Source organism: Cyrtonyx montezumae, unplaced genomic scaffold (genome assembly GCF_038088225.1).
Source record: "Cyrtonyx montezumae isolate F1298 unplaced genomic scaffold, pur_monq_1.0 scaffold_2, whole genome shotgun sequence".
NCBI lineage: Eukaryota > Metazoa > Chordata > Aves > Galliformes > Odontophoridae > Cyrtonyx > Cyrtonyx montezumae.
The window spans coordinates 33,461,636-33,562,874 of record NW_027071936.1 but is presented as its reverse complement, the minus strand read 5'-3'; the positions used below and the strand labels follow the sequence as shown (position 1 = coordinate 33,562,874).

The 101,239-nt window shown below is 36.6% G+C and overlaps 1 protein-coding gene across 2 annotated transcripts; it reads left to right on the top strand.

Moving 5' to 3' along the window:
- Positions 1 to 14,464: 14,464 nt before the first annotated feature.
- On the top strand, positions 14,465 to 101,011 carry SYNPO2 (synaptopodin 2). Of its 2 annotated transcripts, none has more exons than XM_065736820.1 (5): positions 14,465 to 14,692; positions 73,535 to 73,686; positions 77,869 to 78,662; positions 81,819 to 83,998; positions 99,057 to 101,011. In XM_065736820.1, the coding sequence occupies exons 1-5, from the start codon at positions 14,564 to 14,566 to the stop codon at positions 99,618 to 99,620; spliced, it is 3,819 nt and encodes a 1,272-aa protein (XP_065592892.1). In that variant the 5' UTR covers positions 14,465 to 14,563; the 3' UTR covers positions 99,621 to 101,011. The 2 variants fall into 2 exon arrangements, with proteins under 2 accessions (XP_065592892.1, XP_065592893.1); XM_065736821.1 differs by lacking the exon at positions 99,057 to 101,011 and adding an exon at positions 89,294 to 90,014.
- Positions 101,012 to 101,239: the final 228 nt, after the last annotated feature.

Here is a 101,239-nt window from a genome sequence, read left to right as displayed (position 1 = left end):
CATCTGAGGTGACCCACTGCTTCTGTTGCCACTCTGAGCTGAAACACACCACCCACCACCTCACAGTGCTCACATCCACTGCCTGGTCTCCATAAACGTTTAGCAAGTGCCAGTGAATATCAGTGGATACCACTGTTTGTGCATGGAGGAATTCAATGACGCGCCTTGGCTTCGTATGCACTTCCATGTCAGACGCCATTTTGTCAGACTGCTGCCACCTGTCCCACACACAGCAACAAACCGTAATGTGGTATTGGCAGGAAGGCTCAGCCTCTGCTACTGACAGTGTGGGCCAACAACACAAAATAGGAGGCACTACTTTCGGAGCAGCCCTCAAACATTTTCTCACATGTTTTTTAAAACAGATACCTATGACATTACACACATATACACAAAACTATACCACCTGAATATCTAGAGTAAAATGCAATATAGACACATCACCTGTTTGCCTGCCCTGGTTTCAGTTACTGCATTGGTTGGAGGATAAAAATGTTTTCCTAATTAACACATTAGGAGCACCAGAGTAAATGAGAAAGATGTATTACTCCAGTCAAAAAACAATCTTTGTGGTGTTAAAAGAAGGCAGACACACACACAAGGAAATGAAAGAGGAAAGAGGAAAGGAAAAAGGGAAGGGGGAGAGAGGAAAGGGGAAAGAAAAGAAAAAACACCTCATTCAGCTAAAGGCAGCTTCACAATTCAGATGCACCTGGAATTCAGGTTCCACTGGCTTTTTCATGCTTTGATTGCTTGTTCTACAGCCTCAGCAAAGCTTCTGGAAGTAAATTTTGGGGCTGAATAGTTTTACATGGAGCTAAATCTCAGTAACATATATCTCAAGACAAGACTGTCAAAAAAATTCATTACTATACAAAATAATTTTGAAAAAACTTCCCAGTGCCTTTGAAAGAGATGCCAAAAGAAGTCTACAGGAGCACTGTTGCCGTGAATGAGTTGCTTGAAGGCAGCACAAAGTAACAAGAATAAGCCTTCATACACCACTGAATAACATAAGCTGTTTTTCTAGGCATTACTGGAACCAATACTATCGTGTATGTCAGAGAAAATCTGCTAAAACTTTTCAGACTTTTCACTCTGTCTAATCAGAATGGAAATGTAGTCCAGGAGGTGGCAAGCATCAGCTGAGCTGCATATGGTTTTGGCTGCAGAGTATCAGTGACTATTCCATAAGCAGGATGCAAAACAGTGTCTTTCAGCACCTCTGTGCTGCCATTTCATCAGTTGTCCCACAATCTTTTGTTTTTTGCATGGACAGATACATTACCTTATGCAAAGTTATTTTGAAATATCAAGCTACGAGGGAAAAATAATGATGTTAAGTTTGGACATTCCCTATTTTGCTGTGGAGACAGGCTCGCTTGTCCCGCCAGCCCTGTTGTGTCTAGCCTGCATCTATTAACAGTAAGCAGCTGTGGATAATTCAGCACAGAGGAGCACTGCACTTACTTGACCACTGAATACTTACTATCAGATTTCTACTCTGTGAAATCAGCTCTAGTGAAGTTGAAGGAGCAGATCAGCAAAAGATAGCAAGGAGAAGAGATGCCAGTTCTTCCCCTGTTTCGGGATGCCTCTTTTTTGGAGGCCACAGCTTCCCCTCCATCTGCATAGAATGCTGAGACAAAAGATATCCAATGTGCCATGATCCTGACATTCTGAAGCTACAAATAATACTCACCTACAGTTTCCACCTATAAGCATTAAAAGTAATGTAAGGTCTTCAATTTCAGAAATGTGGAAACATCATTAAAGATTTAAGTGCATTACTGATCTGGAAAGTAATTTCATAAAAGAAAATGACATTGCTGGATTGCTAAACTGTTGTCACTTCATTTTAGTTAAATCATTTTAATTAAACTCTGCCATAAAATCTGAAAGTCAGATTTTTCTTTTCTATAGGTGATGAAGTTCTTGTAGATTAAATTACCTTTATTTAAAAGCAGTTCATCCTGAAGTTGTACCTATTCAATGTTACTGAAAACTAATATGATTTCAGATACTCAAGATCTAATTTAGAGTTATTACAATGAAAGTAAATAGGAGAATTTGTCTAAATCTAGATTTTTTCCATCCTCATTATAAAAAGTTCTCATTATATAAAGTTCTCATTATATTTTTTTTCTAATAGATCTGAAACAAAGAAAACAAAGTCTACCATCACTTTAGGAGATATTAGTGATAGGATCAACAAGAGCTCTCTAGAAGACTAACTAAAATCTTTCAGAGAGCAATATTCTTCTTTTCTTTTTTCTTTTCTTTTTTCTTTTCTTTTCATTCTTTTTCCTAATGCCTTTAATCATTTGGGACTGATCTGTTCCATGACAGCCTAAGAAAGCTTCTCATGGGCAAACAGATTTCATATCTCTATGTCATAACACACTGCATTAATACAACGTGTGATTCAGCGAAACCTAATTCCTAACCTAATCTTTCCATTTAGAGGATGTCTTTAAAAATGCCCTTAGCAGAAGCTGACAAGAAGAACGAGAACAACAGTATGATGTACTTCAGATACAGACATGTAATTTCCCCACTGATAGCTAGAGTATGACTTTTCTAAGTTAATATTATAGTATACTGTGAAGCAATTTAGAAGTAAAATAGGAATGAAAATTCATAATTTGTTTAAAACAAAAGCAAAGGCAACTTTTTTTTTTTTGTAAAAAAAGCAATGAAGTATTGAAGGGAATATGTTTTTTCTTCTAGAGGAAAAAAAAAAAAGTGTGACTTTGAGGTCAGACTAAAACATGAGTAAAACAGGAAAGATTAGTATTTCAGGAAACAGCACCCTACCGAAAGAAGAAGCACATCAGTACTTTGACTTGTTGCATTTCTCATATAAAAAGTAGACACCCTGCAATCATGAGCAGGGTTACAATAGAAGTGAATACTGATCTCTCTGTTAAACAATTCCAGTAGCATTTAGGAAATATTATTAAGTACATCCTTTAATGACTGCACTATATAAAACAAAAACACAGGCAGAAAAGAGGTTTTACAATATTAGGCTGATGTAGCTGTTGTTATTTGGGGAAAATAACACAGTAATGTTAAAATCATGGGCACGCAGTCATTGGTACATAATTTTCTCCTAAATAATTGGTCTTAATTAAATACTTCCTATAGTGACTATCCACTATCTATTAGTCCTATTTCACATTAAAGGTCAAATTAACTTTGTTATTTTTATTTATTTATTTTTCTTTTCCCCATGACCAGGCACTAATGAAGCAGCTGATTAGTCAGAGTACACAGAACCAAAATCAAGCCAGGCCAACCAGAGGGGCTACTGGGACACAGTTAAGAACTGCTGAGCACATGCATAATGAAAGAGATTTGTCCTTTCTCACTTTCTTACTGAGGACCTCTCACTCCAGAGTGATGGAAAACACAGTTCTACCTCAGGCTGCTTGTAGCATATGTACGCGATTAGGTCCTGACCCCTTGCACTCATTAAAGTTTCCCAAATATTTTAGAGACGTAGAGTTGTAAATCCCTGCACCCTGCTGAAACTCCAATTTGCAAAAATTAAGCCTGTCTGCCTGAATTCCTCTGCAAATGCATTTAACTGAATATTAATATCTGTTCCCTGTTGTGAACTGATGTTTGTTGTACTTGTACATTTGCTGGTTGCCTTTGAACAGCTGCATTGTTCCGCCCCAGAAATGGCTGCATTTTGTTACAGTCTGTATTGGCAGAGGATAGGAAAGGCAGAAAAGCTGGGAATGTGTCATTCCTTCCCAGCTTCAACCATCTTTAAACAACAGTGGCAAATGGTAAATACCCAGTGATAAACCCTTTTGCCTTCACAGTCCATAACAGAGGACAGGCTAATCCTTGCCTAACTCAAAGAGAATTTGTAAAGTTTACTGGCACATTTACAAACATAAAGTTATGGTTATAGACAAAGCATGACATGCAAGTGAAATTGTATGTGATGCCATTATTTCCCTAAGAAATTCTCTCTGGGTCTTGTGAACAGGGCACCTGCTTTAAAGCTAAGTTCCTGATTTCTTGTTATCTAGGCCTCTGGTAGCTAAAACCACTTTCTTCTCCTGGAACTCAGCAAACAAGAAATATTTATAAATGTTTTAAGGATCACAAGAACTATACAAGTCAAACATTATAAAAGTGAATGTGTTTTTGAAAACTCACTGTGGCTGCTTTTTTAGAAAGGATTTTCTGGCTAGTTCAGTGTCTGCAGACTGCAAGGCTCATCTCCTTACTTGCACTGGCTGTTGCTATTTTGGTTTTCTAATGAAATCAACATTCTTGCAACTTGATCTGGAGCATTTACAGGAGATAGATTCCGTGTTCTGAGAAAACTGCTGTGATGTTTCAGTTGGGGAATTTCAATTATCATTTTCAATTAGTTTAGTACTGTCTAAGATGCATGAGAGTGGAAGACTACATTGCTAGTTCTTAAATAAAAAAAACCAAGACTTGACTATCCTACCATAACTGCTACATAACAAACTGTAACATAAAAATACAGTTGAGAACTTCTCATTATAACCTGATGAATAATGTATGATAGATAAAGCACTGTGAATAAACATTAAGCCATCACCAACAGTCTGAGAAGGGATGGCAGAAAGTTATGCGATCCTTTCAATGTTTGCTTGATTAAAGTTTGGAATTTCTGAAACTTAGATATGTTTCACATAAGTTCATAAGTTCATAAGTTCATAAGGTTGGAAAGGACCTATAAGATCATCTAGTCCAACCATCCTCCTATCACTATCTCTACCCAACTACTAAATTAAGTCCTTTAGCACCTCATCTAAACGCTTCTTGAACAGCGCTAGGGATGGTGCCTCAACCACCTCCCTAGGCAGGCCATTCCAGTGCCTGACCACTCTTTCAGAAAAGAAATGCTTTTGCATTCAGAAGCATCTGAAGTAGCCTTACTTTCACTGGCTTTCATGGTATAATATACAGAATATATATATATATTTGTGCATGTGCATTATATATATATATTTATAATATCCTGCTGGTGTATAAGATTTCTGTCAGTGAAGTCTTGCTAGAGAAGAATAATCAAATAAGTGTACTACCATAATATATATATATATATATACACATTAAAAAATGAAACTATATCTGAGCAAGAAGCTACCAAATACTTCATAGAAAACTATTTGATTATTGTACTCTCATTGGAAAACATGAGATGAGCTTACAAAGTCTGTCTTTCTTTCCCTTTTTCCCACTTAATAACTCATTTGCTTTTCAGCCAGTTCTAGCAACCATTCAGCACAACCCCTGCTGCTATCAGTAAAGTCATATTTGTTCCGTATAACTGATTGCCTATGGCAGCTCATATAACTTTATTCCCCATCTCTGCTTGGTTGATAACATGAGCAGGATTGTTTTCTTATTGTTAATACTTAGAAATATTCCTAACTGCTGAATGAATCTACTGTATAACAAAAAACAACTTTTCAAAATTACTATGAAAGCAACTGATACGCTGATGCTTTCATGTTTATTCATGCTCATCTTCACTGTGCTTCTGCCTTACACCTTTGTTAATGTGGGAGAAAGAAATCTTCTACCAGAGCATCGAAAATTATATAAGTACTAGACTGCAGTAAAGGAAATTACTCTGTTATTTGTAAACAATATCGGCATTTCTTACAAATGTATTTACTTCTCAGAATGCTGTTTTGAGGCTATTTAGATACCTCTTATATCAACTGTTTGATTCCTTCCCTATCACCAATGAAGAAACCCACATCAGAATTAAATAAGAAAGAAATCATAATTAAATTCAAAAATCCATTGCATTATCTGTATATGATAGATCCAACAGAGGGATAGGAAATGCAGCTGGCATGAAAATAAGAAAGGGCAGGACCAAAATTCTACATCATGCTTGGTCTCAGAGAACACATGCTAGATTTGCTGTGTGAGTACATAAAAAAACTCTTGTCCAAGATTTGCAGACACTGGCAGTTGTCTGGAAATTCAGCAGGTCTATGCCAGTACCAGCTAAGCAGTAGATTATCACCAAAAGCAGAAGCCTGCATCAAAAACAGAAGGAACTGTGAAGTCTGGAAATGGTCTTGGAAAGAAGACACAGCACAGCAAGAAAGGATGTAGGATCAGCAGGGGTTAAACATCAAGGTGTTTTTTGAGGGCTAACTTTTCCAATACGCTCCATTTGACAAGGAGATAGTTATCAAAGCAGAGAGTTTGAATTCTTGTTCCTATAGTCATGAATGAAGATATCTGAATTGCTTTTTAATCTACTGCAGTTATTTGTGTGTCGGGTAAGATTTCATGCTGGGAGGTCCCTGCTGTATCCTTTCTGTTGTTACTATTTCTCTGGTAAAAATCTACACAGAATCATCCAGATACAGAGAAAAAGAAATGCTGGTAGCCTTGCACAGCTGTAACTTGATGCTGCAGCAGCTCTTTATGCACTGCCCTCTTGCTAGTTGCTGTAGTTAGAGCCACCAACATCAGGCTCACTGAGAAAGACACTGAACAAGATGCTTTACAGTATTTGGGTACAGTCTGTTAGAAACTCCTTTACAAACCTTACAACAGGAAAGAATAGGGTACTACAGAAGGATAAAAACTCTCAAACTACTCACTGATATTTTCTGAAGTTCAAGCAGATTTCTCAAAGTTATACTGCAGATTGGCTATTTCCCCTATTTTAAAGGCCCAGACCAAAAGTTAGATGTTAATGTACAGCTGTAAAAACTGAACCCAAGTTTCTCGAGACCCACTGTGTTACAACACAATTGTTCCTCTGATTCTTCTGTTCTTATATTCAGTACTGATAAATTCATTCTTATGAGATTTCAAGTAGAAAACAATGTGTGCTTTAAGCTGCAATACAAAAATAGTTGATTTTTATGCTGGATGTGAGCCATGCATGCAATCACTTGTGCTTTTTAAAAGCAACTAGTCAAAGGGAATGAATCACTTCTGTGCTAGCTAACATGAAACAAAGTTCAAAGCGGATGAAATTTGAGCATTCATCAGATTAATTTTAAATCTTCAAGACCTCTTCAATTTTCAGTGCCATGCTAAACCATCCTTTCAAATTTTAATACACCATTAAGACCTAATTTTTAGCTCAGGTGATTAAAATCTATTTTTTCAACTGGATATGATATGGTTGCTCTTAATTTATGCCACTGTAGCACAGCAGATGACTGTTCAATATAGCATATTTGTTTAGTCCAGTAAACAGGCATTAAATGTTGTTTGCATATGTAAGGAAGAAAGGAGATCAAAAAGCTAACTGCCTAATGTGAATTAATAGACAAAAGACGCTGTATTAAATAACACCCATCTTTAAATGACATCTTTGAAGAGCAGGGTGAAGTACCATGGCAGAGTTGATGGATTAAGATAAACATAAAACACCTACTCACATTTAAATTACATTTAAGACCCAAAAACTTTTGCACTGAAGGTACAGTTTTGATTCCCATATACTGTTAAAAAGAACATATGCCAAAATCAGAAAGAAAATACCACAGAGTTTTATTTTTAAAAACAACATTTCCAACTACTAGAGCCAAAATGCAGTCTCCCCATATCCTGGGAGTTGAAATGGAGATAGACACCTAAGAGTCTCCCCAGATCCTTAGAGAAAAGATTTTTTTGCTTGTTAATGTCAAATGGTAAGAAAAAATTGCTGTAGAATGATATATGGAAACAGGAATTCCAGACCAGTCTTTTCCCATAGCAAATCTGTGACATGTTGCCACTCACCTAGGCATAACCTTAGAGAGTAGGTCCTCACTAATCTACATACTGGCCTGGTGAATTGTAAAGTTACAAGGAAACATTTTGTATGAATTGCTGCTATTCATTGTGTTATCAATCAGTAGTCCTCAAGGATATTAACTTAGTTTCTAGTTTGGAGGACCAAGTTGCTTCTTCAGCTTATTTTTTCACTCCTAAAAAGGTAATGATAATAACATTACAAGCATCAAGGGTGACTTTCACAAATGTAATTGCTTAGAACTACCCCCCCTTCCCAAGTAGAAGACAACTTTCAATTTACAGTTGAATTCAGTGGATTCACATTGTCTTAGCAAACGATATACAAGCGGTGAGAGTGTTATACACCTCTCAACAATGTCTGATATTAACTGCAAATGCAATCAGCTTGGGAATCGCAGTGTGATACTTAATAACAAAAAGGCATGACTGTGACTATGGCTAATTTACCATCAAGAGGAACAGGGTCCTTCCCTGCATGGGCTACCTGCATTAATAAACTTTATCTTATGGCTAGAATTACTATTGTGTTACTATTACTCATTCCACAAAGAACAGGACAGGGGACAAGGAGGTAGGGGCCAGATAAACAGGCAAAGGTTTAACCTTTCCTCAATATCTAAAACTTTGTTAACTTTAACTGAGCTGGAATGGAGGTCTCCAGCAGAGAACAAAAACAAATTTTCCACCTTTGAGCGAAGTGCAGCTGAGTACTATTATGTATTACCCCCAACACTTGGCAGATTGCAAACTTGCAGCTTTTCACAAAACTACAGCACAACCCTGTGTACTTCAGTTTCGAAAGAGATTTATCTCAGGTTCTAAAGAGATTTATCTCAGGTTCTAAAGCATCACTGGATTTATTTTATGTTTCTGAGAAAGTGTTCTTTTGAATCAGAGCCAGATTCAGAACATTTCTCTGCTTCTTCTACTGTAATTCATTTGCTGTTTCTGAAGAATAAAATAACAAAACCTGGGTATAGTTCTGAATTTCTAACCACTACACAATATCTAGCCTAAAAATCCACATTAGGGATTAAAATTTGAAGCCTTTGCCTTTACCAGTGAGAAAATGCTCATGCTGCTTATGAGTGCAGGCCATATTTCCTGTCTGGCCTTAGGGGCATCTAATAAATATCTAACAATGTTCTATCTTTAATTTCATTTCTCCTCACTAAGAGCTTCATATTACTGCTTTACAGTATCTTTACCACCACATGTCTGTGCTTTCAGTCAGCAAACTCTATTTAGTTTGCAGTGCACAGCTAGGTTCCTCACGCAATCAAACATCTGGAGTCTATTAATTTCTCTTGTAGGACAAGAGAAACTTGATGGGGGAAAAATGAAGAGCAATCAGCTTTAATGAATGTTAGCTGGAGCTGTGCAGCTTGAACCTTCCATCAACATATTTCATTCACTTTGTCCATCATTTTAAGTCTTTTCCAAAAATTAAATCCTTTCCATGTGGCTCTGTTTCTTGTTACTTCTAAAGCCAGGACAACAAAATTAAAGCTAGAAATTAAGCAGAAATGTAGTTTCCTACTTCTATAGGGTTTGGGGAAAATGTTATTTAGATTTGCATTCAAAGTTTGCTTTTACCTTTTTGCAACTACTGAATTATATTACTGTTAAACAAAGAATATTATTAGGCAGTGATTCAGGACAACAACAAAGACTACATTGCCTTATAATTCTTTTAGCTCCCAGGAGCCACTTTGTTTTAAAAACTCATTTGAAGAGATGAGGCCATTTTCAATTCATTTGGAAGAGACTGTATTTCATGTTTTCTTAAGTGGCATGGTTTGATTTTTTTTTTCCCCAATTTAACTACTTACAAGTGTGGGCTTTTCCTGTGTAATTAATGTACAAACAAAAAAGCATTACAGATCTGTTTTCTTTATTTCCTTCTCTCTTTTTTTTCTATTTTATTTTATTTTTATTTTTCCTGTTGATTCTCCCATTTGGTTGAAATTACATACTAAACCAAATTGTATACGTTATTAAATTGATTACAGATGATCCAGTTAGAATCTCAAAGAAAGAATTTTTAGGGAACTAGCTGATATTACGTGAAAGAAAAATCTGATGGAAAAGAATGAAATACATAAAAAGGAGAAAACCATACCATCAAGGTATTTAAGCACTAAAATCCTGCCCATAAATTAGAGATCATGATATCCCCTTTCCCTCTCTCTATTTCTCATTACTAAGGAATGGGTGGAAAGGTTTGCATTTTTAAACAATCCACAGACATAGGGTACTTTTGAAAGAAACTGCAGGTGAAATGACAGCTTTTCTTTTATTGCAGAATGAAATACTAGCATATGTCTTTTTTTCCTTGCAAGTTTGTTGAATGCCTTCTGAATCTAGCTACATAATTTCTTGATTTACATCAGATTTTACAAAAAAAATCAATGTCAATAAAAAACAAAACAAAAAAAACCCTAAAAGGTGGAAACCATAATGAGGAATGACCATCTGAGAAATATGAATTAGCTGAGAAGAGTTAAAATGGTTTTCATAAAAGGAAGACTCACAACTGTGAAGTTGTCCTTTGACGGGATCAAGAAACACAAGGATAAGAGTGATCTAATTGATCTTGGATTTACACAAGGCTTTCAACAAGTTCCTTCATGAAAGGCTTTTAAGAAAACTAAATGGCCATACTGTAACATGGCTTAAAAGCATAAAGGTGATGCACACTGGAGATATTTTTTTTTAATTAAAAAAAGTAGTATTAGACAGCTTCTTGAATAAAGAAGGACTAATTATTCTATTTATCTTCCCTTGAAAATAGATGACTGACATGGATATGACAGTTGTCTATAAAGTAAGAAGCCTAGGGTGGCTGGGCACTTCTTGTTGAGTTACAAGAAGCAGGGGAGGATGTCAAATTAACCTGTAGGAACCAGACTCAAACAGGAAGAGGTGATTCTTCATGTCACATATAGTTGAGGATGATTTTCTACAATCAGCTATCAATATTAGAATTTATGTGGGCTCGAAAGGAGACAGAGAAAATTCATGGAAAATAAATTCATAACTGTTATAAAATAGAGAAGAACTCTATTCAGCTGAGGAATTTCTTGAGTGGTACTCACTGAATGCCACCTGGGTTAAGCAGCATACATTTTCCATGTCCTTAGTACTTCCTGTATACTTTCATTTTTTACCCCTTACCAGGATATACGCCCTTAATTAGGCCTGAGTACTACTACTTAGCTACTTTTATTTTACCATCACTCAACAATGCTAGATTTTTTGAGTGGCTGCTCTTGAAAGCAGATGAGCAGTTGGGATTTTGATCTGGATTCTTTTTCATAAAGACCTTATCACAAAAGATCAAATTTCAAGCTAAACTTTTGCCTGTATTTGGGCACAGATGAATGTTGGTTGAGCTCTGGGATTTGTAATGTGATGACTTTCTAAAGTTAATTTTTGTTACATAACATTTTTATCAGTTGTTGCCTTGACTTGAACGTTGGGGTTTTAGAGAAATTTATGGAGATGAGGGCAATGCTTAAATGCCTGTGTTTGCTGTTAAATTTAAAGTTTTCAGTGATCTGCAAAAATTGTCTCTGAAATGCTGCAATTTATTTGTGCCATAGAGACCAAATATCAACCAAAATGTCATAAACCCCACAAATGAATACAGTTTCATAATGAAGTCCAGTTTCTGACCAGCTTTTAGAAATCCCAAAAGGATGCAGAGAATGCACAAGATAAGAATCCTATTAAAAAGCAAGATATGCTGAGGCATAAACATTTAAGGAAGTCATATATGGCAAATGGGAGTAGTTAATGACTATGGAGCATTATATGCTAGAGATTAGGACATAAGAAACTTTGCATCTCCCTATTATGGGTATAGCTTAGTTACAGAGTTCAAATGTTTTTCTTACTGAGGAGTAAGCAACAAATTTTCTTACAAGAAAAAAAAAATTAAACAGCAATTTCCTTGGACTGTTTTTACAAAAAAAAAATCCTCAACAGACTACTACGAAAGAAAGATTTTTTTTTTCTATGTCTCTTCTCCTCTGAGAACCCTAATCCTAATCAGTTCAAGAAATGGACTCCACAGTTTAAATGTTCCAAGTCTTTGTACCAAGTTTTGTCATCACATCTGATAACTTTTTTTATTATTATTATTATTTTCACAGCTTGTTCTGCAGTTGTCAGTACTACACAATATATATAAAAACTGAGGGTTTAAAAAAGAATTTCTATGCTGAGGTTCCCAGCACCACTGATGTTATCTATTGTTGCTACTTCCACTAAGTTGCAGAACACCATGTATATTTCACAAAGTAGAAGTAAGTAGAATTTTAAACAAATGCTGGAATATTCAGCTTTAAGGATCTAAAGGCACTATTTTAAGCATAATTTTATATATAACTATTATTTTTGCTGTTGAAGAGAAATTTCTCCAATGTTCCTCGTGGTTTTGGTCAAAAACATTGACATCATTTTACATATCAATTTAATGTTGCCTTTTGCTATGCCAATCAATTTTGAAGTACTTTTCTCTTTTGCCTCAAAGATGACAAATAGATTAAGGGTGGGATTAACATCAGGGAAAAACAGCTACTGATATTTCACCAACTGTATGGAGATGCTTCACTTGTCACATAAAAAAAAGTCAAATTGTTCTGACTTGTTTTTTTTCCAACTGAGTGATGATGAAAGAAGCTTGTTCCACATCATCATTTTACACAGTTCTCTTGTATGGTCAAAAGAGATAAAGGCATCGATGTCTAGTAAAAGTTCCTATAAACAGCGTGACTATCCAAATGCAGAAGTGTTTAATTATGGTACATTTTACCTTGTTTTCTACAAGACATTCATAAACAGACATCAGATTTGATTATTCATTTTTACCAAAATGATAAAAAATAGTCTCAAACAAACTCAAAAGCACCCTAGCGGTAACAAAACTATAAATCTACTCATAAATAAAATATATGAAGGGTTGATATTCTCTAAGATTCTTTTTTTCTGAAAAAAAAAAAAAAAAAAAAGTATTTACCAGGGTGCTGGAAGACATTTTTGCAGCCATATACTTAAGAATTTTACTGTCACAGAAGTATCTATAACAACCTTTATCAGTAAGGAAAAGAGCGAATTTTATCTACAGCAAGATTTTGGTCAGGAAAAGATTTTTAAAAAGTGCTACAGCAACATGTCAACATTACGCAAGTTAGTAAGAATCAGCTAGCCCTCTTGAACTGAGTTGTTTTAAGGTTTTTTTTCCACACAAATGTTGTCTAGCAATGCTCCTTTAAAGACTATTCCCTTTCTGAGTATGGTTTGTCTGGCAGAGTTATTTTGAAGTATTTAATTTTATGTCAGACCAAGTCTCTTCTGCTTCTCCAAAGCCTCTGACTTGTAGTCAGTGAAAGAAAACACTCAACCTTCAAGTAAATCCTGACACTGAAAAAGTGATATTTTCCTCAGTTTGTTTAGGGAACTTGTCTCTACCTAGTCTTTGGGTTACCCTAGTGCCTTTACATGTCTGATGAAGGGCTCAAGTACCTGAAAGCTTGCCTACTTTCTCCATCATATTTCAGTCCAATAGAAGACCCTGCCTCTACCTCAGTATTTTGTCTAACGGTCTTTAAAGAACATTGCTATTTAAAGAACATTGCTATAAGAATTGGAAGCATCACTCCACAGACATCAAATTGACAAATAGGCTTAGTTTTAAACCCTCAGCAGCTATCAGCTACGTAGATGCAAAGTCAAGTAACTTAAAGACCAAGTGTTTCCCACTGTCGCCACACCTCTGAATATGTAGAACTAGCCATTCAAAACCATTTTGTACTGATACCTTTTAAAACACTCCAGTTAAACCTACAGGAGCTCAGCTGTCTACAGTTAAACTACTTCAAGTCAGCAACTGGGAACAGAACTGCAGGCAGGCTTTGTAATGCAGTGGCTAATTTCACACAAAACTGGTTCTTTTTATGCTTACAAAAAGGTTACCTTTTGACGATACAACACAATTCAACTGTTGATATCATCAACAGAGAGAATTGGTATAATTGGTATCTCATTCCACCAGTTCCTTTCCTTTCAGCAGTGGAAAATGCAGCAGTTGGATATTATTAGGGTCTAACAATGCTTCAGATAATTAAAAAACAGCAATGGATGCTAAACTATACTGAGGCTACAGAGAAACAGTGAAAGAAGCAACTTCAGGACTTGAAAATTGCAAAATTTTTCCTTTTTGGGGGAGGGAGGACATACCAATAGTGATAAAGACAGTGCATGCAGGATGGAAATAAAAATCCTAAAAAAGCTTTCAGTCTAATTGTATCATTAATTCAGAGAAAGTACACAATGCTTCATTTGAAATTCTGCTTTCTTCTTTGTTTGGAGTATGAAAGCAAGAAATGAGTAAATTTTAAAACAATTGGCACCATTTACTGAAGTAAACTTATGTCCTAAATCGTCATTTGGAAATACACATTTCTTTCTGCATTTGTTTTGATTTAGCTGTCACGAGAAACTCATGTTTAAATGCAGGCTTTTCTGCCTCATGGCCGAGTCTCTTTGTGTGCATTTCCTAAGTGTTACTTACTTTACTTTGAAGGTGGGCTGAGCATAGGAATCTGACGAAAGAGTGGGCTGTGCCCTTCATCTGCAGCTCTTACATTCTTCTGAATGAATACATTTGCTAGTGCAGTACGCAGCAGCAGCAACAGTGTGGTGCTCTGGGTCTCCAGCTCTGCCTCAGGCTCACTGAACATCTGCAAGACAATTTTTTTTTTTTATGTTCTGTAAATGAATGCTGCCTAATTGCACGAGGAAAATGGGCACAGGGGATTATATCTGCATTGCTATGAGTGGAGGGGCGCCTTGGGGCTTTAGATTGCAAGGTGGCAAGGAGCAAAAGCAGCCTTTGCAAATCGCCAAGGTAGGATCATGAGATGTTGTCAGTGTTTTGTGAACATGAGTGAAGACAATAGTTTGCTAACTATATAATGTCTCCAGTGAAATTGTTGGTATGGATTGTATTGTGTATTGCTTGTTTGACTGTGCTAATGTTTTTCATGGAGATTATACAGGTGCTGATTGCGTTTGTTGCAATAAAAAGTAATGATTACTTTTTGACAGCTAACAAGTATTGCAAACGTTTTCTTGAACGTAAAAGATTGCAAACTGAAATGATGTATGCCTTTCAGCTCCTATATGATTTGCTGTAAGTTTTTGAGTGCTTTCAGCATATAGCAAAAGTGAACCTCATATTAGGAAATGCTGTTTCAGTCATCTATTCATGATACTTCTCTAGGAAAAGAACAAGAACAGCTTTATCATGAGAAAATGTTCTTACTATTTTGGGAATCCCAGAAAGAATTGCACCAAGTTATCTCTGTTTTTGGAAAGTTATCCAGACTTAGGAACAGTCTTAATAGAAGCCAAACATTTCCTTTTATATTTCACAAACAGCATTGAAAATTACTGAACGCCTCATAAATTATCTTCATTTATAAAATGAAAGCAAAATAGATAGTAAAGAATTTCAGAAAAATTAACAATAAGAATTGGTAACCCCAACCCACAAAAGTGACACTTTGAGAAGTGCTGTTAAAAATCAGTGCTCATTCCATTGCAACAGTGATGATTTGACACAGTTATTAGAGCTTATATAACTGTATGGCGCTGTGGACTCTTTTCGTAGGCAAGGCGGACAAATTTTGTTTGGAGCACTGGGATCAGCAAAATACAATTGGCTGAAACAATACAGGGACTGTTCGCCATATAATGAACTCTGCCTTGTTAAATTGAGAGAGATTAAAATATATAAAAATAGGCTGAGAAACAAGATGCCTAGGGATTTACAGATCACCTTTTAGTTCTTGGTAGTCCCAGTACACCAAGTGTTAAGTTTATTGAACTTTTATATATTATTTTAGGTCAACAGTTCAGCTATTTAAACTCTAACTTTCTTAACCTGTCAATATACTTATTAGTTAGTCACGTTTAAATTACTGGATCAGTTAAATTTTTCACAAATAGCAGAACAATAGGTGCAAGTCTACTTCGTCTTATAAAAGAAGGACTTTTTAGTTCCTCTGTCAAGGAAACATCATCTTTCCCAATTATTTTCAATGATTTTAATTCCATAATGCTTTCCATATTCAGCAACAGAACTACTTTTATTATGTTTATGTATCAATTTCTTATTAGTGTTTCTTTGTGTGTGTGTGTGTGTGTGTGTGTTCTAATAGTTTGCAAAACTTGAGCATGTATAAAAAGCTTTCCTACTGATAGGCAGATGTTGCTTTACAAGTAAAACCCCTGATAATAGATAATGGTGGAGTCCTGCCATCTAGCGAAAATTTATAGCTAGAACTTCAAAAACTGAGTAATGGTGAAAAACAGGCTATACCAAATACTTTTTTTTTTCATATTCACATCCTAGATAGCAGCACATGAGTCTGGCATCTCTTTCCATTAGAACTTGGGGTTTAAAAAAGAGATCCGTGGTAACAGTTATGACTTTTCACTTTTTCCAGTGGGGATAGCTAAACTTAGGAAACCATTTAGGAATTAAGAAGCAAGAATTTGTTATCTTGAAAATAAAACCAATCAAAAGGCCAATATCATACGTAAGAATATATTTTTTAACAAAGTTCATGCATGACAGCACATACATATTAGAAGCATGGTGGACTGGATGCTTTCTGAATTCCAGATCATTCATTTCTCTACACTTAAGAGTTGATGGGATCAGTGAAACTTAAAAATTGACACTAGTATCTGGCCAAAAACCTGAAACTTAGAGCAGATAGGCCACAGCTTTTTTTGTTACTTGCCTTTGTCGGTAGGCTTCGCCATCCTTCCTGGGGAGCTTGGGCTCTCTTGGAGGTACACACACATGGGTCTGCAAGTCAGGAGCCACCGACAGGCTGAAGTACTGTGAGGTGGGTGGTCTGCAAAGAGGTAATGTTTTTAGCTTCACTTTTGTTATCCATGAAAACTGACACTACTAGCATCTGGAAGATTAAATGATTCCCCAACTACTGCATAGTAATTTTTGGTACTGGCTGCAAGATCCAAGGCTAGTGTTTCCCAAATACAGTTTATATATATATATGTATATATAAAGTTCTGTACTGGGGCATACGGATGTAGATCCAATTGCTAATGTATACCAATGGAGGTTTTGCCATAAGTGCGTGCATCTGCTTTCAGAATCTCAGCACATAGGTACTGGGAGAGCTGCAGAGGGGCTGCTCTTGTGGTTGCTGAACACAGCTTGAATGCTGTAACCCCGAATCACTGTAGTGGAAGTGCATTCAGGCCCTGGTCACAAGCAGAGCACTGGCTGTGATACAGATCTAAAGACGAGAGGGATATAACTCAAAGGGAAGTGAGGCAATCCATGAAAACATGGCAGGATACAAAAATCCCAAAATCATACTTATCTACAATTTGGTAAAGGAAAAACACTGCATTTAAAACTAATGAAGCTAGTCAACGTAGTTCACTACCAAAAACAACTTTTACCAGCTTTACTCATACACACTTTTAAAATCTCTTTTTTCATCAAAAATGCTTTTTTGTTGTTGTTGCTGCCTAATTCTTAAAATATACAAGCAAGTAGCATTCCCACTAAAAATCAGTGAGAGTTTCGTCTGTAGTACAAAATACCATATAATATGATCATGCTATGTTTTAATAGGGAGATAAAGACAAAACTTTTGCCTTCACAAGAAATATCTTGATTTGTTTTTTTTTTTTTCTCATCTGCACATAAAATAGGAAATTTTCATTGGCAAATAATTTTTCAATCATTAAATTAGCTTCAATATAATTCAGTAATTCACTAAATGTGAGATTGACACAAACGGAGATTTTGTGATAATGTATCATGAAATACCATACTACTTCATCCATTTATAACTCTCACTCAAAATAAATATGTTTTAAAATCATTTTATACCTTTTTCATAGAGGCATACAAAATGTTTACCCATTCTTCAACTCAAACTTGAGCTCCTGAAATGAACTTACGCTATGTCTACTAATTACACAACTAATAAAAAAATATTTCTTATTAAAAATAATGTGCATAATCTAATACTGACCAAAATGATTTAAAAATATTTTTTTAAAGCACGATGTCATGGAAGTTTTCCTTAGCAGGATATCTATCTCATAAATGATTGTTCTGGAAATAAAAAAGATAACTGGGAGTATTACACTACTGGAAACAGTGGTAGTGCTGGGTATGCTGTGAATGCATCATGACAATACAGCATGTCACTACAGTAGAGTAGCTTTCCCAGAGGTTAGGAAATCTCAGTACAACAGTGACCCTACATGGTTAAGAATTCAAAATATATAAGAGCAGAGTGCCCTTTGTTTCCACCATGCCATACATGAAAAACCTTTTTTTCTGAATATCACTTTTTTTTTTCCCCTTGCAAATATTTTTGCAGTTTTTAATCTATAAAATACACAAAACCTGTAAAAAAATGATAGATGATTTTCAGGGCTAGCACTTAAAAGAAAGTCCCATGAGTTTTACCACTAATACTTAACAATATCAGCCATATTATATATATTGAAGCTATATCCTTTCAGAATCATCTCTTTTGCAACAGGAAATTTAATGAAGATGCCTATAGATGATTTTAGTTTATGAATCAATCATGATGTATCTACATTAAAATTACATGTTACAGATATGCTATGTTCAGCATATTACATTCATTACGGTTGGACTAGATGATCTTGTAGGTTCTTTCCAACCTAACGTATCTATGAATTACCTCCACCAAAGCAGCAATTTGATAAACCTACTGCTTTTATCTGTCAAAGTTTTGGTAGTTTAAGATTGGGAACTTAACTGAATATTTCTAGTATTCAAGGTGATAAATCCCATTACTCAGACCCCTAAGCACTTCAAAGGAAATTCAGTCCTCTGTCTCATATTGTTATCCTAAAAGTAAAAACAAGCAGGTGCTTAAAAATCCTTATAATCAATGGTGTCACAGATTGTCATGCTTGAGACACTGGAAGAACTAATGTTACTGAGCAAGATGCCTCAATTGTTAGTGATTTCAGATCATGTCAGTTCCAGAACTATCCCAGTCAATATGTAGTAAACATATACATATATTTCCACATATGTCAGCAAGAAACACATCTTCAATGGGAATCATGTCCTGTTTTATATCTTTATATCACAAAGATATGAAGAAACATGCAATGAATTCTTAAATCGCTGAAAAACCTTATATAATTTTTCAGAAACTTTTTAAAATGAAATTTTCAGAAAAATAAAATGGTAACAATTTTCCTCTTTTACTTTCAACCATACCAGTTTGCTGGTATATATTATATACTATGCCTATCCTCTAAAATTTCACATTACATGAAAAATCTTAATAGATACTTTAAAGTTTAGTTTTTTAAAAACTACTCTGAAACCCAATCTTTGCCATGCTCTGATCAAAATTTTCTTACATCAGGAGATGGACAATATACAAGACAATGGAATTTGCACAGTATGTTAACTATACTCCAAATTAATCCTGTGATCATTCAGGCTTCAAATCCAACAATCTCAGCTAGGCCTCATGCAAAACCTATACAGTTTGTGACTATTTTGCCAGTTTCTGAAATAGACTACTTCTGGTGCTGCTATTCAGACGGTGGCTTTACTTTTGCCTTAGTAATGACGTGATAACTGGCTGCCTGGTTGTTTTGGACATGTGCACCTGATTTCAACCCTCTGATTTCAATCCAAGTGTCAGTTTCACCCTTTTGGATTCACTAGAACCTGAAACTGAAAGTGAAACTTGAAGAATTGGCTACAACTTGAATGAACAGCAGGAAAAGTGGTATCTGGATTTGATTAATGCTGGATGTTTATAGAGGTAGGCTCTATTGTGGCCATTCGGCTTTCTCTCCATATCTGAAATACCTGACACATGCAGTACGTGCTCAAGAGATTTTTCCTCAAATTGACCTTTACACTTAGTTTAATAGAGAAGAAGTACAGTGTAAGATATGTCAGCACAGTTATGCTTTCAATCCTGAGGTAAGGCAACTCATGCCACTGTCACATACATGAGAATTGTGTTAGCATTGCAGCTGGCTCATTCAAAAAATATACCAATGTTGCTAGGTGTAAGGAAACTTTTTCAAGCCACTGTTGTTCTACATCTTCACCACTGACACATGCTCACAATTCCAAGCAGAACAAACGTGTTAGTAAAAGCTGAGATTCTGCTTGCTGCATGCTAGTTGAGATGTGGTAAATACACTTGGTGCTATGCCTGTGCTCCCAGCTCATTTCAGTGCCAAGTCATATTGAAAGGAATAAACCAGCAGCAGTTAAAGAAGTGGCTTTAGCTCAGTGGTGTACATCTGCACTGACAGCATAGGAGCACCATCCTCTCAGTGAGAAACAGGAAAGGAGGAATTTGTTTAGTGCCATTTCTAGATGACATTTAAAAGTATCTTTGAGTAGGAGTTGTTGCTTTGGTGACAGTAGCTTCTGAAAATATACTAGTTAAGGCATACTCAATTAAGTTCTTACTGTATGCTAGCATGTTTGAAAAAGAAGATGCATACAAGCAGTGCAAAGGCTCGGTTCTGAACCATGACTGCTGATTGTTCTTTATTTGTATTAACTGACATCTTAAACAGAATTTGAACACAACTTCAGGCTAATATAGACAGAGCAAATTGTGTTTAAAAAAAGCTAGCTGAACATTGGCAGCAAAAGAGGAGAGTTTGGAGTTAACATACAAGATTTTAAACACAACTTGCCTTATTTGGACTGTATTTAGAACTGTTTGTTTAAATTTGCTAGCTAATACATTTCCAAACATAGTTTGTTTTCAAGGTCTGGACAAGCTCTTATTCTCAAATTCACCCATCTGACACAGCTTGTATCTGATGGTATTCAGAAAACCCTGTGAGGTGTATTTACATATGCTTTCACATAAGGAGTTATGAAGAAAGTTATGGGTTTTTTTTCTATCTTTACAGAAGATAATTCTGAGTCTTTTACAGGCCTTGACTCTTTTTAACAACTGATACATTTTTAATGCATGTTTAGATGACACAGTTCAGCTTCTATTTAAGTAAATGACAAAACTTCCATTGACAAGCTGAAAAGAAGTTGGGTCTTATTTAGGTTAACTTATTTTGCAAAATGAAATAGCAGTTTAAATTCCCCGAAATCTAACTAATATACACTACTGCTAAATAACTGGAAATGGAAAGCTCTCATTGCTAATTACAGACAGAAAAATAATTAGGAAAGAAAATTCCATGTACCAGCAAAGATTTATAAGTACTTCCCAAGGTTAGGGCTCCTTTCTAGTTCCAAACTTCTGCATTCCAGCTGTTGTGCCAACTGGAAATGTTTAGTACTGTAGTCCCATTTAAGTTGTTTAAAAGCAGCTGGCTGAATTAGCACATGACTATATACCCTGGTTTGGACATACAGACCTACATACCAAGCTGGTACTGGCATGCCTTCCACAGTATTTAGACAAATACAACCATGCTTTGGATACATAGAAGTATTCTTCTGTGTTTGTTTCTAGCACATACTTTTACAGCTCTCATGCAAGAAGAGTTTTCAGTGGAATAGAATGAACAACATAATTCACACTGATTTAAACCAAACATGTCAAAAAATAAACAGCGTATTCCTACTAAATTACACTAGTTGCTTTGTATAGGGATTTGTTTCATTGTTTAGGTTTTGTGTTTTTTGTTTGTGTTTTAAACATTTAAAGTACTTCGTATATCATTATTATATTTCGTTGTTCTGTATTTTCTGCCATTGCATTTTGATTGTGAATGTGAATGCAATAGTAAGACTTTTGGCTAAGTTCACCATAAAATATCACAACAGGAAATGCTGTTTACACAACTCTTTAGGCTTGTGTCAGACCATTTGAGAGGATACAGCTATGCAAATCATGGAAGGGCTTCCTTACAAATGCAGAACTTGGCGTGCTTCATATTTGCTTTCCAGAGCAGAAAATAGTGTAAGGGACCATATTTCAGTAGTTAGATGCTTATATATAGCTTTACTCTATAAAGCCACACTGATGCACAGAGACAGATTACACTTCAAAAGGAATGATTCTGCGCATGGAATTAACTGTGGACAAAAATGATAACATTTAGATTGCAACCAGTACTGTTTGTTAGATGGAATGAAACTGGCAGTAAGGAAAAGCCCTGGATACCAGCTTGAAGGTTTTAAATTTCAGACTTAATGTACACAAGTTACTCAGTGGATTCCTTTATCCTTTTCTGTAATTTTTCCCATCTGTCCCGTTTCATTAGAATCTGCTATCCATAGGCAGTGTGGATGGTAGGATAAGACTAACGCACATTTAGAGCAAAACACTTCAGCATGCACAAAAAGCTATTTTTTTGGTTACTTGCCAATTAGCATGAAAGGCAAAAAAAACTTCTCAACACCTCAGCACCTTGCTCACAGTGGAGTACTGAGAACAGCAAAGCAGCTGCTTTAGTTGTTGCTTATGTGGAAGGTAAATTACAATGAAAAACTATCACTAAGCTCTCCAGAGCCAGTGGGCTCCTGCCCAGATCTCTCTGTCATGTGCTGCAGTTCTGGGCACAGCACAGGAACCTCTCTTGTTTAAAAGGGAAGCACAAACTATCTTTATCCTGCTTCCACAGAAAGTTATTCTGAGTCCTTTAAGATTTCTTCTTTGGTGCCTCCTTGTTACATCCTGGTCAGGGCACGTAATGCATGGCTTTTTTCCTTCAAAAGGGTGATATCATCCTGGACAGGGAAGATGTGAAATTATTGTCTTATAAACTTTCCTTTTTTTTTTTTAACCATATTTCAGAAATATGGTCCCATTTAGAAAGCTGGATGCTTTGGTTTTTGTAAGCAAGCGTTATATCTTTATATTACAGTTCATTTGCAGATTTATTGGTGATGAGTCACAACTAGGGGCAAATTATATCAGCTATGGCTTCCTACGCTGATAATGTCTTGCTGTTTTCAACTGGTATGTTCTTCCTACACATATACACATATATATGTTATAAATACTTAAAATATGGAATTTCAAGAGAGAAAGTTTATAAAATAAAGACAATACAAGAGAATCATACATTCATTGCAGCACATGGTGAAAGAAAAAAAAAACAAACAACTAAATGGCAAGTGAGTATGATTTAGTAAGACCAAATTTCCTTTTCCTAGTACTGTAATAGAAAAAGCATCATAAAATGCTTGGTATCTATGGGAAAAGGTGGCAAAGCTGAATCTTTGTTTTCAAAAAACAAGCAGCTGGAATTGCTATAACGGAAGCTTTAACAAAGGAGTTGCATTTTTTCCCATGTATTCAATGGGCAATTTGCCACTGACTTTTAAAGGGTAAAGGACTGAGCCTTAGTATGCATAATATAGTATAGATATTTAATTAGAATCATATTTTGAGAATAAAAATCCTCATTGGGAAGGGTGTAACAGTTTTTTGCTAGGGATCTATTTTTGACAATATTCTGTGTTTAGCAAAAGTCATTCTCTAAAAAGGAAAACAAACCTTAATAAAAACAGACTTTGGGGTTGAATACTGTTGAACAATGTAACTTTTTTTCAGGCTATTTGGTAACTGAATATTTCATTTCCAAGCTATCTTAGAAGTCTTAGTAAGCACCAAGATATCCTCAAGTTGAAGACATTTCAATTTGCTTACTTATAAGAAAGTAAAACGATTGCTAATGATAGATACTCAACTGGCATTACTAGGAAATAGAGGACATTTATTGAAGGGCGTAATATATAAGTGCAAGCTAAGGACGAATTTAAACTATGAACATATATCTCAGTTGCAAACATTTACTGATTGAAGGAACCTTATAATTGCACCTCTGGCTTCCTTCAGCTCTCAAAATAGATAGGCTTTTGTTAGCTGATATGAGCAGGTATTTCTTAATATAAATACAAGAGCTTTGCTAACTCATCTCATTTTGTCTGAGAGCTTTGGTAAAAACCACGTGAGCAGCTCTTCTACAAGATTTAAAGTGTAAAAACTTACAGTGGAGAATAGGGAGGAGGAAAGCAGGGTACCAAGCAACTCTGGGTGGCAACCTTTCCAACACACACTGCTGTGGCTAAACAAGGCAGCCAGTAACTCCTGGTTGGCAAACTCAATGTGCAGAAGCATGTTCAGTCAGCTGACGTTAGTTGAAACGGCTCTAAGTGCCTTGCAAAATAAATAAATAAATAAAATCCCCTGCTTTTCTTCTAGAAGAGCAGAATCTAGATGAAGAATGGTGAATAGTTCAAGTACTATTCCTGGTGCTCCTGAAGGCATCATATCTCTCTTTATCTCTCTATACAAGCTTCAATCCTCCTGTGACAGAAATTTTTCCTCCGATTTCTCTTGTAATTCTCTCAGAAGTCCTCCTATTTAAAAGTAGAAATACAGCAACTTACTTAAGCATTGCTTGCAGAAAATTTACTGAAAATTGAGGCTAAGTTTGACCAAGAATTTAAACCTTGTTACTCAGCTAGAATAGTGTTCATCACTTTCAGTCCTTTGGACAGAAAGAAGAAACTCTGCTTTGAGTGAACTCATCACGGAAATCCTTGAACTGCTAGAGCATAACAGATGTGGCTGGAATACACTGATCAGCATTTTGTTCCACTAATTACATTTTCCTATTCTACAGAGATCAGTTCAAAGACTTTCTGCCATGAGCCTCTGATTCTATTACAGAGGATGCATATGGAAATAATATGAAAGGGATAAATTGCTTTATATACTATCTTGTATTCATTATGATCTCCCAGCACACTGGAAATAGTACTTCCAGAATGAGTAGTGTAATACTTTCTTTTTCTAATTTGAAGAATTTTGTATGTTATCATTAATCAAGGATGTTTTAAGTGAAGGCTAACATGTAATATTATTTAATACCTAAGATCCTTACAAAGAAGCAGCTGTTTCACATGTCACATCGTGGGAAAAAAAAGCAAAGTTTTGTAACTTAGAAAAGTTGCTATAGAATTTAGAAAACAACAACAACAAATGGATAACAGATGAGAAATTAGCACGGTTTCACCTACCTTCCGTCAGTGGCATGAATACGTTATGGTGATCAATATCAAACAAGCCATTCACAGCCTTGGAGGAGTTAGTTATAATGCATAACAAAGTTACACAAATTAGCTTATGAAATGTTACTTCATTAGATCCATACTCAGTCAAATTTTATGTTTAGATATGTTATGCATGTTCAGGAGAATCCAGGGGATGACACCAGTCAATAAACTAAGCAGGAAATCACTAGAATGCTATTCTTTTACAAGTCCCCAAATCCCTTTGTCAAGTGAATTAGTTGTATGCATCGCATCTCAGAGTCCTAAGGGAACTGGCTGACATAGTTGCCAACCCACTCTCATTACATTTGAAAAGCCATAGCAGTCAAGTGAAGTCCATCCATTTTTAAGAAGGGTACAAAGGATGACCCATGACACTACTGATCTGTCAGTCTCACCTCTCTGCTGCAAAAAATCCTGCAGCAGATCCTCCAGGAAGCTATGCCAAGGTATGTGGAAGGGAGGAAAATGATATGGGAGAACTAGCATGGCTCCTCTAAGAGCAGGTCCTGCCTGACCAATCCTGTCACTTTTTATGATAGCATAACTGTGACAGTGGACAAATAGACTCTTATATCATCTATCTGCACTTCACACAGGCTCCATAACATCCTTCTCTTCAAACTGGAAAGATACAGATCTCATAGGTGGACTGTTAGATGGATGACAAAATGGTTATAAGATTGTACCCAGGGTGGTGGTCAACAGCTCAAAGTCTTGATGGAAATCAGTGACAAGTGGCAGTGGCAAGTCTTTCAGTGGTCAGCACTGGAACTGGTGTTCTTTAACATCATCAGTGACATTGACAGTGGGATTGAGGGCACCCTCAGTAAGTTTGCAGTACCTAAAGGGGAGCTACAGGAAAGAAGGGCACAGACTCCTTAGCAGAGCCTGCTGTAAAAGGACAAGGCATAATAGTTTCAAACTAAAAGAGGAAAGATTTAGATGGGAAATGAGGAAGAATTTTCTTTTCCAATGAGGGTGGTGAGGCACTGGAACAAGTTGCCCAGAGAGGTGGTGGAAACCCCATCCTTGGATGTATTCAAGGTCAGGGTGGATAGGGCTCTGAGCAACCTGATTGAGCTGTAGGTGTCCTGTTCATTGCAGGGGAGCAGGGCTAGATGACCTTAGAAAGTCCCTTCCAACTCAATCAATTCTATGATTCACACTAAGACTGAATTATAATTTTTTTATGATACAGGCATACTACTGATTATCATTAGATGGTGCTATTATTCACAATCCACAAAATCATAGGTAACTAAATATAAAGACATACACCTTGGAGTAATTTTAGTTGCCAGCTTAGTGTTTTCTTATAAAAGCTACTAAGTATGTTCAATGTCTCCCAGATGGAATAATTTCAAAGTGCAGAAATAATTCAAGACAAAAATGTAAACAAATCAAGAATCACATTATACCAAATCAGTCAAGCTCTACCTCCCTCACTGCTTTTTGCAAGTCATTCCAAGTCTTCCTATCACATCTACTTTATAATCCCAGTGTACAAACAGAATATAATATCTTGAAAGCGGGCTCCTTGAATATGTGCTGCAGATTTATTTGTGATTTTGCACTAGGACATGATTTGATTTTTAAGAAGATGACTTAAAAAGGAATATTTCATAAGGACTTAAGAAGCAGTCATAATTCTTAAAAAAAATATTTCTACACCTATTTAACATTGCATTAGGAATATTTGGTTGCAATATTGTACATTATTATTGAATACATGTAGTAAAATTAAAAATAATAATAATAAAAAAAATAATTACATGAAATCTCAGTTTCTCCCAGCTTAATTTGTCAAAAGTCAGGGCAGGGAGCAACAGAAGACCTACACCATCTCCCAGATCTTCTAACCAATTTGAATTGAATTTTGAAATATTCTAAAATGTTCATTTTTCTAAGCTTCTTATTATCCTGCTTTTCCTTTCCTTCCCCTCTTTTTTTTACTTTTTATTTTTTGTCACAGCTTCAGCCTGCAATATTAGACCTTCTAAAACATTCACCCTTGAACAATCTTGGGTCTTGGAAATCTGAGTTTTACAGCTTCTGCCCACTTTCACTTGAATATTTTTAAAAGAGCAGTATAAGTCTGATCCAACACATTTTTCCCTGACTGCATCTTTCTTTCAAAGGCTCCAATCGAGCTTCTACATGTGCTACATTCTCAGATCACCAACATAATGTTACTAAAAGATTTATGGATTCACAACACAATCTGTAGCTAGAGAAAGGATTTGAAACCTTTAAAACCTTTTATCAATCCATGAAAGCAAATATCTTCCAAAGTCTTAAGAGTTAACGGTTTTCTTCTATATTTAGAGCAACAGTGAAAAACAATATAGAGCTAGTGCAAGGACCACGCATTCCTCTTTTTCTGCACAGGCAAGAACAGTACAAAGGGTATGATAATTAAGCCCAAGGAGATAGTTATCTTTGTGGCTTTTTTTTTTTTTTTTTTTTTTACTCCATGAACAAACGCTGCACTGAAATTCACTGCCTGAGAACAATGGTGCCAGGCTCCGTACCACCCTTCTGGGTCATTCAGTTGTTGTTTGCTTCCAGTCCTGATTTGCATAAGAGGCCTGGAAAAGTTGCAGAGACTGACAATTAGCACAAATTGATACAGGCTGCTAATTGCTCAAGCAAAAGCTAAAGATGCATTGGCCTGTTCAAATTAGGCTTGAATTCAGGCCTGGATTCCTGCATCAAGCTCTGAAGAATTAAAACCTGGCACAGTTCTACAGCTGCTGGGTCATGGAATAAAAATAGAGAGGCAGTGACTGACCAGGCCACATTTTACCGCAGACTCAGCTGAAACCGAAAAGGGTGGGAAGGTTCTCTTCCTCTTATGAAAATCATTTTTTTCTCAAGTACTCTAGGCTACAGCATGGCAATTAAATACACCTAAAATAAGAGCCAAACTAAATCTTTCCTCTAAACCCTACTACTGCTCTTGACCCAAACAGTTCTTAAAGAATGTAAAACATTCCTTATTCTATGTTTTTGTGCTGCTGTGCTCCATTGAGAAGAAGGAACAAAGTTTATTTCAATGACTGGATGAACCATACTGGGTGGACATGCTGACTAGTCATATTTTTACTTCTACAAATTACAAGGGCCGTTACCTATTGCTGTAGTCTTATGCAGTACCTTTTTCTTGCCTGTCATTAAACTGAAAATTTTCTTCTCCCAGGTTTCCACCAGATGACAGTAAGCAAGCCTTCAAATGAGACCTATGCTGTAGGGCTCTCACAGCTTCCTAAGAGTTGAGGATTTTTTGTAATCTGCAGACTGGGATTGAGTTTAATATCTGTAGAAAACCTTCATTCTATGCATGGTGGAAATGCTGTTCTAATAGGTTTCTTGGTGACTTTTTGTCCATTTTGAACTGTAGCACTGTTGTCTACTTACTGGGAGAGGAAAGTATATGCTACAAAATTATCTCTTTTTATAGTTTTGTAGCGCAACAGAAAGCAATGTTCTCTCCTAGGGATTAATATAATTTCATATTAAACCTATACATCAGTTAAAGCAAAAACATACATGTTGGCTTAGTTTAATTTAAAAACCTCCTTTAACTTTTAAATTCCTTTAGTGTTAACATTTGTAACGTGCTTTCAAGCCAGATGATCTTTACATACGTGTTTCACTGTGAGTATTCCACTTGGCTCTTTCAAGCCTTGTGTACCTCTATTTTCTCCATCTTTTTAACTGATTTAGTAGCAATCTAAACTTATACCTCCAGTATGATTCCAGCTGCACATGGACAGCCAGAAATATATATATATATGGCTACTTTGCTTGAAATGAGCCCACGTTTAAGGTGAAATCCAAGAAGCAGGACCCAGTCTCATCATTTGGCTAATATTGCTTACTATGAATATGTCTGTCAGACCTGCTGAGATCATCCTTTTTGAAATATCCCTTCTACCTCTTGATTCCTCTTCTACTTTCTTCTTTTTAACGTGGAATGCTTTGCTGTGGCCTCATGTTGTTGATCACAGATAATTTCTTTCAGAAATTATCTACACCATACATGTAATGAACACTGTAGTTGGGGGGAGGTGAAGGTTGGACCGGGTCTTATAATTCTTCTCATAAGTTACAGTAATCTCTGGCATGAAGGATTCTTTATTCAGGCACAGAGGATGAGACTAAGTTTACTTCAACATGCCGCTTCCTAGTTCCTTTCATGCAAAAAGAAAATAACTGTAAGCAAATCCCTCTGATACTGTGATATGAATACACTCTTACTGAAGTTTTTCCTTTAAATTACTTATTAGGCTTAAGTTAATATGAAGAAGGTAAGTTTCAGGACAAAATAAAAAACAGAGAAGGAAACTAGACACTATAACATTGAATTCGATTTATGAAGGCATTGACCTTCGACATCTGATGAAAGACTATGCAATCCTTAAAAACTATGCTTCCCAGAGAAACTTGAGAAGATACCAGCAGCTCCTGTAGCAGGCCCTGCCCCACAAAAATATATAAATAATGGAGACGTCAACAAAGTTATAACTATTCTGGGCCAATCTGAGTTGATTTTCTTTCATATTAAAGAGAGCGTTGTACATTTCTACAATCTTGTTTAATAACTTAGAATGCCATTCTTGATCTTCAGCTGACTTTCAAATTATTTCTTTAATGACTAGCATGCTTTAATTTGTACCTGACTGTGAAGGTTTCCTGAAGACAGCAAGAAGCAGTACTATGAGTCAAATAATTACATCACTCCAATTTCCAGTGCACAAGGTAACACAAACTACAGGGAAGTACTTGCTCAAGAAGCAATTCAAAAAACACAGCACTGATCCATGTAAATACCTCTCCAGTTTCTTGCTGGTCTTCACATGTGTCTCCTAGCCTTTATTGCCTGTATTAGCTGATTTGCATTTGGAAGAGAGCTGCAGTTTGGGGCTGACTTCCCACAGGTTTCATGACATTCCTAATAATTCTTCTTTAATAACATACTGTCTTGTTGTCAGATATTCCTTTAGATTATTTTGTTTTTTCTTTCTCTACTAAGCTTGCACATAAGAAGATAAAGCGACTTCCATTTCCTGTTCTGTTTGCATCTCATCTTTTTAAGCTAGTATTTGACTTTTGTTGGGAGCTGAAGCCCTTTTCATAGATCCTAAAGGAAATACTCTAAGGAGGATTTTGTCCTAGTAACAGCCAATCCCTTAATTTCACATGTATTTACAAAAAATGCCACATTGTATAAAACACAGTTTTTCATTATTTTCTTATGTCAAAAAGGCTGTGCTTGGTCTCAAAACCAAGTTGTAAACATCTGGCAGTTTTGAATTTATATAAACTAAGGTTATTTGGTGGTTCCATATGGCTGTAGCAACGCAACTGAGTTAGATGGATCATTTCACAGTTGAAAAATATGCAAGATATCTTGTAAAGAAATGGAAGCAACAGGCAACCTCACAAAATAAGGAATGCTGCTGTCCTAAAGTAATATAACCATAGATCTATGAAAAATGAAAAAGCTTTCTACAGCTACATAAAAATGAAATATTCTGAATGGCAAGTAGGTATTTTAAAGCCATATGTTAATCTTCTTGAACTGAGTGAATTATAAAATTAAATCCTTAGAAAAGGTTTGTGTGCTTATATGTTCCAGATGTTTGATACAAATGAGATTATCCTGCTCATTTGCATCTGCTTGTTTCTTTCACTGCTATCTTCAGAAAATTCCTTAAAACTCATTCTAACATCAGGGGAAGATTTGAAAATGTTTATTTTAGTCCTACAGCATTTTTCAATTATCTTTCTTAATTGTTACTTCTATTATTTATAGTTTTGGAAGAGGCAAAAGGACAGAAGCTTATCCTGATTTCAAGTTCTAGCATTTATTTCTGTAACACTGTACAGAATAGGACACAACTCTATCATACAACTCATTGGAATTGAAGCATTCTTCAGCATTATCATGCTCTTATTGCAGATTTTAGATCTTTAAGACTTTAAAATAGGAAAATTCAGTGGCATCAAAATCCTGAGTTAATCTGAATTAATTAAGCAAGTAGAATTTTGTCTTAAGTTTTGTCTTCACAAATCAGTTTTAATGCTTCTGGAAGTTGAGTAAAGTTGTAACGCACAGGAACTGTGATATCTTTAAAAAACACAAAGCTTTACACACGTGCTCTTACATTATAATAAGAAGTAAAGTACACTTTCACACTCAAGTTCCTTGTCTTTTGGTAGCGGAGATGTGCCCATACATCTGCTATGGCTGACTGTCTCATTGGTGGACTACAGTTAACTAATTTGTGAGCCATCCATCACTTAATGAAAACACTAACAAAAGCAGTGAATTTTGTCTTTCACATTTAGTAGCATGTTTTTATGAAATGTTCATCTGCTTTGAAAATAAAAATAGTGAGATAGCACCTGTGAGTTAGCAAACATCTTCAAGTTGGCACAGATTTTGGCCAAAGGTCATTAAAGCACTTCTGAGTGCGATGAGAGATGCCATATTATGTTTGAGTTAGTGCATAACAGTACTTCAGAGAAAAATAATTAAATGAAATAATAGAGAATGTATGACAAAGATCTGCTTGAAACAATATTCAGTTTCTTCTGTTACTCCAGAATCGTTAAAAATGGCAGCACTAAAAAACAATTAGCTGTTTCCCAAGCTACGTGCCTTTTGGATTTCCTTAACAATTCAGTCTTCACTGTTTCTAAATAAACAACCATTGTAATTCAAGAATGCTCCCCTGCTGTTTAATTAATATTATCAATTCTGAATAATTCTGCTATAGCTTCTGTGGTAACACAAATCTGTGTTACAAAGAATACTGTTGTCCCCACTTCTCTAATAAACTCTGGAGTCAGGTTTGGAGCTAAACAATACAACTTAAAGTATCTCTACTTTTGCATCTGAATGTAAAAACAATTTTTCTCACTACAGCCCCCACTGGTTTTATAATTCCATTCTAATTTCCCATCTAAGTGACATATCCAATGAAATACTTTAATTTATATACAATAACATCTGCTTAACACAATTAAAATTAACACCCTGAAAAGAAATACATACCTGTGTGTATGGTCACATGTATATGCATATGTCACATACATGACTTGAAGAAAATAATAATAATAAAAACACCATGAAATAATCATAACTATCTTGCCAACTTATTAAAAAAAATAAAAACATGCAAGTCCCATGACATGCACTTTTTTTTTTTAATGGTATCAGCTGCTGAAGTTTTGTTCTTAGCTGATTTACTGCCTACATTAAAATTAGAATCCATTTTCAAATAGTCTCAAGTTCAAATGATTTCACCCAGGAAAAAATAAAAAAGGAGAAAAACCTACCAATCAAGCAATCCCACAGTTTTAAAGTTTAAATTATTTTTCATATGATGTTGGAAAAAAAAAATTATTTACTAGTTGTAGACTAATAGAAGAAGCTTAGAAGGATCACAGTTTGTTTGAAAACATAATACACTCTGAGGGCACCTAAACAGTGATTTCAGTTTCTATGGACAGAAACTGGGGAAATGTTCAACGTAGCTACTATTTAACACACACACAAAAAAGTGGTTTTAGAATTTACAGCAATGGTCACAATGATATCAAGTTGTTTTCCTACTTTCTAGCAGAATCCCAGAATACTCCAGCATTCAAGGAGTATGACGATTTCTGGAAATCACACAGAACTTTAACAGAACTTGCTGTGTTAGCTTACTTATTCAATTACATACTCCTGAACCATTTTCTTTCCACATAAAATATGTGTTTACTTTCACATAAAGTATGCGATAAATATCATGTGTGAATATTAAAAACTTCCTTGTTACACTCACTCATTTAAAACATTAAGTAACATGAAATCAATCAGTTTCCAGGCTGTTTCTTATGTATTTCTGGTAAAATGGATATTCCTTTGACAGGTCATGTGTAATTTCAACATTATTCCTGTGCGTGACTGTATATACAGATCTTTAGGCTAACATTAAACAATGTTCTATAGTTATGAGTGTTTCTGTAATCCAAACAGAGTAGGTAGTGTTTTTATAACTATCAATTCTTGGGTTATGGAGAATGTCTTCAAATAGAAATGGAAAGAAGTTTATCATTACGAACAGGTCTCATTCCCTTAAAAGGAAGTTGCTTCTTTTTTCTTCTGCTTCTTTGGAGATCTGGCTACAAACTAGGAATGGTTATTGAGTGACTCATTTGAGAAGAATAGCTACAGTGTAAAAAGTTCAGAAAGGGTTTTAATAAAATCAAACCCAATTATCTTCTGCTTTGGGCATGATAAGTATAGTCTTAAAGTGGAAAATACCAGATTTTTCAGAATGATATAAATCAAGACAATACAGTAGAGTTCTAAAGGGAAAGAAGAAAAAAAGTCAGGAAAAATAAAACCTCCATCCTCTCTGTTCTACACATGAGACAGAAGTCTCCTATATGCAGACTTTACATGTAGTTTATTCTGGTTTGGCCTGAAAGCAAGCTCCTTCACCCACTGGTGCAAATCACCAACTGCCAAAAACACAACGAACTCAGGACTCATCACTCACTCAGCCATGCACAGAAAAATATTATTTTTCTACTGCTCCACTCCTACTTCAGCTTCTTGGAACTTCCTCAAGACCCCAACACTCTAAGCCCAGCTGTTCACAGTAATAAAATTTTTTAAAATGAAAGTACTTTCATGACATAAACAGCTTTGCTGAGGACACTAGAGACTGCAAGTGCTACATGTAAAAATGATTCTGTTATTCCTTTTATTATTCTCTCTCCCGATGGCTTAAAGGTTACAACAAAGCCAGGACAGAAAAAAAAGCCCTTTTCACCTTAAGCTTCCATTATCATTTATGATTTGGCAACTGAAATTTTTGGCAGAGCATAACGCGTGAAATAGGTAGCCTCATACTTCACAATGTTTGCTCACCATGTTATTATAAGGGGAGGCTGATCATAAAGTAGGTGATAGTATCCAAGCGATCACTGTATCTTTCACCACAAGCCCTATCCTTGATTTTACACAATCACTGCTGCAGTCACACAGTGCCATGAACTATAAAAGTCTGGTATGTAGTCCACTCTTAAACAGCATTTATCTAAACCCCAAGTGAGAAAAACTGGAAGTCTATTTCCTGTGTGATAGTTAAAGATCTGCTGAACAGTCCATAATAGTTTTTGTAAGGCTAGGGTTTGTCTATTTAAAGCATAAGACATTAAAAGGCCAACCATGCTGATATTGCATATGCTTGTCAAAATTCTGTAGAAACCATCTGGTGGGGAACACAATATACTGAAAAATATCATTTTCCCTTAAAGCTAGAGTCCATCCTGAAGGAATAAAGTTCTAGCAAACTGTTTTATATAGATACAGCTCTTACTCTGTAGTCCCAAGAATATTCTGCATTAATGAATTTCAGGCATTTCACTCTAAGTAGTGACAAAAAATCATCAGTTACCACACAAAGGTGTTTGTATTTTTAAGATGTTTATTTACTTAGCTCTTAGTACTTAGCCCTACAATTTTGCTCCTACCTTTACTATCAAAGAACTGTTATGTGTGAGTTCACTTTGAAGTAAAAGTGTATGATATTGGCCACTTAATGTGTTAAAGTGCCAATAGGATTTCTTTAATCTCTCTTGCTTTTAGCATTATGAAACTGTTTTTGAGTGTTCCTTCTGAGTCAAATGAGACTGAAGTTAATATAAAGCAACTGCGTGATTCCAATGGAAGTTTCCTATTTCAAAAGCAAAAACAGAACAGTATTTTGGCAAGATTGTCCATTTATTTAGATTTCTTTTTCTAGGAAGTTTATGGGAATACATGGAACATTCCACATTGTTATGTGACTACTTGTACTTGAATCTTCTTTTAAATACGTATAGGACATGCTGTGGTCTATAAAACCAGATTTTAAAAGAAAAAATTGCTTCAAAGCCCTCCTCATCTCCCTTCCACCCTGCTAATACTTGATCAGCTGCAAACATCGTGGCCCAACAAGGTTCATGCACATATCACAATTATTTATTTATTTGAGAATCTGAGTTTTGCATAACTTCAGCTCCTCTGTTCTTTACAGCATAGCTCAGGAAGATCACAGATATACACTGTGATGCTTTGTGAAGTACCTCTGTTATGAGAAACCTAAAGTTACAGCCATAATTTACCATTTCATAGGAGGAAACTGAGTGCAGCAAGTTGTGCATAGAGAGAATCTCAGAATTTGGGTAGTTTTAATAGTTTTTAAAAACACATTTAGAAGACTTCATTTCAAAAAATAAACATACAGATGAAACTGCTACTGTCTCAAAACACTGTTCAGTGTTGGGGCCTGCATGGTTGGTAGCTGTGACAGGACAGTACAGGGTCCTGCTGCTGTGAATAGGAGACCAAGTGAGACAGAGGTGCAGCACTCTCCCCAATAGCAAAAGGAGTGATGTTGTAAAAGAGAACCTGTGCTTCTCTAAAGGAATGACCTGGTTGCTAGGAGTTGAGGGAGGGAGAAGGCTGGCAGGAGACAGGAAAGGAAGAAATAATTCCACTGAATTCAGTTCTGCTGATGTAATCTAATTAAGTAAACAAGTACAACGAACAGGTCCCTAAATCAGAAGTGGCTATGACCACAGAAATCAGTCTTCAAAAGACCTGTTTTACAGTATATTGAGTTATCAGTGCTGCGTAACATGGGCCACTACATCACACATCTGCAGTGCCCTCAGGACATGATTACATCTAGGACTGCACTTGTAGCATTACCCAGTTTATTCAATGCTGGTAATTTTTCAAGATCCATAGGAGTTGGTGATGCAGCAAAGAATCAATTCTCTACTGAGGAACTGCTCCCTTAGTTCGTGGATGAAATGAAAAGAGAAGCAACAGCACGTGTGAGCAAACTTTTGCTTCTCTCCTCTGCAGAGGACTCCTGCAGAACCCTCGCAACAGATTCTCTAGAGGAAGATTTTCAAAATATCCCATCCAAACAATTGGTCAGGAAATAACCTTAAACAAGAAGATATAAAGCAACAGTCTACTAATAACTTTAGATGATCTAGATCCTTTTTCCGCAGATTGGTAACTAATTGATTTAATGAGAGCGATTTTCATATTTAAAAGGAAGCATCTTGAGCATTTCCTGAAGACTGCAGATTAAACCTGTTCAGCAATCGTTTAGGCATTCAGCAGAAAGCAGTTATCTGCTTTTAGTTTGTAACAGGTATAGCAGTTCATACAAAATCCAGAAGTTTAGGAGGAAGCTGGGTGCAACTACAAAGTATCCCCTGTAATTGTGACAAATGTCACATGTAAGAGCATATTTACAGACTGCTTGTTTTTGTTTTACAGTAGATTTTGTAGATGTGTTTGACTGAAAAATCACAGAACTAATGACTAACAAACTTGCAGTCTGAAAGAAGTCCTACTTCTCCCCCATGCTGCATCTTAGTGTTCCGATGTAGAACCATTCCTGATTTCTGTGCATCATTCTGCATCCTCAGCTCCCAGCAACATGAAATTACACACAGCACCAAAAAATTTCAACACAGTATATTTTTGAGGGCTAAAAAATCCTCTTAAAAAATTAATAAAACCCCACAAAACAGTAAAGAACAATCGTTGATAATTTATTCCAGAAATACTGGCGAATACTTTTGTGTTAATTGTTCAAATTAATGCATATAAATGTGCTCTTAAGCGGAAGAATTTTTTTTTCCAATCAGAAATAGAAACTGAAAATGCTTGCAAGACTTTTTTTTTTTAATACAGTAATGCCTTTTTTGGTTATGGACCAGTGATACTGACAAATACTCAGTGCTTGCCAGCAGCTGAAATGTCAAATAGCAAGCCAGTCCGTTTCTGATAGTACACTTGCAAATATGGCCACATTCATAAAATAGCATTTTTCAGCATGCCTGAATTATCTAAAATTAAAATTGCAAGTTGCAGCATGACACAAAACAGCCTGATGCACAGAACAAGACTGGCAATACGTGTTAGCGATCTAAGTGTCTGTTCTTTCAGATTACAGAACTGATCATGGATGGAATCCAACACTAAGTGTCAGAAATAATATTTAAAACTTCTCTCTTCACCCATTTCAGACTTCTGCAATATGGGTGAAATTGCTAAAAAAAAAATATTTGGCACCCATGGATTTTCAGGGTTTTGGATGCTGGGTCTTTGTTTCAGTCAACTCTTTCTAGATACATGTTTAGCTTTTCTATTAATGTAATCGGCGGAGCAATTACTGTAAATGGAATTACACCTAAAACCTACACTGGAAGTCTTAGGTCCAGTAACCACTGCAGGAGACAAAGCTGATGAAGGGTAGAGATGAATTAAGAATCCACACAGAATAGTCCCATTTAGTATTACAGACCAGGATCTAAGCTTGAACATCCAGTACAGTTCTTTTTGTAAATATTTATGACCTCGAATTTCCAATTTCTATTCTTTTATCTTCAAACTTGCCTTTCATCACATCTGAGATACTAAATGGATTAGCTCCAAACAGATCTAGTCAGAAACTCTTCTAATCTTTCACCTTTCCATCACCCCTCCCCCACCTCTTAACATCTGCAGAGTTCTGCTCCAACTTCCCTTAGTATATCAAAAGATGTGAGACCTGTCTGTGAACAATCTACTTTTAAATCTTTGTTCAAAAATCTTTCTTCAGATACCTTGCATTGCTTAACCCTAGCTACCCCTTAAACTAGACATTACTCTACTTTATTCTGCTCTGTCGTCTTCTTTTTGGTCATTTTCCTCTGTCTGTTCACATACACAAATATCAGTCGACATTTTTTTCCTGAAAATTCCTATCTTGTGAAACAGCTCTATTATGCTTCCTTACTGTTTAATCATTACTGGAGTACATAGATCTTGTTTGATGTTTCCTATTCCTTTATGAGTTAGATGCTTAAAGGAGGAAAAAAAAAGTACACAGGTGTATTTCAATGAATCTGTTCTATATAAAGGCACTAGGGAACTACATTATGCATTGAAGACAGCAGTTCCATTTGAGATTGTGAGGATTATCAAACACTGAAGAACAACAATTTCAGTTTTTTAACTGAATGTGTAGTACTTTGCTACACATACTGTATGTGCAAAAAGACAAATGATAATAAAAGCAGATTAAACTTGGTTCAAAGGACTTCAAGGATGCAGTATGACATTCCTTTTCATTTATGCAGCTGAGTAAGTTTACTTCAGCCAGTGGGGGGGAAGGGGAGTCTAAGAAACTGTTTGGACTGCATAACACAAACATATCTGTACAGCTGAAACAGCTTTGAAGATCTACCCATTTAAAAATAAAACTTAAAGGCTTCTAACAGAATCTTAATATCATTTCTCTCCCTCACACCAAAAGAACTCCCAAACCAAAACAGCTTCAGAAGCAGTCATTTAATTACTTTTATATCCCAATACATAAACTGCTTTAACATTCAAGTCACACAATAGTACTGTATACACACACACAAAAAAAAAAAAGGAAAAGGATTAGTTTACATATCATGCATTCAGAAAACCATCAGCCAAACACACCTTCAAAAGCACTGATATACTAAACAATTAACATTGCCAGTTCCAAACAAAAATTACCTATAACTCTTAGCAAATAGAAAGATCCAGTTACGGTATGCTTTAGTATTTAACCATGCTTGGCAGGGAGAAGTAAAAATAAAAATATACTCATTCTGGCAACCCACAGCACATTGGACTCAACAGCATTAACCAGCGTACCCATCTTGTCCTATTTTGGTAAAGATTTTGTTTAGATTGCTTCGTTTGCATTCAACATGTAACTGCAAGCTCACTCAAAATGACAAAAAGCTTTATCCCCTGTGCAGTATTAGAATGCAGTCACAGATACACAACCAGCTTCACCATAGTAAGGATTGCAAAAGGTCTGTTAGACTGTGAAAGAAAGCAGTGTGTTGGCAGCTACTTTTCAGACAGAATTTGCTAGTACTGCTGATTTAGTGCATTTGTACACAAAATTGTAAGACACTTATATGTAAGAGTATCACATTCTCATATATTATAAGTGTTCTAAGCACACAGTCTCAAAAGGCCAGATTGCATTCAGTGCTCTGGGAAAAAAAAACATCTGTAATTCCTCCTTTGCAACTAAATTTGGAAAGAGCCCCTTTCTGGAATGTTTTAGTTGCTTGTACTCAGAACATTTTGCTATTTGATCTAAGTCAGACCTGTGACATCTCACAACATCTGTCACTGGCTTTCATATGTCTGAAGCACCTGTAGCACACACAAAGGTGAAAACAGAGTTAGGACCATCTGACACCAGCACTGGCAGCGTCATCCCTAGCAAAAATCCAACACTTAGGCATGGTTGGGGGTTCCTCACCACTACATTTGATAGCTCCCAGAGAACAATGAATAAGTAGAAATACTGGGAAGAACTTTATCAGTTTCCTTCTATTTCCTCTCTGCTCCATATTACATAATAGTAAATTTAATTTTCTATTTTGAGATTTGGGTTCCAAGGAACCTAAGTGTATAACTACCATCTGGCCTATCTAGCTCCTTTGTTTCTCTCCCTCTGACCTTTGATCTTTCTTCATCATCACATCTTTCATATTAAGAGAGCTAACTCAAAACTTCATGGGTTTAGTCTTCCGCAAAACTTGCATATAAACCTCAGAAGGATACAATGGAAAAAGCACACAATTGTATTTATTGGGACCTACTGGCTGACGTGTTGTTTCCTCTCCTTTGGCCACTGTGAGGGAGACTGCTCCTGCCCTTGTGGAATAATCACTCTGAGAAATAACTGGATACCATAGAGCTTGGTAGGAGCATTACACAGGGAACTATTACAGCATGATCTTTAAGATTTTTTCCTTTGATGAGTTTATTATTCCAATCCTAACACAATTTTAATACACTTTTTTCACAAAAAAACCAAACAAAAAACAAGGGCAGTTCTGTTCCAGACCAGTTTAGGATGATGTGTCAAAACATAGTTTCATCTTTCATTGTAGTTCTCCAGGAAAAAAAAAACAAAAATTAAAAAAAACCAACACATTTCAGCTATTCCCACAATGCAGAATTATGCCTACCTCGAATGAATTGTTTGCTTGTACTCAGGATAGCTAGGCAACAAATGAGCAATAATTACTCATGACATGGTAACACTTCATCATATTAAGCTGTACATTGTCTAACCTTTTTTTTAGAAGATAAAATTGAATGGAAAAATCTAGGTCAAAGCCATGAATTTTGGAGTTCTAATGTTATCTTCAATGTTATCTTTTTTTTCCAAAAACGAACTCCAAGAATAAATACTGCCAGACCCAACATCACTGACAGTTAAAAATGGTAGGTTTAACTTCAGATCTAAATCCTGTAGATTCCTATCATGCCTAACTCTTCTACCATCAACTAAGATTCAGTTCTGACTAACCTTTAACTACTCCCATAAGAGAACACTGAGAGCAATGCACAATGATCTATTAGTCACCTAAACTGAGCACTTGCCCAGAGGATGACTGTGGTACTTGCTGAGCTGTGGCTCCACACAGGGAGTCTAGCATATTAAAACACCAGAAACACTGTGGAACCCCATAAGCGTGAAAGCTACCATTCCATGCCAGGTTGGTTCATGTGCTCAAAGTTCTGGGGAGCACAATGGAGATGATCCAGGAGTTGTCAGAACCAGGTTTATTAGCCTAAGCTTGGTATTATTGCTGCAGGGAGCAAAGGCAGGAGGACACTTCAGCAGACTTTGGGAATAGGACGAAGTGGATACAGTAGAGGCTAAATCTTGCCAATTTTTTCAAGTATGGCTTAGCTAGAGAATCACTGGGAATCATTACCCTATAGTATATTAGATATATTTGAACAAGTTAATTTTCTTGTTTTCTTGGACTATTAAGCTATCTTCCTTCTTTAAAAGTACTAAAATTACTGTGAAGTACAAATTGAGAGATTCTGATGGCATGCAGGTTTTCTTTCATTTCTTTCTGGTTTTGTTTGGTTTGGTTGTTATGCTTGGTTTCTAACAAAGCATAACTTTCCATCCACATTCATGTCAGCAATGGCCTTATTTGAAACAGCAGTTCTTCTTAAGGTGCCTCTCAGGGTGATGACCCTTAATTCCAGACATCCCAGATTTGATTAAAGCCACATGAAACAAGTTCATTTATGTAACTCTGTACTAGTATATTATCTGCTCTCCTTAAGCACACAAAAAGCCTTTTTTAAGACTACACTAATTTCATCTTTATGTTGGTCACAGTTTCTTAAACTGCGTCTCTCTATCACAGCTCAAGCCCCATACCAGGTACAGAATTGTCAAATAGGAGCTAGATCTAAAACAAGATCAAGAATTAAATATTAATATTACACTTATTTCCCTTTTGTGGTGCATTTCTAATATATATATTAAAAAGATGAATTTTATACATGTCCTGTCTCTAAGCAAAACAGAAAAATCCTAGCACTTGTAGTGAGAATCTCAGTAACAGAAAGGGGTAAAGATTATTTTCATTCTTCTTTCTTTAACTCATACACAAGGCCATTGTAAGTAGGTGAAAGCCTGGAGTGTGTGAAGCTTTATCTGACTTGGGAGTTAATCAAGAAGGAAACAATGTTGTCCTTGTAATGTTAGAGATTTTCCTCTGTATCCTCCCTCAACATCAATATATGTGCTGTTAAGAACAACTATTGCAAACGAGGAGTGGTCATTCTCCATTCTAAATCCAGTAACAATATATTCCTATAAGCTGAACTTCCTAAATCCGTCTTCAGAAGTATATGGCTTATATATAGTATATATATCCATTTTCCCTGGAGTTATGAGAAGGTGGCTATAATCCTGCCCCCGAGCAGTCCCCCCAAAAGTAGATGGTTAGGAGGGAAAAAGAAGAAAAGAGAAAGGAACAGATAGTGCAAGTCATGAAAAGAACAGCAAGAGAAGAAAGGTAACGTGCAACTGCCACCACTGTAACTGTATAATCATCTCAGTGGAACTATGAGGAACTAATCTGGATTTATATCCATTTTATGACAAGATCAATAAGATTACAGGTCTGTTCCACATAAAAAAGTAATCTTGCCACATTACTATAGAGATACAGGGGCTTGTGGATGACCACTACCTTCAAAATTGCAGTTTAATGGTTTAGAGATCAAAAGAAGGCTTTTTTGATTTGTCTTGTTCTCTCAGACTTTCACATACCGTTTATTAAAAGTTAGTCAGTTGTTAACATTCATAGTCCTGTGATTCTCATTTAAATCTCATCCCTTACTTCTAAAGCAGCTGCTCTGCTCAAACACAGGCCTTGCATTGATTCAAGTTTTTGAAACCCCAGTGGAGATGACTCAGTCCTGTGGGATACTCATGTAAATTGATTGATAACGCTAGCTTGAATTTTTATATATCTCTTTTCAAACTCTGGGAAAAAATAAAAATAAAAATCCTAGCTTAAATTTTTAACAGATAAACAAATTATGCATTTCTAAAGACTAAAGTCTCCATAGACCCCCACTCCATTGCAATATCATCACTGTTAAATATTCAATCCTTTCAATAAGAATCCAGGGAAAGTATAAAAGATTTCAAATAACACTGAAGCAATCCTCCAGCATGATCATGATACTTAAGTTTCTATGGTCACTACTTGCAGCTTGTAGTTAAGAAATGCTCTGAATGCTACTTCTTACTTTAGAGTACCAAGTACTTGTATGCACTTTTTTGACTTTCAGAGTAGATACCCTTGGCTGATTATTTTCAATAAAAATTCACTACTAAATCAGTGTTGAGTAAATACAGAAGAGGAAAATCTCTAAATATATTAAGCACAGACAAAGAAATTATCTTGAACTCCCCTGTCCCCAAAGATGTCAGACATGGAAGCCTTTTCTTTAAAGATGTAGGCAAAAAACTTAACTGATAAAGCACTAATCAGAATAGAGATTTTCTAATTTGTCATGTGTCCTTAAGTACATGTGAGTTTTCTCAAGGTTGTGAAGTAAAAACTATTCCCAAGGCTCAAAGCAAATTTCTCACATAAGAAGTTTAAGGATAATGTTGCCATTGTAATTACAATACAGTTTATTAAATCTGTTGAACCTCTAGTAGTTCTAGATGCAGAAATGCTTCTATACACTGAATCATGAGAGAGTACTCCATAATGAATCTTAGAAAGAAATCTTGATTTTCCGTCACTGTAAAGAGTGTTACCTTGTCTGAATGTTGAATTCTAAATTAGAAAAACAAACAAACCCACTTTAAAAACACTAAAACAATTTAAAGCCAGTAATTTAATACTGTTTTTAAAATTGCGGTTTCACTTTCTGTGGGAAACAAATGTTCCTGTGGATGCAATCACCTGAAGAAATGCCAAATATCTACAGTGGACTGCACTGTACATAGTAGTCCAGATTTTTTCATAAATAAGCACCTTAATTCAATTTAAAGTGAGCCTGAAATGACTTTTTTCTTCAATTTTCATGTAGAACCAAGTGTAACAGAGTAATTTTAATTGAATTTTGCCAGAATGTTTGTTTTAATTCATTCAAATTCAGTGTGAATGTCTGGGAATGCAAATTGTTTACATGGGCATATACATAGAAGGGAAAACTTAAGTTTTCATAGTCATACTTGTGACTTTGGAATGTGAACTGCAGAAGCTAGATATTAGAAAGTTCATATTCAAATAAGTATAGTATCTGTTTTCCTCTTCTGAACACTGATACAAGATATATTAATACTAGCAGCTTTAATATTTGATTTCTTAAGCTTTAACATTAGTTGCAATTATAGAACAAGTATCTTTTCACAAGCCATGAAGTATCATCTGTAGAATTTACATTCATCAACGTATGGGCATTAACTGTGAAAACATGAAAACAGAGCCTGGACAGTTGCACTGTTCATGTTGTGTTTCAAATCTTTTGAGGCTGACTTCAACTCTTATGCACTGATTCCTATCTACCTCCTCAGTCAGAAGTGGCATACAACATGCTACAGTAGCCATAACCCAGCAATGTACTTCAGTACATAATTTGTATAAATAGATGAACACTTATTAATGCAAAGACTTTTTAAAACTTGATTCCCTCTGAAATACTTGGCTAAACCACAGCAAGCATAACTATCAGCCAGAACATGATTACATTCCTGTAAAACACTGAAACATAAAATAGAGCCAAAAGAAATAAAAATTCTTATACGGATTAAATCATTAAAAAAAAAAAAAAAAAAAGAGCATCTACATATAATCATGAGACCATACAACTTAACACTGGTGGTATTTCTTAACCAGCCTGAGAGCACAGCATCTTAATGTCTCAAGTATTTACAAAAGAATCCTAGCTTGAGCTTTACATTTAATCTCTTAAATTGATTTCAAGCGTTAAACTCCTACACATACTAGAGAAAGAACAAGACAGAACAGAAATTACAGAACAGCTTCACAGAAACTACTGGGAGTTGCTGAGTCCCAGAGATAATAACTTCAAAAAGATAGGTTTCTTATAGTAGAAATCCAGGGCCATTCAGGTACAGACAAGATTTGTCACCCCAGCCATAAGAACTTAGAGGAATAATTCCTAGATCTACTCATAAGATTTAGAGAGGCATGGAAAAAGTAGACTCAAAAGAATCAAAATGTTTAGTTTCCACAGGTGGTTCAACAGAGCAGTAGGTTGTATTATCGCCCTTCAATATTAAAAGATGGATTCACATGAAGAACTCCATGGCACAGAAATGATATATTCCTTAACCAGAGTGTGCAACTGAAAATAACTTCAACTTTAACTGGGAGTAGGATAAAGAGATTATAAATTTAAGTTTACTTCCTCCTTCCCTCCTATGCCCAGTCCTGAAATTCATCATCCCACTGCAGAAGTTCTCCATTTCGCACACCTCCCAGAACTTGCTATTCTAGCTTGCTATTCATACAAGCAGGTCCTGAACACCAAGTCAGTATCTTCTAATTTTGTGTAAGTACTTAGGGGAAAAATCAATTGCTTAGAAAGGAGGATATGAGAAGGTCAGAGGTAAATGAACATGCAGAATTGCAGTATTGTTCTTGTCTGGGAAATAATTGGGTTCTAGAAAGAAAATTCATAACAGGGGCTGCATTTTGACCTTTCATTCCACAGTTTATAAGCACTGAAGCAGTGATTGCATAGGCATTGCTAGAATCTGTGTAGGAACAATCATCTTTCTTTTGTTCATATAATACAACATCAAAGCCTGGATCACCTAAGCCCTTTCTATCTTCCATACTTAATTGCTTTCTTCACTATTTATTGCGTTAACTATAGTATTCACAGAACAAGGCCCAGAGGCTTAAATACTAACCAACTCAAATGAGAAAGGTGCAAGCTATGAACCATAAATGTACTCTGTCTTGGGCACCTCACATAGGTTATCAGTTGCCAAAGAAAGTAGTCAAATAGCTCCATACCTTCAGGAGCACTGCTGACCTTTAATGGAGCGAGAACCTCAATAAATACCTGCTCTTACCAGAGGTAGGAGACAGTAAACATCCACTAAATTTTGGGTCTCTAAATAAAACATAGAACTCTGCCTCTAGAGATATTCCAGCATAAACGTGCCAGAGGATTTCTCCAAGTTTGTGGCATAGTAGTGTCTTCTGAGAACTGCTCAAATCATGCCGCTGGAAAAATTAAAAAAAAAAAATTAAGACTATGTAGTACCATCTATACCAAGGTATTTTCATTTGCTTATCTCAGGGAGGATGTTTTTTTTTTTTTAAATTAATTCTAACCAAAATACTTCTGACAACATTTTGTCGTGTAGATGTAGTCCAAGCTTGAAGAAATCAACTACTTAATGACTCTGTGATCAAAGACCTGGTTTGTCAGTTCATTTCTTTCATCTCCTAAAACATATTCAGACACGACTGTTTCCTTTTGTTTGTTTCTAGAAGACTTAAAACTTATTTAAAAAACAAAAGATCATTAAGGTAACGATGTTGAATATGCAAATAGCTAATGGTATCCAGAGTTTTAATGTGTTTACATAAAAAATAAAAATGAAAAAAAGGAAAACAGCTGAGTGAAGGATTTTGCAGAAGCAGAAGACTAACGAGTAGGTAAAGCGATAAAACTAAAACAATTAACATCTAATAACCTTAGCTTTGCACAGGGAACTGCGATTCACCATCAGAGGAAAGAAAAGGGATAAGAATTGAGTCTTGTTAAGTTTTGAAAGTAAAACATAGATGTAGGCCATTAAAAGTGATTGCCTTAATTTTATATACCCATCACTTTCAAGTGATAGGTTTAGAGTTCAGCTAACAAGTTCACATTAGAAGAATCACACCTCCTGTCTGGCAGCCTGGCATCTGGCTGCATGCTACACCACAGATCTGGGCTTTCACACTCTCTTTGCTAATCATAAGTTTAATTTTTACAATAGTGATGACAGAAACTCAAAGGCCTGGAACTTCAGATGAAGTTCTGAAGCCTCCAAAATTCCTTGCACACACCGATTTGAAATTGCTACTGAGGATATAACTCTGGATAATCCCTTCAGAGGAACTCACAGCACTACTTTATCTAAAGCTGAGTACTTGAACAGAGTTGCATACGAAAACACACACAGCATGTTACATTATTTGCAGTTGCTAGAGCACTGAAAATTAACACAATGGCATCTTACACAAAAGTTTGGGAAGTATTGCTTACACATCTCTAATCCAAATGTGAAACTACTGTACCCAAGATGGGTTCTGTTCCCATTGTAGTCATTGCAAGCTTTTCCTTACATTTCAAGGCTGTTTGATTTTATCTGATTTGTCTGAAGAGAAAGAAACGATATCAGTGAAGTAACGACGACTTTTGTATACGATGTTGGTCAAGTTCTCCAACATGCTTTGCTTCTTGACACGATTTACTCATTATCTCCTGCCATTTAGCTTTAATGCACCACAAGGAACCAGGGAAACTGGGGTAGAATATGTATAACAGAAAGTTCCACTCTCTTGAAAAAAACTCAGAATGAGCAATTCTGACTGGAATTATAACCTAGTTTCATAGTCACCTTTGGAAGAATCAGCATTGAGTCAGGTTCAATTCTAAGCAGATTTGTTGGAATGATTTACTTCTTGGCAACAACTGTAACAATCAGTAGGTGTTGAGTGTCTTTGCACTCTACATTTTTCTTCACTCACTTGAGAGAGGAACTCCCCCTATAGGTTTACGTAGTCAAAAATAAAGTCAACAAAACTCTTTATCATCAAGATAAGTCAATTTGAGGCTGAGGAGACCTTGGCATGCTCTCTAATGCACTGGAATGCACTGGAATGGCCTGCCTAGGGAGGTGGTTGAGGCACCATCCCTAGCGCTGTTCAAGAAGCGTTTAGATGAGGTGCTAAAGGACTTAATTTAGTAGTTGGGTAGAGATAGTGATAGGAGGATGGTTGGACTAGATGATCTTATAGGTCCTTTCCAACCTTATGAACTTATGAACTTATGAACTAATAACACAATTACACAAGACAGGTAACACTGCTCAAGACATTTAGTATAACTGTAGAATAAAATCTCTGTTCAACACCTGTCTTAAAAGCACATTACAAAAGGAGGCAAATGAGGTCAAAGAATAGTCTGAGGAAAAAATTAGCTTCAAGAATAAGTTAAAACAACAGTCCAACCAGTCAAACATCCAATACAGATGCTGTAAGTTAACCTAAGAGGTGCTAACCCTATTTTTGTGGAAAACAGAAGAACTGGAAAAGTCATCCATGAAATTTGTTTTACTTGGAGAGAAGATACAAGATACAATTCATATTAATATCATCCTCTATAAAAAGGAAAAAGTATAGCATACTGAGTCTAAATGACTATAAGTTTGTTTTTAAGGATAATGTTCTCCAGAGATTTTTTGAAGATTTCATTGCTTGACTATTACACAGTAAATGTGCTGTGAGATTTCAGGCCAACCTTTAGCCTTTCTAAATTTAGCCTAAACACAAGAAATGAAAAACAGTGAAGTTTGTTTTGTTACAGGGCTCACTCATTTCTTTTTAACAAAGATATTCTGCTGACTTAACAAAAGTAACTAGAGATGCTTAAAGTTAAAACTAAACAAAACGTTGGATCCTACAAGCAGAATTTGAGTAAAGAGACATTTTCCTATAGATGGTTTACGGTAGTTGCCATTACATAGTTTGTAGTCACTACTGAGCTTCCTGCCAGACATGCATTTACACCACCAGCTTCTCAGGCTCTACTAAGAATAAACCTTATCTTATTTGATGATCTCCTTATCTATAGAAATACTGTGGAATGCATACCAAAGTCCTCATCAATATTCTTCTAATGTAAGCTTCCTCTAAGGACAAAAAGCTAATAGTCAATTCTTTATGATTGAGCAAATTCAATCCTCTTGAGTTCTCACAATTCTACTTAAAACTTAGTAAAATTAGAATGCTGTCCTTTTAAATTAATCAAAATTCAATAGCTTAGTCTGAGACAATGCCAGTGGCTTTCAGACCCACTTTTCCCAGTAGACCTCCTTAAGGGACTTTCATAATAGAAATAACTAATATCTTGTTTGTTCTCATAGCTGGTCTGGAACAGCAGAGTTCCAAAAGAAATAGGAGAGTAATTTGTTAATGTTAAGAAACAGCCCTGCTTTAAGATGCCACCCCATTTCTGGTCTCTTCCATAGATTTAGCTTACTCAGAACCAGATGTTCCTTTTTCAGAGTGATTGATTTTAAGAAAATTTCATGGTTTCTGCTTACGATTTCTCAATCTCATTTGAGTGTGGCAGCAGGCAAGAATGAGGTGCAGAGAGCAAACGCTGTTCCAGAAGAAAGTGGATTTTTTTTCCAGTTTAAAACTGGAAGAACTCTCAGTTTTTCTAAGCACAATTCTGTAGAATAGCATTGCCTTGAACTGGCAATAGAGATTGGCTTGAACTTTCTGTATATTTGAACACTCGTGAAATAATTTACAATTAAAAACTCCTTGCACTTTGGCATGATAGGTTTCTGAGCACTAACTTATTCCACGTTTGATGATAGCGAGACCGTCTTCATGACATTGCTCATGCTCTTCTGTTTCTGCAAGGCCAGGATACATGTATATTGCGTGCTGGCTTGAATATGGATGGAAGTTACCTGCCCTTATCCTCACGCTTACCTCCATTTCACCCAGAAATAAAGAATGTTAGCACCCTTTAAAACACATATAGGTTCATAGGTACATTAGGTTGGAAAGGACTTACAAGATTATCTAGTCTAACCATGATATAATATGCAGTGGAAAAAAAATGCATCTCTGCAGTGGTAAACCAACTCTAGAAGGAACTTCAGGAAGGAGCTGCAGAATTAAAGAAAAACAGAGTTCAAGCAACTGTTCAGATAACTTCCCCCCCCCTCCCCCCTCCCCCCCCCCCCCGTTATCCACAGCGCTCAAGACTGGAATAATTTTCTAAGTTCAAGTTGAATAACAGGGTGGGGAAAGAGGTGCCTTGCAAATCTCAACTGAATAAAGTGGCTAGAATTGTAGTTAAAAGCAGTCATTCCAGCTCTCTTCCCTACCATGGTTCTGAATTGTAATTGGTACTGAAAATTACTCGATAATTGCCTTTTTTTTTTTTTAAAGGGAAGACTTGGCAGAAAATAAAGGTATTTGGAGAAAGTCTGGTGGGTGGCATGTGTCTACATACATGTTGAGAACTACAGAAAAGTGACAAGCAGAGGTACAGAAGAAAGAAGACTAAGGGCCTTGGAGATGATTAACAGAAATTCACCTTTTTCAGTGCTGCAACTCTACTGTTGAAGCGTTACAAATTCTGCCTTATTACTATATGCAACACTTCTAAATATGTAGTTCTCTTTCTATATGAAGAGTTCAAGGAAAACCTGGAGTACAGACTTGGATGTAGCACAAACCTCTGCACTCTTCATATAAATTGGTAGGGTAAGACTATGTATGTAGGTAGCATTTCAAGATCCATATATATCTCTGTATACTTGAACAGAAGCATAACTTCCCCAGACTTATTCCTCAGGGTTGAGACTATGGTTTATACATATACAATGCCTACCTACAAATATCATTATTCCTCTATTCAATGTCATATCACCTCTGTATTACACTGCCTAAATATTAAGTCAGCACTGCCATTATAGCACAAGGCATCTCAGAGACAGATTGAGTCAATGGAGAGCTGTGCTAACCAAAATAGTTAATTGATCTTGTGTTACCCATGGCAGGAAGTATGGGGTTTTTTTTGTCTCCCATACATCTTGCTGCATAATTACAGTAGCAACAAGAGATTTCCCAAAGGTTCTTTGTGAGTATGTACCTGTCTGCCTTCCCTCCAATGTTTCAGTTTCTATCTGCTCTCTTAGTGTAGGGCCTCCTCAATAAAGATGACTCATAATGCCAAAGCATTCTCCAACTGCAATGCAAACTAGACTTTCCAGGGGATTAGGCTGAGGTTAAAAAAACACTCCAGACTCTCCGTATTAGATACAAATTTGGGTCAGGAGAAAAAAAAAAACCCGAAACCCTCGTTGATTATATCATTTTGCCACTTAGTTCATATTACCCGTACTTCATAAGGTAATTACAATCCCAAGAACAAAGTGTTCTAAGGTCAATTTTGCCAGAAAAGTCTAGGTTAAATGTTGTGATACAGACACTGGGAACTATATGACTCTGATTTTTCATAACCAGACCTTACTATAGTCACCAACAGGTTTCCTAAATTGCTCCAAATAGGATGGGAGAAAATCATATGACATACTCTCCTTTTACATACTCTCCTTTGGCTGCTGCCTTCTCCTGTAAAACCAGTGTAGACCTTATGAACTCCAAAGAGCATAGATTTTTTATTTAAATGCTATTTTCTCCAACACAGAGGTAACTTAGTCCTGCTTTGGCTCTTATTTTCAAAGATTCATACTGCAGGCACTCTTCCTCTCAAAAAAAAAAAAAATCTAAGATGAAATATGGCTGTGTTTAGAGTTGAAGATCTGTTTCTCTTTCTATGATTTTGTATGGCCCAGTCTGTTACTGTGGAAACCACTGATTTGATAAGGTCTGCACACTTGACTCCTCTTTCCAGTAAGGTTATTTAGGTGATAGTTAGCATTGATATGTGGGGCTGCTTTCACCTCATGAGATTACACAGTGCACTGATTTACTGCAAAAATCATACCATATCTACCAGCTTACGACTTCTTGCAATTTTACTGTCAAAATTGCAGCTGTCATAAACTGTGGCTAGCCAAAGTTAAGACTGACTTGGAAAATCACTGAAGACCAGTCTTCAGCCCTAAGGATTAAATAATCTTAGACCATTCTCAACAAATTTGCTTAAAAACCCGCTGGTGGACATCCCAGGACTCACAGGTTAACTTTTTATTATCATCAGAAATATTTAAGATTTAAGCCTAAGATTTCTTTGCTGTAAAGTTGATTTCTTATTATTTCTTAGCCCTCACAAAAGAAAAAGACAACTGTACTGTTGTCTTTTTAAGTTCTCCCCCGTGAAGAGGTTAAATTCTACATCCCCCTCCATCTCTAGGTTTCTCTTTTTCAAAAAAAAAAAAAAAAAGACTGATCACACTAAATTCCTCCAGAGCTTCCTCATAGGTCATGTTTTCTAATTCTCATAGCATGCTTACTGGCCAACTTTGGACCCTCTCCAATTTGCCTACATCTTTCTGAACTTGACAGAGTACTCACAGAGCCAAATGAACACAAATTATCTCCCATGTTCTACAGATCCTTCTACAGTCCTATTAATATGCCCCAGGATCATGTTTCCTTCTTAAAGAAACCAAACAAAACCCAGGAACCACAAAAAATTCTACTCCCAGAACCTCAGATCTTCCCTTATTTATTTTAGAAACATTAAACAGCCTCCAGTACCTTTGCAGCTGAACTAGTGTTAGCAAGATATTTCTTGTCTTAATAAAAGCAATCTCTCTTTCTCAAGTAAATGTGTTTGCATTACTCTAATGAATTTTTTTATTTCACTTTTTGACTTCAGTTTTCCAAATCATCTTGAACATTGCTTTTTCATAATGCCAGCAGTCACACCCACCACGTTATTAGCCAATTTTATCTGTATAATATTTCATCCATAAAAAGAAAACTGAGCCATGATAGAATCTTGATATAACCCTATAATACTTCTATTATATAGAATACTTCTATAATACTACTTTTTAAAACATTTACATTTCTAAAGGACCTAACCTTGCAAAATACAGCCAGACAAGAATGATAAATGATTTTGAAAGAGCTGTAACAGAAACCCTTCACTGGTTTCTTTGAGTGGAACATTAATAGTTATTTTATCAGAGATGGAATCTTGTCATAATAAAGTACGGAATGCTTCATGCAAGAGATACAGAAACTTACAGATCTGCCATTAACGATAACAACTGATTTTCAATTCCAAGGGGTGTACTGCTCTATGTGAAGGTGAGGTTTAAGAAAAAAATGAGTGCTTCATAAAAAAAAGTCTGGTTTTTTCATGAAGAAAAGAAACATTCTCCTTTTTCAAATTTCTCTTTTATAAAATATATTCAGATATGGTAAATCAAAAAAAATCTACCTAGAACTGTAGCAGTAGATAATATAATAGTGTCTTCGAGTTTTAATTTTGCTCTTCTCTTTGTCTTGTTTCTCTACTCATTTTTACAACATGCTGAAATGTACTAAAAAGATTCATAGGATAGTTTTAAAATACATATGCAGGGTAGCAAGGAGCACTCTGGTCTGAAAGTACAAGTTACACAAAAGTTAAACAGTTCATCAATAGTGCACATCATTAAACCATTAAGTAAAAATAAAATCATCATAGTATCTATACAGATTTGTAGTATACCTTGCATATGCCCAACAATGGCAATTTCTGATAAAGAATGACTAGCAATTGCAATTGTAAGGAAAGAAAACAATCATCTTCCTACGATAAAGCATTTTTGGTTTTATTCATAGTGTGTTCACTGCCCTCTACTGCTTCAGATGTGAGCAAAAGCCACTAAGGAGCAATTTAACTTCTCTTGACAAGTAGATTGTAATATAATTTGACATGGGAAACGTGTAATAAGAAAACAGTAGTCTCTTCTGCTTCCTAAGAAGAATTAAACTTTGTACTGGCAGAAATTTCCATTAAAATATCACTCAATTAGAGTAAAGGTCTTCTTTACTATCTCAAACAAAAGTGTTTGAACTACATCACACTGCTCACATTGCTTTGTACAAAGGGCACTGTGTGTATGAACCCAAGCAAGGAAGTAAAAAAAAATAATTAAAAAAAAACACCAATAGTCAAGAATTAGAGATACGCAGGATCTCAGATCTTCACCAGCATTTAACATTTAAAAAATCCAAACCTTTCAGACCTAGTAGTAAATGGGGAACTAGTCAGTGTATTCATTTGATGAAACATGAGTATTTACTTCGGAGTAAATAGATTTAGTCTTTTTTGACTATAAACATGTCTATATAACGCTGATATCTAAAACCAAGATATGTGTTCATATAAAGCAATGAAAATGTAAATGCTCTGGACAAGCTCTTCAAAATGCACTGGAATGATGCAATGTATGACCTCACTAAAAGGTAATATAACTTGAAGTTGAATAAAAATACTGAACTCTACCTTAATTACTGAAAGTAGGATGGTGGCTTGTTAAGAGAGATATGATATTCAGGTCTTCTGGCACTGAGCTGCACGATATATAGAACCGTATTTTAGGAATGCTAGCAGATTTTCAACTGTGTTTAGTATGGGGCTTTTCAGTACAGCACGGACTTTACCGAATAACTGATATCTAAATGTATAAGACATTTAATGACAGCATAATGGTGCACAGGTCACTGAGCTCGCAAGTACTGTGCAACAGTAACGGTCAGTAAGAAGGTGAGTATCCAAGTATATCTTCATCTCAAGATAGCAGCTGGTTATAGCACTATGACAGCTATCCCAATTGCATAATTACACACTACATATACACAAATCCCAATTCAACAAGCTGAGCACTTCTCATTCTTTCAAAACATACTAGTAATGTCATGTTACAACTTCACATGTTCTGGGGATCACAGGTACTTGCCAAGAGAAACTGATGGGGAAGAGAAAGAGCTAGTACCAGGCAAACAGCAGTCCTCAGGATTACACTGAGCCCTGGCCTTGTGCATTTGAAAACCTACAAAACGACACAGATTTCACAATAAGCAACTATCATGCTGTGTTTTGTACCTCACTGATTTTGCCAGCCTGCTTAAGCAGCCACATTCTGACTATTTTGGAAAATCCTCTTTATTTGCCCATACTGAACACTGTCAATTTCCTAGTTAGAGAAAGCAGAAAGACTTGTAACTAAATGATGTTTTTGCTGTTTTAAAATGCAATGTCTCTTCCCTGGACTTTAGTCTGTGTCTCAACTTGTTCACATGGCTAGTGAATTTCAACTATGCCCATTACCACCATCAGCTGCTTCAACTATCTATACTGACATGAGACCTTTTAAAAGAGTCCAGCCAAGATAGGTTACTGTCCTACCTTCAGTTACAGCATACATATCTACATCCAGACCTCTAGTATAGAAATTTACACATTGATTTTATGTATATACATTATTATACATAATGACCACATCATGGCTAAAATAATTATGACCATGATCAACTACAGTTATTATCACCATTTTTATCTTAGCACTCTCAAAGATACAATGTGGTTCTCAGAATAAAAAAAATACATCTTTAAGAAAATTAAGATGCTCTGTCCAAATGTTCAGCATTTACATGGCTGAACAAGAAAGTCAACTTTTCAGTAAGATCTCAGAACATATCCTGTGAGTATAGTTCTGAGGTACAGTTTTCCTTTGACCACCATATGGCAGTCCGTTATTATACTTCAAAAACCTCCATAAAAATAAAGACAGAGGTAGTAGTTAAATTACAGTTCTAATAGCGTCAGCTGTGATTTTAAACTTCATGATAATCCCATACAACTTTCAGCGTAATTTTTTCTGTATCACAGGAAGGCAAAACCTCTAAGGTGAAAGACACACAAGCTCCCATATTTACTTGGTGTTCATTATATATGATGTCTATATATTTCATTTTAAGAACAAGCATCTAAGACAAACAAATATACACAGCCAGAAGGAAGTCATTAAAGATCACACTGATGTCAGACTGAGAATCTGAGAACAGTATAGAAAAATACATATGTATCCTTAATCCAAACCCCAAAAAACTCTTCTGCTATTGAAAGAAACACTATCCAAGAAATTATCAGAAATCTTTATTCACTCAGAGAAGAAATTTGAAAGGGTGAATACTTGAGAAATGAGAGCTGTTACAGTCTGGACATAGCAAGACTACGAAGTATAAAGACACTGAGTAATATGCTCATGAGACTGGTCTTATAAAAAAACTGAATAGACTTCCTTTATAGCATGGCTAGCTAACTCAAAGAGATCGTAAAAGGTTTTAAACTTCACCTTTCTAGTAACAGGACATATACAACTCCTTTCCAGTGACCACATGTTGACTACCTAGCCTCCACATTACTTTTTAAAGTCTCATCTGCCTACATTATATCAAACATACCATCTTAAATAATTTAATATTAATAATGAATGAATTAATGAAATAACTGCAAGTTTTTCTTGGACAGTTTGCTTCCCCAAGCTCTGATATACTCTGATAGAGAAAAAATTTAACATTTTTTATCAATTTCACTGCTTTTACTCAGTTTGGTTAATGCGTTCTACTTTGGAATCTTAATAAGTACTATGGAAAACATTTTTCTAAAACACAAACAGAAAAGGATCTCCAAGACTAATAATATGTTTATAAATATTTTGGAAGGAAGTGGTTTGTCAAACAAATTTCTATGTTAAATTAAATTCAGGTTTACATGCACACACTACAGCTGTTTTCCTTAACTCCACATTTTATACTGCTGATTTGACCTTCAGCTATTTAGAAGAGGCCTGATCAAAACATTGTACAACCATAATCATGACTCAAGGAATAATGGTGCTTGTTTACAGCACTATGCTGTTGCATAATCTTATCTGCCTCTTAAAGCAGTATTTCGCAAGGAATACTGCTTTTTTCAGAAGCCCTAAAGAACAGGCTGGGTTTCCCACTCCCCTCATTAAAAGCTTTAAATGTTTTTTTTCCTTTAATTTTGCAGAATACTTTATTGCCTTACATGAGAATAGTATGCACTAAAAACAGAAGCATGCTTAGAGACATAGCACAGAGTCACAGAATTGTAAGTTGGTTGGGACCTCTAGAGATTGAGTCCAATCCCATATGAAAGACAGATTTTAAAATAAAGCTGAAGAAAACACTGAAGAATAATTTTCTAATTTTTTTAATCAAAATTTTTTTATTTAATCAAATAAATATTCGCAAATTAAACAGAAGCTCACTCAAATTATTTCATACGTACCCTGCAAAGCTAGAACTCCTAATTTTAGATGATCAGTCAGTGAGCACTAAAACTTCAAGTCACATCTCCTTTGCTTTCAGCTCTACTTCAACCCTGTTTCCAATATGCCCATCTGATACTGGAAAAGAAACTTGACCAATGAAAGGTTACATATCTCACTCAAAGAAACAATTAGAGAACTTAACCAACTTAAAAGTTCCCTGTGGTCTAAAAGTTAAGCTAGGAGCTCATACACCTGTATTGTAACACTGCTTTAGACACCTGTATGATATTAACGCATGTGTATTTTAAATTAAAAAAAAAATGCCAGGACAATGTGATAGATTTACGTTGTTACTAAGCTGTTAGTGCCCATCAAATGGAAATTTCTATTTGCATAGCAGTAAGCAGTTCTAGTCTTCCTTGTACAACAGATAAGGGAATTAAAACAGAGTGGAGGATAGTAACACACAGAGCATGAAGTAGTGGAAATGACACTGAAAAAGTTAATTGAGAATCCATTGATACAACAGGCTGGGCAGATGTACATTAAACTTCCTCTCAACATCATTAAAACTGAGATGTTTATTAATAAAAAGTATGAAGTCCACTGCCATGTGAATTGCATAGTCAGCAATAGTCTGAATTAATTTTTATAACCTTAACCAACTATTGTTCAGGAGACAGAGATTTGTTTAGCTCTAGAAGGAGACTATTGGGGAAACTGTGGAGAGGCAGCTTGGGATTCCTCTCTGAGACAGCTGCAAAGTGGATCAAATTAGGAACATGTCTTCACCGCAGGGCAAGCCAGCAGTGTTGATGACATTTTGGAAGGAAGAGGGGACTGCCATGGGAATACTCCTTGGGTACTTTCTCAGTGAGGCAGGGAAAGGTACAGAAGGACTTCATAGGAAGGAGACAGGAAACACTTTCAGCTCACTGCACAGTTAAGTGCTTCTGCACAAGCGACAAAGGATGAGAAGCTTATTTTTGACATAGTACTCTGGAAACAAATGAGAAATTGTAGAAGGGCTTTATCAGAACCATATAGTAAAAGGTATGACCAAATTACTTAAGTTTATAATGGAATAAAAATTAACTTAATCATATGAAATTTTTTATTGCTAACCTATGACTTCTAGATTCCCTGGTGATTAAGTAATAGCGTTCCACTGCGTCACATTTACACTACGAAGAGCACTCCAGCTATATAGACAGCCTTTTTTTTTCCGATGTGGCCGCCAACTCAGCCACTAAGGGGCAGTGTTGCTTCGCTGGAAAGCACAGAGACCTGTTTCCACTAACCACCCTCTCTCCAGCAAACTGGTAATTTCTTTAAGTGCAGTTCCTATACTTTCAACATAACAAATGCCTCAGACGTTAGTAGGGGACTGCTACTAATCGTTCTGCTCCTGCCCAATATCCAAAAGCAATATAGAACCTACACGAAGCAGGTTTCACCAGTGAGGGTGAAATTAGCTGCAAAGATACATGTGCAAAAGTTTGTCCAGAACATAGATTCCCAGTGTACTTGAACTCCCTCTCATACTTTAGTAAGCCAAGACTGGTATGCCAGTGTAATCAAAAGAACTGTAAAAGCAGAGTGTACTGTTTCTTGCACTGTTCCTAGTTTAGTGTATTGGGTAGATTTATGAAATTCCAAGTATGAACTGCTTGGCAATTCCTTTGCCGCTGAAGAGTCTGCCTTGTCTTAACTTCTGCATGTTACTGGAATGCAGGCATAATTTTCAATTGCTGTATTTTGTTCATGCCAATTTCAGATAATCTAACTTTTATTCAACTGGAGCCAAACAAGTTAAACCAGCTAGTTACACAACATAAAAGCCAAGTATAAAACCAAGGCATATTAAGGCCAAAATCTGTTCGCTTCTGTCTCTATTTAGAATTCATCTTATGAGCCACATCAGACTGCAGCAAAAACAGACCTAGAGTCCTTAAATTAGCACTGCTACCTTATCTAGTCCTTACTCAAGCAAAGTCATACTGGCCTCAAGTGCTGTGCTAACATTTGCAACAGCTGCTAAAACCAATTTTACCTGGGCTGCCTCTGAGAACTCCACCAGACCTGAGGGTCTCCCTTGGTTTACAAATTATTTCCTGGAGCCAAACAGCAGCAGAAATGACACCGAAAAGGTTCACTGAGAGCAGTTTAAAGAAATTCTGTTCAGAACTTTTTACTGTCTATTCATAACAGAATTAAGTACTACAGGTGACAGTTACATGTTTGCTGGATGATTCTATAGCAAGAATAAATGAGCTTCAGAAAAAGGCTCTCTAGCAAGCCACACTGAAAGCCTGGATATCAGACACTTACTTTATTCTGCTGTTAACTGCAACAGCTACTCTTACCCCACTAGATCACTTGCCTTCTTTTCAGCATTCAAGCAGCTTAAGTGCACTTTGTACTCTGGACAACCAAGAAAACTGTAGCTAGAAAGACAACCCATTTCACTCAGTTTTACCTAGTTCCCCATGAGGGACATGATGCTAACTTGCTGGATTTTCCCAGTGCTGTCATCTGCTTGCACACCAAGTTGCTTTTTGGCATCAGATTGTGCTTGGAACCGTTCCTTCCCTCTTGCATCATCAGTTGTGATAAAGCACTTTCATAATTTTTAATGGCTAAAGTGATATTTTTAATAACCTGAGAGAAATTCTAAGTAGCATAAAAACCCAAATATTGGATATTTAGATCTGATCTCTATTTACCCTCCCCATAAAAGATATCAAAATTGGAGTACTTTTGTTTCTTTTCTCTCAGTGTAACATAGATGAATCAACACCTTTTCTCCATTACTGTATTCTTCTATAGTATAGAAAAAAAATATTATAAAAACAGTAATGATCTCCCCAGCACAGCCTTATATAGCTCTTTGAGTAGAATCCCTCTCTAAAAATAGAAATCTCTTTGACACTGAAGTGCCAGGCAACATGGAAACTGTTGCATTTCAAGCCAAAGTTTTTGGAAAGCTGCTCTGTATTTCTTATACAAGTGTCCCACAAATATGCAATATGCACGACCTGTCCTGTCATGAACTTAGAGTTAAAGCAAGTTTGTTTGCAGCCAGTGTTGTTGCAGCAATAGTTTCTTAGAAGCGAGCAATAAAAAAAAAAAGAATGCAGCATTGGCAAAAGGTGTTGGATTTACAGCTCTGCAAAATAACACCCTTTCTTTCCCCCTCCCTCTGCCCTCATACACAACTGCCAGCCATTCCCAGACTGCCTGACTGGGCAAGATACCCTGAGTTTAGCCCAACACTTGTACTGAGGACAGAAGGGCAGATGAAAACAAGCAGCCAGAAATCTCATATGTCAGCATAGCAGATTTCCAGTTCTCAAGCAGACATTCCCCTTGGGAAAAATACAGAAAGGAAAGGGCAGAGGGAACACAAATCCTCTTGGTTGAGCTTCTGAAGATGCTGACAAATTGCTCTTATGAAAGTCAGTTAAATAAAAAGTCATCAACTCTGCCAGCATACCTGAACTGTAGATCATAGGAGTAGGTCTGATTCCTCAGAGCACTAAATCCAGAACCATTAAACAGAGCTCAGCACCTCTGTCAGACTTGCTCAGACAACTGTGCTATAGTCTTTCAGTCTTCAGTTCTTCTGAAAGACTCATGCATTAACGCAAGATAATTCATTTTTACACTAGTTGGCCCCATGCTGCAATTTTGGTACATAGCCTTACATGGTATTTTATTAAAAACTGAAAGGCAATCAATGAAGACTGTTGTCTGTGTCAGTTTTATAAAACACACACGAGTTGACAAATGGGGTTCAAGGACCATCTATACAAGAAAAGACTGAGATGGTGCTAAAGTAAATCTTTGCAATTGACATACATACTCCTATGTTTTTTTATAATTATTTTGGGTTAAAGCTGTACAAAACAAGCTACTGAAAAAGAAGGAAGAATTTTGTGTGAGGGCTTGCATCAATTCCATCATGAGCATTTTAAAGCTTGACTGAATTAAATGAAGGTGAAGTTTGAAGAAAAAAAAAGAGAACTCAGATAAGTAAATTTCCATTCCCAACTAGGCATAGGCTAATTTAATTGAAAGCACAGGCCTAAATAACATGCTCAGTCTTGTTATCAGATGAGTTGCAAAGTCCACAGAAGGAATACCTCAGTTTCCTAGATCCGTTGGGGAACTGAAAATAACACATGGGAATCCCCATCCACCATTTTCTCTACTTTATCACACCTTCAGCACAAGTACAGAAATCTTGTGTCTGTTCTGAAAGCAAACCAGAAGACCACTGACCTCTTCCGGTAGGCATGCAAATTCCTGGTGTCCACACATCTCCTGAGACAACACTTCTGCTGTCCTAGTCAGCTTTATTTGAACCATCAGGAAGAGATGAGGCTGATGAATATCTTAGTTCCCTGATGAGTCACCAGGAGCTGTCCAGGATAGCAGGCAGATGACACTAGAAGGCATCTACACAAACCTACTTTGTGAATGTGCAGGCATTCCGAAAACATTCACCTGGATTTGTAGAGCTTTCATTTGTAAACAATAAGATGGGTAGGACTGTTACTGCTCTGGCTTGAAAAGTTATTTCAAAACATCACACCCAAAGCATGAAGGACACTAAATAATAAAGAAGACTGGTGGGAGAGTTTGCATGCTTTTTTAAAGCTAAAAAATGACCTAAAGTAATGAGGACTGTAATTCTGTCCCTGTATAGCTCTCAGATGACTTTGACAACTGTTTGAATCAAACTTCTCCAGTGACTTGGAGCTTTGTGCTTTCCTTTTAAGAGCAGGCACCAGCCCTTAATTAGCACATATTAAAATAATGGTTCAAATTTTCTAAATGCTGTGTTTACTAGATGCACATTATTGCATTTCTATGAACAATCTGATTTATTTGTACTTAAGGAAATCCCAAAAGTGCCCAAGGCCTGGAATTGGAGATGCGGCCCAATTGTACAAAGCATTGTACAGACCGGAAGCTTTCTTAATAAGTGCACTGGTATTGGTTCCTCCACTGCAAGTGAGGCAAAGCTTCTAGTTACCTCTTCATGATCCTTTCAGCGCTGACTGAATTGCTACCAAGGCAGTGAGACAAGTAGCAAGAAATACATCATCGGGCACACATTTCAGTATAATCTTAACATCACTGGCAGCAATAGCTACAGCACTCGCTGAAACAGAAACCTGCAAGGCAGCATTTGTTTATTCTTGCTGCCTTTGCTATTCCTTTTGAACAGACAATCATACACCATACTTGTATATTTGCAAGCTCATGACACAATGTTAAGAGACTGTCATAAACAAAACCATTTCTGGGAATGGAATGATGAGACAATTTTAACTGCTACTAGACTAGTTTTGCTCTAAGGATTAAATAAGTTGTTTATTATCCAAATATGTAATGAGAACCCTTGCTCCTTCCTTGTTCAGCCTGCTCCCCCTCCCTCCTTCAACAGAATTTGGGCAGATGACCAACAGAGTGAAAATGAGACAGGATAGCCACACAGGACTGTAACTGATACAGGATATGAAGCTAGGAATGAGTGGGTTTGACAAAACACACGCTGGTAGCTGAGTGGCTCATTTGCTTGCTAGTAGGATGGATTTATGGCCTGTATGTCACTAATTAATAGGCTGGTTGCCCATGCCCCCTACAAGTATCTCCCTCCCCCTCCTTATTGCTTAGTCTGAAAGGCAGGTCACAGAAAAAAAAAACCCATCAGATTACTAAACACCTCAGACTAAGCTAAAAGTGCAAAGAGTTCCAGCAAGCTCCTTCCCTCCCACCTCATCATTCTTCCTTAAGACAGGATGTCTTTCACACCTTTCCTATTACAACACTGGATAGCGTTCCAGTGGGTAACAGACTATTCTCTTAATTGAATCTTTTCTCTTCCATGCTACTTTTGACATACAAAGATGCCAAAAGTGATCTGAATCTCCCAAAGATGTTCCTGAGATGATGCACCCTCTGTTGCTGCCCACGTCTGTGCTGAAAGTCAGCCGAATGGCATACTGCAAGAAATTTACTGATTCTCAGACCCAGAGCTATGCATGCTCTGTTACCACCGCAGATGAGACCTGCAAACTTGCCTTAAATCTCATTCATAAATAATTCTCATAAATTCTAGATTATGGAGCACGTTTTACATACTTCCAGGTGCAGGAAAACTAGCTGTTAAGTTGCCCTCAAGTTAGAATTTGGATAGCTTCTTAACTTAGCAACAATCCTACATTAGCCAGAGACAGTAAGTTGGCCTCAGTATTGACCACAGTATCAGTGCTAGCAACATTTTTTTTACCGTGGCTTTCATAGAATCATAGAATAGTTTGGGCTGGAAGGGACCTTTAAGATCATCTAGTTCCAACTAGATGATTGGCACTTTGAAGCCCATAACCTCAAATTCAGTCACCAACTGCTGGCCCATCCAATCTCCACCACAGGTGACAACAAATTTTATCCTGCATTTTGCAGCTTAAAATTATCAACTATTAGCCCAAACAGTACAGCTGGGAGGAGCCCACCCATTAATGGAGTCTTCAGTACTGGAATGGGGCAATCAGTAATCCAGTTCATGAAATCCATGTTAAGCTCTGAGGCTCTGCCAGACAAAAACCCCTCTCCAGGAACAGTATTCTTTTGCCATCTGATGTCCTCACAGCAAAAAATACTAGTAATCAGCAAAAAATAACCCAAACCTAATCTGAGTCTGGAAACTCAGTTCCATGGTTACATATAATTGGAAAAAACAAAACAAAACCCATCTGCAAACTTCACACACGATACTGCTGCCAAAGCAGTAAGAGCTTTTGTTTTTTAAGTAACTACAGAAGTTTTGAAAACTGTCTCAACCGGCCTCTAGATAGCTAATGTTAATTTTCATTGTCAGAAAATAGCACCCAGTGTCAAAGGCCTGGAAAAATAGTGTTTCAACAGTATTTTAGAAGGATAAACAAAGGTAATTATATGTTCTGGTATCAGCTCTGGCTGTATTAATGCAGCAGGCTGTATAGTGACTCAAAGAATCATGAGCATGCAATTAATGGCTATGAAGGGTTGCTCAATACAGGATCACATACTTGAGCTGCCTCCCAGCAAGATTAACTCCATCAAGGAAACATAATCATGTTGATGTAACATGTTTTTTTTCTAAGGGACTTGCCTTGGCACCACAGATTTTTCCCTGAGAAATTTAAAACAGCTCATTCCTGAAACACTTAACAGTATGTACTCATTCTCGTTGACAGTTAAAGCCACACAAGTATATTTAAACACCAAGAATAGTCTTCTGACTCCAGCACTCCACCCTAAGTTTCTGTCTCCTCTTTGTTTCCCTTCATTTGTCTCCAAGGACCTGCAACTTTTCTTTGAGAGGCTGGCAGTTTCTGGCATGGGTCAGGCATGTCTGTTCAATATCTTTCTCATACAGTTATCCCACTTTCTAGTTCTGCAGCTATCTTGTGCATCTTTATTACAGTAATGTATGATACACAAACTCCACAGAACGGACTAAGAAAATACATGATAACAAACCTCAGTTGAGCAAAGAGGAAGCATATGGCCAGTTTTTTCCACTCCCTTGCAATTACAGGGAATAAAAGGTACTGTCCTTTTAAAGAAACTAAATTTCAGGTATGGAACTGCACACCTTTTTAGATACTTCTCAAATCTTCTTCTACCTGCTGTGACAAGCCTATGCTAGAAGTTGTTTTCTTTGTAACCATGTATATTCAAATACTAGTATCACTATAAGATGCTAATTTCCAGGTGGCAGATTTTGCTATTTACCTGTCCTTTGACTGCATTTTAAGTATAGGAAACGCAACACTTTCTGCTGGAAACACCTGTGTGTCTAATGGCCTTAAGATCATACTAATGGTGTGAGTATATGGCAGGGAACTGCTGTATCAGTGACAAGTCCATATCAAGATTATGCAGAAGGTATGCTTACCATAACCACAGTCTGTTGTGGTAGTTCTGTTTTTATTACCAACTGCTCTGTAGCGCTTGATATAGACATTTATGTTTCTCAACTGCATGCAACCATATTAGCCTCTCATAACTTAACTCACAGTAGAAGTTCTTTTTTCCAGACCATAAGATACACTGAAAAGTCTTTCAATGCTAGCTATATAATAAAGTACCCAGTGAAAAAGCACTGACAATTCAATTATCTCTCTGCACAAAGGGAACAAAAGGAAGAAAATAAAAGAACACACTTACAGTGCTCATAACAAACAAAAAAAAAAATGTTAATTAAGATTTAAGAAAAAGCCAGGAAGCATACAGCCAGTCACCATTCAAGGCATGAAGGAAAATGGAGCAGACAAGATACAGCCACACTACTGAGGTGGCATTCCTCTTGCCACATATTCACCAAGTCACAAGGAACACTAGTGAAAATCAACATAACATTTTAGTTTTGACACAAACTACTTAGTACAGTACAGAACACTCCAATTAAGGATAATCCAAAGCTAGGCAGGCTACATGCTAGAACTATTGTGCAAAGTGATTGAGAGATTTCAGGCTCTAAACCCAAACTCACTATTGGGAAATTTGCTGTGTTGCCAGCATACCAGATCAATATTTCAGAGGTCATTATCTCATCCCTTCTTCAGCTGCTAGTTTTGGATTTCTGCCAGAGAATGGCAGCCACTAGCAAGATGATACACCAGTGCATGAGTTTGGGAATTTGAGAAAGCTTTTATTTTCACTGAAATTAGTCTGCTGTCTGGCTCCAGAAGTCATACAGGCTCGTTCAAGATTTAAATGGTCAAACATTTTCTTCAACTCTCCTACAACAGTGTGTGTAAGCTGTACCAAAGAAAACCTGATTCTTCTGCATTTGTCAAAGAAACCAGGAGGAGAATTAAACCTTTATATACATAGGTTACTTTAAAAATAATACCTTCTATTTATTTCCATGGAAACTAGTACAGATACAAAGAGCACAGTAACATGATTCCTCAACATAGACACCAACATTAGCTATGCTTTTTCACCACTGATGAATGAGAGTCTGTACGCTGTGTTTGTAACAATCTGTACCAGCATTGGTAACCCACTATCACTGCTAAAACACACCACCTGGCACCTCATTGTGCTCGCAGCCACTGTCTGGTCTCCATCAGCAAGCGTCAATGAATCTCAATAGGCACAATTTTTTCCTCGTGGAGAAATTCAGCAACACACCTTTGTTTCAAACACACTTCCACATAGGCACTATTTTGTCAGACTACCCCTCTACTGTCATCGATCATGCTGCAAAAAAATGCAGTGGAGTACTGTTCACAGAAGGTTCAGCCTCTACAGTCATACCACCAACCTCTGATGTTGAGGGCCAACATAATAAAATAGGAGGCATTACTTTCAGAGCAGCAACACACACCCTCCCCACACCATGGGAAGGAGAAAGCAGCATTTAGTAAACTGAACCAGACTAAAGAAGCATAGTTTCATACATAAAAAGTAACAGAAAGACTAAACTGAGACAGTTGTACAAGTAAACCAATAATCTGATTAACCATCATCCTTAATTCTCTACAAGAATGACCCATGAACTTACACATGAGTAAGTCTTAGTTAACAACTTCCTTGAGTTATGGGTTGATAGATGTATCCAGGCAACTATACTGATGGAATATAAAGGCAACTATACTGGTGGAATGTAAAGTTAAGAAGTACCCTCACATTATGTAGTATAACATCTTATGTCACGTACTTTGTCACAAACTAGCATAATATTGTAACAGCATTCAACTTTTCTTGTGATGGCCTTGGTAATAATCAATTGCAGCACTTCTACAAGCTCAAAGAACAATATCCTATCCACCTTCTGTAAAGATTTTCTAGATTAAATCAGACAGTAGAAGAACTGTAAGGACATTAAGTTACAAAAATATACCTGAATATACTAACTCTTTCCTCCTTGGGTCTCCTCTAATGTTGTTTATCCTGCAAAGTAGCGAAACTGCTCCTGACAAGTTTTTGTGATACTAAACAAAGTATTATAGGGAATACCAACAGTCATATGTGGGAAAAAAGTCCACAGACTAACCCTTAAGTGAGCCCATTGGAGAAATGGGACACCAGGCTCCAACCCTCTAAATCAACCCTCCCAATCATATGGGAAGCACAGATAAATTGTTTGCACCTGGGTCAACCTCCATCAGGTGTTCAATCAGATGATTCAGATTCAGGCCACGACCCAACAGTTCCCCTGCAGCTATATTTTCCCACTTTAAAACCTATTTAGGTTTCACAGGCAGACATAAAAGCCATCTACATAACAGTGGTTCTGCCTAGGACCTTCCCCTTGAGATCAGAAACAGAAAAGGGTGAACTAAACTGTCAAATTCTCAGTATTATCACCTAGTGTTGGTTCTAGGAAGCAGAGAAACCACTTCTAATAAGTCCTTTGTGATATCAGGCAAAGAAATATTAGATCTATCAATAGTCACATATAGGATTTACTCACCTGACGAGAAAAGAGGGCCTCCAGCTAAAGAACGTTCCTTCTCAGGAAGTAGCCTTCATCCAGAAGACCTTCTCCCTACAAAATCTAGATCTTAAATGAGCTCAGGAGGGACAGACACAGGGTCCACTCCTTCCAGTCTCTTGTGAAACACAGGTGAATTGCTTGCATCTGTGCTTCTTGGGCCAGCCACCCCCTCCACAGGTGATCAATCATCAGTTCAGGCTGTGGCGTAACAGTTTCCCTACACCTATCAGGAAGAAGTTGGTGATAGGAAATATTTCAGTGCTTATCTTTCAAACTAAAGATAATTAATTATTCAAAAACATTCATGAGACATATCATCATCATCACTATCTTCGTTGAAAACATCGTACATTGTTAATTCTATTAGAGTGACAGATTACTTTTTAATATGTTTAAATATACTTTCTAGCATCTGTCTTTGTTGTGGGGATTATAATAAAACAGATGAGGTGCTTTTTTGTTCTGTTTTTTAAATGCTGTATCCTTGATTCCCAGTCCCGAACTTCATGACTGACATGAAGCTAACCAGTTAATGAGGAATATAACTTTTAGAAAGGACAAGCTAATGCTCAATAAAATTAAACTGTGTACTGATTACATTAACTTATTTATGTTGGAGAATGAAGAAAAAAAAAAGCCTACCTTAAAAACTACTTGTAAAAGAAAAAGGAAGACAACTAATTGTCACTCATTTACCTGCTAGAAAGTCCCTATATTTTAATGTTGCACAAGGGAAGCCCTGCAAAGTGGCAGGTAGATACAACCTGCTTGTAGAAGAACACATTTATTATACAATTTCCATATAATGAAAAGGCCTAAACTGATTGTATTATTATTATTATTTTAACAAAAATTATGTCACCAATTCCGTGGAAAAGATCTGAAAGACTTTGGCTCCAGGCATAATTAAACAGAGCTGCTCTACTAGGTAATGGTGAGATTTAAGAGACTAAACAGTATAAAGGTTGTTTGTAATCCTGAGATTAAGGTTAATGCTTATTTTTATTAAAAAGGATCTATTTAACAGATTTATTTTTTTAAACACAGTTGTGCCTTACTGATGATGGCAAGACATCTGAAGGCACTGTTTGCTCCTGTAGTAAAAAATACTGCTTCAGAAGCTAGTTATTCAATAGGTCCGAGAAAATAACCTTAAATTGGAAATCATTATTCAACAGGAGCAAAAGAGTAGTCAAAGGAAAATCCTCATTAAACTTTCTTAACTGTTACTGATGTTTAATCATCACTCTAAAAGAAGCCACAAAGTTACTGCTGCTAAAGCTTGATGCTGATGTAACTAAAGCAGTAAATAATAATGAAGACGAGCAGCTGACCTACAGAAGCTCTGTGTGCCTGGCAAGCTGCGCTATTGTGGGCAGCACATATCTGCCTCATCACAGTGAAACACCAGGCCAATCATCAAAGGCTCAAGACCAACACTTCGAACTGTGGCTTCACTGAGGACTTATACGTGAAAATAATGTTTACTACCACTGGCTTTAACATGCAATGAGCCATGCAACAGTTCAGAAGCGGCTTCAGGAGTCAGATAACATATTCAACTGAGTATGATCTTCCCAAGGTGACTCATAAAGGAACAACTCCATGTGTATGAGAAAAGGACAATAAATAGAGAAGTGCATTTCCACTACATTCAAGGGCAATATTTTCTGTTTTGTTATGTTTCCTGCTGACATACTGGAAAATGATTAGTAAAATGCTGTGAAAACAATTTAAGTTTCAGAAAGTTTTCTTTAAATTTAGGATATTTTTTATGTAATCGTGTGTGTTTTAAAGCCACAAAAATCATACTTACTAAAAGTGAAGGTAGAGAGTAAAAGGATTATGTTCATACTCACACTGATTGATTTCTCATTCAGAGCAAAGGTTTAGTCAGAGGCTACACCTCACTTAGATGCTTTGCTCAGATACAGGTTTACAGTACTCCCAGCAGCACACCAGAATAAGATTTAGATATCCTTCTAATAAGTCACTGGTAAAAGTAACACTATGAAATCTTCCAAAACATTTAGTTTTGGGGCAGCTGAAGGACCAGAACAACTCAGCATCCTTAAATGTAATTTCCTTATGATACACTAAAATCCAATGATTTTATTATCAGGTTCAACATACCTCAACTGTTTGATCTGCATATTACAGGGCACAGATGCACAACCAAGATTATCAGCTGGTAAGCTGAGCCCAAGTTACTTTCTATGCCTCCACTTGCAGCCCACAACAAATAACAGGTGCATCTAATTTAGCTGATTAGCTTCTTCAGGGCTACATCTTTTGCAGCATGTTTCCCTGCTATCCTTATTTACCACATGTTGATTTGCAATGTGGAACAGTTTTGGGTTGTGTAATCTGAACTGGTTTCAGATAAAATGAAAGGAGCACATCTCATACACAATACTAGGCAAGGGGTCTTCAGGTCATACAATGAGACTAGAGTTTGCCTAAGTAGAAATGCTACTGTGCACCCAGCATAGAAGCTTGGCACACAGTATTAGCTTTATCTACAAAACCTCTCCTTTGACACATGCTGCAAAAACAGCCACACTGTACTCTATCTGCTTATTCATCTTTCATTGGATAAGAAAGTGACTGAAACTGCTGCCTGCTACAAGCCCCAAGGACTGCCCCACAGCTATCAGCATGTCATGGCTACCACAAACCCACAGTCAAGTTACTACAACATGCCTTCCTCCACAGACCTGTGCCTCTGACTTTTTACCCCTCACCAGTACATCACTACACCCAGACTCATAGCACCATCTCAGGGGGCCCTAGCCTGTGTAAGTCTTTTTCCTGGTCCTGCTGTGCAGCAGCCAGTTTCTGACAACCAAGATCTGATCTTCCCAAATCTTACTCACAGTTTCTAGCTCCAGTCCTTACAGATGACCATGAACAGCCCCAGCCCCACGGGGTGATAAAGTACCAGCTGAGGGCAATGAGAAACCCTCCACCAGACCCTATTGCCACGTGATTGGAAAAAGTATGATTTAAAAGAAAAACAAAGCAATTTAATTGCTGCATTATATACAACTTGAATAATAAAAAATAATAAACAATATATTGATCAATATTAGTATAATAATATACTAATTGTATCTTAATACTGTACTATATGTAATACTATAGTTTACATAGTTGCTCAAAAAGTAATGCCTCTTATTTATTTCCATGGAAACTACTATAGCTACGGAGAATACAATAACTCTGTTTGATTGAGCAAACGCTCAGCTACAGAGTGCTATTTCTCAACATAGTCACCACCATTAGCTATGCATTTTTATCAGTAATGAAGAAGAGCCTGTACGCTGTGCCCATAAAATCTGTACCAGTGGAGGTGACCCACCATCAGTGTCACCTCTGCTGAAATGCACCACCTCACTGTGCTCACAGACACTGTTTGGTCTCTGTCAACACTCAGAGAGTGTCAATGAATGTCAGTGGGTGCAATTTTTTCTGCCTGGAGGAATTCAGTGACACACCTTTGCTCCATATGCACTTCCACATCAGATGCCATTCTATCAGACTGCCCTTTTGCTGCCATCTGTCACATGGCAACAACACGTGATGGAATATTGGTGGGAAGGTTCAACTTCTACTGTCATACCACCACCTTCTCCCTCTAACGTCATAAGTCAACATAATAAAGCAGGAGTTGCAGCCCTCTATAATATTATACTATATATAATATACAGTATAAACAGCAATGATAAAAAGTCCTGGCCAAGGCAGGATCAGAAAAGTAATACGGAGAGCACCAGGAAAAACCAGCCTGAAGTGCTTCATCACTCCCCAGGAGCAGCTGTTGTCTAGACGGGTTCAGCACAAGTGGGGCAGGCTCAGCTTTGCTGTGTTATACCAGTATTGCAAGCACTGAAAAATCAAGAATATTTTACAAATGTATTTTTCTATAGACCCCACTTACAAATTTTAGGCTGAAAAAGCCCCACCCTTCCAACCCAATGAAAAGTTCAACCCAAAGCAGACAGAAGCAACAAGGAACAAGGAATGCTTGGGTTGCATGGTAACATGGGAGCAACCACTGCTTTTGGAAGAATCTCTTCTGCTTTATGACCAGATGTGCCTTGCTTTACATTCCCAAGAACCAGACAAAGGTTTCTTACTGTTCCCTGTGTGATCAAATCATATTTCTGCTAACAAAGTTAGCTTTTGTTCCCAGTCAAAGGCTTCCTGCCAAAGCTTCCGTTGTGAGAAAACCACTCACTAAGAAAGTATTTTACCAGGAAGATCCTGAATTCCATAAGTCTTTTTTTTCTTTTCTTTCAGAGATCTGAAACATTTTTGTTTACAGGAGTAAACTATTTTTGTCATTTTCATCAGTTTCCAGTGAGGACAAATAAAACAACAAAACAAACAAACAAACAAAAAAAACCACCAAAAAACAATTAAGTTTGTCTGGTAAGGCAGTATATATATTTCTAAGTAACCTGTTCCTATTCTGAGGCTAAAGCAATGATGGTACTTTTCCACCCTACCAGCAATCTGCTGCAGTTCACAATATGAGGTGCTGTAGTTCACCCTCCCCTTTTATTTCTCCAACAGAAACAGCAAAAAGAGGATAACACTGATGCTATCTTGAGGTTAGGGAAAAGGCTGACATACAGTCAGGAGAACCACAGCATGTGGAGTGTGATGGTAAAATCATGTTAAAGGTTTGATGTATGTGGATAAACCTGGAAATAAAATAATGACGGGAAATTTGCTCTAATATGCATATGAAATGCAATGTTATCAGATAATGAGGAATAATGACTTACAGCAATTTGTTTCCAGCATAGCCAGTGCAAGTATCCCACATCTTGTGATCTTTCAAGAATTTACAGGAGAACAAAATGGACTAAGAGATCCTTTCAAGGACAGTAGAAGAAATATCAGTGTCCTTTTATATTTTTTCTGAATGATACCTAGGGGACTATTAAAAAATAATGAAACTCTTTGAGCTGTCCAATAACTATAGAAATATATTAACATTGTTCATTTGTACTTCTTTTTGACACGCATAACTGAAATTATGGAAAAATGGGTAACAGTTTCTCTCCTGAGATAGCTGCAAAGGTAATCAATGACAGAACCAATCCTAAAATCTCAGACTCTTAATAAAGAAACAGAAACAAGTTTTCTTCTCACATTGTTGGTATCACCTTACGCTATTGCTGTATTCACATGTTTACGTGTCTTTTGAAAAAAGGTCACTCTAAATTCTTCCTAGCAATACACATTAAATATTCACATTCAGGCCTAGAATACTTTGTAAAATTTTAATAGTATACCTTCCCATTTCAAAAAACAGTAACAAAAAATCAATTCAAATCCTAGCTCATATATAAAGTAAAACACTAAATGCTGTCTAACCTGTCATTTCTTCCCAAAGTACAAGGATGTTTATGCTCTTGCTTAGGGGAAGATAAACACAGCAGCATACCACTCCATATTTGTAAATGTTAACTCCTCTGCAAGGTAGTAACCAGCTTCTGTACGCTCGAGCCATCTGTTTTTTCACTGCTCAAAAAGCCATAATATGACATACAGATATGCTTAAATTGAAACAACAAAGATCTATGGTCCCACCACATTAAAAAATATATACAACCTCACTCTTTATTCTGAACATCATTCCAACTCCAAGAAACTTCAGAACATCCCTCAGAAATGCCTCCTAGGCACTAACCTAGTGGCCTATTAGGATACCAGGGATAATTCTATCTGTTCATGGAATACTATATCCTCAAGTCCAGTATTGTCAAGACAAGACTTATATCTATAAGTCAAGTCTTATATATAAGAAGGTGCTCTTCTAGAGTCAGTGGAGATTGACTCTGCTTCTCTAAGTGTGGTAAATCTATGCTACTTCTAAAAAAACTTTCAAGAAAGTGCTCTTGACAATTTTATTCATCCTCATAACAAATTGGATAACATATTGAACCATCAAATGCCCTCCTATGTAGATAAGTCATAGTAAAATATTCCTGCAGCATCCAGGTTAATAAAATGTACTGTTTGCCAAATATGTACTTTAAAACTAGTAGCCAACTGTAAGGCATACCTTGAGTGATGTTAAAGCTGTCTAGGCTTTGTTATACAAAGGCTATGATAAACTATAACAAGCTGCCAGTGGAGAAGAAGAGTGAAACAGGAAAAAACAAGCAGCATAGATTCTTGACAATTCTTGAATGAGTACTGAATGTGAGAGGTTAAACCACAGTCTTAATCTTTAATAAATCAGGGAGCTTATTCAGATGACTAAACATGGATTTAGGATCTTCAGCTGTGTAGATTTTTATAATTTGGCAACTAAACTGATAGTTGGGCATCTAAGGGAAAGTATCCAATATACCAGGAATCTGTAAACTGTAGCTTTAACAACATGCAGATTTTGACACTGTGCCCAGATTAGCCTGAAGTTATATACTCCTCCTTTGAAATCTTGGCTTAGCAGTCTTCTCTTTTGGTTTTGCTATTGCAAACCAGAACACTGCTGAGCACAACTGGGACAAGTTATTGATTTGTGTTACTAGAAATATGTACATGATCAATGTTATTGACCTTTGTCTATTCTTTTCTGTACAGACAGTGTTAAACTGGGGACATATTTGCTGCTATTTTCAAATGAACACTAAATGTGCAATTTGGAATTTTGTTTTTGATTCATAGGTTCGCAGCAAAAGCAAAGCAGCTAAGGCTGGCCTGTGTGAGGGGGATGAGGTGGTATCTATCAATGGCAAACCCTGTGGAGACTTAACCTATGCTGAAGTTATCATTCTGATGGAAAGCTTGACTGACGTCCTGCAGATGCTTATCAAGAGGTACAGGAATGCTCAGAATGCTTTGGTGCAATTCTGTTCAGTATACCACATGGAAAATGCTGGTGTTGAATGCATTCATTTTGCAGGCATACACTATGAGCTTCTGATAGTCCTCCTGTTTGTGTCTTTAACTCTGTTTCTCTGCATGGAAAAGGGAGGGAGATGACGTATTTGAAGGAACTAATGTATGCAGTTCAAACAGCAGAGTTTATGCTCAGAAGTATGCAGTTTCCAAACATAACAACTGTAATTCTCATTAACAATCTTTGGTACTTAAAAGATGTCCACTACCATATCTGCATATTGCAGAGTCTTGAGCTCAATTATTCTCTCCACTCCTTTGAAGCAGTGAAGTGTTGTTATTCCTCATTGATAGGAAAGTGAGGCATACAAAAAGTAAAGGCTATATAGATGAAGCAAGTGTGTTAGACAGATGTGCCTTGATGATGACATGGCAAATTGTCTTCTTGGGTGGCAAAATGTGTAGTAGTAGGAGGGAGAGAGGGCCTGGAAATAATGAATTCTATTTTTGTAGACGTTATCGCTTCACTGGGTGAGGTGGGACAAGTCACATCTTTCTGGGTCTCAGATTCTCCACTTACAAAATAGTGACAGGGAATTTCATTTTTCTTCATAAATGCTTAGAGCTATCTTAGAGTAGGGAACTTTCATGTGAATTTACAAGGAAGCCAGTAGATTGCATGTCAGTGCATCTGCAAGGACAGTCCTTTAATGGTCATCAACTTAAGTTATACTATTTTGTGTTCAGAACCACTGACAGAGAACACATTTTCACCAAACTGTGCAGTCAGACAAGATGAAGTCTGAATCACCTTCAGTGTGGATAAGATGAGGAAGAAAAGAACTGAGCCTTTTCCATTCCTTGTAAGGAATTATGGCTCCCTGCTGAATTGCTGTAGTTCCCTGTATCTGTTCTCACAAAGGCAAGAACAGGAGGGCAGATGGGGCCAGGATTCCTCACAACAGCTAACAGAGCAGTGTCACTGGAAAGGCTGAAAAGACTGCTGCAAAGAAAAACCTTCCTATGGAAGTCTAAAAAAGAAGTGACATTCCTCTATGGTTTCTGCAAGCTGTGCAAGGGAAACTTTTCCAAAGTGTCCAGTAGTTTGTAGTCACTATCTGCCTTCAAAATAAAATGTTCTGAAAGAATATTCATTTTACTCATAACAAACATTTTGCATAGCCTGCTCGTGCATCTTGTTTAGGCCTAAGCACTGTATTGATGTGATGAGATCAGGGGAGCAGTGACAGCTGAGCATTAGAGCTTATTTTCTACATGGTATGTAGTTCTTGTTTCTGGTTCAGTAGTGTACCATTTTAGTGTCCCTCATGTGGCAACTGCACTCCTATGATTTAATTCATAACATGACAACAATAAACAAACTTGTAAAAATGATACTTGTGGTTAACCAGCTGCCTTCTTTGCAGCCATACAAATCCATATGCTTTGACTCCTGGCTGTTGCTGCTCTTTAAGTGGTTTTCAATTGGTCTGGAGGTCCCATTATGCTGTAGCTCATAGTGGCACTCAATTGCTTCTGCTTGAATATATGGTAAACAGCAAGACATTTTCTGAAAATCAGAGCTGAGCTGAAGTGCTAAGGACCAGTGTTTCATGGAATGAAACTCTGCACCTCTTAGAAATTTTAAGAAAATTGCAGTTGCTCAACAGTGCTCTGAAATGTTCTGATGTAATTCACTATTAAAATCTTTGAATTACTTTTCATCAGCTCATATTCCCCAACTCCCAGTACTTCATGTCAGTATCTTCTCTGGTGGGGAAGATTAAACTGAAACCCTTCTCCTCCTTTGCAATCTTGTTTGTCGGTAATAGCCCTCTCTCTATTACCACCAGAAGGATTTTTCAGTAGCTGCCTTAGCATACTCAGAAAACTAAGAATCAAGTCATTTTTTCACAAGCAGCCACTTGTTAGCCATCTCAAGAAAAGGCCAGGAATCATAAGAAGGAATACTGTGTAGTTGAAGTGGCGTTCTAACAGTGATCTCTGCATCTTAGCTTCTTTTGGTGGTAGAGAATATTTCTTCTTGGAAAGCTTCTGACTGTTCCTGAAATATGCACATGAAAATTCAGATTTTCAAAACTGTTGACCTAATTCTGTTCTTACTGAACTCACTGGAATAAAAATTACCTTTTAAATCAGGTTTTAAAATGATATCTAGAAAAGGTTTTTCTGATCTGTAAACTACAGTTACTAACCAGCAGCGTCCACAGAATTGTTGGTTTGCAGGATCAGAAGAGACACCCTGCAGAGCAGGGACCCTCCATATACCATATGGGGGAGAATCTTACTGACCTTCCCCAACAAATGCTGAACAGATGTATCTGAGAAACACGGAGACTGGTGACAGCAATGCTACCCTGCCCTTTTTTACATCACTGTTAGCAACTCTGGGCTTCAGCTGAGTCTAGAAAGAAAATTTTCTAGGGGGAAGCAGGGAGTGTGTTCAACGCATACCCCAAAGAAATACACCACGTAGAGAATTAAACATGACTTGGAGTCAAACCCTGCTGTGCTGACTGTGAGTTTTGGTTTCTTCATGGAATTATACAAGGGGTGTTGTTCCTGCAGTGAGCTGGAAAGACCTGAAACAACAGTAATAATTTGACCAAATAAAATCATAAATGACAAAAAAGAGATCAGAACAAGTACCCTGCCCCTTGACACATGGATACACATTTATGTCTATATAGAGTAGAAGTATATCCATAAGTAGCAAAGGCCTTTTAGGGTTGAAATCTTTTCCTCTTACACAGTCATTCAGCTACCAATAAAGGCTAACATTTAGCTGACCCATCCCCCAGTCTTATATCCTACATGGAAATGTTTATGGATTTCTGTAATTTATCTGTACTTAAAAGCAGTGCAATTGATCATCCAAATAACATAATATGATGGAATCCAGCAACACTCACAAGGAGCTCCCTAAATCAAAATCTGTCTGACCTTAATGTAGCTCCATATGTGGTGTAATGGATGTTACACATTTTGTGCTATTTGAGGCAAATCAAGACTGCTACAAACAGTATGCCACATGGACAGAAATGCAGGTGTTACTGAAGCTTCTTCAATACACTGTCAGATTTATTTCTTCTCTCTCCTCTTCCAGGTTTTTTTTTTTTTTTTTTTTTTTTTTTTTGTAGGGTGGTTCCAAAGTTTCAGAATACTTGGGACTTTCTTTTGATTTCAGAAGTCACTGTAATACTTGATGTGAATACTTTACTGAGGATACCCACCTCTCCTCCCATTTGAAAATGTGCTTTGCTACCTTCTAGTCAACAGAAAACCTTAATAGCATGCTGCAATCTTGTTGTATAGAAGCAGGTTTCTCCTTGAATTAATTAGTAGTCATTATGGTCCAGAGAACTGAAAGAGAGAGCTTGCAATCCTAAACTCAGTAAAACTGCCAGGTCCAGGGGAATTAATAGTTCAGGGGAATTAAACCAAAGTATGTAGTAGAATTCAGAAAACATGGTAACATTTGACAGTAAGGAATACTTTTTTTTTTTTTTTGCCTTAAAGTAGAAAATATTGTATGGCTTCACTAAACTTTATTGGTGGACCACCAAAATGGGGCCAGAATGTTTTAATTATTCCATTTTACATTTGGATTGTGATCCTCACAGGAATTCTTTGAATTTGTATTTTAAGTATCCATTCCCCCCCCCTCCTTTCTGTCTCTCTCCTTATTCTCATCCTGTAGTTTATTCCTTAGAGAGTAAACTATTTGAAACAGCAACTATGAGTGAGTATGGTGCCTAAAACAGCTGGGGTAACAGCCACAGTGCCAAAAATTAAGCACTGATCTGATGTCATGCAAAGTTAATTTTCTCATGTACATGTGAAATATGAAGAAGCATTGTTCTAGAAGTCTCAGTAGGATCACAATAACAGAAATGTGTCTGAGAAAACATATCAATTTCCCTCTTACTGAGCTGTTGACTTGAAGAATTTTGAAATATTCAAAGGTGTTTTCAGACTTCTAAATTCTGGGAAAATTCTTCTGCTTAAATGAACCTGCTAGCAGGTATAATTAACTCTGAGGGAAAAATACCATACAAAAATTGTTTTTGAAACTGTGCTTACAATTACTGTACTTACAGCAGCTTAATTTCTTGAATTACTTGTTTATGTATGTGCAGATCTTCCAGTGGAATAAATGAAACTTTGAGTGCTGAAAGAGAAAATGGAAAACATGATAACATAAAAAATGAGGACTATAGGGAGAGCACTACACTGCAGATTAATACAGCCAAAGAGATACCCCATGGAGACTTATGCATCACAGACATATACAGTGAGACTCACCAGGGAGCAGGAGAAAGCAACATACATTTTTCTGAAATGAAACAAGAGACCACACAAAGTCACAGAATTACTCCTAAAGTGATAGGCACCTCCAAAGCACTTGTGACTGATGAATCTGCTTTCAGAGGGAAGATAGAAGAAAGAAGGCCAGGCAATATGGTTGAGCTGCAGTTATCCCTCTCGAATGATGGTCACAAGAGCACAAGTGCTTCTACTGTGACTCTCTTAGAGGCAGAAAAATGCACCCCTTCAGGAAGAAGACCCAGTGTACAAGAAGATGGGACCAACCCCATAATCACAATTCCCCTGAGTGTGAAAGAGGGCAACGTCCAGTGGTCAAGCAAAGTAGTCCAGTTTTCTAGCAGCAAAGAGGTCAAGAGGATCCAGGGAGCAGCTCCAACTATCCCCAGGGTGGAGGTGATCCTAGACTGCTCAGACAGGGAAAAGGAAGCACCCAAGTCTCTAGCTGAAAGGGGGTGTGTTGATTCTCAAGTGGAAGGAGGGCAATCAGAAGCACCTCCTTCTCTCCCCTCCTTTGCAATCTCATCAGAAGGCACAGAGCAGGGAGAAGACAACCAGCACTCGGAAAGGGATCACAGACCTCTCAAGCACAGGGCAAGGCACGCAAGTAAGTACATCCCATCTGATCATTTGCATTGCCTGAGGATATATTTTGTAACTTGAAACATCATCTCAGAATATAGATTGCATTAGAAAAAGTATTTGAAAAGAGTTTTTGTCCACAGTTTTCTAACTTCCTCTCTGTCTTTTAAACAATTCTTGCTTTATATAATTTTTCAGGGTAATGCAATGCTCCTGGTAATAAGCCAAGAGTATAGCCATGCTTTAACTGTGCTGAATAACTTTGTTCAGTAGACTTCCACTTTGAACTTATTTCACAATTCTGTCCAACTGAAACTACTTTTATCTCCAGAAAGGGCTTAATTCTGTTGTCTTTCTCATGCACACTGAGACAATCTGTAGAATACTAACAAAGAAAAAAAAACCAAAAACAAACACACAAAAAACCCACCAACCAAGTTGCTTGCACATCTTAACAAATCCTGTGGATTTCTCTGTTTACAGCAAAAACTTTGTGCTGTCATTTGCATCATCAAAAATCAAAGCCATGCTATTGCTCTTAAAAGTTGAATAAAAAAGGCTATTAGCAAAGCTTGATGTTGCCTGCAGACGAGATTTTGACAGACACTAGCATGTGTATAACGGTTACATGATCCTTTCAGCTTTGTCAGTCTTCTCTAGACTGTAAAGTGAACTTACTATTTCTTCTGACTCCCATGCCCAGGGGTCAGCTACAAAATCTGTCCTAGAAGTTTACACGAAAGTAAATTTGAAACTGAATCCAATGTCACTTGATTGAGTGCAGATACATAAAACTAATCAATTATATTATTTGAGACTTTTTTATTGCTGTGTTGTTTTTTCCCAACAATGTTAAGAATCCTGACCAGAGATTTAGTAACAGTATGGCAAAGCTGCTTGAATGTGTGCAATGATATACTGTAGCAACAAGCTATTTCATATGTAGTGTTGGAATTAGTCTGCTAACCCTTCGCTAATTCCTCTGTAAGCATATTTTTAGCATGATAACCATTTGTATCTTACTGGCAAGTGGATTAAGCAGTTACTTATGCCTAAGTGTATGCTTCCAATCCACATATTTTAGCATTTTAAATAGAGCATATAAGAAGAGTGCACATACTTTACATTTTGGCTGTGAAGTTAGAACCAACTGTGGGGCTGTGCTCGTCTATCTTAGTGAATTCTATTGCCCTTCTTATAAGGCAGGAGTATATAGAACAAATTACATATTACATGACAAAGTCTTCTTTCAAGTAGGGTGTATATTTTGTCTTTTTCTCATCTCAACTATGACAGTCTTAATTCTTTCTAACCTAGTAGCAGGCCGTTATCCTTAGGAATAGATGTAATCTACAAAAATATTTGCTTTTATTATTATTTTAAAAATGTGATTTACACATTAGAACTGCTGCATTGCTAAGCATAGAGGAATAGTCTGCATGCAGCAAAAGCCATGCATATGAGACATGTATTATTATCATTTTTTTTGTCAAATTAAGTTATAATGCGACATTTCAGTCTAAACTGCAAAAGAATATTTATTACAGGTGCTTTATTTTCTTAGCATAGATTTTATCTGTAAATAGTAATTAGACTATATTTATCTGACTAATGTTTCGTCTGAAAGCTTCTAGATATTGATTAAGGAACTATGCAGATAAGTTAAGAGAAGATACACTAGCAGAATGAAGTTTCAGTTTTTGCTTTCCACAATACTATAAGTACCTCTTGAATTGCCCACTTAGAAAAACAATTCCTACTGCTTATGCAAAAGCAGCTTATTTGAAAGCATGGAGCTTAAATGCTGAAGGATGACCATATCTGTTAGCAGAGTCACTCTAAAGGTGCAGGCCATAATTTTGAAATAGTCTCCAGTAATCAGTGTAAGTATTTGACTTGTCAAAGAACTGAGCCAATGATTTTGTGATTTGAACCTCTCCAAATAAAATACTCCAAATTGCTGGTAAAGGCAGTGTGCTCTTTTTTGCTTTTATAGGTTCTTGTGAGAACCACTGGTCTAGTCATGCTGTCATCTGGCATAATGGCAAAACTCCAAGTGTCTTTAATAGGAGAAGTATCAGGCTCCATCCTCTGACATAGCTAAAAGAATCATTAATAGAAAATACATTGCAGTGCTTTCTTTAACAAGTTTGCTTTATTTGTGCTAGCAGAAGATATTTATTAACTGGTTCATTTTCAAAAATCGGAAGCACATTTTTTCCTTTTGAAAATAACTGGAAGGGAGCCATTAATTTAGGCAGAATTAGCTTTTCTTTAAATTCTAGCTTTTAAAAAGGGAGAAGCTAGTGAGGTGGTCATGCTGATGTACAGTGCGTGTATCAGCTCTATAGCTGCAGATATTCCTGCTCCCCATGACTTGATGAAAACCGATAGTTTATGTTTTAAGAAGTATATGTTATTTTGGTAGCAGCCTCCTCCATTCAATTCTTAAATGTGTATTTATTCTTGCCATTTATTTAAAAAAAATATAACCTGAAGATGTTATATTCTACACAATTCTGGATTATTTTTGCACTCCCACTATCTTTGAGGAAGCTGAAAATTAATTATTTCCTTGTATGATTCCAGGGATATATACTTGCTTTTAAATAGCTAATACATATAAATATACCTATTTTTATTAACTACACAAATTTTATAATGCAATAAACTCATAGATGGTAGAAGCTGCTACCACTGTCAGAAACAATACGCAGTTTCATTTGCTCTCTGATGTTAGACAGTCAAGATCCTGTCTGGCTGGGAATCTGCTATAAGCCTAGGAGGAGTGGTCAAACACTTGCTAACACAGACAATAGAAATGGAGTAAATAAGACTACCCACCTACTGCTGCTGAGATGACTTCTGGGAATGAAAATTGAGGAAATTAAGATGCACATAATGTCCTGTTGAAGTAAAGATAATGATGTAGCCTTTGAGCTTGTCTGGGTGTGGCTCTAAGTAAGAAATGCTGGGTATGGAATTTATAACACAGTTGTTACTGTGGGCAAAAATTATGCTTAACAACCCTTTCATGCACAAGAAAAGAAATGTTTCAGTATGAGGGAGAGTGGTACTATGAAAATTTCACTATTGGCAGATGAATAACTACTTGCTAATAAACTCCATGTATTTTTGTGGGGTGCATGCAATTTAATATGCACATTGATTCTTTCCACAGGACTCCGGCGAAGTGAGAGCCTGTCAGAGAAGCAGGTCAAAGAAGCCAAATCTAAATGTAAAAGTATTGCATTGCTGCTGACAGCAGCTCCCAATCCCAATTCGAAGGGGGTGTTGATGTTCAAGAAGCGTCGTCAAAGGGCAAGGAAGTATACTTTAGTCAGCTACGGGACTGGGGAGCTGGAACGTGACGAAGACGAGGGCGAAGAAGGTGAAGTTGAAGAGGGGGACAAAGAAAATACTTTTGAAGTGAGTTTGCTTGCAACAAGTGAGTCAGAAATAGATGAAGATTTCTTCACTGACATTGACAACGACAACAAGATTGTGACGTTTGATTGGGACAGTGGTCTACCTGAGGTTGAAAAGAAGACGAAAAGTGGAGACGAGATGCAGACGCTTCCAGAGACAACAGGTAAAGGGGCCCTCATGTTTGCCAGGAGACGGCAGAGGATGGATCAGATTACAGCTGAGCAAGAGGAGATGAAGGCACGTACAGTGCATGCAGAGGAACAAAGGGAAGTCACTGTGTCAGAGAACTTCCAAAAAGTAAGCTCTTCAGCTTATCAAACAAAAGAGGAAGAAACGTTAAGACAGCAACCCTGCATAAGCAAAAGCTATGCAGATGTGAGCCAGAATCACAGTAAAATCGTACAACAAAATGGATTTGGTTTAGCACCAGACACAAACCTCTCTTTTCAGTCTTCTGAAGCTCAGAAAGCAGCATCTTTGAATAGAACAGCTAAACCCTTCCCCTTTGGGGTTCAAAACCGAGCAGCTGCACCATTTTCACCCACAAGAAACGTCACTAGTCCTCTTTCAGATTTACCTGCACCACCTCCCTACTGCTCTATCAGCCCACCACCAGAGGCTTTATATAGACCTCTATCAGCTCCTGCAGCAAGCAAAGCTGCACCTCTGTGGTCACACACAGAGCCAACCGAACGCATAGCATCCAGAGATGAAAGGATTGCAGTGCCAGCCAAAAGAACTGGGATACTGCAAGAGGCAAAGAGAAGGAGCACATCAAAGCCTATGTTCTCTTTCAAAGAAGCACCCAAAGTAAGTCCAAATCCTGCCCTGTTGTCCCTTGTACACAATACAGAAGGCAAAAAAGGTTCTGGAGCTGGTTTTGAGTCAGGACCCGAAGAAGACTACCTCAGTTTGGGAGCAGAAGCTTGCAATTTCATGCAGAGTCAAGCATCTAAGCAAAAGACCCCTCCTCCTATTGCTCCAAAGCCTTCTGTCAAGGTCTCTCCTGCTGCTGGTACCCCAGTTTCACCAGTTTGGTCACCAGCTGTGGCTTCTAACAAGGCTCCTTCTTTCCCAGCTCCAGCCTCACCACAGGCAGCATATCCTGCACCACTCAAATCCCCACAGTATCCTCATTCTCCCTCTGCCAATCCCCCAAATACTCTCAATCTATCTGGTCCTTTCAAAGGGCCTCAGGCAACCCTGGCGAGTCCAAACCACCCAGTGAAGACACCAGTCACACCAAGTTCTGGAGAAACAAAGCCACCCTTCGAGATGCCACCAGATATGAGGGGAAAAGGAGCACAATTATTTGCCAGAAGGCACTCTCGAATGGAGAAGTATGTGGTTGATTCAGAGACTGTGCAAGCAAACATGCACGCACGAGCCTCATCTCCAACTCCATCTTTACCAGCTTCTTGGAAGTACTCATCTAATGTCCGAGCACCTCCACCTGTTGCTTATAACCCCATACACAGTCCATCTTATCCTCTTGCTGCAACCAAGCCTTTCCCTAAGTCCACTGCTGCTACCAAAAATACCAAAAGAAAACCTAAGAAAGGTCTCAATGCTTTGGATATTATGAAACATCAGCCTTACCAACTTGATGCATCATTATTTACTTTTCAACCTCCTAGTAATAAGGAAACCCTAGCTATTAAGCAGATACCAAAGTTACCCACCTCAAAGCAAGCTATGTTCCTACGACCACCTGGTCCTGGATCTCCTACAAATGTCCGGGCATCTTCAGTGTACTCTGTGCCAGCCTACGGTTCACAACCATCGTTCCAATCAAATGCCTCAACCCCAGTAAATGAATCATATACACCTACAGGCTATTCTGCATTTTCTAAGCCAGAATCCACTACATCCTCTTTGTTTACTGCTCCAAGGCCAAAATTTTCAGCAAAGAAAGCTGGCGTCATTGCACAGGTGTGGAAGCCATCTATTATTGAAGAGTAAACATTATAGCTAAAACTTAGTGTCCACCTTGCTTGCAATGCATTAATTGTTTGCAGTAGTAACTGGGCACACAAAGAGTGTCAAGAGTATTCCTTAGCTTACGTAATATCTTCAGATGTATCACCTCAAATCTGGGTCCAAAGTACTTGAACTTTTTTAAGGAATCAAAATAGATACAAATTTTAGCGTATTTATGCACATTATCAGATGCTTTATGCACATACAATCCTGCAATAAATAGACACTGTTATGTTAAGTAAGCAGGACACTAGGTTTTTGCTTTGACTACAACAGAAACAGTAATCATGGTTTGTCAAACTAAAAGAGAAGAGCTTTCTTTCTATCCCCCACCACAATTATGTCCAAACGACCTAGGGATTTGAGGACTTTTTTTTTTTAAGTGCCTTATTAAATGCTATTAATAATATGTATTACTAACATACGTAGTCTAAAATAGATAAAATATTAGACTCCAACTGACCACTAGCAGAATACAGCTGGATATACCTTTGGGTATGCACAGAGTCCCACTGACTTCAGTCAGAATCTGTCTTGGCTCAAAGGTTCTTCCACAGGAATCTGATCAATTGGTCAGGGACTTAGTTTGTAAGTTATGTGGATCAGCTGTGATCCAAAATCGTGAATTGCCTCTGTGATTTCACAGAGAATGTGCTATAAGAGATACAGGAGTATTCTGCGGAAGACTAATTTAAAGTAGATGGAATGACAGCTCAGAAAAATTGTTAAAGATTTCCCATTTTGGGGAAATTTGACATCCTATGTGCAGATATATATTTGGCCAAAATTTTGCATAGAATCCAGTGAGTAATATAGAAACTACTAAACCGAAAATATTTAGTGAGGTGACATGGGTTTTTTGGTTTTGCAGCTGTGATGTAATGCAATAGTTTCTTGTGAAATCATAGTGACTGAGAACTGAAGGGATGCACATAATCGAGAGTCTTGCAACCACAGTAGTGTATGCCTCAAAAATTAGCATTTAACAGTAAATCATAAATATTACTTTGTCTTCCTATCGGTCTCATACACATTTTCTTAATTTCAGTTTGGGCTTTACAGTGCTTTTTCCCACTCTAAATCTTTTTACTATGACCTTACACTTTCACTTTTCCCTGTATTGGGTTTAAAGATTGAAATACTGCTACAGTAGAAAGTTCCTAAGAGTCTGTAGTCTTGAAACCTACTTCATGATACTGCAAAAAATACATAGTCTTGCTGTGATCGAGGGACTATATTTGAACTGTTCAGCATGCTACTCTGTAAGGAGACTTTTTACATCAGTAGAGCTAGGTCTCAAGCAAAATGCTATTTCACATAGCTAAGGTTATCAAAATTCACCCCAAATGCAACACTAAAGATTAAAACATTGATATGTGAATAAAGGTGGCAGAATCCATTGGTATATTTATTTAAGTTTCCATCCAGCTAGCTACATAAATATTTTCATATTATAATGGTGCATACACTTTTAATAGAACTGTCTATTTAGATGAAGGTGTTCCCCAGTATGAGCAAAATCACCTATGTTGGGTCTCATGATGGTAACTCAAGCTGTAATCAGGTTTGAAAAAAATTATTTCATTGTGAATATAGAAAGCAGATTGGAACTGTTCAATAGAAATCACTCCTTTTCATTTTGGACCTTTAAAATTCCACTCCCACTTTTGGACTGGAATACTATCCGCATTAAAAGAAAATGACCAAGCAATCCCCTTCCCCCTTAAAATTCAGGACAATGATGGGAAATTTTGAGAAAAACAGTTTGAAAAACTCAAGAATTACACTGCATTTTACAGGAAATGGAGTAGCAATATTTTAATCTTCTGGAGATCTCTCTTCTATTTTCCACTGCCAGTATCTGTATTATTCTTCCATCATTAAACTTGACCCTTTCTTCTCTGCCTGTTTGGGTTTCTTTTCTTTTTCTTCTTCATTCCTCATATATACAGACAGACAGTATTTTAGAGGAAGTTTATTTACTGTGCAATTCTGTTTCTATGCAGTTCTTTCCCTTTCACCACTTCCCCTTCTTCCTTCCTCCCTTCTTTTCTCCACCTTCCTTCCCTCCCCATTCATTTTCCCCATCTCCCCCTTTCCTTTTTTCCTACCTCCCTTGGATAAAGGCTCTTCCAAAGGTATCAGAAATGCTAGTGGAGGGCAACACAGAAATCTAACTCCTTTCAGACAACCTTATGTTGCCTTATATGTTTTTACTTAGTCTGCTCCTTTAAATTATGTCTAAATTATAACCACACTTCTGTACTTGTTCACTGTATCTCCACACAAGTGTTTCCCTAATGAGGAGATTTTTAGCAGTTTTGTACCTTCACCACAGTTTTGAGGTTTTTGAACCTGCTGACTAACAAGATACAGAATCTTATACAGCATGGTGACCAGGTCACCTCAAGCTCAGGCCAGTAACTTCTGGAGGTTGTCACCATCTCTGGAGTGTCCTCTGTGAAATATTTGAATTACTGAAATCTAATTTCTAGCATATTTATGTCTGCATGTCATATCACTTTCCAAGTAAGAAATAATAAGCAGAATTGTTCTGATTATAAGCACATGAAAAGAAAGTGGAGGTGAGATACTTTTTCATTCAAAGAAAATTGGCTCTCCAGAAAGACAAAAGCCAAGTTAATGGGAACTGGAGGAGAGCTGTGATTAAAACAGAGCATTTCAGTATCCTAAACCATCTGTCTAGAACAGAATTCACCTAAAGGACAGAAATGTATAATTATCAGCTTGTAAAATATTTATGTATCTCCTTCAGCAGAAACCATAGTTTCAATTAGGACATCATGAACATTATTTCCATGTTTACAGGTATATACTAAAAGTCAGCTTCTGCGGTAGCTGTGCAACATAAAGCAATTAGCCTATCTTCTCTTTACTTTGGCCAGAAGGAAAGGAAATTAATATATGCTAAAAATTTGGCTATTGATAAGATTTGGATTTTTTTGCTGCTCTTCAAATGCAGGTATTTCATAGATAGATAGAAGGACACGATAGAAGGACTTTTTAAAGCATCAGTATGCATTAAAAGCAAAAGCCCCAGGAACAACAGTGCTCTTAACTCAGTTATGATCTTTTGAAAATCACAATCAAAGAATTCTGAATTCAGATTTATACACATACACTATTTTACATGCATAGTGCTTGGATCCAGCTTGGCTTCAATTCTTTTACCAATCAGGTAAGTCCATAATTCTTACTAATATTTCAGAAGACAGTCCTATTTAAATTGTCAATTTTATACAGTGTAGTCTCTCAGAATGCAGATATTTAGAGGAAAGCTTAGCTGTGCATCGCTATGAGTCCAAATTAAGAGCTAAAGACAACATCAAGAGTAGCTGAAAGGGGAAGAAAATGAAGCCATCTGAATTTTCTCCATAAATGATAAAGGAACTTTTGCTGTTTAATTTTTCTCTCTCCCTCCCCCACCTCCCCCCCCCCCCCAAAAAAAAATCTATTAGAATTATCTTAATAGACTGTGATATTTTCAAAGTTGCAGTGGATGTGCTTAATATAAGAGCATGTTTACCAGTGAATTTTAGGCCACTCCTAATAACTATACTTCTAATAAGTTCACATTAAAAGATATAATTTCTTTATGTTGCTTTTACCAAATTTAATTATTGTCCATAGTAGAGGTATTATAATATACCAGTTTGGATCTCATGTTTGCGATAACCTTTCTTTGAAAACAGCTATTTTAATGAAGGGTTTATATTCTTCCAATTTCTGATTCAGTTCCAAACCTTCTTTTTATAAAACCTGAGTTTAACTGTTTTGGAGATAAGTGGCTTTTAGACAAGAAAAATAAACAAAATATAGTTATTGAAAATAGAACTGGCAAGCTTCTCTTCCCTTCTCTAGGGGAACTACTCTTATTAAGTTCCTGATCAGCAGAAGATAACATACTATGAAACAAACAGAAAGAAATTAAATATATATAAATATATATTTCAGTAGTGACATTTACAGAGTAATCAATACCATATTTTACAAGAATATCTTATTCTTTTGATTTCTGATCTCTTATGAAAGAAGTCATTTAGTCATTTTCCTAAGATGTGTCAGCACGCAGTGACAAGCTGCCTGGTACCAAAAGCCCCTGGCCTAAGGTCTGGGACTTTATATAACATCCATATTAAGATTTGTAGTAGGGAATGTCCATTTCTCTTGTAGATATACATAGAAGTCACGAGAAGATCAAGTCAATGACATTACAATATCAGTCACCAAAATGTTTCAGTTCATTTTTGTCTAAAGTCCTATTGCACTGACCCAAAATATACCTGATTTTATTCAAGAATAAAGTTCCAGAGACATTCAAGAGTCAAGGCACAAAGGCAGCCCTAAAACTGTTATGACCTATTTTGCTGCCACCATAGCAATCATGCAGCAATGAGGCTTTTATTATTTTATTTGCTTTTGGCAGAGTGCTGTTAGTATTTATACAAAAACAAATGTTTAGAATTCACACAATTTTTGTGTTTGAAGAAATGCTATGAGGTTGTTGCATCTGCAGGCTACAACAATTGGGAAGTGAAAGGCTGGTATGTGTTTCATATAGGTAAGTTACTGCTAAGTGACAGAGCAGCAATGTTGAGAGAAAAAAAAACTAGAATTGGAGATGTGCAGTGAGGAGAAACTCCAGAACAGAAGAAGTAGTTCAGTTTCATCAGAGGTTCATGACATACTGAAGGTACAAGAGAAGAAAATAAGGAGGGCTTAAATCTGCACTGAGATTGCTGACTATTTCAAGCCTTTTGTTGAAAATTGCTAGGTTCTTCTAGGATGAGAGTGCTCACATCACTGTGCATGAATTCTTTCCTCTATTTTACAAAAAGAGATTGTGAAAGAATGAGTAGAAAGAAAGAATCAATAGAGTATTGCTCTGAGAAGCAACAGATACACAAACGTATTATCCTAGATAGCTCCTGTACACAAGAGTCTTCAAAACTCATAATGTGAACTCTGATAAAAGATAACTAAGTGCCTATCAGCACTGAGAAGCAACTATATAAAGAACTTGATATAATATGATTTGGGAGGAGCACTGCATCCACCAAGTATCCAGGACAGCACACCAGCAAAGGACCAGCTTCACCACATGTTCCACTGTTACTGCCTCTCCATGGGGAATCCTTTATCACTGTGAGGTAGGGAAATACCAGTGAAACAACAGCAATCTTTGCATCTAACAATTTGCACAATCTTTCTCCTCTCTTTTTCCAGGATCTTCAGCCAGATTTCCTAGCTTGCAGAATGCAAACCGAGTGGTTATAAAAACATCCACTTTTCCAGTATTACCTTTTTCAAACTATAACGCTACAACTTTGTCTGAAATTAAATGTCCAGGATTCCACTGATTGCTTTGTGAGTTCAGCGTGGCAAGTGCAAACCTTAATTATGCAGCTTGGCATAATAGTATTTTTAAATTAATCTACTCAGCTTCAATGAGAAATGCTATACAAAGAAGAAAATTGTTGACAAGATATTAAAAAAACCTGTGGATTCAGGATCATTGAACTTACTGTTGGTAGAAATGTTTATTGGGAAAATATGCGAGCCTGATATTTATTTAGTGCCACCTTCATGATTTCAGAGTACGATGACAAGAATTGTTCTTTTTCACAAGCATTACTTCTGCATGTAATTACATGAGCGAGGAGCTGGAATCATTCAAGAGCTATGTTTGACGTGTGCTTTTTAGGCTGGAGCCTTAATCCAGGAAGAAATTTAGGATTTTTATCAAATGATGAAAAAGTAATCCTGAAGGTGAAGGAAGCACTGTGTTTGAAAGTTCTCTACAGAAACAGGTTTGAGCTCTCACTTTACAAGCTGAGGCTAATCACATGATATTCCCATGGTTTAAATGTTGGCATCCTTGAGTAAGGCAGGCAAAGACTTTTCTATAACATGCTAATCAAGTCACCTGTTATACTGTAGTTTCTGGAGAGGGAAAAAAAAGAAAAAAATATATTCTTGTTTGCAACTATCTTGGCAAACTGTTTTTAATTTCAGTGCATGTGAAACCATCATAAGTTATATGATGGTATGTTGTAACAGTAACTGTACAATCCCTTAAGCTGAGGAAACTGCTAAGAGAAAAATAACTTCCTGAATCATGCTTACAGATGGACTAAGTAGATGAAGGCTTTCTGAGAAAGTTATTCAATATACAAGGACGAAGTGTTTTCAAACAAGAATCCTTGATTCTTTTGCTGGGTTTGGGACAGACATCTTGAAAATATAATTCCAGACAATTTAAAGATACATTGCTACAACAGTAACACATCATCACCTGATATTGTTCTTCTCAGAGAGTTTCCAACTGAATTTAAGGCAGAGAATGGTACTTGTCACCTAATGAACAGCCCTTCACTAATCTGTATGGACCCTGTTCTGTGCTTAGCACCATTCCTTATATAAGGTACACTCTTCAAAGTACACTCTTCATGTTGAATGACTTATTTCCTCATAGCTTTTTTTGTTAGTATTTCATTCAGAAACTGTAATTTGTTTTTCCGCTACTGTATGAATGAGTAAATGAAAAAGGCATTGATATTAGGGTATTCTGTAGCCTTAGCTTCCCAGTTCAATACAGTGCTATAGGATCTGAACTAGTCACTGTATCAAGAGCATGGCTCCCCTTAACGACAGCCTGTAATCTGTTCACAGATTACGGTTCTCCAAATGGAACTCCAGAAAAGGGAATGCCTAATGAACAAACAGGGAAAATGTCTTTCATGAAATATATTCCTTTGTTATATAATCATATAATTTGATAAAAGAAATGCTAAAACTACACTGGATGGGGCAGCAGTGCTAAATTTAATAAAAATATACATGCACTAGGCGATTATGTTTACATTTCATAGCTTTTGAATACTTACCTTTTAAGTGTGTTTAAGACCCAAGGGTTTTTTAGAACAAGTCAAACTTCAAATTACTATCACAGAGATCACTTTAAACAGCAGGGTCCTCCAGATTAGCTTGAACCACCAACTGCCATTATGCTACTTAAATAACTGGCAACAACTGCTTGCTGACATCTAGCTGTGAATCTGCACTGGGAAGATGGTACAGTTTCCTGTGAAGCCCTTAAGTTTTTTCTGATATCAGTGGGATCAAAGAAGGGCAAACTCCATCCTTCTGGGGAAGAAATTGCTCTGGTGTTCTGAAGGAAAGCACATAGCAGTAAGCACAGGTTCTTTACCTCAGGTTTACCCTCATGGCTACATGTCATCATCCTATCCAAAAGCCTATGAAACTTGGCCATTTATACCTACTCTCATCACCCTCCAGACCAGTCCTGAATACAGTTTTTCTTTCTGCATCAAGTATTACCATCTCTTAGTTTTGTTTTGGTCAGTCTTTCCCCCAACCTTCCCTTGCTGGTTTCTTCCACTCTGCTGAAATTCTTCTTGCCACAGTATATTCAATTCAGATGTTTTCCCTTTCAAAGATGCTTTGGTCCAACAGGAGGTCTTGAGGCAGGTGTGCTGTACATGTCAGTCCTGAACAGTGACTGTGCAGCCTTGTGTTTGGACCCAGTGTTGTGAAGACACAGGCATGCATCATGTCTATGCACAGAACTTTTTTGTGAAGGAAAACACAGCTGTGCAATAAGTGCGGGGGCTATGGGAAACCACAGTGGCTTTTCCAGCCTGTGGAGATACACATAGCCTGCAGTTCTGACAGGCAGAGAAAGCAGAACACTGCAGGAACTGGGGAACAGATAAGGTGTTCCTATTGAGCCTCACATTCCTGCTGAGCCTGTGTTAATTAAAATCATTGGAGAGCTCAGCCGGGACATTAATAAGCAAATATTAAAATAAATATAGGAAACACTTCAGCTGCAATGCTTAGTCTCAAACCAATTCTAAAACATAAAGCAGTACTACTTTTCAAGGAAAAGCAAGCTACAATTTTTTTGCATTTATATGTTTTTTTTTTCCCCTACTCTCACTCTGTGAAGTAGTTGAACCATACAGGTTCACTTGGTTAACATGCAACTCAGGGGGCTGAATCATCTGGGATAAAGTAAATAAGAAAAATAACCACAAGACTGAGGATTTTGGTTTGAAAGATTTGATGAGAAAATTATCTTTTCACTTGGAAATGTTCAGAAACAATATTGCCACCATCTCTAAGAATTACAATATATTCAGTATTTACTCCATTTTAGAAAAATAGATCAGTTAATACCCTTAATATTCCCTTCTCTTAATATTAAACTTATTATTTGTCCATATAAAATAGAAATAGAGAAACGAAGACCAACTTTGCACTTGTTTTCAAACTTTCAATCACAGGGATTGTAAGGCTTCATGCTTTAAGACCTCCTTTGAAATTGTATAATACTAAAGTCCAGAAGGTGGCAGCAAGTGTTCTCCCTTAGGAGAAATAAACTGTCCATTCCAAGGAAACCTAAGATGCCTATGGCCAAAGAAGTTTCAGCTATTCACTTATACATGTAACTGCGTTTATTTTATAATCATATAAGTATAAAGATTAAATGTCACTGGAAAATACTAATTTTTTTTCATTTACACAAATGCAAATTGAACTAGGTCAGTAACAAATCTATGACAGGTTAGCAGTACTCCTGTTTCTTTTCCATGTATGCTATAGGTATTTTGCAGTATTGAAGGACTAATAATAATACTAAGTATATTTTGCAGTAGTGAAGGACTAATTCTTACATCTTAATGTACTCTCTTTACTACTACTTGACAATTAAAAAGGAATTTATTCTCAAAAGCAACATTTGTCACAAACCCTATATAAAATGCTTGACAGTAACTGTTTCATGAGTTCTTACGCCAGTGGTGAAAACAAAATTATTCTCACTTTGATGGCTATGATTGGTTGCCTGAAAAATAAGAGAGTTGAAAAACAAGTTTAGAATGAAAACAGGTTGCAGTTATAAATTTCTCCTTTTTTTTTTTTTTTTTGAAAAGCAGCTCTGACAAGACAGACTTGATGAAACTGCGACCAGGCAGGACCCACATGATTCTAATCTAGCACAAATGTTAGCATAATCACTGACAAGGCTTTAATTATTACAGACAAGTAAGATTCCCTGTCTCATTAGCCCCAAGGACCAAAAAGCAGCATTCTAAATTTATTAGTTTCATTTTGCCCGCTTCAAATTATTTCCAGCAGTTTTTATTTTATTTCCTTTGTTGGTAGTTGTACTGTAAAATAGCTATAGCATTTACTGGAAAGCTGGCAGCATTTCAGACAGAAGTTGTTTTTATCATTATATAAACATTAAGTTGTAAATGGTTTCAGATGAAAGAAAAGCACAAATAAGCTTAGCAATGTCTTCCTTCTATTAAATTAAAAACCTGAAATGCTTGTTTTCTATTAAAAAAAATCGGAAAGAATTGAAACAAATATATATATATATATCTCAGGTATTTTTTATTTTATCCTACCACATTCTCAATGGTTTGTTCTCTAACTGCAGTAGCCATTAGAAGACTATAAAAAGCAAAAAGACAAACACAACCCTCAACTTTTTATAAAGGGAGCCATATTTTACAGCAGTCCAATTGTTTTAGGCACATCCTTTTCCTTTGTTTCCTTTTGGGGAAAACATTAACTATATGCTAATGTTAACTCTGATTTGTACCTGCTTAATCTCCATGATTAAAATGAAAAGAAAAAAATTAAAATGCCTTAATGATTTAGTAACCTAAGTCAATCACATCACATTTATTTTAGTTTTTGTTATTAATACACAACTCTTAAGTACTAAGAGTTCTTACAATAAATGTGTTCTTCACTCACCAGTTAATAAATATTTTCAGTTTTTTAAATCAGCGTTAGCTTAAACTGGAGTTTAATCTGTTTGCATAGACACCTGGGTAGTCAGCAGCTCTTGCTAGTGTTCTTTGGCTGCAATGGACAGTTCTGAACTGCCTTTTATTTTATTGATATCTAAGAACCATTTTCCTTTTAATATCTATAGTAGAAAAGGCCTTGCCCTTTGAAAATATTCATAAGGGGCAATGGAAAAATACAAATTAATCACTGTGTGGCATTGCCTTTTATTTTGCAGCCTAACAAACACTTTGCATTCTGGTACAGTATTATTTTTAATGTTTTACAAAAAGAGTACAGTAACAGCGTGTGATAATTTAATAATTCTGGTTCACATCACTCTTCTTCCCTTCTCTTTTGATTGTGAGAAGAATGGAAGATCTCCACTGTTCTGTTTGTAATCTTAGATTATTCCATCCCATCACCATAAACTATTTCTCCGTTTGCACTGTCTCACTGATGAACAGAGGTTTACACATTCTATTTAGTGCATTCATGTCAAAGGATCTAATCTTAACATATTAAATAGGAAGGGAAAACAATAGAAAGTATCACCATGCTTGGCCACTACTGTCCAGTAAGGGAATGATGAATTCTGGTGATTAAACGTTGCCTTGATTTCACAGTTTGTTAGTTCAAAGGGGCCGAACAACACAGGTTAGTTAGGAATCAGTTTACAAATATCAAATGGAGGTCTGCTATGAGTTTAGAGATTTTCAGACCAAGATTTTCAGTCTAGGAACATAAACACCAATAAGAATTAAAGGCAATATGAATCATATCTCAGTTCTTACATTTGAGACGTTTCTATTGAAAGAAAACCTTGCCTATCTACAAGTATTTAAAGGTGTGGAAAAATGTGGAGATATATTCTCAAGCCAAAGATCATTCAGTTTCAGTATAAAGTTGTGGTAGGTAGATACAGACAAATACTAGACTACTTAGACTTAGTGCAGCGTGCTCTTGGATTACTCACATTGCAATAAACACAACCATAGCAATCTTATCAATGAGCTGGCTTAGAGACTAAATTCCTCCTTTTTGGGGTAAGCACTGAGGCATTATGACACAGTGCACATAACTGGTGCATTTGCTTTATTTATTTCATGAAAAGAAATTGAATAATTTTCTGTGAAAGAGTCAGAATTATAAATATATCCTCCTGAATCCAAAAGGTTATAACTGCTTCAAGGTGCAATCACTTCACAAAACTTGGTAGAATTGCTTCAGGCCCAAATTTTCCTAAATTCATTAAAAATAGAATTGGAATACCAAAAAAAAACCTGCCTACAAATGGGAAACATCCAGCTGTCAGTACCATAGTTCATCATTTTCATCTTGCAGCAAGAACTCTGTTGCTGTCATTTAGATACAGGTTGAACAACCATCCAAAATGAAGTAATCATTGATTACCTTCAGTGATAAAGATCTTATTGAATGCATTCACTGTATCCATTTTATCTAGTTTCCAAGAAATATACTTTGCACCTAACAAAACCATCCACTGTGGCAAGAGAAATCAGTCTTTTGTCACCTGGAGTGTTTTTCTATAAAAGTTAGATCTCTGACAATAGCTATGATAATGAAGTCTAGAAATTAACATGATTATGTGAGATCCAGGAGACCAATGAAAAAATGCATAAGCTACTCTAACAAATGGAAATCAATTTGTTCAAATAGTTTATTTTCCCAAAATACAAGACCTAAAATGGCTATTCTTATAGGGAGGTTCTGGAGTAGAAAAAGAGAGTAATTACCAACTTTTAAATAAATACTTTATTCCAATTAAATTGGAACAATCTCTTATTGGCCAGGTAAACTGTAGCAGTTACTACTCCAAGTTACCTGGGGGTCTAAATAAAATTTCATTGGAAAAAATCTATCATAGATATTTTAATCTGATAAAGTGATCACTGGGTAAAATCTCTTTCATAACAAAGGATAGCCATCCTCACGTAATGAGATGTTCTTCATCTATGAGATGGTATGAGCTATTTGGATTCTTATGTAGTCATATTATCCATGAGAGCCTAACTGAAGTTAAAAATGAAATAAAAAATGAGTTCAAGTAATTTTAGTGTAACGAACCTCATTTTGAAGGTGCTACTCATGCTCCAGCTTTATTGACTGCTTATCTTCCAGTAATACCTAACATTCTTGTCAAATAGAGACCCACACCACACAAAAGCTAAAAAGCAGAGAAGGAACTCAGAACTAAAATGAGAAAAAAATTATAATTCCTATGAGAATAAAATCCAAGCATTTCACACTATTTTTTTTTCCAAATGAAGCAAATAATATTCACCAGATTATCAATATTTGGGATTCTGCTTTTTCTGCAACAACCTGAACATGCTGAATTTAAGATCTGAATGACATTGCAGGTGCTGTGGATAGAAATGACTCGAAGTACAAACATATGTTCTTTGAAGTCATACAAATTAAGATTCTGAAGATAGTAAAACATTCTTTTTCAAGTTTTAACAAACTGTATAAAGGGGCTAGCACTATATTAATTGATTCATGCTGACAGTATTTCTAGGAATTCATTTAGCCTTATTATTTGCCTTTTATGATTAAGAATTCTTAGAACACTTTCCAGCATTAGAGAATATTATCTTCTTCACCATTAATGATCTTGATTATCTGTCAAATCTGATACAGTGGTAACTTGTATATCGGTGTGCTAACAAGTGGTAACTTGTACTAAGAAACTCTAGAACACCACCACAGAATTAACATTTAATTTTGTCCATATTGCATTGCTGCTTTTACAAGCTTCGACCATTGTAAAATAGTTGAATGGCCTATTTTATCTGTCAAAGTACAGAAATACTTTTCTTAACTCATAATTCCCTAATCAAACTGTCAAGAAAAAATAGCTCCTGCTTTATTACTGATAGCTAGACCTAAAAGATACCTCTGCCACTTGATGAGCACTAACTTTTTTCTAAACACAGCATACTAAACAGTGACATTCAGTGATAACAGTTCTTTCAACATGATAATTTATCTCTGCACCTCTGAAATCCCACAGAGTACTACTGGCAGGAGTTGAAATCTCTTTTAAAAGCTTTTTCTATTCAGCATAGACCACAATCTAGAATCATCCAGAGAGCAGTTATCACAAGTAGGCTAACTAGCACAACCTGTTTGATCAACTTACTTTCTCGCTTAATACAATCCTCTCTCCTTAGCTTCATGGCTCTGGTTATTACATTACCTTCTAATAGAAATTATATCTCACTTTGATTTCATACCTTCAAAAAAAATTATTGTTACTGATGATTTGAACAAAATGCTCTAGTCAGACACGTTGAAGAAGCTGCTTTCTGTAGATTCAGTGAAGAAAGAAATTGCAGTACATTAGAAGAAAGAAAAGTATTCAGACAAACCTATAACTAGTTGCCTACAACTCCTTGGATCCAGGCATGACCTCCTACCCGGACTCTTATTTTCTATGGAAGTATGAATCCCTCTTATTAGGTGAAAATCTGGAGGAAGATCAACTCATTCGTGATGGCATATCACATCATTTATGTTAAAATCTTTTTCTGCATATTCTTTGATTCACTCGCTTTCCAAAAATTTTTGCTTTTTATATGCTACCAGTTTACAGTACGCAGCTAGGACCTGTTTGTATGTGGTGATCTGGCAAACCACATACTTAATGCTTGATCATGTCATACTTTAAGTAAAGAATCTAAAAAATTAACTGTGCCAATTTGCCAAAAACTAAGGGTGTTTTTTTTTGTTTTGTTTTTTGTTTTGTTTTGTTTTTTATAAATAAACGTAGAACTTCAAGAAAATTTACCAGGAGTATGTAGCAGAAAGATTAGTAATATTAGGAAATTTCCTCTCTGGGACTTCAAACTTGGAACAGCTGGTTATGGCTAAGTGGCAAAAAGATAGTTCTATTGAAAGCATTAGTTGCAAATCTTGTAAAAGCTATCATTATATAGCCTGTTTGTGCCACTACAAACTTTTAACAGATTCAACTGAGTACCACCAAACTGACAAAAAATAATGCAACCAGAAGTCTCTTTCTCACTTTCCATCTGTCATTTACAAGGCTTATATTAAGGCATAACACATAAGCCTATGGGGAGTAGAGGTCATTTAATTTTTTAAGTGGATCCAGACCCTGTGATGGAAAAGCCAGTAAAACATGATGCTCCTGTGTGAACCTTTGCTGGATAAGCTTTTCCTTATATGATGTGATACTCATAGACTGGCATCTAGATCATTTTCTCAGTATTTAAAGTTTTGGAAGTTAATGAGGAAAATTAACAGGCCAACATCGTTTAAATGAAATTTTAGCAAAACCATTGGCAACAGAGCCTGGAATTTTGCAGAGGATTTCAGAACTAGAGGCATTTAAACCTTGGGATATGAATCAGTGGGTGTAAATCAATTACTTGAGGAACCACTTGTACAGACACTACCCAGCAAGAACAATGTGATTTGTCTAATACAAAGAACATCTGTTCGGGGGAAGAGGCTCTGTTTTGTAAGTCAACTGAAGACTGTTGTGCACAGAACCTTCTCACAAACAGAGTTTCTGTTTCAAAGTGCAGCATTACTAAGAAGATTAGGATTTGTCAAATATGAATGGATTGTGCCCATAAGTGGGTCAGAATGTTCTAAAATTTTGAGGGCATTGCCTTCTAAAGAAGCCAGGTTAAGTAGCATCCTGTGAAGGTATTAAGGAAATGACTACATTAACATTTTTAATTTGGCATGATCATTCTCGAACTTGTAATCAAATAAATTAGACTGTGACTGCATATAAACACACAAAGAACTGTTGCAACATGACTTCCTTTTTCATAATTAGAAATAGTTTTTTCAGAAAAAGACACACTAGCTAAGTAGTGGAGACGGAAGTAAAGCTGCTAATAGAATTGTACCACTTCAGTAACAAAAGCTTGCCTTTGGTTTATTTACTTTCCTCAGAAACAGTTTGCTCTTTCTTCCTGTTTCTTTGCCTCCTTTTTAATACCTCATCTCTTTCCATTAAAGTATTAAAAAGTAGATATAAAACAAGATTACTAGGATGTCATGTACTTCCAGAGTTTGTTGTTCCAGTTTGGCAGTGAAGAAAAGGTGCTTTTGCTCTTCTTGTTTAATGACTTCATCCATATTTGGTATTTTGTTTTCCTAGGAAAGAAGCAGTGGACGCTCGTTATCACTTCCTGGGAAACCTTCATTTATTTCTCGAGCCACATCTCCCACTTCTCCTCTTATATTTCAGCCTGCTCCTGACTACTTCAGCAAGCCAGACACAGCAGCTGACAAGCCTGGCAAGAGACTGACTCCCTGGGAAGCAGCAGCAAAATCCCCTCTTGGCCTAGTAGATGAAGCTTTCGGGCCACAAAATATGCAGGAATCCATTGCTGCTAATGTAGTATCAGCTGCACACAGGAAAACACTTCCTGAACCACCAGATGAATGGAAACAAAAAGTTTCTTATGAGCCTTCAGTCCCAAGTGCTAGCCTAGCCTTATTAGGAGGGAAGCAATCAGGTGTTACATCAGCCCAAAAAAGCTCCCTGTCTGTTTCAAATGCCACCACACAGGCAGGCTCTCAGCAGCAGTATGCTTACTGCAGTCAACGGTCCCGAACAGATCCTGATATAGCATGTATGGATTCTAGGTCTGACTATGGCTTGTCAGCAGCTGATTCAAACTACAATCCACAGCCAAGGGGATGGAGGCGTCCAACATGAGAAGCAGAAGGGCCTGGCATATTTTCCCTTCTTCCAATTTTACAAGTCTTAGATTTGAGTTGGAGAAGGAAAGTTTCTTGCTGGCCTCACCATCTCTGAACTAAAGAAATGAGGAGGCAAAACTGAATGGAGCACAGTTTTCACATGACTTCAGGGCTAGCAGCTGCTAGAATAGACTCAGTTTTACACCTAACCTAAGATAGTTCTGTATGTAAAAGGGTAAAAGTACAAATTTCTTGGGGGTGGGATGGGATTGAATGTGGGACAATCGATGTCCTCATTGCAAGAATCCAGAGAGGATTCAGATAGTGGTAGTACAAGCATTTGCAGTTAATACATAAAAGAAAAAAGAAATTAAAATAAGGGCATTTTAAAGGCAAGAAGTATTTTACAGGATCTTGTATGTTTTCTGGATATATTAGACACCCGAGTTCCAGGTTGCTAGATAGAACCAGCCTTGAGAAAGTTCCATTGGAAAATGAAGATTGAGAAATGCTGGATTATTGGTCCTAAGTTTTGTTTTCTTCATTTTAAAAGCAAAGTAGCAAAGTAAATCAATAAATAATTACAGTATGGTAGCATTTAAAATGTTCATGGTACCTGAATTTCTACAACATGTAGACATATTCTAGTTTTATACACTCATGCATTTCAGATTGATTTCATGACTGTTTCAGTGAATTTTTACATGTTGTAATTAATTGAACAATCTGAATACAACAGAAAGAAAGGTGTTAATAATAGAGACCATTACCATGATACTTGAACAAAAAAAAGCATGAGGAAAGTATTTAGACTGTATTTAAACTGGATTGTCAGGCAATTTTGTAATAAACTCAAGTGAGAGTCTGGAACAGCATTAACTTCTCTGTGAAATGCACTATTTGCTGGACATTTAGTGTTACAGCATTTAATAGTCTGACTATGTAGGCTGTTATTCTTAGTGTCTAGGTAGCTCAATGTTCAGAAGGCTTTTGATTTGTACTCTCAGTTCAGAAGACATTAAGTTGATTGCGAACATAAAGCTGAAGAACATAAGATGTTCATCAAGCACAGTACCTGCTCGGGGTAGAAGGTGGTTTGTGTAGGAGGGCTTATGATATGTGTTACAATGGTATGAGTCTAGTACGAGTAGCAAATATTTGTTTGGACAGTTGGTTAGAGTCAAGCTATTTTGATGGATCCGAAGAGATGGCAAATAATTGTTGCTGATGATAAATACCTTGCATTTACAGCTTATTTAAACAATAGACATGCGTGTCTAAAAATGTATGCACTACAAGCTTATTGGGTAGTTTAGATGTTGTTAAGGCATTAAATGAATACTCCAAGCTTTACAAAGCTCTCTGCATCCTCCTCATTTTTTGGGGCATTCTTCAACCACCTGTTGGGCACAGCCAACTACAATTACTGCAGAAATGCTGTTAACTATCCCTATTTTCAGTAAAGTTGTCAGCTCTGTGTAAAGCTGTTAGATTAGAAAGAATTGAAACAGCTACATAATTAAGAAATAACACACTACTAAACATTCCCATCTGCAAACAGTTTTTCACTATAGAAATTATAAAATACAATTAGTATAAAGAAAAAAAGTAAACCAAGTTCATTTGAGCTGAAAC

Excerpts from the sequence above, each read along its gene's own strand:
- SYNPO2 (XM_065736820.1), top strand. The coding sequence starts at position 14,564 with ATGCTGCCTAATTGCACGAGGAAAATGGGCACAGGGGATTATATCTGC. Across the intron at positions 73,687-77,868 it reads CTGCAGATGCTTATCAAGAG|ATCTTCCAGTGGAATAAATG; the intron begins GTACAGGAATGC and ends ATGTATGTGCAG. Across the intron at positions 83,999-99,056 it reads AAGCTGGCGTCATTGCACAG|GAAAGAAGCAGTGGACGCTC; the intron begins GTGTGGAAGCCA and ends TTGTTTTCCTAG.